This window comes from Acomys russatus, chromosome 9 (assembly GCF_903995435.1).
Source record: "Acomys russatus chromosome 9, mAcoRus1.1, whole genome shotgun sequence".
NCBI classification, from domain to species: Eukaryota; Metazoa; Chordata; class Mammalia; order Rodentia; family Muridae; genus Acomys; species Acomys russatus.
In genome coordinates, this window is record NC_067145.1 from 4,805,614 (window position 1) to 4,949,792 (window position 144,179).

The 144,179-nt window shown below is 44.0% G+C and overlaps 1 protein-coding gene across 1 annotated transcript; it reads right to left on the minus strand.

Moving 5' to 3' along the window:
* Positions 1-23,783: 23,783 nt before the first annotated feature.
* Positions 23,784-104,082, minus strand: Slc1a3 (solute carrier family 1 member 3). The gene is made up of 10 exons (XM_051150943.1): positions 103,916-104,082; positions 102,225-102,500; positions 77,829-77,966; positions 37,906-38,110; positions 36,383-36,425; positions 32,073-32,365; positions 29,217-29,450; positions 28,527-28,721; positions 25,658-25,792; positions 23,784-24,418 (listed from the first exon to the last, which is right to left on the minus strand). Exons 2-10 carry the CDS (start codon positions 102,403-102,405, stop codon positions 24,211-24,213), a joined length of 1,632 nt encoding a protein of 543 aa, XP_051006900.1. The 5' UTR covers positions 102,406-102,500; positions 103,916-104,082; the 3' UTR covers positions 23,784-24,210.
* Between the last annotated feature and the right edge of the window lie 40,097 nt (positions 104,083-144,179).

Here is a 144,179-nt window from a genome sequence, read left to right on the forward strand (position 1 = left end):
AAACCCCAAGAAAGCAGACACCACTCTTGTGACCTCAGTTTCTTCAAAACACAAAATTGTTCTTGGAATGTGTTTTTGTGCTTGCTCTTCCTAGGTATAGTAAATAGAAATGAGTTTGCTTTAGATTACTCAGTATTGCTTGCTGGTGTTTTTGGTTTTCTTTTTCTCTTTCCTTTCTTTTTTTTCTGTATTTTCTTTTATTTTTTATGTTTTTTAATTGAAAAATAAAATCATTCATATTACATTTCAATTGCTATCCCATCTCGTTGGTTTTCTTTCTTTCCTTCTTTTCTTTCTTTTTGTTTTTTTGCTTGTTTGTTTGTTTTGTTTTTGTTTGTTTGTTTTTTGAGACAGGGTTTCTCTGTGTAGCCTTGGCTGTCCTGGACTCCATTTGAAGACCAGGCTGGACTTGAACTCATAGCGATCTGCCTGCCTCTGCCTCCCAGGTGCTGGAATTAAACATATGCACCACCACACCAAATTTGTTTGCTGGTGTTAGTAAATTAAAATTTTAAACTATCCTTTATATGCTTCTATGCAAAAACATGCTTTGCAAGGTGCAGCTCACCCTGTGATTGCATACTCTACTCATGTGATTAACCCTCAGAGTATAAACTGTCTGTTGCTCTGAATCAAGCTGGATAGTGCATGAGACTTTAGTACGCCTCAACTCTGAAAAAATGTGAAGGTATCCTACGTGCTTCTGAATCAAATATGCAAGCACGATGTTTACATTGAAACAAAACAAACTCACCTCACTAGTGTGAACATTTACCTTTAGTTTTAATAAACTACATGTATATCAAATAATTGTTTTAAAAATAATTTTCATTATGATTTATTATTTGTAGGTGTTAGACCGGTACATCTACTTTACAGACTGATATACCTGGGATCATATAAGAATTTTTTGGGTGAAAATAAGTTGTGAGTGAAGAAAACTTAAGCTCTGACATAGACCGACAGACCTGCCCACCGTGTTGATAACACGACTGAGTGAAAGACATCTCATGTGCTCTTGGTCCGTGATATAAACTTTTTCTATATAGATTTTCTCTGTGTAGTCCTGGCTCTCCTGGAATTCACTCTATAGACCAGGCTGGCATTGAACTCAGAGACCCACCTGCCTCTGTCTCCCATGTGCTGGGATTAAAGGTGTGTGCCACCACCACCTGGCATGGTCCATGATTTAGAATTTTTTTTTTTTAAATCATAAAAATGTAAGGGTTTAATTGCCTCAGTAACGCTGATGTAAGTCCCTGACGGCTTGAGTGACAATGGTCCCCATTAGGTCATGTGTTTGACTGCTTAGTCATCAGGGAGCGGATTAGAAGAAGGGTTAGGAGATAGAGTGTTCCTGGGGGTGGGCTTTGAGGGTTCAAAAGCTCAAGTTAGGCCCAGTTCTCGCTCTCTCCCCTTCTCCCTCCTTCCCTCCCTTCCCTCCTCATGCCCCCTCTCCCTCCCTCACCCTCACCCTCAACTCCCACCCCCCACCCCCCGCCCGCCGCATGTCAGGACACAACTCAGGTGCTGCCCCAGCACTGAGCACGCCGCCAGGCTTCTGGACATGAGAACACACTAACCCTTTGACACTGTGTGCAAGTCTCAGTGAAATGTTTTCTTTTATAAAAGAGTTGCCTTGGCCTGGCCATGGTGCCTCCTCACGGCAGTAGGGCAGTGACTAAGACACTTGCTCTGTCACGGTCGCCTGGTGGAGGGGAAGTAAGGTTGAAGGCAGAACAGTTGTTAATGAAGGGAAGATTATCTCGTGGACACAATGTAACTATGTGATCCGTTTTGGTTTGGTTTGGTTTGGTTTGGTTTTGAGACCATGTGATCCTTAAACTCAGAAGAAGGACTGTTGTGTTGAAATCCTCTGGCAGGCTTTTAAAACACTTAGCCCTAAACAGCACATTCAGAGAATTTGATGTAGTTGGTCCGGGCAGCCCAAGAATTCTCCTTTGCCTCATGACTTAGCCTGTCCTTAGGTTCCAGGGACTAGGATGTGGCACTATTTTACTTACTCTGAGGAAATAAGAGACATGCGCATGGGGAACGGACCCTTCCTTCACACTTTTTGAATAATAAGAGACAAATGGAGAGTCTATAGTTCTTAAAGATGGTTGCGCTATTAGCTCAGGAGTGGTAGGCTCTCTCTGTACACTGAGTATGGGAAGCAAGGTTGGCTGGGATAGGCTGCTGTGAAATTAGACAACTATCTCAGGATTGTTTTCTGTTTATATGTCCCTCTACTTACAAAGCTATATCACAGTGTTTGGGTGTTTAGAAACATCTCTTAGATTCCCGCCATAGGGCCAAGGGCAACACATAAACCTTCCAGGTAGTTCATTTGTTTCCTCCTGTTAGATAAAAGGAACCCTCTTACAAACAGGTGATCCTAAAAAAAAAAAAAAAAAAAAAGACTTGCTTTTGTTTTGCTTTGCTGTCTAAAGAGCCATTTGGTACTAAAGCCTCACCCCAGAGAAGGTCTCCATATGCACTCCAGGCTGGCCTTGAGCTCTCTCCACCCTCGGCCTCAGCCTCCAGTGCCAGGATGACAGCTTTGCACCACCACACCTGGCTTAATCATTTTAAAATGAAAAACACTCTCAAACTCCTAACTTCACAGCTAGTCCCATCTGCTGCAGGCTAACTCACCTAGCTCCTTTGGGGGTTAGTGCACAGTAATCCATCCAGACAGGTTCCCTGGGAAGTGATTGCTCATGAGGGCATTTCTGAGACTTTTTGTTTTTGTTTTTGTTTTCTTACCTTGCAGCATGACTGGAGACATGTGCTTTGACGATTGTCTCTGTCAAGAGTGTTAGAGTTAGCAACCCTGATCCAGGATGCCAGGAACTTAGCACTTCATTGCTGATGTGTTAGGTGCTAAACGGTTCTCCTGGAAATCCCTGGCTTTGCCCACAGAGGTTCTTTTTGCTCTTTTGCCCACCTGATGTCAAAAGCATCTGGACCCACCCTTCCCCAGCATCTCTATCAGCGCACTGAGCTGCGGCAGATTGGTTCTCTGTACCTGTCTGGAGCCACGTTGAGAACCATAGGGCAGGGTCGAGGTGGGGTGGGGTGGGGGGGTTAGTCTGCAAGGACAGGGGCAAGCCCCACCCCTACACCGCTGTCCTGATGCAGACTCCAGGCCTCCTGGTCCTGTCCTATTGTGTGCACATACTTGGAGTCTTCCCGGCGATCCTAGCCACTCTTGATGTCCCTTGCTCTCCGGTCTGAGGTGGCTTTTTGGGGTCCAGTTCCTGGGTTGCTACTTTCTCTAGTTGAGTTGGAGCATAGTTATGGCACCATGGACAACCAGAGATTTTCTTCAGTCTAGATGTTCTATTTTTATATCTTGCTGTTTTTTTTTTTTTAATCACAACTTACCAACTATCCTACTAGTGCATATGTTATTGTGGAGGAACTCTTTAAATCCTTTGTGGACCAACACATGACACAATGAGTGCTAGAATGTCAGTGGTTAATGCCCAGCCCCACCCTGGGAGAAAAATTAGAGATGAACAGCAACTACTTATCTCACTCCATCATACCAACAGGCCAGAATAGAGGGTGACCTAAATGCCACCCATTTCACTGTGAAGATCAAGGGGTGCTTGGTTGCCTCGTGAGAAGGGAGAAGCACTACCTGACCAACCACACTTTCCAAAAATTACAGATAGGTAAATGACCCACGAAACCAGAGTACCAGGATTGAATCTCAGGGGTGAGTGGATGAAAAAGAAAATCACCACCTGGGACTTTCGTTTTTATTAAGGGAAGAAAATAAACAGGACTAATGATGTTTCCGGCCTTAGACTGTGTTTTCTGATCTGAATGAAATGTATGGCAGTTTTAACTCAATTTGCGGCATTAAAAGCTAGACAAAAGTGCTCATTCATTCTGGATGGTGCATCCTGGGAGTGAGTTCATACTGAGGAAGCTTGGAAGCCCCGTCTGTGTCTCTCTTATCTGCTGCCTGCTTTCTTCTGCACCCCTCATTGTGCATTTCTCCCCCTCCCGCCCCTAATTCTGTGTCGAGTTGCCATGTGGGCCCCGCTGTTTTGCTAATAATAACGGTAGCTGCTATTAATCAAACCAGCACTTCTTGCCAAGTGCTACGTGAACACCTGGCGTCATCAGCTCACTTATTCTTCAATACAGCCTTCCTGGAGAGTATGGTCTTATCTGTGTAATAAGCCCTGTCTGACGTGTTTAGTTGCTCCATTACGTCTTTCATCAGCACTGCAAATAATAAAATTATCGGTATTCTTAATGTGTTCATGCTTGGCTTAAAATCTATTGTTCAATATAATGCTGGCCACTGGGAAAATTAAAAGTGGCAGGCAGGCTATGGGGAATTGGGGTTATGTTTCGTTGTTGTTTTAAAAAGTCTTTCCTTGTGTAACAATTACTGGTGGCAAACAAAAGTTCTGGAAGTGGCTGTTTCGCATTGAGATGTAACTGATTCCTTCTCTGCAGTAAAACAGATACCAGTGAGTAAGAGCAAGAGGCCGGAAGGTGTTGAGCTGTGAACTCAACTTCTCCTGGTAGGTTTGGTATTAGTCATCATTTTCAATGCCTCATCTCTCGAGAAAGCAAAACTACCTCTGCTTTGTTCTGAATTCCCCAGGGGAGACCCTCTAGACTGTCTGGGTGAGCAGCCTTTGGGATGGAGACAAGTGAATCTGGAGAGGATGCAGCCAACAAAAACTGGGAATTTTGTCCCTTTCTCCCACCTGGACTGCACGTTACCTTGGCTAGTCCCTATGCTTCGTACATAGCATTCTCCAGGATTCTACTTCGCAGATAGAACTCAGAAGGCTGCTTGCAAAGCCAGGGCTCTGGGGACTTGTGAATGTTCCACAGTCAGGCCACCCAGTTGTCACACAGGGGCACTGAGCCAGCTTGCTCAGGCACGGGGCCCCAAGAGCCCAGCCTTGCATCAGCTGGTAAGGAGCTTTCGTCAGTTGCTCTGCCATGGAAGTTGGAATCTCTGATGCAACAGGACAGAAGGGGTTGGGAGACTGGGACTTGGGCCCTCTTGCCCATGGGAAAATGAAAGGCAGTGTCTTTTTTTTTTTTTTAATAATTTTTTTTTATTTTATGTGCATTGGTGTTTACCTGCACGAATGTCTGCATGAAGGTGTCAGATCTTGGAGTTACAGACAGTTGTGAGCTGCCATGTGGGTGCTGGGAATTGAACCCTGCTCCTTTGGAAGAACAGTCAGTGCTCTTAACTGCTGAGCCATCTCTCTAGTCCCAGAAAGGTGGTATCTTGAGGTGCAGGGTTTAACTTGCCAGCTCATATACCTGGGAGCATCCTATACCTTCCGAGATGACCATAAAGGGAACCAGACTAGATGGAGGGAAGTGATGAAGGCTGTGAGAGAACAGACAACCTGCCAGAATACTTCTCTCTTCGTCTTTAAAACATAAACACGGTATGGTCAACACTTTGGTTACAGTTTTTGTGAGTAATTTGGTTTTTTTTGAAACTTAACTCTAATAGGCTGAATTTACAGTCCTCAAGGACACCACGTTTCAAACCTTGGAACTAGGTTTGTGGTAATTTGTCATAGCAGCCACAAAAAATTAACTTAAATAACTTGAACCCCAATGAGTGTGATCACCACAGGGAAAACAGCAAATAGTTAATAGGCCTCCTGTGTAGGCTGGACAATAAACTGAGCTGGTGATGATACTTCTGTGGTCTACTTTGTATGTTTTCCTAGCATTCTATTCATCGCAAAAGGAAAATTCATGTTCTACTGAAAAAATATGACACATTATTTACTGCATCTCTTTAGGGTAACTCAGAATAGATAATGGCAGTAGAACCCTAAGGGATTTTTCTAGCATGTTTCTGGGATTCATTATTATGTGTGTGCATGTATATATGTATCTGAGTGTATGGAGATGAAAGGTCAGCCTTGGGAGGTATTCTTTTTCTTTTCTTTTTAATTGAGAGAGAGTTTCTCTCTGGCCTGGAAACTCGCTGGCTGATGTAGGGTGTCAAGCTAGTGAGCCCTAGTGATCCCTCTGCCTCCACCTCCTCACCACTAGCACTGCACACATGCACCTTTGCATCTAGTGTTTTATGTGGACTTGGGGGACCACACTCAAATTCTGTGCTTGCAAGGCAAGCATGTTACCGACTAAGTTTTCTTCCCAGCCCCAGGATGCAGTGTTGATCGAATCTGAAGTTGAAGGCTGATGAGGAAGACTGCTGCTCTTCCACAGCAAAACTAGCTGTAATGCCATAATCTGCTGCCAAAGGTTAGACTGTAACGGACTTGCGAGTCTTACCTGCTCTGACCATTTTTCTGGGTGGATTTTAGATTTCTGATACACAGAAACAATGTCTTTCCAAAGCTAGCATACAACTGTTCTTAATACCGTATGAGTATTTTCTTGCTTTCAAGAAACGTATACATTGGCTTGGGAGCTGAGATGAACAAAAAGGCAGCAGATGATGTGTTATTATAAAAAAAGATAACTCCGTAAACCTATTGTATATGTGATTGAATTGTAAAAGTGTCAAACGTAGGAAGGAAGTCCTCCTATGGATGCCGTTGACGCAAAGCTGGCCGTGAGTGTAAATAGAAAACACCTTCCGTTATTCCTCCGTGCAAGTGGCTTGAGTTCTCGCTTCTTACCATTTCCAAACCGTTACTGTAAAATCAACTGGCAAATGTGTCTCCTGAACACGAGAAGTGTAAATGGAGGCCTACCAGATGACTGTGGCTCTCACTCCAGCTGCAGTGTTGCTATGCTCAGTTCAAGCTGCGTCACATCCACACATCCACACTTTGACGCAGGAGAACCCAGCATATGCGCTCTCACCTTGCCAGCAAGGCAGCAGTCAGAAGCTGAGAGGGAGCTGAATGGAGCATCCTGCTCCACTGCCTTTGGGAAATGGAGGGACCCAATGCCCGCAGAGTATCTATTCTCTGCCAGGCACAGTTAAAATGGTTTCTGCCAGGCACAGTTAAAATGGTTTCCCTCAGTCTTCGTGCGGGGCCTCAGAAACAGCTGTCACAGCTCCAGTCCTAGGGCTATGGATAACCTGAAGGCTAAGAGAAGTTGGGCGAGTCATAAGGCTGGCGCATGGCGGTAAAGTCAGGCCTCGACTCCTAAACTCATCACATCTCATAATCTTAGGAAATAAAGATAAATAGATTTTCACAAAGGAGTGCTAGGGGGAGTAATTAAAAGCAAAGCATAACCAAACAGTGCTTTTGTCGGAACTCTATACACCCTTGCTTGCTTTGCTCTGCCCTGGGCCCCTGTTGTCAGCATTTCTGTTCTCGCAGTTTCCTCCACTCCCTGCCATTTCTCTCTTGGGTTCAGTCTACACATTCATTGATCCCTCCCTTCACCTTGAGCTACTCAGTGACTGCCTCTCTAATTTCCGTTCATAATGCCCCGAGCTCTTCTATAGCGCTCTCCTGAAGCATCGTGTCTCCCACTGTCCCTTGTATTAAAGGGATTCTGTAATGAGTGCTTCTGTTTCTTCAATCCTGTTCTGGATTTACCACTATTGATCTTTATTTTTCCGAGGTTTGGTTCAGTGATCAACAGTTATTTCTGCACTTGAATTCTCTTCTGGCTGTTTTCTAACACCCACTGCGGTCTCCCTTCTCACATCACCACCAAATTCCAACTCTTCTCTCTCCATATGTTTGTAAAGAACTCAACAAACAAGACTTTCTGCCATGATAGCAATGTTCTACGTAGCATTTGCATTGCCTAACGTTGTAGCCACTGGCCACTTGTCGGCTATTGTGACTAAAGAATCAAGTTGCTTTTGGGGAGTTGAGGATTGGTTTAGAATTAAGAATCAGCTTTTAGAAGACCAGGGATATAGATTGGTGCGTAACGTGCTTGCCTCCATGCATGAAGTTGTGGGTTTGCTTCTTCATGCAGCGTAAAGCGGGAATGGTAAGATGGGAATAGTGGTGTGTCCCTGGCCTCTCAACACTCAAGGCCATCCTCAGTACCCAGGGAGTTTCAGGTCTGCCTGGGATCTTTCTCGCTCTTTTCTAAGGAAAAAAAAAAAAAAAAAAAAAAAAAAAAAGGATGAAAAGAATCACATTTAAATTTATTTATTATTTTGTATACAGTGTTCTGCCTGCATGTACACCTGCAGGCCAGAAGAGGGCATCAGATCACATTACAGATGGTTGTGAGCCACCATATAATTGCTGGGAATTGAACTCAGGACCTTTGGAAGATCAGATAGTGTTCTTAGCCTCTGAGTCATCTCTCCAGCCCCAATTTATTTATTTATTTGTTTGTTTGTTTGTTTATTTGTTTATTTATTTATTTATTTGGGACAGGGTTTCCTCTGTGTAGCCTTGGCTGTCCTGGACTCACTTTATAGACCAGGCTAGCCTTGAACTCACATCAATCTGCCTGTCTCTGCCTCCTTGAGTTCTGGGATTAAAGGCATGTGCCACCACGCCGTGGATTTAACTTTCTTTGAAGTAATAGCAACTGTTTAAAAAAACTACTGCCTATTGGATAGCACAATTACCCAAATGGATCAACCTAGCCGCTCTGTCTGAAGCCACACACCTAGAGATTAGACTCTTGCTGGAGCACATTGTTGCGTTTGTATGAACCCTGCCTGATAGAATGGCGTACAATTCATCTCTAGGCGAGTCATGGCTCAGGCTTGCTCTCAAACTGTTCTGAACAAGTCATCCTACAGTCAGGCTGGGGACTAAACTGTAAGCACTGCCTATTGCCCATAGGGTGGCAACTCCATTAAAATGACATTCACATCTATAAGAGAACGTGACAAGAGGTGGAAGCGGGCTGTTATTGAATTGCCCTACAATCTCTCCAGAGACATTGAGATGCTAACTGGAAAAAAATTTCCTTCTTTCTTTCTTTCCCATCATTTCTGTCAAATTTAATTTTCTTATTTTCTTCTTCTGAAACTGTAGTAGCTGTCAAGAATGTATTGCTGGAAGCCAACTTTGTCATTTTATCTCCGGTGCTTGGAGAACTTTGATTTTTCCTTTTGAGGAGTAATGTGTCTCCACTTAGAGGGCAGCTAAGTGAAAGCGCTCTCCGGAAACGAGATTTGTTCTGCTGGCTTCCTTCAATTTGTCAAAAAGACAAAAAAAAAAAACCTCGGCAGCCTCTCTTGGTAATAATGCCTGGAAATTACTTAGAGTCATCTTCTGCCTGCTTTTCTTGTCTCTATTATCTTGCACGTGTAGTGGAGAGAAAGATCCAACGTGATGTTTGGCTTATAGGTAGATTGCTGACGCTAATTGTTCTCAGTGAGGTGCTTTCTTTATATTGAAGTGACCAGCGCCTATGAGTATTGAAGAAGTAAAGATAGAGTTTTATGCTTTTTCTGTGGTAGTTAAACCTTTCACGTGCTGACATAGAAAAGGGTGATACAAGGCTTTGCATAAGTAGAGGTTGCTCTTCATATGGGAACGCTGAATGGTCTGCTCATTACAGACATTTCTACTTAGTTTGAAAAACAGGTATTCAATGAAAACCTCCATTTGCAAAGAAAGACACCAGGACCACCTATCATTCAAGGATTTCTACTGACTGGGAGCCAGCCATGCTGAATATTCATCATAACCTTTAAGCCTTTCAAATCCCAGTACAGGCACCACCTTAGGCTGCCCATTTCCTCCCAACCCAAACCTGATATCTGTAACTGGTGTGTCTAAAGTTCACAGTGACAGTGAGGAATGGAAAATCTTGAAAAAAGGATTTTTGTTGTTTTCACAAGGTTAGTTAAAAAGAAAAGAGTGGGTCTTCCATGATCTGGTGATCAGACCGACATTTCTGTCTGTGTGGAGTCCTCCTATAATCCTGCCCCTTCCTTGTGGTGGGAAGGCCCCTAATGACAGTGCTATGCTTGGGCAGGACAATCTCACTAGCACCCAGGAGAGTCTCCAGGAAGTTGTAGATGAGGTGTGACTGAAGAAGCTATAGTGTTGGACATGGAATAGTAAAAACAAAACAAAACAAAAACACCATGAGCATACCTGACTCTAAAAAAAAAAAAAAAAAAAAAAAAAGTATAATCTATCAGAATCAGAGTCATCATTTAGCCATAGTGGTTCTTGACCTGGGGGCAGATTCTTCCCAGAAAGACAGCTTCATCCCAAATTCCAATAGTCTGTACGCTGAGAGACACTTGTTCTTTCTATCTATCTATCTATCTATCTATCTATCTATCTATCTATCTATCTATCTATCTAAATTTTATTCTACCTGCCCCCAGAAAAAATTTAATGTGTGAATGAGGAAGAGTTTTTTTTTTTTTTTTTTTTTTTTTTTTTTTTTTTTAAACTTTCATAGCAGTAGCCTGGGAAGCCAAGACAGAAAAAGAAACAATCTGGAAATACTTTCTGAGGGATCTGCTGCCCCTGCTGAAGTGAGTGGTCAGGGAGAGCGTGGGCAGCTTTTGGAATGGAACAGACTAGTTGGAGTGGGAAGTGACTTCAGCACAGGTGGTCAGGCTGGGATTCAGAGAGCCCAGTGCCACTGGGGTGAGACAGGAAGTCGAACCTGCTGCCCCTTCAACCTCTATGAGGGCGAAGGTTGGGGATACCGATGAAGAGGGAGGGGTCTGGATGAAGGACGTGGAACTCTATAGGAATGTGGGCTTTGTCCTGGAGCTGGGGGAAGCCAATGAGGGCTTTAAATCAATGGTGACAGAAGCCTGTGTCAGCACTGGGCTGCAGGGTTTAGAACTTTGCTGACATCAGTGCCATCGCTGTCTTTACCCAAGGGCCAGGAAATGCGCTGAGAGTCACCAGGGACCAGGTCCTTCCTTGTTTATTACTCCTTAATGTAGGGATGTGGTATAGTCATAGGGCTGGGTGGGCCTCTCTTAGTAGCTTGGTCTGATTGTGGCCCATGTCCCCAACTGCCAGGTGACGAAGGAGTTTTTGTGGACAGACAGTTTAGTCTTCCTCACAGCTGGGAGGCTGAAATCGCAGGACTGGCTAAGGCCATCAGCCTTTCTTGGATGGAACTCCAAGTTCACCATCTGGTCATTCTACTACTGAGGGCAAGTCAGTTAGATGAGAGTAAGGGCCATGTAACCATCTCATAGGATTTCATGAGGATTTCACAGGAATATACATGCAAAGAGCCTGGCACTTCACTGGCGCTCTATGAATGTTGAACAATGTATGGAACTTGACATTGAAGGAGCCATTGAAGGGTAAATGAAATAAGACACCCCGATACTCACCATAGATTATTTTCTTCTTAATATGATGTCATGGGGGAATCTTTCAGAGTTTGAGTAGCTTGCTCAGGAGCACACGACAGTCTGACCCTGTTGAGCACAGCTGCATGGAGAAGCAAGGTTGTGTAGGAGGAGTAAGGACATAAAGAGAGAATTCTGCTGGAGTTGGGGTTGGTACCTTTCCCCTGGATCTGTGCTTTGAGTAGGGCCTTGACCTGCTGGCCTCTCCACAGCCACAGATGTCGGTGCTGGCAGGGGTTGCTCCTGGCTTCTGTCTTAGAATTAGTTCCAGAACGCACTCTGGTCTCCACTGAGGAGATAATGTAAGCCTCTTGGTGGTGACCATACCCTCCTCATCAGAGTGTAGGATGCTTTTCGTGGGTGTAGACCAGACGACCACACCAACAGAACTCAGGACTGAATTTGCAAAACGTGTGGGAGGAAAGCATTTGGCTTTTTAAAATCCACATCATTTGGGGCTGGAGAGTTGGCTCAGAGATTAAAAGCACCGACTGCTCTTCCAGGAGTCCTGAGTCTAATTCCCAGCAACCACATGGTGGCTCACAACCATCAGAATGGCATCTGGTGCCCTCTTCTTGTGTGCAGATGTACATGAAGACAGAGCACTCATGTACATAAAATACGTAAAGAAATACATCTTTCAAGTCCACACGTCTTCTGAGCCTGTCTCTAAAAGACGAACCTTTGAAAGCGGTGAGTTCTGGAAACTAAAAGGTCCACAAACTCTTGTAGTTCACAACATGAACAATTATTGATCAGTTATTAGTTACTGATCAGCAAAAGCTTCGATCCAAAGCTTTAAACTTGTGACTTATGAAATGTAACTTAGAATAGAAGCCTGTGCCTGAAAGTAGTTGAACAGTTCTCAAAATGAGGCTTTTGCATGTGTGATTTCATAGTCTTTCATTTAAAAGTACTACCTGGGCCGCCTAACTGCAAATCCTATATAATGTTTTCTTCTTCTTCTTCTTCTTCTTCTTCTTCTTCTTCTTCTTCTTCTTCTTTTGTTTTTGTTTTGAGACAAGGTCTCTCTGTGAAGCCTTGGCTGTCCTGGACTCGTTTTGTAGTCCAGGCTGGCCTCGAACTCACAGTGATCTACCTGCCTCTGCCTCCGAAGTACTGGGATTAAAGGTGTGTACCACCAAGCCCAGCCTCTACATAATGTTTTAAATGAAGTCCCGACTGTGCGGTGTTTACCCAGAGTTAGCTTCCAGGGCTAGAGTGGTCCACGACAGGGGAATGCTTGCTTTGAGTATAGACATGGTTTAAATAGAAACTTTACCTTGAATAAACTATGTGCCCTCTAAGCCTCCACTTTCTCATAGTCAAGTAAATACATTAAGGTCTATTTACAGGGTTTTCGTGAGCCGTTACTTTGTAATAAGGCTTTAGCACATGCTTTCCCCTTCTGTGTGTGAAGGTTTTTATACTAAACATAACCATAGAACATTATAATTTAACTAAATGAGGGCATTTCTGATGTGCAAGGGAGAGTGAGTACTAAAACCAGAGCCCAGAAGCACACAGGCATGGAGTAGTCCTGCTGTGGTCCGTATGCCATGGTGCCTGGGGCAGCACACTGCACTAAGCACCTCATAGCGATCTGAAGGGATGAAGACAGACCTGGCTCATACTGTTGTTCCCTGGGATGCCCTGCCCTGCCTCATCCTCTCCTTGTACTCATCGCACGAATATCATTACTTATTTCTTTCCTTAGTAGGATCTGTGCTTGCCGAACACCCCACATATTGATGAATCGATGCATAATTTTCATGAGCATGGTTGTGGGCCGGATGTCTTGCCTAGAAGATTATAACTAGGTAGTCTTGGATGATGGGGACAATCTGGGAAGACTGACATTAGGAGTCTAGGATTTGTTTATAAGAGTTTATGTAAGATTTTTGTTTGTTTATATTGTTGTTTTTGGTTTTGCTTTTGTTTTGTTTTTGAGTTTAGAGAGTCTTTTAGCTACCGGAGGAAGCAAGGGATTTTGTCGCGTCTGACTCATTTGAGCCTCGTTCTGTGTCACTGTTTTCTCATGATGTATTTATAAATGATCCTCCTCACTGGAGCATTAATTCCCTGGACTCATTTCAACAGACTGATCTGGCTTTAGCGCTGGGGAGCACAGTAGCGACGATTTGCTGCCATCCTGTGGCGGCACTGTTCCCTCTGCAGTCACAGGAGACCAAACACAGGAAAGAAAACACTGGTGTCAATAACAGCGGGGAAAGTCTTTTGGGCTGCTAACCTTTCAGAGGCGGCATGATCACACAGCGCCCCTTGTGGCCATACTGGTGAACTGATGTTCCATTTAATTACGGCCCTGATAAGGCTATACTTTTGTGATGCGAGGCATGAGCCAAGAGTGTCTTGATTAAATCTCCATAAACTTCTTTGATTCTAATGTGGATTCCCCAGAGGAGGAGGAAGAGGAGGAGGAGGAGGAGGTGCTGGGTATACATTGTAAAGCTACTAGTGCAGTAGTAGAGTGTGTAAGAAGAGGAGCGGGCTGGAGGGATGGCTCAGTGGGTAGAGGCAGTGCTGTCAATCTGTATGACTTGGAACCGAGATAATGGGAGGAGAGACTCACACAAGGTGTCCTCTGACCTCCACACGTGTCTTTTAAAAAAAGGGACAATGTGAGTAGGACCCGGTGGACAAGGGAGATTTTCATTCTCCCAAGATGGACCCCCGATTTTCTCCTGCCCAATGGGATTTTGGTTAGAGATGTCACCCACCTCGGCTTTCCCATCCGGGCAGTGCTTACGGGCTTTGCTATCTCAAAGTTTGCCTCCATCTTGGAAAAGATTCTTGCTGACTTTATGTGAAGGCACCTCCCCTCACTAAGGCTCTTTCCTGAGGAAAAACCAGACGAGATTCAGGAGAGATCTGTGCCAGGGCTAGAAGTCGGGGTCAAGCTACTTCAACACCTGACATCTGGCATGGCCCCTCTCCTTCTCCAGTGAGGACTTGGCCTTTTATCTTATGGGGCCTCTGAAGTGCAGGAAGTCCAGGGTGACCTGGTGGCATGACCTGCAATGGCCTGTAATTTCAAGGGAGGGATATGTGGAATAAATTATGGAGGCAAATTCAGCCAGACATAAAAAGGCCAAATAGTTTGAGTTTCATTGGCGAATAAATCTCAGAGGAAGAAATAGAGAGAGCGGGAGATGAGTTTGGAAAAAACTTGTATGAAAAAGAACCCTAGAGAAGATTTCTTCACTGCCAGGCCTCATTTTTTTTCTATAACAATGACATAATATTTGAAGAAGAGCTGATGTAATTTTCTTTTACTTGTCAGAATACCCTTTCTGCCAAGCCAGCCAAGGCTACTCATTTGCCTGAAGAAATTGGGATAATTATAGTAGAGAGAAACGGACAGAAATCAGGTTTTGGTTCTCAAAATGGGATCTTGTTTCAAGGCTACAGGCTTGAGAGCATGTATTACAGAAGAGTCCCATTTGCTAAATCCCCTCATTTCCCGCCTCACTTATCATGCGCCAAGACCGCAGGGCTTTCATCCGAAAGGAGAAGTGGTAGATGCAAATCCAGCCTTCTCAGCTGTGGGCGCGCCTGGAGCAATAAGGGTGCCACAAGGGAAGTCACTGAGGAGAGTGCTGTGTGCCCTGACCTCGTTCCCTGACGACCAACCGACCAACCAAGGGTGCGGTGACTTTTACATCTGAATGTTTATCATTCCTGGGAAATGGGGAGGGCCAGTTAAGAAGCAGGGGGTCTCATGGGAGGCTCTCCCTTGATAGGTCAAGCAGGGCTGACTGAAGAAGACCGAGCAGCAGGAAGAGCAGAAGGTGGCGCTGCAAGAGGCCAACCATTTCCATAGAAGGTAGCTGAGTTACGCAGGAGATCCGACGTACAAGGGCAAACACTGGGACCGTCACACTGGAGGGCAAACAGATAAGTCACAAATTTTCTTAGTCCCATTTTCTGTAATCAAATACCTGGCATTGGGGAATTTATAAAGAGCAAGGATTTACTTTCCCACAATGCTAGAGGCTAGAGAACAGAAGGGAAAGGTTCGGTTGTCCGGTGAGGAACTCACTGTCTGGGAGGGAAGAATGTTGTCCTAACATGGAAGGCTGTGGTGAGAAGCCCAAGGCTGCACTGAGCCTCTTTTCCCAGTCACTGTTTACGAAGGGGAGGCGCCTGTGGCCCACTCACGTATTAAAGGCCCACTGCTCTCTATCACCACGCTGTCTATGCGTGGATTGCCGAGGAGGCCCATGCAAATTTAAGTAAAGGATCTTTTGGTCCGTGTACACTCTCTGAGCCCTCCCCTTCCATGTGGTTTGTAAGACCCTCCCAGACACATCTTTGGTCCCTGTCTGACTCCATCCCCTTCATCCAGCCACACTGCCTCCTAAGGCAGCCCACACTGTAGCCCGAGGTGCTTTGCCACCAGTCTTTTCTTCCCTCTGAGTCTGGGCTGATGCCTTCCTCCAGTAACTCTCTTATACAAGACTTCCCCAAGTAGCTGTTCCCAGAGCTCTCTCCAGGGCCACTCCAGGCCTCATCCTGCGCTGTTGCTCTTCATAACAGTGACCATACTTATCCTGTGTCTTAGTGTGCTTGGGCTGCCATAACAAAACACCATAGACCGGGCAGCTTAAAGGGCACACGTTTATTTGTCACCATCCGGAGGCTGAACGTCCTTGGAGTGTCAGCACAGTAGATCTCTGGTGAGCGGCTCTTGCCTGGCTCTCAGACATGTGGTCTTTGCTTTGAGCATGCTCTCTTTCCAAATACATGTCCTTGGGGCTTTCAATATACAAACATTGAAGGTGAAAGGTAGTTTAGTCCTCAGAAATCCATTTTTATACCTGGATTAAACAGAGCTGCACAAAAGGGAGAGACTTTATCTATAGTGTCCATTGCTGTGCCTGGCCCATGGTAGACACTCCATAAATACCTGCTAATAAATGAATCAATAAGCAAATATATAAATAAATAAATAAAGGACCGGAGTTTTCTCTGTGGATTGAGCAGTACCGTGAGCAAATCTATTACCTCAGTATAGTAAGACCCTGAACAAGTAAGCGTGTATACATGCCGGCGACTTTTCCTTTGTTTTGTATCTATTTCTCCAGAACCCTAGGAAATAAACGTGAGCAGAGAGAGGCGTGGGAAGGGTAAGCAACCTGCGTAGGGGCTGGAGCACATCGCCAAGGAAGGATAAGAACGCAGGTCGCAGGATGCCAGTTTCACGGTCTCTTCCTCGGCAGACTCTGGATCAGTGGCTCTAAACAGTCTTGTTAAAGCGGACTGCTGGGTTCTTCTACCTTCCAATGTCTGACCCGGCTCTAGAATGGCACCCGAGAACTAGCTAGCATTTCTAGTAAGTTCCCGGGGTCGCTTACATCTATCCCGTCGTACACTTTGGGAATCACACCACAGACACAGACTTCTTCGATTTCAGTTTTCATAAGGACTTCTGTGCTATTCCTCGCTCCACAGCGCTCCTTAAGCCCATCAATAATGAGTTTCTAGAGAATGCTGGAGCTTTCGATGCGGTGTGGGCAGCTCTGGGCCGGGAAGCCCTTGCCACAGGGTGGCAGCAATATTCCAGGCTCTGGGTGACCTCCCTCTCTGGGCTGCTTTAGCTTCGCATCCCCCTGGTTCCCACCGAGGGAAGGTTTGACTGGCTTTTCCATTTCCACTTGGCTGAGAGGACGGCAGTGGGAGGGGGCCGACAGAGTGGGGAGGTCACCGGCACACAGAGGGACAGTTTTGTTCTCTGGGAGACTCTGGGAGAGGAAGCTGGGTGGTCTCCTCAGAGTGTCGAATTATGCGCTTCACAAAACCACCATGCAGCGCAGTGCTGCTGAGAGAGCCAGGCCTGACAAAAGCTTCGCAGACACTGGCAGGGGCTTCTGGTCTGCCCCGGTGCAGGGCTCCGGCCCCTCCTGAAGAGTTCTGGCCGGTTTTGGAGACTCTGGTTTCCAAGGGTGACGGGCTCCTCCCCCACAGTCTCCATCCCAGAAGACGGGAGTTTTTGCAGCCTTCTCATGAACTGCCTTCCAGCACATTGCGAACTCAGGTGGAGCCTAGCACCACGCTCTCTCCTCTGTCTGTCACCCTGAAGCCTCTTCTTGCCTTTATCGACCTATTTTGTTATAAACACGTAAAGAATCATCTCAATGGCCAAGAATTGAGCTGGGAATTTGATAAATACTCATGCGTACAAATGATGTATTTGCACTCCATTTACTCTGTTGCCGTCCCTGTAGAAGAAATGATCAATTATATTCATTTAAGATGAAGAAGTTGGACTTAAATCATGTGACAATCTTAGATAACCATTTAACTAAGGCTCATTTTATGAGCATCTATTCCGATATATGTGAAAGCTAGTTTGGAGATGGTATCTTTATCCGACCCCCACAGGTCCTGACGGGATCACTGAGGTCCAGAGGCTTTCCCAATCCCATCAAGAATTAAGGTAATAGCCGAGCCTGGAGGCACAAGCCTGTAATCCTAGCACTCAGTGAGGCAGAGGCAGGCAGATTGCTGGGAGGCCAGCCTGGTCTACAAAGCGAGTCCAGGACAGCCAGGGCTAGGCATAGAAACCCTGGAGAGAGAGAGAGAGAGAGAGAGAGAGAGAGAGAGAGAGAGAGAGAGAGAGAGAGAGAGAGAGAGAGAGAGAGAGAGAGAGAGAGACAGAGACAGAGACAGAGACAGAGACAGAGACAGAGACAGAGACAGATTGATTTTAGGAAATGTGAAGGTTTCTCTTTTTCTTTCTTTTTTCTCTCCACCCCTTTCTCTCTCTGCTTGAGGCATAATCTCATTAGGTAGTCCAGATTGGCTTCAAATTTGTGATACTCCCAAGTGCCGAGGTTATAAGAAGCATAAGCTGCCATGCCTAGCATGACAGTTTTCTTAGGGTAGCTGTGTTTTCTGTTAGTTTGGTTCAGAGTTCTTTCAGGCTTGAAGGCAAGGCTAGCTTTGGGATTGCGTGATTTCAGCGCAGTGAATCTGGGTGACAATTTTCAGATAAGTATTGCTGACAGAATCTTGCCTGGTCACATTCTCCCCAAGGCAGGCCACCTGAACTGAGCAAAGTCCTAAATGGTCTCTATTTTCTCTTGCAATGGCTGTATCGAAGCTGCTGGCTGGACACTTTCAGAACTTTTTATGATTTTCCCAAACTGACAGAGTTAGAGAAAGAACTCCTAAGTTGCTACCTGATGCTGTTTTCAGCATGTTTGCTGTCATCTTGAACATGGCAGTATTCCTGCCATCACTGGGAGAATGTCATTCCGTCAATCTGTCCCTTCTTGTTTCTCCTGGTCACCAGGCCTGGCTTAATGTAGGGGCTTTTGTGCAGTAACTGCCCTTCACAGAGTCTGGAAAAGCTTTTGGGAAAAAAAATGCCCTATTTCCCTCTTTCCAGCCACTAGAAAATGGGCAGATTTGAATAAAACAATATGTTGGTTACATAGCTAGTTTCCTAAAAGTCACCCTCAAGAAAAGAGAAATGCTATCTTTGGAAAGTGACGCTAGTGACATTTCTATATTTTAAAGGATTACAGATGATACTCTATGTTGGAGTTGGGATGGAGAGGGAATAAGGGAAGAGAAGAGAAGGAAAAAATAAGAGGCAAATGTGAGCCTTAAAGTAATTCAAGCACGGATAAACTAAACATCAGTTAATTTATTTAAGGCAGTTGTGTGGGGAGCCTCAAACGTGATTCATCAGGCCTTTAAACGGTGACCATGAGATTTACAAGGACATAATGATGATATCCCCAGGACAAGTAAACAGTAGAAAAATCTAGATGTGGGAGTTCTCAAGAATGTTTTTGCTTTCATTTATCAATTAAGATGAAAATGATTATAGTGAGGACCCTTCCCCAACACATAGACTTTCTGCACATAATATGCCCACTGTACTAAAGCAAATACAAATTATTCTCCAATTTTCATTTTGCTTATGTGTGGGCTTTCCATATTACCACCTAATACAGACTATCCATGCCCCACTTTTCATACTCACTCTGTTATTTAGTACTTAACACTAAGACAATATCCGTTACTTATCTGAAGTTCAAGTTTAATGAATGGGGTGTCATATTTTATCTGACAACTGTACTTACAGGGTTAGAATTTAGTGAAACGTGACTTCTAAAACTCAGTTTGGTGGGCGGGATGACTCTGCCCTGCTGTTGGACATGTTTGTGTAAGACAAGGCATGTGAGCCTGAGACTCCTCCAGACTCTACATCTTGAGCAGTGATTCTCAACCGTCCTAATGCCTGTGACCCCTCAGGTTGCGGTGACCCCCCAATCAAAAAATTATTTTTGTTGCTATTTTATAAATGTAATGCTGCTCCTATTAGAAGTCATAATATCTAAGCAAGATACATTTGTGATCCCAGCACTCAGGAAGACACAGGCAGACAGACAGATCTCTGGGAGTTCAAGGCCAGCCCTGGTCTACAAAGCAAGTGCAGGACAGCCAAGGCTATGCAGAGAAACCTTGTTTCGAAAAGAAAAGACAGAAAAAGAACTTGTAATACTTTCCCAATGGTCTTAGGCAACCCACAGGCTGAGAACTATAGGTCTGGTGGGTTCTCGGGAAGAATGTTCAAAGACGCCTAATGGAACATTAGGCCCCATTTATGTAGGTAGTGCTAGGATTCTGCTTCTGTCGCCTACCTGTGATATCACTGTTTACCTGCCATGGTGGCATGGCCCCACCCAGGGCCAGATAAAAGGACTCCCTCTTACGCTAGTCTCTCTTCTTACGCTTCCTGTCTCTGTCTCTGTCTCTGTCTCTGTCTCTTTCTGGGGTACCCCTCCCCCCTTTTCCTCCTTCCTCCCTTGCTCATTTAATAAACCTCATATAACATAGTATCTGGTACCTTGTATCTATCAGTATCTTATTCTTGTATATAAAAGGTAGGGTGACAGGAAATGACGACATGGGGGCCTTTATGAATTTTAAGCCACTTGATGGCTTTTACAGATTACCTTCTCTTGTTACTGTAGACTTTAGAATTAGGCGTTACTCAGGTAACTTCTCAGGCAGGAGGCCAGCTCCACGGTGGTGGTCCGGGCTGGGCTCTCCCCTCCCCCCATCACTACAGTGGACTTACTCATCACTTTGCCTCTTAGGACACTACTTGCCAGTTCCTTTCCCTCTCTGGCCCCCTTTTTGCGAGCTTATTCATTCAGAGCGTGCCCTAGTCGTGACACCTCTCAGCTGCCCTGGTCCCAAGAGGAGGCCACACAGAGCTAGGCATTGTTGATCCAGATCTGGGACCACCCGGGTGGGAGCGGTGGAAACACAACCTAGAAACACAGAGGCCGGATGACTGACAGCAGCTTCGGGTCAAGTGCCTTGTGGGCTGCCCGGAAAGAGGCCGTGCTCCGGGCCCCCTCAGGGTTTCCCCACAAAGCACCCCTCCAGGGGAAGCAAACCCTTCCTCCAAGCTCCCTTCAGACTTGTGCAATCAGCCGTGCTGGAGTCCCCTCAACCCGCCTTAGGAAGAACTCCTGTCGTTTCAGACAGTGGGAATACAAGGAAAAAAAAGAAAAGGAAAACATGGACCCTAACTTCTGACAGAGGGAGGGAGGGAGGGAGGGAGAGAGGGAGAGAGACACGGAGGGGGAGGGGTGGATAGACTAAATATATTTGCTTAAAAACAGTAAAAAAATGTTAGCCTGATTTTTTTTTCATAGTTCTGTTTGTAAATAGATTTATGACTCAGGATTCTGCTTCAGTCAGCCTACCTGTGATGTCGTTGCCTACCCTGCCACAGGGGCGTGGCCCCGCCCAGGGCCATATAAAAGGACAGACCCTCCTCCTGGCCCTCCCTCTTTCCTCTCTCCTCCCTTTCCCTCTGCTTTCTCTCTCTCTCTCTCTCTCTCTCTCTCTCTCTCTCTCTCTCTCTCTCTCTCTCTCTCTCTCTCACCCCACCCTGTTTCCTTCCCTCCCATGCTCATTTAATAAACTCCTCTATAACATAACATTTGGCATCTGGTACTTTATTATTTTCTTATTGCCTTATGTCTTATTTATTAATTATAAGAATGACCACCCACGTGGGGGTCTTTCCCTGTCTCCCCCTGGTTCTGGTGCGACTGGGGCTGATCAGGAAACGAGTTGAGCTGTGGTATTTCCCAGAACAATTTCCAACATCCGGAATATCTCACAGGCTGGCAGATATCGCTGTCTTTGTGATAAACCAGATTTTGTTCTCTCCTTCCTATTCTCAGATTGGCCAAGGGAACGTCCTCTATGCCATGGAAAAAGATTCAAATACAGTGATTTGTGAAAACGTCCTAATAGCCTATTAAGAAACCGATGATGATGAAGAAAAATTCAACTGTGCGAGACTTCACAATTTCAAGCGCTGTACTTCCTAAGGGTGGCCTAGGCTCCAATGGGCTCTGTTTAGGGAAGAGATCTGCACAGGGGTGATCATAAATCTGTTTACAAACAAAACTATAAATTGTTTTTCTGTTAGTGACTGCCCCCTGCTGGTAGCCGGAGAGATGAAAGGGCATACAGCAAGAACTTTTAAATGGAGATTAAGGAGATTGAGAGAAAATAGCCCCCCAGAGGTGGTTATTAGTACCCAGGGCTGCTTTTGAAATACCCGTTAGGATCTAACTTGGCTCTTTTCCTATATGGCAGAGGTAAATCTGCTTAATTTGAAGGTCAGGCAGGAAACCCGTTTTTCTAATCTCAGCACAGAAATGATTCCCTTTATCCGAGAAATCGGAACTCGACCTGGGCAACGAAGCTGTGACAGCCCTGTGCGCCTCATCTCTTCCTCCTTCTCACCTCCTGGTTTAGCAGCTGAGCGCATCATTACTTATTGCCTCATGGGCAACGGCACTAGCTGGTTCTGCCACGATTTTACTCTCCAGAACACCATCTTTCTCTAGCATGCCTTGAGCTCACAAGCATTTCCATAAACAGGGAGTTGGGGGTTGGGGGGGATGGGGTGGGGGAGGAGGGGGAAAGAAAATAACAACACCATGCAAACACATTAATGTAAAACTATTTTTTTTTCTTTATTGAAAATACATCTACAAAGTGATGTTTTCCAGTCCACAGTGGGTACACGTATATGCAGAGCCTGTGATGGACTGGCAAAAGGATCATCCTAGCCGACCTGGTTTTGTAAGAAATGGTTAGTATAAAAATAATATCACATTGGGTAACAGCATTAATTTGACTTAATTAAGTTTTGTTCTACTAGTCTCACAAAAATGACTGCCACATACATTAACCGTTGTAGTGTATTTCCCAAATAGAGCTTGTCATTAAACGATTACTCCACCGCAGCCTAGTGTTAACCTTTTATACACATGTAACGCTCAAGATCTCTATAAAATATCTCTAATTATAGACTGGGAGACGCTAGACACTCAGTTTGTTAGCATGTTCACTCATCATTTTCAGTCTGGAAGTCTAACACAGCTGGTATTGTCTATGGCCCCCACTGGCTGTCTTTGACTGGATATTCTGAAGGGGGTAAAAATAATCTCTTTTGAACCTGGGAGCTGCCTTGCCTGAAAGTAATGCCCCTGCTGTCTTCTCCTCCGCTCTTGTTGATGTTATTTTCATGCTGACTCATCTCACACATTTTGTAGGGACACGAACAAAACGAAAGCAAATCCCCGCTCTACACGAGAGTGCTGAATGATTTGCCAACTGGCATTTCTGTATAGAGAAGTATCTCGTTTCTTCCATCCTAAGAACTTCCGGTTAAAAGAGCAAAACAAAACAAATGAACAAACAATTCACAAATAAGAGCATCCACCAAGCACATAGATCTGTCCCAGAGACCTCATCTGTTTGACTCTGGAGAGGTGAAAGAAGTGGCATTTTATGTTATTTTTGAGGGGACTGATTAGGAACTGAAGCAAAATGTTCAGGTTTAAGGGGGGGAAAAAAAGCCAAGATGTAGCTCTCCCTTTTATTCTTCTTCAAAGAAGACCAACTATTCCTGATTCTTAAAAAATAAAAATAAAAAAACCCCTCCCTTTGAATTGGCCATCCTCTATTCTTTCTCAGCCCTTTAGTGTTCTAAAGGAAGAGCATGAGCAGGCTTGCTAGTTGCTAGTCTCCTGTTTGTTTCCTAAATATCTAATTGTCAGTTGAGGAGTGGTGGGAGGCTTTCTTAGAGCCATCCCCTGAGATGGGGGCGGGGGCGGGGAGGTGTGCTTCTAGCATTGGAAAACAAAACAAACACCAGGTAAAGGGGCCGCACAAACAATCCCACTCCTGGAATGGCTTTCCACCTGTCTACTTACATAACCAACATTTTGGACCCAGGATCTAGGGAGCCTTACAAAGCGCGTCCCTAGAGAGAATGTCCACTCCCATTAAGTGTCCTTTTTGAGAGCCTCATGTTATACAGGACTCACTCAAGACCATATGGGAACTGCACTTGCTGCTCCTCCTCACAGCAGTGCTGTGTGCATGTGGGCACACATGACCCTGGTGAGTCAGAAGGGGCTGGGGAGATCCTCTCTGCTGCCCAGCTAATAACTGCTCGTCATGTTGTTGTTTTAAGACTAAAACTCAGTTGTGTTCTGAAGGGTTTTAAATTTTTGAGTGTTGATTTTAAAGTGTTTTTTTTTTAAACATATCATTTGTTTAATGCTTTTTACTTACGAAACAATCGCATAGGATCATCTAAATTTGTAATATCAAAGCCGCGCTTGATTGCAGTAACTTAACTGGTAAGTATGATAGGAAATACTTTAAAATGCTTAAATGTGGGGCTAAAACCTATACATTTTGGCTGCTACAAAGCCCTCCCTTGTGTTTGGACATTTTTTTTTTTCCAATCCTAGCAGAGTAGGGAGGAAAGAGAAGGGCTCACTGCAGGGGTGAGCTCAATGAGTTTGAGACACATCACGGAATAGTTTTCCAACACCTGGTGCTCAAGAAAGTACTTCCGGGCCAGGCTACATCTTAGTCTCACTGTCGGCCACGGGTTTCTCAGGTTCATTGTCCTGGGCAATTAGCTGATACGGCTTTTTCATTTCATTCTCCTCAATCACAGAGTTCCCCATTTCAACATCTCGGCTCTTCAGTTCGTGGCGTGACAAGTGCTCAACAATCCCCGCTCCGAGGGAGTCGCCCAGCACGTTGGTGGTGGTTCGGAGGCGGTCCCTGCAGGTGGGCAGGAAGGATGGAAGGAAAAGAGAGGGTCCCATGAGTACCACCAGATCCTAGCTTCTACTGTGACCTGGCTGGAGCAGGCTTTATTAGCACCTTTTAAGCTCTTCATAGTGTGCCCCAGCAATGGAATGACTTCATACTTGGACACATAACAGTGACTGCCAAGAGCTACAAGGACAAGTACACGATTAATTTCCAGTTAGTCTGGCTATAAACAGAAGGTGAACAGTGAGGGTTGACTTTTCTCTTTCTCTCCGTGTGTGTGTGTGTGTGTGTGTGTGTGTGTGTGTGCGCGCGCGCGCGCGCTCGCCCGCATGTGCATGCGCGCCAGCAATGTGGAGGCCAGCAGTGTAGTCTTAATTATTTTCCACCTTGTTTTTTGAAATAAGGTATCTCACTAAGCCTGGAGGTCACAGGTTGATCTGAGTGACCTGGGAACTCACACTCTGCCTCCGGCCTTGGCACATACGTTGGACTCTCCCTAGCTCTAGTGATGCCATCACACGTGGACTTCAGCATCCAGTGCGTTCTCCTAGGTTTTCTCTTTGAGCATTCCTTAAGCAATTTTCTTTCCTCAGTAGAAGGCAATTTCTTTGAGACAAGGGACAGACAATGTCCCTGATGGGTGAGGGAAGAAGGCACAAAGACAGGCCCTACCTGATGGGTTCTGAGGATGTGGAAGGTATACTTCTTGGGATTTTCCTCAGAGCCCCAAATCAATTTCATCTGATAATAAGGGCTCTCCTCCCACTGTCTGCATGGCTCTCCCTCACCTCACAGGTCTCAGACACAGACATCTGCCCTGAATCACCTCACTTTAACAGGAAGCATAGGGAAGAAGGGCCTGAGCTGGCATGTGGGGTCTGCAGCTGCAGCTGCCGAGGGGATGTGTTATGCAACCCAGAGAGGCCTGGCTGACCTATGTCAGCTCTGCAGACAGTAGGTTTCCCAATGCTGAGTGACTTTATGGAGTGGGAGGGAGAGTAGACAGATGTGTCCTGCAGGCTGAGAGACGAAGGAGTTGGTGTGACACGTCAGGCTGGGACCCTAGGTAAGGGCAGGGGGGAATCTGGTGATGAGGGTGATTCCATTACAAGCCAGTGTGTCTTCTGCTCAGTTCTGCAAGCCCACTAGGCGGTGTTATTCTAGAATTATGGGGGTGCTAAGGGGGAGTGGACTTGTAGGTGGGAGCTACAGCATGAGTCAGAACAGAGTCCCCCGAATACTCACAAAAACCAGTCCACGGCGATGATGAGTGTGATGTCGTCTGTGGGCAGGCCCACAGATGTCAGCACAATGACCATGGTGACCAGACCCGCCTGAGGAATCCCAGCTGCCCCAATGCTTGCAGCTGTGGCTGTGATACTGTTGACAGAAGGACCAAAACAGAACCGTTTACAAGTCTTTCCCAGAGGAGAGTACCTTGTAAACCTTATGTCCCCATGCTTGAGTAGAGGACCTGCCGTAGAACAATGGAATTAAATGAATAAATAAAAACAATTCACCGAGTTAAAGCACTAATTAAAATTGCCCATGCAGGTTTATAATGTGTGTCAGCTGATAAGTTGAGCATAGTTTTCCTCATTGGATTGGCACAGTGACCCTTGTGAAGTGGGCTTTATTTTATGACCATTTTAAAGTGAAGAAACCGGTGGCTATAGTCTTTTCTGTGTCTTAAACATCATTTTGCAAGGTACAAAGAGCAACAAAAGGGGATGACTCAGTGGTGGAGCATTTTCCTAGCATGTGTGAGGCCCTGGATTCACCCCAGCACTGCACATGAACTCGGAGGTGAGTCTGAGCTTTCAAGTGCCATAGTTACAGTAACAGTTTATTTCTAATAATTGCCTTTCTCAAGGGACTGAATTTCTATGATTGATGTGGCTATGAAATTTTATTTATTAATTCAAAAGCAGAATGATTTACGAATGAGATCCTGTAGTGTTATAATTCTCTGTGTGTGTTCAGTGCAGACCCAGTTTGCATGTATGTTAAGTGTCTAAGACTTATTTGATAGAGTGATGTGAGAATGTGACACTGTCTCCTCACGAATAAAAGACCTACAGCGGCACTGATAAGGCGGTGAGTCTGTGGGTAGAACACTAAGGAGTCTCCAGTCTTCTTCTCAGGACATGGCACTAGAATGGCTGGTTGGTACAGCCACCTGGAATGAATCTACATTTCCCATCCTCCTTTGGGGGCTCAGACTAAATTCTGGCACATGAAACACATATGGAAGTGAGTGGACAATCTCTCACTTCCCATCTTCCCACTGTCAAAAATTTGAGCGTGGCAAAAAGCCATCATAGATCACCTGGATGAAAGGGATACCTAGAAACGTTGGGACTGCACCTCCGTCCCTTACCTCCTGGATCACCCGCCAGCCTTGGCGGCTTTATGGAGCAAGCCTTAAAGGGAAACATATTTGTACCCTGTTTAGGTCACTGATACCATTTTTATTAGTAGCTCACACACAGCTGAACCTTTGTCATAACTCAGGGCTCCTCAGCCAATATGCCAAGGTATGTGTGAGAATGGGTTACGGTGTGCTGAGACACTGCTCTCCAGCCTCCAGTGTGGTTAGATTGGCCTCCGGGGCCCTGGTCAGGCGTGATCCCTGCTCACGGGACCCTAACCTCATCATTTCACACTCACGCATACTACAGCTATTACCCTTCTAACTACACAATGCATACACAATATAACACACTGCTAAACAAACGTCAGGAAAATGTGGCATGAGTGATAGAGGTGAAAAGAGACCAAAAAAACATATGTTAGAGTATAAAATCGAAATTTGATCTTGATCTGAGCAGCAGCAGCAGCAGCAGCAACAACAAAAACAACAAAAAAATGTTAAGGACATTGTAGGGGCAGTCTGAAGATAGAACGGGCATTCTGGAAGTACTTTTGAGATTTCATTATCGTGGTGTGTAGAAGAATATCCTTATTCTTAGGAGATGAATGCTGAATGGGGTACAAGTGGAATACCATCACAGGAATAGGGAGGGAGGAAGAAAAAGAAAGAAGGAGGGAGAGAGAGGGAGAACACAAAATTAGCAAAATGTTAATTTTGAGATCCAGGTAGAGGATATTGTAATATTGTCTTAACTTTTCTATGTATGTGCCACCACTCTTGGCTCAAAAGTCTGATTTCTAATATTTCTAATATTAGCTAAAGCCAAGCCCACAGCAACAAAGGGTGCTGCTGATCTGAACTAGCAGGCTTAAAGCCTCCTGTTGCCCTTGGTCCTGCTGGCTGCTTGCACTTACTCTAGCAGGCAAGAAAAGGCAATGTGTTGGATCTCATGTGTGCACGGACTATTTTTGCAGGGTGCAGGAAAGACTGGTAGGAGCCATAGCAGCCCGTGCCAAATGAAACTAAGAGACTTAAGGAAAGCACAAGAAGGGAAATTACTTTTCCCTGGGCATCCTAAATATTAGTTAAATGAATCTGCATCAGACTGAGTTTTCAGCCTTACTTGTATGTACACCGCCTAAAAATCAACCAAAGAGAATAAATTAATCCAGTTTTCAAGTGTATTTTCATTTTCCAATATTGCCTATAGATAGTTTAATGTTCTCAAAATTGCAGTGTAATTTAATGTTTTGAAAACAGAATTATCCATTCTATATTTTTTTGTAAATTTAACAAAATGAGCTAGATGCATCTGTAAGTGATGTATTGATTAACAAACCAATCAAGGAGTACATGGTATGTGTAGCATGGTTAATTATAAAAAGAAGTGTGTAGGTATCCTGGCACTGGAAAAGGTCTTTGGGAATTGGTTATGGACCATGATTATCTACAGAAAGATTTACAGTGATGCAGTGATAGGTAAATCACACGTTCCATGACATACACATCTGCATTATGCGAATGAGTATTCACAATGAATGAATATTAGACTCACAAAAAAATGAATATTAAAAAGCTGAAAAACAGATTCCTCTAGATCCAAAACTGCTCCCTCCAAGTCCAGCCTCCTCCTGATGCGTGATCCCCCTTCTCTCTGTATCTCTTCACCCCACCTCGCTCATCCTCTCGTCCGTTAGGACCACTGTGCGGAAAGTGATGGCTAGAGACCTTCCCTTATACCTTATTGTAATAATCTGTCCAAAGTTCAGGTCAAAGTTGTTAACTTGAGCAATGAAAATGGCAGCCAGTGCCTCGTAGAGGGCGGTCCCGTCCATGTTAATGGTGGCGCCCACGGGGAGCACGAATCTGGTGATGCGCTTGTCCACACCGTTGTTCTCCTCCAGGCACTTGAAGGTGATGGGCAGGGTGGCCGAGCTGCGGACAGCAAACCAGGTCAGTCAGCGGGTTCCGCAGCCCCCCTCCCCCAAAGAGTTCTGTGTTCTGTTTTTGGTCTTTTGCACAGACAGTTCCTTCCTCTCTCAGGTCCTAAGTCAGCACTTGTCTAAAGAGGGCGTTAGGAGGCGTGTGGTGCCCTCACAGGGCCACTGACCTCTCTTCTGTGTCTGGACTCCTGATTATTCCCATGCCACAGAATCCTTTTCTCTCAGGCAGATTGTCAGTGAAAGACAGGAAGCCAGTGCATAGGAAAGGACTCTTCCCTTTCCCCCAGAAAAAGATTTAAAGATAGCGGTTTCCTGGGTCCCAAGGAGGTACTATCAATATCCGAGGTGAAACAAAACAAAACAATTCAGTATGCCTGAAATTTAAAACCCAGAACAAAATTTCTCTACATTCCCCCCATCCCGGAAGGCTCAGGTCCAAGGTGAAAGTTTAGATAGACTTTCTTAGAGGGGTAAGCCACGCACATACCTTGAGGAGGTCCCCAGGGCTGTGATGAGCGCTTGCAGCAACCCTCCAATGAAAACCCAGGGGTTCTTCCGGGTTACCAGGAAGTAGAGGAGCGGCAGGACGATGACAGCGTGAATGAGGAGGCCAACAATGACTGTCACCGTGTACATGGCCAGCTGCCCCCCAATCACACCCATGTCTTCCATCTCAACAATTTTCCCTGCGATCAAGAAGAGGATGCCCAGAGGTGCATACCTGCGGCAAAGCAACAGACGCTCAGTTGGAAGTGGGATTTCCTGTAAGTTGTTGTATGTAAATTACCAAGTAGGCAGAGAAAAGCAAAAAGGGAAAGACGGGGTGGGTGGGGTCTGGGGGTGGGGGGAGTGGAGGTTGTCGGGTGGGGGTGGGGCGAGTGGGGGCCATCGGGTGGGAGTGGGGGAGCGGGGAGTTGCCATACCAAGACCTGAACCAACTACTAGACAGCCTTCTTCTCTGTCTAAAATACAAAATTCCCTAGGTGTTTCTAAATCAGGCCTTCCTTTTATTTGAATTGCCCTAGGACACTGCACCCTATTTCCTCTGGCCTTAGACCTTAGGAAGGAGAAGTAGTTTTGGTCCTCATCTGCATTTTCCTAGACACAACTAACTGTAAGACCCATTTCCCTCTTGACTCCTGCTAAGCACCTGTAAGAAGACACCGTACTAATATCACACTTGAGAATAGTTTTTCATTCCACAGCCTGCTTCCCAAGCCAAAGCCGGAAGTGTGTTACGCCATGCCATGCCTGTATGTTATATATGCAGTCAGCTCCCGTACCCTAGGGCAGTGGTTCTCAACCTGTGGCTTGTGATCCCTGTTGGTGCTGAACAGCCCTTTCACAGGGGTCACCTAAGACCGTCGGAAAGCACAGATATTCACATCATGATTCATAACAGTAGCAACATTACAGTTACGAAATAGCAATGAACATAATTTAATGGTTGGGGGGTTGGGGTCACCACAGCATGAGGAACTATATTAAAGGGTTGCTGCGTTAGGAAGGTTGAGAGCCACTGCGGTGGGGCCACTTCTATTGCTTTCTTCCATAGCTGTCTACGGTCCACTTAAAGTATTACTTAGTCATTTTCTTCAAGTCACCTTTTATACTTAAGTAAATTTCCCTTCACAGGAAATTTTATGTTACTATGCAAACTAAATACTAGTACCACTTGCCATAAATAGAAGACCATAAAATAAACCCAGAGCTATTAAAATTCATAAAGTGTGTGGATATACGACAGGTTATAGGCATTCGAATTAAGTAATTATCTGCAGGCTGTTACTCACAGTCTCTGCAAGAATGGGCAACTGACCGGGCAATGACTCATACATACTGAACCAACCCTACTTGCTCAAAGGCCGGCTTTCAACTTCCTTTGTGTGATGTGTGTACTAAGCCACAGTGCAACACACTGCCAAAGACAGAAGCCAATCACCCTTAAAGAGAAGGGTCTTCTGGGAACTGCGGGGGACTTGCTGCAACTCTAGAAACACAACACTTCTTTCCAAAGCCCTTAAAAAAAAAAAATGCAGGCCAGGAAATCACAGGAGTACCTGTTCTCATAAGTGTAATAATTCAATGTTGAGTGTGTAGGCAAATGCATAGCTAGGAGAGCTACACGTGAGGTTCACTCAGTGGCCTTGAATGGGCTCCTTTCATAGAAGAGGAGAAAGGTGGAGGCATTTTAATAAAATGAAGATGAATGTCCACTTTCAGCCCGGCCAGGATTTCAAAGTAGCCTTCCAGTTGAAGGCTCCCGTGGGGATGACATTTTGACCTGTCTTTGTGCAAGTTCATATTCATCTTGTGCAAACTCCTGAAAAAGTGCATTTCTATGGGCTTTGGGGGCGTCGGAGACAAAGGATATTTTTAATCATGTTGGTGAGTGAACGCTTTTCTTAGCGATTGATGCCTTCCTGCCCCAAGTGCCAAGAAGGACCCTAGATATTAAAAATAAAGAATGAAAGAAAACTAACTCCCACATAAGGCCTCTGCCAATCAAGGTGCTCTCTCCCAGAGGGGGCTGGGAGTTCACTTCCCAAAGGGAATGCTCCCCCACTTGGATTTAGTCTTTCCTTTTGTCTCCTGCTCTGAACTGTTATTAAAGAAAGTTTTGTTATAAGTTATGGCTTAGCGGTCCATGACACTTCCTTTGAGTCCTCCTGGATGTTGCTACAGCTCTGCCACATACATTTCTTTCTTAGGGTTCAAACAGATGGGGGAACTCATTCCTCCCGCTGATCTGGGGCCTGTGTTTGTTTTGTCTCCTACTGGGACTGCTCTTTTTGTAAGGAATGCCTAGTCATTCTGATCTGAGAAAAAAAAAAAAAAAAAAAAAAAAGTCATCTCAAGCCTTTCTGTACCATGGCGTGCCTTCTGCCCCTTTTTGCTTTTTTTTTTCCACCACACTTATGACTCAGGAATCGTTTATGATATTGATTTGCTTGTTCACTGTTGTTTGTCTTCCTTAAAAGCCTCGTGTGTTCTCTTCTGCTACGGCGAGTGCTTGGGCGGTCTGTTCTTATCATAGAGTAAAAGCTCAGCAATGTGTGAATGAATAACCAAGTATGTGTAAAATGGGTGCATAGGGTAAGAGATTCAAACCTTTCAAAAAAAAAAAATTAAGGTTCAGGGTCTCTGCAGTGCTGGAAATGCACCGACTTTCTGGTGGCTTCCGCCGGAAATGCACCGACTTTCTGGCGGCTTCCGCCGGAAATGCACCGACTTTCTGGCGGCTTCCACAGGAAGAGCACTGCAAGTGTCCATCTGGGTGGCATCTTTCTCAGGACAGGACACATCACATGCAATAAGGCAGGAAGCACATGGAAATACATACCACATTATCACCGCGACCAGTCTCATGATGGCTTCGTTCAGAGAGTCGAAGAACTCTCTGAGAGCTTGCCCCTGCTCCTTCATGTTTCCGATTACAAAGCCAAAGCACATGGAGAAAACAACTAGGCCCAAGGCATTGACCCCATTCACAGAGCCAGGAACTGGTACCATCTCCTCCCGTATCCGGGTCAGAGCCTCCATGGCCTCTGACACGTTGTTGATCACGGCACCCAGGAGTGTCTCGTTGGGCTGGATGGGCACTTTAAAGCTTCTCTTCTCATAGCTGGTTTTAAACTTAAAAATACGAAGCACAGTAGGAATTAGGTGATTTTTATGCCTCTTGGCTGTCCAAGTTTTCTATCATGATATATGTTATTTTGTATTCAAAGGACAGTGTTGTAGACAGTTACCTAGGTATGCTCTATCTAATTTGTGGCAAATCCCTGTTTCTCAACACAGGCATACACATTGAAATACATATGAATCACAACACACACACACACACACACACACACACACACACACACACACACACACACAGATACCCTCAAGTACGTAGCAAATTGCAATAGGGAGGGGGTCTCTGGCTAAAGATGTCAGACTTAACATGGACATGTTCCTTTGCTTTCTTCTGAAATCTTAGTAAAATAACTTTAATGAGACTTTTCAAAGAGCCACAAACTCAAATTATTCTTGAGTCCTTTTGCCTTCTATGAGATCATGCACAAAAAAAAAAAAAAAAAAAAAAGCCTAACATCCTTCATTTCATGCCCCACAGTTATGAGACAAAATAAACAGATTTTACCTCACAGGGTTGTGGCAGTGGCCAAATTAAGCTCCACAAGGGACATCATTATGTAAAGTGTATCATTAATGTGGACTAATGGCGTTCAGTGACAATGGCCTTCAGGATTAGCCTGGTTAGAACCTTCAGAGGATAGAGGGGGAAAGTCCTCAAATGACTGGCCTTCAAGTCATTCCTGGTGTTATAAATACCAGTCCTTAATAGCTCCCTGCTTAGCAGCGGTGATGATAACCTACTTGCTCCAAGTCTACAGTGTGACTTCTCTCCTAAGCCAAACCAGACCCTTTCCCTCACAGTTCCTGGGTAGAGGTTCCAGTCAGCAAATGCTGAGGACTCGCCATGGCTAAAATCACGTCTATCCCCCTTTGATCTCCAGAAAAGTGAGGTTCCCGCCCCAGCCTTGATAGCGTTGGTAGGAAAGCATCCGTGAATATGTGTGTGAACGCTGACTGGGTTTAGAATCCAGGGAGGAAGGCATGGCCACACATGAAGTGCTTGGCTATTTTTGTACCAAGAGTGAGCAGGAGACTTTCTGGTCTATTGGGAAACCACTGTCTCCAAACAAGGACGTGGTCAGCTGTCAGCACTGTGGACTGCTGGTGACTTTAAAAACACATAAAATTCTATTACAGTTTACCCTCAGCCGCTCCACTTTTGGGTGTTTGTGGATGCTGTGGAGGCTCTGGGGCACATTTCCAAGCCTGCTTACTATGTCTTAAGCCTCCTGCTCTTTACCTTTACCACAGTTTAGAGCCTGCTCAGAAACTGCGGCCTTGCTTGCATTCTGGTCTAAGCCAAATAGATCTCAGGGCACGCATTTGCTTCCCCGACAGGGTCCTGAAAATGTACCCAAACTAAAGGCGGGTCTGTAAAGGTCAGCACTTTTTCCATCTAAGAGAGCTACACAAATCAGCATTTTTTATATCACCCATTGCCAGCTCCTGAGCAGGCAGGCGCATGGTGCTGGGGTGGTTTGTTGGATTGAAAGGGATTTATTATTTATTGTCCCTGTCATTTTTGAGTAAAGAAAGTTAGAGTTTTGGCTGACTGCACATTTTTTCACATCTGTGGTCCCGGTTACTAAACTTAGGGTCTTGCAGGTCCTCTGTAAGCATGTTATCCTTAGACTGTATCCACATCTCTCTTTTTATTATATGTTTAATTTAAATGTTATTTATTTTCAATTATTTAAATTCATTAAGTACTTAATTATCATTGAATATATTTAGTTAAAATTTTGTTGCATTTGCCAGGTGTGGTGGCGCATGCCTTTAATGCCAGCACTTGGGAGGCAGAGGCAGGTGGATCGCTTTAAGTTTGAGGCCAGCCTGGTCTACAAAAAGAGTTCCAGGACAGTCAGGGCTGCACAGAAAAACCCTGTCTTGAGAACAACCCCCACCCCCTGCCAAAATAAAGTTGCTGCATTCATTTATTGGGTAGGGGTGGGGCACAGACTGTGGTGCACATGTGGTGGTCAGAGAGAAATTTGGGAGTTATTTTTCTCCTTCTAACACATGGGACTCAGGGATTGATTTAAAGTCATCAGGGCTGGGCGTGGTGGTGCATGCCTTTAATCCCAGCCCTCGGGAGGCAGAGGCAGGCGGATCACTGTGAGTTCAAGGCCTGCCTGGTCTACAAAGTGAGTCCAGGATAGCCAGGGATACATAGAGAAGCCTGTCTCAAAAAACCAAAAAAATAAAAAATAAAAAAATTAAAAAGTCATCAGGCTTGGTGGTAAGTATCTTTACAAGGTGAGCCATTTGCCAGCCCTTTGCTTTATACTTTGAGACAATTCCTTATTAAATTATTTAGAGGGTATGTTTGAACTCACTCTGTAGCCCAGGCTAGCCCTGGAACTCTGCTGGCTGACCTCTTTTCTTTTCTTTCCTTTTCTTTTTTTCTTCTTTTTTTTAAAGAATGGAGTGTGTTTGGATCTTGCAATCTTCTTGTGCATTAGATTTTACAAATAGTCTAAGGGGGCAGGGTGGGGGCGGGGAAGATGGTATCTTACATGTGTAAAACCTAGTTTTCCATGACGTCAGGGTTTGGCTTTACTTTGTATGTCCTAAACAAAAAGATTAGGTGACTAGACCCCCACATGGGGGAGTGTTTGGGGATTAGCATTTCTTTAATCTGCTGTATGTTTCCCCTTTCACAACGTGGGCAACAGAGCTTTTCTAACCAAGTGAGGATAGAAAAGACTGCATCTCCCAATACTAAAAGATACTTGTATCCGCCATGTATAGAGCCAAAAAACTGCTTAGATGTGAGGCTGCAGGGTTTGGACACCACCGCGGCATCCTGGTGGAGCTTCCGGGTCACTTTCCCGGAAGCAGGCTGGAGTGGTAGGACGGCAACAAGGGAACACAGGGATCTGAATTGTGAGTCTGCCATTTACTACTTGTGAGAGCCTGTGCTTATTACACAATCCCCACTCTCACAAATGAGCGGCCTCATGGGTGAAATGAAGATGGTGATACTCATCGCATCCACGTGAGGACTAAATATAACATTGGTGCTTGGCACACAGCGGGCATTCCATAAATGATGACGCCATTCCTTTCCGATATGCTTCTTCTTTAGAATCCCCAAGGCGCTTCAGACATTTAATTAGTAGGTCAATGACTTTTAAATCAAACCCAGAAACTAGAATAGTGTGTCTAATTTTAAAGCAAGTTGTTGTTGTATTTATTTATATTTGAGTTTGCTTGCTCTGGTGAGTTTTTGCATGGGAACTTGAGGAGGGGAAGAAAGAAGAGGACCTCCCAATTAGTCCTCTTAAAAATAATATAGGCTCAATGTGCTGTTGGAGTGTAAGATGAGTGTGCCTGACAACAAGGCCACCTTTAATACAAGTAAAGGGCCACTGTCACCAAAGTTTCCCAGGTAGTCCTAGTGCCTTCCATATGGGTGGCCAAAGAAGTATTTCTTTTTTTCTTTTTCTTTTTTAAAGATTTATTAATTTATTATGTATACAGTGCTCTGCCTGCATGTACACCTGCCGGCCAGAAGAGGGCATCAGATCACATTATAGATGGTTGTGAGCCACCATGTGGTTGCTGGGAATTGAACTCAGGGCCCCTGAAAGAGCAGTCAGTGCTCTTAACCTCTGAGCCATTTCTCCAGCCCCAGAGAAGTATTTCTTACAGCAAAGAGATGAGAAGGCAAGAGAAGAGGGTTCTACTGGCTTGATATGTCCAAGAGGAATTTAAAATTTATTATTATTATTATTATTATTATTATTATTATTATTATTATTATTATTATTATTATTATTATTATTTTGTGTGTGTGTGTGTGTGTGTGTGTGTGTGTGTGTGTGTGTAGGTGCCTGAAGAGGCCAGAGGTGTTGTGAGCCATTGGAATTAGTGCTGGAAACTGAGCTGGGGTCCTCTGGAAGGGCCATCAGCACTCTTAACCACTGAGCTATCTTTCCAACCCTCCCCACCCCACCCCAGATGGTAAGAAGAATTTAAAATGTGACTTGGTAGCTGGAGGGTGTTTACCTGTTTAAAGCAGGCTTCCACCAGATTGGGAGGGAACATGTTCCTGCAAGGAAGAGAGCAGTCATTTGCAAAATTTCCCCAATAGTAACTGTGTTTCTTAAATACTGCTTCACTGTGTCAACAGAAAAGAATGCACTGAATCAAGTAGCAAATGGAAAAACAGATATTGTGACTTGAAACTGGATACATGATTGCTCCTAATTATGGGCCACACAATTCATATATTTCAGAGAAGCCAACAGGTTACAAAGCACTGAAGGAAAAAAGTCCTTATGCATATTTTATCAGTACCCTGGTTCAATTGACTGAAGCTCCCTCCCTCTCATTGTAGTTAGAGCTCCTACTCCTTCTCACCTCAGCTAACAGTTCCCTTGCTGTGTCCTTTCATATCCAGGGACAATGACAAAACAGATTCCTACTTGTCTCATTATATGTTGGAGCCTCCCAGAATGTGTTTAGAGACAGGGGCTTGCTATGTAGCCCATGTGAGGCAGGCCTCAAACTCATGAGTCCCTCCCACAGTCACCAGTGCTGAGATTACAGCATGCACTGCATGCTGACTTTCATGTTCCTTTTGTAGATGCAGTGTGCTTCTTGTTAGGGCTTGACTGATGCAAGGGCAGGTATGGGGAGGTGGGGAGGGGGATAGAAAGAGGGGGAAAGGAGGGAGAAAAGCTAGGCTCAAACTTTGGGTTACTTTGATGACCATCAACTCTACCACAAATGTTAGATAAGACTCCGTTGTAATCAGTGTCTAGTTTGTTTATTAAACACTACTGAAGAGCATCCTTCCTTCATTTTTTTTGAAGATGTATTTATTTATTTATTGTATGTACAGTGCTCTGGCTGCATGTACACCTGCATGCCAGAAGAGGGCATAAGATCTCATTATAGATGGCTGTTAGCCACCATGTGGTTGCTGGGAATCGAACTCAGGACCTTTGGAAGGTCAGTCAGTGCTCTTAACCTCTGATCCATCTCTCCAGTCCACTTCCTTCATTTTTTTTTTTTTTTTAAATTTCTACTCTGCCAATGCTTTCTTGGCAAATAGTATAAAAGAAGGAACATGAGTCAGGAATGGTCAGGTGACCACTAGAGCCATGCTGAGCCACGCTGCTGTTTGCAATGGACGATGATAAAGACTACTAATTTTAAACCGGGAGCCTAAGGGACAGGCCATACTTTCTAAAAACTAGCCTTACAGAGCAAGACTTAGAAAAGGAACATTAAGAACTATCCAATTAGGCCAGGGTGAACTGCGAAGTGGAGAAAACAGCGCTGAGGTTTCTGACTCCTATAGCAGGGTCATGTGCCCATTATCCCTCTCACATCTTTTATATGAGACCAGGAGAGACACCCTCAATATCAACTTCCGCTAGAGGAAAGCAGAGACGCGACTTTCATCTCAACCCTCACAAGGCTGGGTCTGTCGGGTTCCTCTTTGAGAGTTTGGTGGGCTCCCCCAAACTTAAGAGGGATTGGATGGTCAGAGCACACCCCAGGGCTGGTCTACCAGGACATACCTGATCAAATCCAGGAAGGCATCTGCAGCCGTCACTTGCACAACTTTACCTTCTCGGTACATGTTTTCCTTGGTGCCCTTTCCAGGATGGATGATGATGACAATGATTATGCCAATCACCACAGCGATGACGGTAGTAGTCATGTAATAGACTACGGCTCGCATTCCCATCTTCCCTGATGCCTTACTATCTAGGGCCGCCATTCCTGGGGAAGGCAAACAGAAGAGTTTCAGGAAGTCAGTCCAATGGGGATTTTCCGGTGGAGAACGATGGGGACAGCATTTCCTTCTACACTTGCTTTCCTTCATCCCTCCCAGAAATACCCACTGTGAGAACTTGTCAGTGAGCATGTGGTCACTCATGTTCTGTCCCAGAGGTTGACACCAGCTTCTTAAAAGCTTGGGGTGCAATGAATTTCTTCCTTCAATTATTACTAATTGGGAAACCTACACATGTAATTAATATGTGCTTGTGGGTGTGTGTGTGTATAGAACTCCTTGAAAAGATTTGCGTCAGGAGAGTCTAAGGCCACCTAAGTCCAGGCACCGTGGCGAGTGACATACCTGAGTGCCACTGAATTTCTTGCAAAGAATTATTATTTTATATGGGGTTTGTGGAGTCTTTTGGGTAACATTTGTTTTTATTACAAGCACTTGCCAGTCTGTTTTCAACTTGTATTTCATGCAAACATTTGGGTCCTAAAAGCTAAAGTTCTCACATTGTTTCTCTGCTGTTTTATTTCATCTCATTTAATGCAGTTGAAAAAAGCAATTTTTTTGTGGAGTTCTCCTCTTTTTTGTACCCTGGCTCCCTCTTCCTTATCCTATAGGATGCTCATGATATGTTAAAAAAGAAAACGAAACAACAACAACAAAAAAACCAACCAAAAAACCAAAAAAACAAAAAACAAAAAACAAAAAGAAAGAAAAAAAAAAAAAAGAAAGAAAAGAAAAGAAAACAAAACAAAACCTCTTCTTCTTGTTTTCAAGACATATTTAATTAAGCTAAAGTCTAAATGTTAATCAAGGTGTAAAAGGATGTTTAGTTTTTAAGGGCTCCTAATGATGCAAGCTAGTGGGACATACCTCAGGGCATGTTGGTCTGTAAAATAATGAGGACAGAAGCCCTCAGGAGCTCTTTCTCCTCTTTCTTTCTTTATCCTCTCCAATCCTATTACAACACTGAAATCTAATTATTACATAATCTAAACAGACTATTTTATTTATTGTTTTTAAAGATTTATTTATGTGTATGTGTGAACATGAGTGCTCACAGAGGTCGGAAGAGAGCATCAGATTCCTAGGAGTTAGACTGGCAGGCAGTGGTAAGCTACCCAATATGGATGGTGGGAACTTGGGTCCTCTGGGTGATCAAAAAGCACTCTTTTTTTTAATTTACTTTTTATTTTTTAATATATTTTATTAATTTATTCATATTACATCTAAATTGTTATTCCATCCCTTGTATCATCTCATTCCTCCCTCCCTCTCATTTTCCCCTTACTCCCCTCCCCTATGACTGTGACTGAGGGGGACTTCCTCCCCCTGTATATGCTCATAGGGTATCAAGTCTCTTCTTGGTAGCCTTCTATCCTTCCTCTGAGTGCCACCAGGCCTCCCCACTTAACCGCCGACCCATCTGTCCATCCCTACGGTTAACTATTTAAGATGTGTGTTTATAAATGTATTAAACGATAGTGTATTTCTTTTCTAAGTGATTTATTTATTTTTATTTTATGTGCATTGGTGTATGGCTGCATGTACATCTGAGGGAATGTGTTGAAATTTCTGGAGCTGGAGTTCCAGACAGTTGTGAGCAGATGGCAATTGAACTTGGGTCTTTTAGAAGAGCTTTTAACTACTGAGCCATCTCTCCAGGGTATTTCAGTGGTGTATTTCAATGATAGATACCAGTGTACACATTTATACAAACATATTTAGGATAAATATTAGAAAAAGGTATTTATTATTGTTAAGTAACTTATTAAATTTGCCTAAAAATGTTGATACAAAGGCATTGAAGTTATCATTTTCAATTTATAATTCAAATAATATTTTATTATATCATTTACTTAATAGCACCTAAAGTCTAAGATTTTAGCGAATAGCAAGTAGAATGGCCTAAGGACTCTAACTTAGACCTTTGGTAACTAAGTTTGGTAAAGTGCTGCCCCTGAGACAACCAGCAGCAGCTCTGACAGCGAGGAGGCTGCCTGGCTTTAGTGCATGAACTTGACCTCTTATCTTTGAAACCCAGGGTTAATTATCCACTTACTGAGATGACACCACTCAGTGCTACAACTAATTATAATTGTGCTAATCTGTTCTCAGCAGACGGGGTCACCCTCCATTTTCCTTCTCGGGCCTGATTTCATATGTCAAAATATTTTACTTTGCTGTAATTGCAATGGTAGCTCCACAAAGGGGCACGTGCTCTAGCAGGATGGCCTGAGCTGACAGCACTGAGCTTCCTCATCCTTCTGGGTCTTCCCCTGTCTACTCGGTGAGTGGAATAAGGGCAATGGCTGATATCTCTGCTAGGAGGTACCAGGCGGCAGGAGTTTCCTCCTCCCAGAGGAGGCTTTCTCTTCCTCTGCCTCCTATCCTGTAGTCCTTCTCAGATGTCTTCTCTGATGCTTCTGCCCATGACTGCCAACCTACAAGCTATTATAGAGAGAACACGGGTGGTCAAGACAGCACTGGGTCCAAAGTTGCAGACAGAGGAGGAGGCATTCATATCCCCTCCCCCACCCGGCCAGGAGGACCGGATGTTATCATAGCAGCACCCATAGCTACCGGGACAGTAACAGCAGGAAATGGGTTACAGGTTTAAAAAGAATGCTTTGAATAAAACAACAACAACATGAAAATACCTTTTCATACTTTCTAATTCTGAAATAATGGAGACAACCATCAGAAGGCATTTTCTTAGCACGGAGTACAAAATGAATTAATCAAAGGAGACGTCTTGTCCACCTCTGCATATTGGCCCTTTAGTTTTTGAAAGAAGATAAGCTGCTATTGTTTCAACCAGAGAAGATACCTCCATTAACCAACTCTCCAGGGAAGCCCTTCTCCTAAAGGGAGTCTGATGCCCCACACAGGACCTCTTGCTCACTTCTGCTCTAGCTTGTAAAACTAAAAGACACACTACCAAGAGCAAGGTCGTGTGTCATTGCCAGGGAAACGGCCGAGCAGAGGTGTACAATTTGTTCCTCACACAATGGCCTTGAAACTAGTGGGGCCACGGAAAATGAGAAGAGAATTCCGGAAGACAAAATCTCAAGTGAGCAGGGATTGGTCCTCCTGTCCCACACCTGAACTCTGTAACCATCTCTCTCCTCCAAATCATGAAACATGAGAGGCCAAGTGGTCTACAGCAGAGACTAAACACACGTGAGGAGAGTCGGGGGGGGGGGGGCGGGGAGGCTATGGCACTAAATCACCGTGAAGAACTTGGCCAAGAATGTCCCAGATGTTTAGAGAGGGAAAGTTTGCATAGATTCTTGTCATTTGGTTTAAAATATAAGGGAGAAAAGGGCACTGAGGCTATGGGAGATGGGAGTCACTTGGGGGTGGCAGTATGTTACAACAGCCGTGTATTCATCTAACATGTCTGAAAACACACAGTTCAGAGTGAGTTGTAAAGAGAGTGATCTCCCCAGTTTCTTTTTGCTCCTTGACATCCCAACATCATTCTTAGCAAAAAGCCTTGCCACCAGAATCCTGGAATACAAAGAAACCCTATATTGTGTTCTTGCTAATGTACCATGATGGCTCCTTCAGGTACAATGATGTCCCTGTATGTTTTGTATGCTTTGAATCAACCTCTGTGTCCACCCACAGGCTCATTCATAAAGGTCTGATGGTGTCTGTGTATTTAATTCCATCACATGCCATAATGTAGATATCATCGACACTGTTTAGTAGGTAAAGAAACAAGAGCTCAGAGAAGTGAGTAACTTGCCCAGTGTCTCACAGCTAATAAGCCTCAAGGTTTATTTTATTTTATAAAGTGGCAAGATCAAAACCATGCTTCTGAAAGACCATGCTTCTGAAAGACCATCTTCTGCTTTCCAGACTTGCCCGCATAACATTTGCTGGTTACCCATGTTCACTCTCCCCCCAGCTTTCATGCGTTGACTTGAGATAAAATCCTTGGTTCAAGGAGCATGCTATTATAAGGATGTGATTGCGAAAAGGCTCTGGTCAATTCCTCTACACGCCTTAGATCTATCTGAGGGCCGAGCTGAGTACTCCTAGTCACTAGGAGTAATAGCTAGAGAGCTGATCTGGCAGTGAAAAACACTCCCTCCACCCCTAGAAAAGCGACCCAGAGCAGGGAGGCAGGAATGTTGTAACGGAGAATGCAGGGCAATCGATTTTTCTGGCTGTGAGCAGATTTCACTTCGGAAAATCTATTCATCAATAAGCAGTCATCTGAAAACCTTTGATATATTTAAGGTTTAAACCCTGAAAAGAGATCAAACAAGGTGCATTCTAGAATATCAAAGATTAAAAAAAAATGCTACAAATACTTGCTTGTTTTAGGTGATAAGCCACTTGAAGAAAACTTTTTTTTGCGGGGGGGGGGGGGGGAGGAACAGGGTTTCTCTGTGTAGCCTTGGCTGTCCTGGACTTGCTTTGCAGACCAGGCTGGCCTTGAACTCACAGCAATCCACCTGCCTCTGCCTCGCGAGTGCTGGGATTAAAGGCATGTGCCACCATACCCGGCGTGAAGAAGAAAACTTCTTGAAGCAAATATAGAATATAGAAAAAATTAACTTTTTTACTTATGAAGAAAGTCTTTTAGTAATCAATTTAGCACAATGAATATGCACCAAAATTCGTGGGCTATCTTGGAGGGGGGAAGAAAGGGGCCATTTCCTGCATACTATGTGGTATGTGGAACTCTGAATTGTAAATTAAATTTCTTTTGATACAATGTTTTGTATGACTTGGATAAATGAAATATGTCTCCAGCTGAGTTTTAAAGGGGACATAAATAACGTCACGCTCCTGAGGTTCTGTCATTTTCATGGATTCCACTCTCCCATATACTAAAAACTCTATGCCTTACAGAAGAACGTGCTTCAGTCCGCTCCCCCTTACAACTCCTGTCTCTGGTTTTGGAACAAGAAATCCCAAGCAACCTTCTGGTTTGAATTGTCTTTCCACGTATCCTCGTGACACTTCATTGTTCTTCTAAAGCCCCTGGACCAGGCCCAGGAGGGCTAGGAAGGGGCGGTGGCAGCTGCTGATTCAAGAAGATCATTCTGCTTTGGTTTTGAGTTCTTTTTAGATGTGCTCCATCTCCACAATACACTCTCAAACACTCGTCTAATGAAAGCCGCCTGTTTCCAGCCCTCCTAGAATTTCAAGATGGGCAAACATACAGCAAAGAAATCAAGGACAAACATGTACTGTGTCCATGGGAGTACGTGGTGATGTGGGTTTTAACGATAGTGAAATTAAACTCTACAGATAGTTTATTTTGTATTTGTATAGTAGGTAAAGAAAGGAGTCCGTCCTAGTGTCTTGAACAGCTACCCACTGTGGAGTATTCAGTAACCAGTTGCCTACAAGGAGGTTGGAACCAGAGTGCCAAAAGCTCACAGATAAAGGGCAGTGTAGTTAGGGAGTGAGCAAGTCATTTTAAAGCCCTGGCTAAAACTGTGCAAACTTCTTTTGTATTACACCACTTGTCTCTGTAGATTAGACAGTAAAAGAACCACAAAGTTCTATGATTCTATTTACCTTTGGGTTTTCACGTTGCTGGTAAAGAGTGATTGTGCCATGCTGGGCCCTGTGGTATGGAGACTCTAAATTCTATCTACACAGGAGCTCAGGATTGCAAGTTCAAGGTCAGCCTGGGCGTCTGTCTCAAAATGCAAAGTGTAAGGAGGGCTGGGGCTGTAGCTCAGCAGTAGAGAGAGCACTTGCCCACTCTTGTCTTACTTTCTCTAGTTGCTGATATTTTTCATTCTTTCAGGTGCACACTGGGGTAATTGTTATTGTTCTATCTTTCCATACTTTGACAGAAGAGTGAGTGAATTAACAAACAACAACAAAAAAAGTGGACAGGGGGGAAAGGTGAGTTCTAAGGAAGTGCTTACTTCTAGGGTTGTGAAGACAACTTAGTAGATGGGTCATAACTGCATTAAAAAAGAAACAATTAACAGAAGAGACTAGCACAGAAAATACTAGAACATATTGCATGTGATAAAGATGAGCAATATTTGCTGGAGAAGTTTTTCAGCTTCCTACCCATCGATACGAATGTTCCAGGCCACACTGTAAGATGCGTTTGTCATTCAGGTTGAGATTTACAAACACTGGTTATATCCTCACTCAGCTGACAGCAAGGGCTTTAAAAAGGGGACCATAAGTTGTGGCCTTCCTTTCTCTTCATCACTACTCTCTGTGACTCTGGCCTCTTCCTCAGACCTAAGAACTGGCTTCTTTTCATGAGGGGAGGTCAAGGGAATGGGGTGCTGGTTTCCAGGGTCTGATCAATTCATGTGAACCAAAATCTTACAGACATTTATGCTAAAGGGAAATAGGTTTTAGAAAAGTTTCACTTCATGGAATTTTCTATAATTTCTTCTCTGTGTGATACATGCACGTATGATGTACATTGATGTGTGTGTGTGTGTGTGTGTGTGTGTGTGTGTGTGTATGTGAGAGAGAGAGAGAGAGAGAGAGAGAGAGAGAGAAAGGGAGAGAGGGGGGGTGTGCTTGAGTATGTGGAGTCCAAAGACACTCGAGTGTCTTGCCTTGTCGCTCTCTTTTTTAATCCCCGAGACAGGGTCTCTCACTGAACCTGGAGTTTGTGGAGTTCTTTGGGCTGGGCTGGTACCACCAAGCTTCAGTGATCCTCTTGTCTTGGTCCCTTGCTATCACAGTACATAGCACAAGTACATATAGTAGTAAGTTTTTTTAATTAAAAATGTGATTTCATATAATACATTTTGCTCATAGTCTTTCCTTTCTCCAACTCCTCCCAGATCCTCCTCACTTCAGCCACCTAACTTCATATTTATTCTCTCTGTATCACTTTTTCTCATCATCAAAATACCCCCAATCAAAATTAACAAAATAAACAATAAGAAAAAAAGGAAACCAATAAGACCTCAAAAGTAAAAGCACTTTTTGATTGGATTTAAGGCACAGTCATGAGATAGAATTCATAGCTGAGAACACTACAGTGACCACGAGCCTGAGATGAGACAGGTCACTGAGCTCAGGAAAACCTGCTGCTATTATTCCACTAGACAAACAATGCAATAAAATGAGATTTTTGTTTTGTTTGTTTGTTTGTTTGTTTGTTTGGCTTTTTTGAGACAGGGTTTCTCTGTGTAGCCTTAGCTGTCCTGGACTCACTTTGTAGACCAGGGTGGTCTTGAACTTGCAGCGATCTGCCTACATCTGCCTCCCGAGTGCTGGGATTAAAGGTGTGTGCCACCACACCCGACTATAAAATGAGGTTTAATGATACATCGCTATATTGTAAGTCAGTCCCTTGATCAACCCTCATCAGAGAAGCTTCCCTTGTGCAGTAGATAGGAATTAATGCAGAGACTCACAAGTAGACAGTGTGCAGAGAGTTAAGAGTCTCTGGAGCACCCAGCCCTTCCTCTCAAAGCTCAGAGACTGATGGAAAAGAGAAGGCAGAAAAACTGTAGGAGCCAGAGGTGAGAGATGACCCCAAGGAAACAGTGTCTTCATGACCGAAGGAAACAGTATCTTCATGACCCAACAGAATTGGAGCATGTATGCACTCACAGGACTGTGGCAGCATGCACAAGACCTGTACGCGTTCACACCGGACAGAATCCCAGCACTGAGAAAAGGAAGTACGCTCAGAGCACCATGCTTAACCGAGAAGTCATTTGCAATTGGTACCTGCGAAAATCAGTTTTGTCGAGTGGAGTGTCACTAGGTATATCAACCGTACTCCAGGACAGATCTCATGCCCAGGAGTACTTAGCCAGCTCAGAGCACACTCCCATAGCCAGCTGTAAAGTGAGTGCTGGGGAATCCAAGTTTGGGTCCCCATCCTTGTGGCTTGTACCAAGCTTTCTTAGTAAGTCATTTCCACAGAATTTGCTTTTGCGCTTGTTCTCTGTCTGTCTGTCTGTCTGTCTGTCTGTCTGTCTGTCTCTCTCTCTTTCGATCATGACAGCCCTTCTCTCCCAGGCTCCTGAAACTGCAGGCTTGAGCATTCATGAGAGTTAAATCATCTTCACAAAGGCTGACAAAGATTCTGTAGTTCTCTCTGCCAGCCCAGTTATAAGCATCTTCATGCCAGCCAAAGTTTCCTTCCTAATGACAGCTGGTCATATTAAAAAAAAAAAAAAACCTGACATTTTGTTACCCTGGAACGCTGCTTAGCTTTGGGAGGCTGTATAACTTGAGAGCCACGAGCACATGACACTCTGTCGCGTGTGACCACATATGATTTGTCAGGAAAATTTATTTTTTAATTTGACCTCGAAGACTTGTTAACACATCTTTGAGCTCCAGCGTTCCCTAGAAAAACAATGTGCAGAAAAGTAAACGAGACAGACTCTTTTTGAAAGATTGGTCAATGGAAAAGTCAGTGGAGCAGACAGTATTATTAGTGGCAGAAAAAGCCAAATAAATCACTTTTCTCCTCATACTGCGAGGACTAAGCAGACAGTCCCTTTTCTTTTTCTCCAGCTATAGCTGTGGCAAGATTGCTTTGTTTCATTTTCTAACATACATAGAAGCAGAGAGGGGAAACTGAGGCCCATCATTGCCACCTCTAATACAGAGCCAAAGTGCCCTTTGGCTTAAGCTTGGGTTGGAAGTGTCCTCTCTTAGCTGTTCAGGCAGTGAGGTCCCTCGGTGGCCACGCTTTCCCTCTCTGTGGTCTGATCCTGATCCAGTCCTGTAATGCCGGAGGTGCTGTTTACCCTGGAGCCAACCCCAGGGACTTCCTGCCACTCTCTGCAAGGTCACCGGAAATGGTGGAGATGGTAGTAGGGGGCAGCTCTGAAATTCTCGTCTCAGAGGCTCCCAGCTGCGGGGTGCGAGACCCCCTGTGAGGTGATTTAGATACCCATTTACCCTTCACATTAGCCCATCCTTTGCTCACAGTATTGGAATGTGCCACACAATATGCTTTTTTAAAGAGGAACCAGAGGGTAATTCATCTTCTTTATGTGTGCTAAGCAGAGCAAGAGGGAGAGGCGAGTGGCCCCGCGACAGGCAGGGGAATAATGATTAGTAACAGCTGACAGCCTCAATTTCTTTGGTTACCTCATTGTAACAGGCCGGCACAAAGGAATCACTGTCTTCCTGCCAAGATTTAGAAACCCCAAGACCAAGGAAAATAGCAGGAAAAAGACAAGTGTATGTTGGATAGAGGGGACAGAAGGGCGACCAGAGACTCTTGGTTGTACCTGTAGAACTGCCCTTGAAAAGAATCCTGTCTTGTGGGAAAGCGCACCTTCCTCTGCAGGGTAGACATCTAGTGGCACCCGCCAGGAGCCATAGTAGTGGGAAAGTAGGTGAATTCAGTAATAGGAAGAGCCTGCGGAGGCGGTCAATAGCTTTGGGTTTAATGAGAGGAAGTCCTTTGAGGGCCAGGGCCCCAGCTGAGGGCCTTCTCTGTCTCTTTCCCCTCCCAAGTCACAACTAGCAACCAACCACTGGATGAGTAGTTTGGGGTTTTCAATAAAATCCTCTTTACAGCTGAGGACTGTACGTGTTTCCTGCTACGGAATGGAACTTCCTGCGTGCCTTTCTTATGAAGATGACCAGGACACCGTGTCTCCTAACTGCAAGAATGCTGAATGGCCGAGAGTAGATTCTACAACTGAGCCCCCCTTGTCCAACGTTAACCAAAGGACGTCTGCAGTAGAGTGCAGGACATGTCAGGCGTCAAGCGGGGGAGTGCCTTTTCTTCCCACACAAGGCTTGTCCAAACTCACAGAAGAAAAGGAAACGCAATGAAAGCTCCATAGAAGCTGAAAGCAGCATGGATGCTAAAAACCAATTTGACCTGGCCCAGCTTCCCAGAACAGCTGAAGCAGGACAATGGAGCAGGCCCAGTCCAGAGCACATCCTCCTGGGGTCAAAAGAGCCATGCACACCCCTGCAAACCCATTTCCCATCCCCTGCCCCAGGCCCCATTTCTTGACATGCCAAGATTCTGGAACCAGGACCAAATTTGGAATAGACTTAAGGTTCAAGGTCATGGCCTGAGCTTGAAATTAGAAAAAAATTTAAAAGATGCATTAAAAAAAAACCTTGATCTCCTATTTCCTATTAAGATTCAAAGGCAGGACAAGCAGCTGAGGTGCCTATTTAACACCTGACCCCCAGGTTCCCCAGAGCATCCCTCAGGCTCTACTCATTACAGGGTAGGGCTGACATATCCTGCCCTCTACCAGGAATTCTTCTGCCCTGAGGCTGGGCTGCCCTTCCTCCAGAGGCTCTTCCCTATATACGCCAGGCATTTGGTTACCCATCCTTTTTTGCTGACTAACATTCTTGATTCTCCTCTCTCCCTTCCCTTCCCTTCCCCCTCTCCTGATGTGACTCAGGGTCCTGACCACTCTGGACTCCCCTAGATGCCCGCCTCTCGCTAATGCTCTCTCACACATCTCCTTCACCATACACAGGTGCTGAACTGTGGGAGACAGGACACTTACTGAGTAGTCGAGAAGTGATGGATGGTTAGGCAAGGTGGAAGGAAGAAGCAGCAGAAGAGGGAGACTCTACAATCAAATTTGGTGGGTGGAAAAGCCACACCTTCAGGGGTCCGCCCTGCCTGGGAGCACCAGCACTGTGACTGTAGGCAGTGGGGGACCACGTGACCACATCCGGCAGCAGTACCAGAGCCAAGGTCTTGGTGACCTCAGACAAATCACGCTCAAACTTGCCTCAAGGGATTGCCTCCAGGGCTACACAGCCAGTACCTCAAGGGCCCCGCAGGACTGCTCCCTGCTCACGTGGCTCTGAGGAGCTCCAGATGCGGCAATCATGGCTGCCGATGGAGTGCTAAGGAATTCCCTGAGCAGCATCCACAACCCTAGCCAGCCATACCCTGCAAATGTAGTGACTGAGGGATGCTGGGAGAACCTGGAGGCTAGGTCTGCTTTTATGTGTTAAATAGGCACCTCAGCTGCTTCTCCTGGGTTTGGAACTTTAAAAGAACACATTTAAAGGCCAAATTTCAGATCAGTTAGAATGTGCCAATTTCAGTCTTCGGGGATAGAATTAATGCCGGGGGGTGGGGGGAGAGTAAGAGAGTGTAGAGAGAAGAGAGTTGACAAGAAGAGACAAAAGAGAAAAAACAGATTGGAAAGGCAAAAAGGAGAGGAGAAAAGTTGAGTAGGTGCCTTTATCTTGGTGTTGTTTCTTGGCTGTGGCCAACATAACTCCCTTTTGGTTTTGATTAGCTTTCTCAGCATTTAAAAGCTCATTGATTGCTCTTATCTAATCTATAAAGGAATAGACCCACCCAGGGAGCCAGAGATTAAATTCTCCCAGCTACCTGAGACAAACAAAGCAATCTCAGTCACAGTGTAAAACAGTCCTCAGGTCTAGACCCAGTCGGCTGTTGCAATCTCTGTCTTTGGCACAGTATGGCCCTTTCCCCTCTGGTAACAGGAAAAGCACAGGGCAACAATGCATTGACCGTTTCTGGATATGTTGCCCAAGCTGTGGCCATCACTTTCACACCTTCTTGCTTTCAACAGAAGCGAGCTAGTTCCATGACTTCTGCAGAATTCCTTTTGCTACTTTAAAGGGTTTTCAAGGGGTGATTAGGAGTCTTTAAAACTTCTCCAAGAAAACTGGATGGTTTCTTACATTAAAATACATTTATTACCTATGGACCAGGATCCTAGGAGTGACTGAAGAACACCTTGTAGCCTTGGCTGTTCTGAATTCACTGTGTAGCATAGACTGGCCTTACACAGGCCTCCACAAACTACATTTATTACCAACAGGCCAGGGATCTAGGAGTGTGTACAAAGAGAAGAGATAGAAATGACATTTGGCTGACTTGAGAGTGATAATGTCTGGGGCTGGTTGGTAGAACAATTAAATTTAACTTAGAATTCAGCAACCGGGTGGATGTTGATGCAGCCGCCGGAAATGCATTGGGGATATTGCTGCTAAGAAGGAATATGGGCCTTAGAAACAAGGTAAAGAAAAACAAGATGTGAACATGGGCTTTACATGCAGGATTCAGGGTTGTGGCTGCCCATTACAATAATGAAATGAGTTGGAGAAGTGGCAAAGTTATATTAATAATATCTTTCTCTTTCTTTAGTGGCGTTCATTGTTGAAACAATTCCTTCAACTTAATTCATGCCTGAATAAATCATAAAGACTCTCCTTAATGTTCAGGCTGGGTCTATCTGTGGTGGTACTCACACCCAAGCCCTGAAGTCCACTTCACCTGGGCAGATAAAAAACAAAATATCAAACCAGAGCATCTGAAATCCTCTGAGACCATTTTTTCCCCTCTTCTGGAAGTACCTAAAGCAAGTTGATCCACATTCGCCAGCTTCCCTCTTGACTAAATACCCTTCTCCAAGGGTCGTTATGTGTCACTATTTCCCAGGGCTCATTAATCGCAATGTCTTTTCCACCCCCGCCTGTGTCCTCATGCTCGGTCCCTAAGCTTTTCCCAGGTCCCGTTGCTCCTCGGGCTTACCCTGCTCTTCCAGCCAGCCTAGACTGCTCAGTAGTCTTCAGCGACGCCTTGAGTTTTCCTGTCTCTGCATCTTTGCTTTCAAGGCTTCCTCATTTCCTGTACAAACCCTACAGCCAGCCCAGCCCCCAAATTCCCATAAGCACAGCCTTTGTGCGGTTTGTTTTCCTCGTCTGCCTTGTTTCACCTTCATGTGCCCACCTATTTGGCTCTCCACTTATATTTCCAAGTGCTTGAGGTTAGAGACCACCGATGTCTCTTCTGAGCTTTATTGTCTGCACGAGTTAGCACATTGCAGGCTTGAAACAGGAGCCCCATAAATGTATCTTGGACTGGATTCAACACCCTCTTAATAGCTCCTCTGCATTGTCAAAGTCCCTCCTGAATGTGCTTGGAGCCCGGCACATTACTCCCAAGTCAGTGTGACCGCTGCAGAGTGAAGTGAACTATTAATATTTCTACCGAGGAAGCACTCAGTGATATTCACTCTTTTTCGGCCATCACTTCCTACTGTTGGTTCATATTAAGCTTTTAGTCACAGGAACCGCTGCCAAGCTCAGTTGCTCCCATCCTGGGATTGCGCAACTGCCTTTTGAATCTAAAAGTAGAAGTGCACATCTCTTGCCTACTCCACTTCGTCTTGTTGGTTTCCATCCAGCACTGCAGCCCGTTGAAGTAATTTTCATTGTGAGCGCAGGCATTTGCTGTGAAAGCCATCTTTTGGGGGAGGGGATTTTGCTGTCTGAAATACCAGTAGGTGCTTTCCAGGTCTTTTGAGTTGTTGGTAAAAAATAGAACAGGATGGGCTTTTCTGGGAAAAGTACACCCAGGGCATTTTACAAGGGATGCTTCCAGGTTAATGTGAAACCTCAAACATTTGAGATACAAATGTCCACCCAGATTAAAATCTAGCTCACTGCTTTTGTTATTGTTTATTTCCTTATTTGTCAGAGACAGGGTCTCAGTATCTAGCCCTGGCTGTCCTGGACTCACTATGTAGCCTCGGCTGGCCTTAAGTGTGCCTCAGTTGTCCTGTTTGTCCTGTGTCTGCTTCCTGGGTGCTGGGATTGCACGTATGAGCCAACACATCTGGCCATGTCACTGGTTTTTTGTTTTTTGTTTTTTGTTTTTTAAATCAAACTCCATCTTACTGAGAAAGGTATTGGGGAAGAATCTACATGTTTCAGAATAACTGAAATAAATTTTATCAAGAGTCTCACAGCAAACATCACTATAGTAAAGGAGTATGTTTTTGAAAAGATGAAAGAATCCTCATAGTACATTTATCTATTACAAGATGTTTTGTGGGGACAAAAACATTAACACTGAGCTTATAACTTTAGGAAATAACTTTTGTGGAAGCATCTTAGTGTCTATGCTAAGAATTCAAGTTTGGTAGCTGGTATGCTTTTCAGTATATACCCAATAGGTGCTAGCAATTGTGCCAGGTTAAACTACGATGCCACCCGTCAATCAGAATGAGCCACAGTGAAGAAAACCATTTTATTGGAGTGATCTGAGGAGATCTGAATGAACTGAATGACAGTAGCACAGGGCTCAACCCTGGAAGCTTCAGCTACAAGCTCCAGATCACATAAGGATTCAGAGTGATCAGTGTCCAGGCTGTTCTGTCTTAAGTCAGCCACACAGTACAGTTAACTTGCTCGAAACTATTTTAGTTTATTTTAGGTGCTGGGGATTGAGCTGAGAACAAGTTGAAACAAGCGCTACCATAGAGGCATTTTCCTATTCCTGCCCTCAATTTGATGCAGGAGGAACTGAGTTACAGAGAGTGTAAACCCACAGGGAATCCACAAACACCCTTGGAAACCGAGTCTGAAAGCCAAAATTAGCCATCTAAAATCAGGGCTAAGCGTGAGCCGAGGCCCTCCTGGTTTGGCAAAGCAGTACCAATGACCCCAAAAGGCTCATCGGGGTACAAAATGACACCATTTGTTCCTGGTTCAGCCAGGACTGAGTGAAAACTCCATGGCCTTTGCTAACACAAGGTAGCTTAAGGCCTTTTTTTAAGAGTACTATCGTGAGCTGGGCATGGTGGTGCATGTGTTTAAATCCCAGCACTCAGGAGGCAAAGGCAGGCAGATCTCTGAGGCCAGCCTGGACTACAAAGTGAGTCTAGGGAGGACAGGGCTGTTACACAGAGAAACCTTGTCTTGAAAAACAAAAACAAAAACCAACCAACAAACAAACAAACAAATAAATAAAGACTGCTAGTGTGTAACTGATTACACTAACAAACTCAAAATAAAACAAGTGGAAATGTTCCCTATCTTGCTTTCCCCCTTTCATTTTCTCTTCTTCCTTTTTCTTTAACCAAATTCAAATATAGAAATAGAGAGGAACTACTTACTTACTTTGGGGGGTCCAAAGAAGTAGCTTTCTAGTGAGCAGCATCCACAGGCTGCAGTCAGCAGGACTCGCCAGCTGAAAGCAGTGGAGAAATACAGAGAAATACACATACTGGCATCTCTGAAACTGGCCAGCAGTGGCTAGTGGGGATGCCAGGAGGACCCGGGCCACAGCTAAAGAAATAGCGTTCTCTCTGCTGACTCTACATATGAGTGAAAAAAAGAGATTATGTCTGACACTTTCCACCAAGGAAGACAAAAAGGGTTTTGAGGTTGGTGGTAATGATGCTTCCTGGCTTTCAAACCTGGGACTCCTAAGCCTGACCCTGTTAGTATACAGGCAAGTCCACTGGCCTGCTCTCAGGGAACCAGCAACTGCTTACATCATCAGTGGTGTGCCGGGTAAAAGGACCCACCAGCTCAGATCTCTGCCTCTGTCTCTCTCTGTCTTCCCTTCCCTCCCTCCCTCCCCCCTCTCCCCGTTCCATCCCCCCCACTCCCTCTCCTCCCTCCCCTATCTCTCTTTGCATGCACTCTCTCACTTCTCTCTCTGCCCTGCACCCCCCTCTGTATGGTGATTTCCTTGCTTCTCTGAGACCAGTGAACCCACCTAAGAGCTGCCCCCCATAAACTTTCTTTTATACTTTTAATTCAGCTTGAATTGACTCATTTCATTGGTAGAGAAAAGCCTGTTAGTGCTAAGACAGATGCTAAGAGTGGTGATTATAAATGACACTAGGCCAGGCTCTAGTAAGGAGGCTTATAGCCAAGGTCTCCACCTGGTCCACCTGGTCTACCTGGTCCACCTCCCGGTGCAATGAGTCTTTTCATTCTTCTCACTGCTAATATGATTTCCATTGCACAAAGGAGCCCCAAATGTAATAATGGCTTCCTCGGCCAGCCATGGCTCAGTCTAGTAGAGAAACTAGTCTGGTAGCCCCTGAGTTTATTTTCTTTACAACCAAGCAGGAACCAAAAATAAGCCATGGTAAGCGTGCATGTTCTCTGTACCTCTCACTGGAGCCCAGTTCAACTTTTCTGATATAAACTCTTGCTGCGGATGAGAGAGATGAAGAGGCTGGAGGGCCAAGGTTAGCAGCGCAATGTCTTCCCCCATCAGCGTCTGCCAGAGGAGTTCAGTATTGCACAACCCCAGCCAGGCAGTTGCTGCTGTGCAAGCGTCGGAGCACAAATGCGATGGGGACCAGGAAGAATGACGCGTGAACACACATGCTGTCGAAACTGCATCAGCACCAACACCGACACCGAAAGCCCAGAGCTCTATAAGGTTTGACAGGGAAATACGGGGAAGGCGGCAGTCCAGGCCTCAAGCGTAGCAGCTAGCTGTCATTGGGAAGCCACAGTACTTTGTAAAGCGTCTCCTGAGTGCTCTGGGATATCTTTTAAAAGAGGATGGACACAAACTATTTTAAATTGGGAGGTAGAAGAAAGGTAAATGGGACGTATATGACTGAGGAATCACCGTAGACAGGCAGATGGGCCTTAAGCTTTGTTTTGAAGAGTAAGAACACTCGCACCTGCGCAGACAACCCACATTGCATTTTCCGCACACCTGAACAATCTGGGGTGTGCTTCTCAGCAGCTCCGGGAGGGGGCCCAGGTCCCCCCTAGAAGGGATTCTGTGTCTTCTGATGCTAAGTGGATGAGGAAGAAGGGCCTTAACACTTCTCATATTCTTAGCTAACCCTCCTTGGCTCATTTGAGGTGCATGTATTGAGTGCTTACTGTATGCTCACTGTAGGGGAGTAGAAAGAAATACAGCACAGCGTGATCTCAAAGTTCGGTCTCGCAAGGGAGTGCAGTGTCTTGTCTGATCTGCCTTACAGATGTCAGGGTGAGAAAAGAGGAGTCTGCATGTGGCAGAAAAAGAGAGGGGATCCAGGAGAAGGGAAAAAGAGGGGACCAAGGGGAAGGGAAAAAGAGGGCATCCAGGGGAAGGGAGAAAGAGAGGGGATTCAGGGGAAGGGGAAAAGAGAGGGGATCCAGGGGAAGGGAAAAAGAGGACCCAGGGGAAGGGGACTTGGAACTAATAAACAGAAAGTTGATGTTCTGGCAACACCCCTGGGGCTGCTGGAGAAGCTCACCTCAGGAGGAGTGATCTAAATGCCAAGTCAGATCAATTCATGAGTGCTTACCAGATTTGACGGGGAGCCAAGGATTTAGCAGTGGCCTTGTCAGAGCCAATGAATAGGTTAGGAGGGTTAGTAAGAAGAGAACACGGAGCTGGCAGGTAGTGTTTTTTGTGAATATGCGAACATGGGAACACATGGAAAGCCTAAATGGTATTGAAATTCTAAATATGAGACATGAGATAAGCCACCTTTTGAGGGCTAGCATCTCGCACAACCCCTAGCGTCTGTTCAAGCTATCTCCTTGGGGAGGAGCACAAAGGGATGGAGAACAGCTGCAGGGAAGTGTGAGGAAGTGTTCCCTTCCTGCAAACTTATCTGCAAACAGCACATGTGCGCAGTCAGCATCAAGGTTCTACGAGGAACGGGGAAACTTAAGGAGCCCATCTCAGGAAGTGCATCTTAGGAAATGAGATTTCAACCTGAGTTCTCACACAGCTTTTCCAGAGCTGCCCCTGTGTTCTCCAGCAGAGGCGCTGCAGGTCCCTGCACTTTAACCCTGAGCACTTCACAGGACGTAGTGCGGCCATATGAATCTCTTCAGCTCAACTTTTGGAGGTATTAGCTTTATTCTGGCATCTGGAAAATGCATGCATATAAGTTTTCTAAGAGCCGTTCCTGGTAAAAAGCTTCTCGCATTGTGCACATCCACCCTACGATGACTCTGGAAGAAGCCATGCGCCGTACTGCAATGTTGTTAACAGGTAGCCAGATCAGGTTACTTCCTTTTTATTTTACTGAACATTCAGGCCCAGTTCTCGCTCTGTGGGGAACTATGGGAATTGTCCAGAGGGCTACAGAAGACGTGAATCTAGCGCTTTGTGTCTGTAACTGTATGCCTGTTATTGATGCAGAGGATGAAAAGAGCACACCCATCACTTATTGTTCTATTTTTAAACAATTGTACTCGGCTATGGGAGAGGGAAAGATGACCCTTCTCCCCTCGAAAGTTACTGAGAGGCAGCTACTATGTTGTAGGGTAAATGCAACTTCCAAACTTTGAGGACATGTAGTCCTAGGTACTGAGGGTGAGCAAATGATGTGTGTATGTGGCGGGGGTAGTGGGGGGGGGGTGCCGGGGGGGGGAGAGGGAGCGGCATGCATGCACAGGTGTCCTCATGCCCATTCTAGTTGGAGCTGCAATGCCAAAATATATCTTTCTTCACATCAAGAAATGCCCGTCAAGCAGGCGAGCTAATTGGCAAGCAGAAAACTCCCATGCCATGCTTACTGTCTTTCATGGCAGGCTGACACACTCACATATCCTAGGGCGGATTGCGTGCCATGGCTTTAAGCAGACATTCCACCAATATTAACTAAAAGATTGAGTCAGTGAATCTTTCCAGGAAAAGCACTACAAAGCTCTCTGCCTGTTGGAAGGAAGGAAGAAAAGAAGGAAGGAAATCCAACTGGATAAATTGGCAGTAGGACACAAAATATCTCTTAAGGTCTCTCCTGGCTCCCTTCCCCGCCCCATCTCTGTCTCTGTCTCTCTGTCTCTGTCTCTCTGTCTCTCTCCTTCTTGGTCTAATGCCACTCAAGGAAGCAGTACCAGACCTGAAACATTAATCCCTTCTCCTCCTCCCAAAAGAACCTCTGTAAACTGCAATGCAGTGTAGAGGGCTTTCGAAAGTGAAAGCGGAGACATTCACAACACTGTAAAACAACTTAAGACTCCCAAGAATATCAAAAAACAACAGTTGCCAGTCCTTAGGGATGGAATGTTGAATAAAGTGGTTCTTGCCTTCAGGTCACAGGTGGTTGGAAGAGGTGAAGACAGACCGTGGGACCACCTAATTACAATGCAAAAGTAGGAGGGGATTCCTGGAACAAGTACCAGGTAAAAGCTGAGAGTGAGGTGAAGGCGCAGGGGAAGACGCATTGTCAAGAGTGCGGGGGGGGGGGGGGGGGGGCTGCCTTCAGTGAGAACTGAAATGGAAAGGCACAGACAGGACCCATACCAAACACGGTCAGAACTTTGGACTTTATTCCAGAAGCAATGTGAGGAATATCCCCAGGGCTAAGCCTTGGAAAGACCATCCTGGCTTCATGTAATAGAAGTCATCGGCAGGAGAAGAGCCAGACCCTGGAGAGAGGGGCTGGGAAATCCTGGAGAGAGGGGCTGGGAGACCCTGGAGAGAGGGGCTGGGAGACCCTGGAGAGAGGGGCTGGGAGACCCTGGAGAGAGGGGCTGGGAGATTCTGGAGAGAGGGGCGGGAGAAAACCAGGCCGCTGAAGATCAGGATCAGTATGGTATTTCCTGGATGAGGGTGCAGGAGGCCACCACAGTCAGAAGCCAACAAAGGAGGTAGCCTCAGCTAGCTCGGCCATCCAGGAAGTAACCCAAGGATGGACCAATTTCCTGCCTTCACCCTGAGTTTCTATATTACCTTTGACTTTTTCTTTCTTTCTTTCTTTCTTTCTTTCTTTCTTTCTTTCTTTCTTTTCTTTCTTTCTTTTCTTTTCTTTCTTTCTTTTTACAAACTTTAATAGTTCTCTCTTTTTTCTTTCAAAATCTAAAATAGGTGACTTATCTTCCATGTTTATGTTCTCTTGTAAACACACACATGCACGCGCGCGTGCGCGCGCGCGCACACACACACACACACACACGTGGGGGGGGGGGAACTGGGTATGGTGGCTCATGTCTTTAACCCAAGAAGCAAAGGTAAGTGGATTTCTGTGAGTCTGAGGCAAGCCTGGTATACATAGTGGGTTCTAGACAGAGCTACACAGTGAAACCCTGTCTAATAAAATAAATTTTAAAAGAAAGGAAGGAAGGAAGGAAGAAAGAAAGGAAGGAAATGGGGTGTGTGTGTGTGTCTTTTTTTTTCTGTTTTGTTTCATTTTTGTTTGTTGGTTGACAGGGCTTCACTATGTAAGTCAAGCTGCCCTCAAACTCAGTATGTAGACCAGGCTAGCCTGAACTCAAGAACTGCCTGGTGATTATAGATATATTCCATTGGGCTAGGCCTAGAGGTGGAGATTTTTGAAACTGGACTGGTTGATTATAATAAAGGTTTATCAGTAAATTTAAAAAAACCAATATAAATATTATAATACATTTAGGGAAAAAGAATACATCTTAAAAAAAAAAACTTTAGCTTTGGAGGAAGGGAAGTGATTCCAGGAACAGTCTTTCCGCCAGACCCTGGCAGTACTGTTCTACGTTCAGGAGAGGAGGCCCCCCCAGACTCAGCAAGTACACTCCTACCCACGTTTGTTCTTGTTCCCCAAGAGGCCAACAGGTGAAGCAGCAGTTGGCTTCCTAACTGTAAAATACATAGACATCTCCAAGCTCAGCTTTCACAATTGCGCAGCAGCAATATTTTCCTCAAGGTAGAATACTAATGCTCCAGGAACTTCTAGTTCCTTAAAGTGATTGTGAAGGGACCTTCTAAAGCTCATTACTCTTGGGGAGCTAACACCGAGAGCCTGGAGGGGGGCAGGTGTCACCCTAGGTGTCACCCGAGTGTTGAGAGGAGGATATTAGAGTAACTGCCAAAGTCTTTAAGACCTGCACGGCCCATCCTGTTTCCTCCACACCATCAGTAGACACGGAGTGAGGGGCTGCATTACTGTCAGTAACCGAGAAAAAGAAAGGCGAGCTGTCCTGTCCTGTCAGTGTCTTGGGACTGGCACGTTTTTGAGATGCACTGATCTGATCTTTTCCTTAGGCAATTTTCTCAAAGTGGACTATCCCTTGTCCTTTCAACATAGTTAGGGGTTATTTCAGGATAAGTCTATTGGAATGAAGCTCCTGAAGACAGAAATACTGTTCTTTCTAACAGATATCAAATTATAGAAAAGGTGCATCCCTCTTTTTTATGTCTTTTTAAAAAAAAAATCCTAAATGCCTCTATCTCACAGCACTGTCCCACCATGCCTACTCTTGTGCTGTCCTGAGGATCAAACCCAGGGCTCTCTGGATGCCAAGCAAGTACTGCGTGACCACTGAGCCACTCCCCTAGGAGATGGTGACACTTAAGGAACTTACTGTATAAGCATCTAGAAGAACAGAACACTATTCCCTGCATCTCTCTATGTGCATCTCTCTTTGGTCCTCAAAGAGTCGCACCCGTACGAACCGAATAGTCAGCTTAATGCCAGTGTGTGCCTTCATCAGATGAAACATTTAAATGGTCATGCAAGTCCAGTGCTGCAGGAAAGTATTAATGATCCAAACAACAGGGCTCCATAGCCTTTTTCCCAGTCTCCGTGGGGATGAAAGAAAAGCCATGGAGTTACTGTGATAAGTGGGCATGAAGGAAACTGCTATAGATGACAATAATTGTAGCGCTGATGCCTTTTTTTTCTTTTTTCTTTTCTTTTTTTTTTTTTTTTTTTTTTTTCTGATGCCTTTTCTTAAAAAAAAAAAAAAAACTCTAGCTATTAAATAAAACAAAACATCTCTGAAGTCTGGATTCTTATTAAGAGATTGTCCTTCATTTAAGAGACATTCATAAAAATATATAGAATATAACTTATGAATATGTATAGAGTATAACATATATAGACTGTAAATATTCCCTTTTTCTGGAGCTAAAAAATCATGATTAGGAGAGTCACTGACTTGTCTTCTGTCTGTCTGTCTGTCTGTTTAACATGGTTTCATGTCACTCATGCTGGCCTTGAACTCCTGATCCTTTTGCGTCTTTCTCCCAAGTATTGGGATTATGGGTATTACCACCACAGCAGGCTTTGTCTTAAGTTTACAGTGGGTAGAAAGGCAGAACTTGCTTGCCAAGGAAGATTTTACTTTCATTGATGCTTTTGCTCTCCTGATCTCTTCTTTCTTTCTGGAAATTCCTTTGGGCAATGTTTGGAGTGATTTTGAATGCCAAAGGAACTATTTCCTTTAGTGAGCAGCCCATCTGAATTTGAGTCTATCTTGATGGGATGTCAAAAGTGAAAACATTTGTTTGGAAGGATCAAGGATGCTTTGCTCCAGTGAAATCCATGGCAGCTAATTTTGCCCTTTGTACATAGAAAATAGGCAAATTATTTCATTTAACTTATCATAATAGGTTGCATTGGGAATGGCATGTGGCTGAAAATGGAAATTGGTCAACAGTGAGTGTTTGCTGAGAACTTGCAGAAACCAGAGGTATTTTAAGAGGAAAACGATCAAACTTTAACTCTTATTTGGAGAGAGAGAGAGAGAGAGAGAGAGAGAGAGAGAGAGAGAGAGAGGCAGTTCACATTTCCAATAGAGTAATTAAAGGAAAACAAATGAAAACGTATTTTACAATAGATAAATGTCCCCGAGCCCCTACATTTTACTGGTGCAGATAGATAGAGGGCTCTTGACAATGACCTGAGGGCTTTGGAATGGAGATCATTTCAACTAGAAACACTCCATGGAACAGTTCTACACCTTTGCACTCCAATAGCATAATCAATACGGGTGAGTATAATGTGCTTTAAAATTCCTGCCAGTCCTCTGCTTCCGCCCATACCATCCACTCTCTGCTCTCCACTGAGGCAAGGTTAGCTTGCACCTGTGGCCTTTAAGATATACTTTTTTAAAAATCAGAAATAGCCCTTTCAATATTATTTTTAGGCACAGTTGAAAGAGAAAAAATTCAAAGACTTAGGGGAAATATGGAATTTCCTCCTCTGGAAGCCACAAAATGAAACTGAGAAGTATTTCCCCCCCTATGCACTAGGAAGGTGAGGCAGCCGAATGAGCCTTTACAGGGGTGGGGGGCAGCGTGTTGCTGGGTACCCGGCCATGGTTGCAGGTTGCAAGGCCAGGCTGGCTGCAAAGCTCAGAGCAGAGCCACTTCTCTGCCTTCCAGGGGCTTGTGCTTGAAGAAGCAACTGGTGCTGAGCCAGTAAAAGCAAAGCACAGGGCAGAATAACAAAGGCAATGCACACACCAGAGAGTGACTTTGTCCTACCTCGGCAGTGGACAGTTGAAACAATGTCTAACATGCAGATTTCAGAAAAGTTTGGGTTTGGGATAGTGCTCCCCCTTGCCCCCCCGCTCATGCTCACCCCCCTCTCTTCCTCTCTCTCTCAGGGTTTGTATTTTATTATGTCCCCATGTAGATTTCAACACAGAAAAGAGAATCTGCAGAAGCAAAGTAAGCGGAGGAAACCAATTGTTAGTGAAACAGATGTCCCTTGTCATTGAGGACAGCATACAAGATACAGTCAGAGTGCTGGGTGGTGGTGGCACACACCTTTAATCCCAGCACTCGGGAGGCAGAAGCAGGTGGATCTCTGTGAGTTTGAGGCCAGTCTGGTCTCCAGAGTGAGTTCCAGGACAGCTAGGGCTACACAGAGAAATCCTGACTTGAAAAAACAAAAACAAAAATAGAAGATACAGTCAGTGTCCGCCCCCCCCCCCACCCTCCCGATACAGGGTCTCTCTGTGTTAACCTTGGCTGTCCTGGATTCACTGTGTACACCAGGTTGGCCTTGAACTCACAGCGACCCGCCTGCCTCTGCCTCCTGAGTTCTGGGATTAAAGGCGTGCGCCACCACGCCGACAGTGTTCTTAATTCCAGTACATCCTTGGTCTCACTGATAATCTTTTTTTCCTGGCAACTGCACCGGCAGAAGGTTTACAGGTGATGATGTGGCCCTCCTTGACACCAACTTTGGAAGACGCAACCATCTTTCATTTTCCCCTACTGGCACAGCTCTGTGTCTTTAAAGATCATTTGGCAGCTTACATTTCAGTTTTACTAGGGATGTTCTTCCGGGGTGTTTTCTTGAATGAATATAGTGGAATGACCTGTTATCTACACATGCATACAGTCAAGCTTCTATATCTACGAATTTCATACCTGTGGATTCAACCATCACGTATAGAAACCATTCGGAAAACACTTTTATTTGTCAGGAACATGTACAAACTTTTATAAAAGTCTCCATGCCTTAACAGTGCTTAAATATTAGGTCCGTCACAGGAATTATAATCTACAAGAAAGAAGGGCTGTTTAGGTTGCACGCAAACTCTAGACTATCTTATCACCAGCTAAAGTGAATACTGAAGACTGATTGGCTTACATTGGTGCAGTGGCACACATATGTAATCTCAGCACTCAGGGAGGCAGAGGCATGTGTACCTCTGTGAGGTCAGCTTGGCCTACAAAGTAAGTCCAGGACAGCCAAGGCTACAAAGAGAAACCCTGTCTCAAAACACCAAAATCAAAAAAGATTGGTTTCATGAGGCAGGGTAGAAAAACAGACAAAATGGTAAAGACACGAGAAGAGAGAGAGGCTCCTTGCTCCAGAGTCTGATTGAAGCCTCTTGGTACCTGAGAATCAAGAATTCTAAAACAGTTCATGGCATATGCTTAAGGCCTCCCTCCCTTTCAGCTAGCTTACATTTTCTTAGAACTCTTATCAGACTCCCCCTCCCGTGTGTGTGTGTGTGTGTGTGTGTGTGTGTGTGTGCGCGTGCGCGCGCGTGTGTGCATGTGTGCGTGTGTGTGTGTGTGTGTGTGTGTGTTTTGGTCTCCAGTACCTATACCATGGGTCACAACTAAGTTTTAGGGGATTGGATACCCCTTCTCACCTCTGAGGGCACAAAACATGGACACAGTGTACCTACAGCCAATCAGTTGCAAAGCTGTGGCACCCAGTCCCAATAAACTGATCTACAAAGCGATTCTCAAGCCAAAGGCTAGGGATCACTCTGTAAGAGGGAGTGGAAAGACTTCGAGAGCCAGAAGATCAGGGAGTTTGCTATGAGATTGTGTCTCCTAATAATGTCCGAAGCTCATAGGGTATCAAGTCTCTTCTTGGTGACCTGTTATCCTTCCTCTGAGTGTCACCAGGCCTCCCCATCAAGGGGACATGGTCAAAAATGGGGCATCAGAATTTGTATGAAAGTCAGACCCCATTCTCCACTCAACGGTGGAGAATGTCCTGCCCATCGGCTAGGTCTGGGTAGGGGTTCGAAGTTTATTGCCCGTATTGTTCTTGGCTGGTGCCATAGTTTGAGCAGGACCCCAGATACCCTATGAGCATATATAGGGGGAGCAGGTCCCCCTCAGTCACAGACATAAGGGATAGGAGTAGGAGAAAAGCAGGAGGGAGGGAAGAATGGGAGAATACAAGGGATGGACTAACAATTGAGATGTAATATGAATACATTAATAAAATATAAAAAAAAAAATACAATTGAATAGGCTTTGTGCTGAGTCAAACAAACAACAACAAAAAAATAATGTCAGAAGCAACGCTCATAGTCTCACCGACATGGCTGCCTAAAGAGCCGAACAAAGACAACAGCCAACACCACGCTAAAATGGGGACAACCCTACGGGAGGCCTCAACCCTAGACAGAACAACGGGCAGCTATGGAATGCTGACAGTAGGAAAAATAGTCTGCCTTCAGGGAAGAGCACACTAATTGGTAACCCAATACCAATGGTCAACTCCGAGAACACACGGGCAAGTAACAGAAGGCACACTGGGCGGGTTGTGTTTATCTAGGAATATGTGTGTATATATGGGTGTAACAAACAATGAAAAAGGAGGCCATGAATTCGAGAGAGAGCAAGGAGGGGTACATGAGAGGATTTAGAAGGAGAAAAGGGGGGAAATGATGTAACTATATTATCATTTCAAAAATAAAACAAATAATTAAAAAAGGGAGGAAGATATCAGATGTTGACATCTGCTCTCCACATGCATGCACAAACAGTAGATACATGTGTGTGCGTACTTTCTTACACATGTGTGTGCACATACACATAAATGCACAGGGCTTTGGAGGTCATTTACCTAAGATGCACAGCATAAGATTTGGGTTCGATGTGTTATTTATGTTTTCAAATGAGAAAGCGCTTGCTGGAATACAAGTTAAGGATCTTTTCTGGCAGACACTTAAAACAGAGACCTCCGGAAAACAAATGCATACTTTCTGAATTGAAAAACAACAGATCTTAAGCTGTAACTCATCAGAAACAGAATTTTACAGGCTATTAATTCAATCTATTTTCAATGACCCAAACAGAACTTGTAGCAACAGAGTCATTCTATAAGTTGAGCTGTCCCAGGAGACCAGGCAGCCTGCAAAGTCCACTTCATACCAATGAGAGCTGCATCAGCACTCTGGTCTTAGCATCCACATTCCTTGGTGGGAACTCCTGTATAATCCCGGGGTTTTTAATGCTGAACGCTGTGCCTTTCCCCACATCTACTCTGACCCCCAACCAGCTCCGTAGGTCAGTCACGGGGGCAGCGGAAGAATGTTGTAACTAAGAGACAGCAGTTGATCACTGCCTCCACGACTGGGTAACTCAAGTATTTGAATGACTCATCTCAGAAAGTAAAACCAGACCAGGGAGAGCTATCTAGCTCAAGGTAACAAGTGAAGAGCGTTGAAAGCTTTTGAAAAAAAAAAATGAAGACTAAACAAAACACAGAAACAGTAGTAACAAAATTAACTGTAGTACATTATATTGATAGGCTTCGTGAAGTTTTCTTTGGCCACAAAAATTAAAATTGCCAAGTGTGATGGTACATGGCTGTAATCCCAGGATTGGGAGGCAGAGGCAGCTTGTGTCTGTGAGTACACACAAAATGAATTCCAGGCCAGCTGGGACTACACAGTGAGACCTTGTCAGAAAGAAAGAAAGGAAGGAAGGAAGGAAGGAAGAAAGGGAAGGAAAGGGAAAAAGGAACAAAGGAAATGGAGAAGAATCAAATTACAGTTGTTGTTTGCTGAAAAACATATGTAACTGGATAGAGATCATCATATTAAGTGAAAACAGGACAGACATTATCTTTTTTTCCCATTTGCAGATCCTAGATTGCCTATAGACACAACACAACACAACATACACACATGCACACACATACATACGCCCTTGCACACATAGTAATTGCTATGCAATTTAGTGTATTCAACATTTATTTATGTATTTATTTAGTATTTTTGTTTTGTTTTGTTTTTCAAGACAAGGTTTCTCTGTGCAACATGCCTGGCTGTCCTGGATATCTCTTTGTAGACCAGGCTGGCCTCAAACTCATAGAGATCCTCCTGCCTCTGCCTCCCTAGTGCTGGGATTAAAGGCATGCGCCACCACCCCTGGCTCATGTATTCAACTTGTAAGATGCAATTTTAACATGGAAAGAAATGACTACAATTCACTAATAGGGAAAAATATGACTAAAAATGGGTAAGGAATCTGAACAGACATTCTTCCAATGAAGCTTTAAAATGGCCAACACAGATATACAGCTATGTACATGGGACATGAGGGTGGCTGCAGGCTGGGAACCAACGCGAATAGCTAGTGGGGAAGTTAAGGGAGGACGGGGAGGTCCGAGAACATAATACGCCCGTATGAAAATGTGTTTATGAGACCCATCACCATGTATGACAGTGAAGCTTATATTTAAATTATAGCCTTTACATTCTTTATTTTTTGAAATTAAAATATAGTTACATCATTTTCTCTCTCCTTCCTCTAATCCTTCCCACGTACTTCTTGTTCTTTCTCAGATTCATGGCTTCTTTTTCTTTTAGTTGTTACACACACACACACACACACACACACACACTTCTAGATAAATAAACACAAACTGCTCCATTTGTATGATGTGACGTGCACATATTTGATTTCAGGGCTGACTACTTGGCACTGAACAACCAATTAGAGGGGCTCTTCCCTGAGGAAGGTTGTTTTTCCTTCTCTCAAAATCCCTTAGTTGCCCATGGTTCTTTGCCTAGAGTTTCGGCCTTTAAACTTTAAATGTATAAAGTGATATAGCACAGTTATCCACCTTAGTCTTCTTAAGGCATATAGTTCAGTAGACTTAAATGCATTCAAACTCCTGTGCTATGGGCATCATTTTAAAATTATCTGCGCCTCCCCCCCCCCCCATTTTTTTTTTGAGATAGGGTTCTCTGTGTAACAAGCCTTGGCTGACATGAACTCACTTTGTATACCAGGCTGGCCTTGAACTCACAGAGATCTTCCTGCCTCTGCCTCCTGAGTGCTGGGATTAAAGGTGTGCGCCACCACTGCCTAGCGACACACTCACTTTTGTTAACTGTAACTAAAGAAGGCAACACATGCTGTATTATAACATAAAAACATGTAATTGACAAACTTAGAATCTATATTTCAAAGGAGTTCAGCAAAGTGTACATGTACCAAGACTCCTATCCAACAGGTGCCGAGGGCTTAGCTAAAACACAATACACATAAAATCATGAATCTCCCTGCACTTTAGATGAACAAAATGTAGTTTAAATCACATGTCACCATACTGGACAAAGGTGTCCAGTTACGTACTTTTCTAATGGAAAAGATAAGTTTTATTTCAAAAGTAAGTGATTATTTCATAAGCCCACTAACTTTAGCAAGTATTTTCTTCTTTCTATCATGTTTGGTATTTGGTATTTAGGAGAGTTTACATACACCATTAACTAAAGAATTTTTCTCAGGAATAGTCATGACCATCTTATGACAAATTATACACATATTAATTGCTATTATCATCTAGCATAGAGAGCATTTTAAAAGCATAATTGTAACACAGAAAGAGTGTACAATTCAGTACTAAGCAGAAAGGACCTGAAGGGGCATCTCTCCAAGGGGACCCAATGGACAATGAGAAGATGGTCAATATCACCTTCTGGAAATATAAATTAAAGCACAGGGACATGGCCTTTTGCACTGGCTTTGATAAAAATATATATGTCACCAAATTATAGCTTCTCTCAAGTATTGGCAAGAAAGCAGCAAAAGACAAAACAGTCCTACTCTTGGTGGATAAAATAGCAGAGTCATTTGAAAAAAATAGCCTGGATTTTTTAAAAGGCAAAGGAAAGTTACTATAAAGGTCAGTAATTCCATTTTTAGATACTCAGGAGGAAAAGATATGCCTATAAATATTCATAGCAGCTTTTAAAAATAATAGTTACAACCAAAAAATGCAAAGCAAAAATGAGGGCTATTCAAATGTCCACTGATGAATTGAAAACAAAGTGTGGTATATTCATCAATGGAATATCAATCATCTATAAAAAGGAACAAAATACTGACATATGAAAAAAAGACACCAATGAACCTTGAAAGCATGCTACCGTTAAAGAAACCAGCCACAAAGGAATATGCACTGCAGCATCTTCTATCCCCATGTCGTGTCTAGGATACTGTGTGACATGAATGATTGCTATGTGACCCAGAGCTGAGAAAAATGGGGGGATTTGAAGGTGATGGTCAACAAATACAGAGTTTCTTTCTGAGTTGATGAAAATTGTTCTAAAATCAATTGTGATTATGACTCAGTTTTATAAACTTAATAAAGGTTACAACCTTGTAGACTTTCAAGTGTATGTATCAATAAATTAAATGCAGACCTGAAAAATATGTGTGATCAAAAGAGATCTGAGTCTACCAATACCAAGAAATAATCTTAGAGAATACATATAAATGAAGGGACTTGGCTTTTAACTGTGAAGTAAGTTTCTATCATTTAAAGAGTAGAGGGAAAACATGTGGCTGACAATTTTGGCAACAAAGTATGTCCTAACAATAGAAGGTCTGACACAATTTGATACAGTCACATCTGTCACATAAGGAAAATGTGCTCACTGGACATACATGGCACTTTCCAAGCACCTGATCGCATTCACTAAAGTTCAGAAGTTTATTTAATGGTAAATTATATAGTGGCATGTCCCTATAGACACCAGTGTGCTATAAGCTACATGCAAATGTTTTCTGGTAAAATAAAATAATGAGACCCTGTGGCCACTTCAGAGGAGAAGAATAAGAGATTAAAGGTAATAAATCAAATTGTCTCAATCTTAAGAGGATTTTTTTTATTATGAAATTTTTCCTTCCCTTTTGTCCTTCTAATTTTTTTTTTTTTGAATCCTAACAGAAAGGGACTTGACAGATCTGAAGGATTATACTCAATGATACTGGAATATTTGAAATTGTTAATCATAACTTAGGTGTAATAGCTTTACATTCATGGAAATACAGCTTTGTTCTTGTACTGCAAAGGAGTTACACCTTCCTATGACAGAGACTTTTTCATATAGAAGTCAATATATAAACATTTTTAATTGTTTTCACAACAGTGAAATACACTTTTATTTTGATTAAGTATTTCTACATTAAAGTTTGGTCTGGGGGCTGGAGAGATAGCTCAGAGGTTAAGAGCACTGACTGCTCTTCCAGAGGTCCTGAGTTCAATTCCCAGCAAACACATGGTGGCTCACAACCATCTATAATGTGGTCTAATGCCCTCTTCTGGTGTGCAGGCACACATGCAGGCAGCGCACTGTATACATAACAAATCAATGACACTTAAAAAAATAAATACAGTTTGGCGTGGGGGAGGTCCAAGTCAAAGGAATGAATGCGAATCAATATGGCATGTCAAGCGTTGGGTCCCAAACATGACTCAGACTCTAGTCTCAAGTGAAAAGAAGCCAAGAGAAAATACAATGTAGAAGCTGCTGAAGCATCTGGGTTTTGCTTTTCATAAATACCCAATGTGTGGTGTAGGAATGGTGACACTTAGCGCTTGTTTTTTATATTTACTCTGATATTTCAATTTCGAAATTTTCTGTAATATGGTCCGAGGAAGTTAGCTTTAAGATGATGACAGACCAGCTGGTAGCACACCCTTAAAACCATGCTCAGGTTGCAGTTCACCTAGAAAGCATTCGCTGCTAGCAAATTGAAGTTGTTTTTTACAGGTGTTATCTGTTTAGTCATCATTATTTCAAACATATAAGCTATTTGATTAACTAAATGCGTTAGAATCACTTGTGATTCTCTGCACTAGAATTTTCAAAACTGAGGTTAGCGCACGCGCGCACACACACACACACAGTAGCTGCTCCAGGGAGAGAATCCTTGCTTTCAGTGGGAGCCAGCAAGGACATCTTTGGGTAAGTTCTGAGGGCTAAGTTGGGTCTTGGAGGGGCAGTCAGAGGTCTTCAGTGGGGGATGGGGAAGAAGTTGCGTCAGAAGGCAAAACCCACAAGGAGGAAGGATAAAGTGCTGAGGGTACTAAAACATCGAAAGAAGAATCTGTGTCTGTCGGGGAAGCCGTGGGCCACAAAGCTGGCACAGTGGCTCGTGAAGTCTGTCAAGGGTCTTGTTTGCCTTGCCAAGTAATCAATCTTTAGGCAGTGCGGAGAACATACCGGGCAAAGACACAGCACTCTCCTGACATTTCTGTTGAGAAGAGGAGGCAGATGGTGCTATGGTAACTGTGAAACAGAACGAAGCTGTGCCTCTGGCAACTAGGAACTCTGCTAGGGTGGAGGTCACTGGAAGCCAAAATGGCTTCCTGGAAGAGGGAGTAGCTGAACTAATTAGGGCTGGAACTGAATGGCCACACTGGGGACCCCAGCCCTAGAAACCAGAGGACAATTCTAGAGAAGCTATAACACGGTAGCTCTCCACCCTGAGTCCACAGGAGCACCACCTGAGAACTAACTATTAAGAAACCACCAATTTCGGGGCTCCATTTTGAACCAATCAATTGAAGGACTCTTACGGGAAGAGGGGTTTGTGGCTGAGTGTCACCTCCAGATGGTGAGACAGATCTGCATGGGACAGTCAGCCTTCTCAGATGGTGAGCTCAGATGGCGAGAAGACCCAGAGGCCCTACGACAGTTATGATGGCTGCTTTTCTCAGCCACATGATACAACTCAGAACCATCTGGCAAGAGCCTCATCCAGAGATTGTGTACATGGGTTGACTGTTGACATGCCTGTGGGAGATTTTCTTGACTGCCATAATGGATATAGAAAGTCCTACCCTAATGTGGGTGTCACCTTCTGATGGCTGCCCAGACAAAAGGACACTGGAGAAAAAAACCTTTTGCTTTTTGCTCGCTTAGCTTTTCCCTCCGCACCCCAGTCTATCTGTTACTGACACTTCTGATTCCTTTGCTGGTACCAGGACAGGCTTCACCATGCTTTCAAATGGACTGAAGACCACTGGCTCTCCAGGAAGATTCCAGATTGGGACTCCTGAGGCACCCAGGCTCACAGACAGGCCAACTACTGGCTTTTTGGCCTCTCAGGTATGAGATGCCATCGTTGGACTACTTGGACCCTCTTGTATAAGCCAACCCAACAAGTCGGCTTTACTACATAGTCACTTTGGTGGTGTTTCTGCTGGACAGTCGCGACTAACACATGATGTCTCACTTAGGAACATCCTGCCCTCTTTGTCTCTACCACTACATTCAGGGCTCAAGCACAGAGCTCTACGACAGGGTTCAGTCTGCTCATATTTGCTCTAGAACTGTCACAGCATCAACTGCCCAGAGTCTTCTCTTCCTCATGTATCCACAGACCCACATGGATTGCATGTCTCAGGAGACATGTGTTTCTTAGAGGAAAATAGGAGGCATGTACGAATTCAACAATGTTTTCTAAACCGGAAATGACCTGAGCCACAGGATAACTTGGCATTACTTAAGATCACAGACAGGAATTTCCAACTCACACAGCATCCCACTCTGAACATTCAGCCTCTGGCCTCTAGGTTTTCAAATGAAGAATTGTTTCAGTTTCATCATGAAAAAAAATCTTTCCGCATCATCCAGTTTTGTGGGACTGACTAGGCTGTTGGAAGTGGGCCAGATCACTGTCCCCACTGTGTCACCCAGCAGTTGGAGCAGCAGGGTCAATTCTGGGTACGCCGGGTGTGGGAGGTGGGCAGGAGGGTGGAGGACACGGGAGGGGGGAGGCAGACCCATCAGAAGTGCTGGGACACCTTTCAGAGGCTCAGGTACCCAAGAGACACCATGTGAAAACTCCTCTCTACTCTCCACATGGCACAGTTAGAGTCAGCAGGCAGCGTTTGACAGAAGCAAGCTTCACCCAGGACCCAGAACACGAGCAGAAGCTGGACAGCCCCTCCCATGGTGCTGGGTTGGTGGACTGCCTCTCCAAGTAAGACAGCCAACATTGTCTCTAGTCCCTTTTTAGCTCAAGGGTTCCCATCTCCTACCTCCTCTGTGAAAGGGACAGTTTCTGTCGTTGAAACCTCATCGGGACCCCCTTCTCCCTGACTTCCTGTCCGTGAAGCCACATTTCCCATGGTGACTTTTGGTGGGACTCCAAACTCCTTCTTCTTCAGGACTCACAGGGCGCCAGCCCTGGCTCTCGTTGCATTTGATAGTGAGTGACTCAGGTAACCAACAGAGCAAGCCCTTTTCCCTACTCAGAACTATTTGCTGGTGGGGAAAGCTGAGTGCTAGAGAGGAAAAAGAGAGTTGGTAGCACTGTGCCTCCTCCACAATGTCCCCCACTGGGGTCACTATCACCCTCCACATCCCAGCTGTGAACTAAGTTCCACAAACCAGACTAAGAGTTCCGGGGGACGGGACCTTGCCTTCTCCACTTGGGTATCTGTAGATCCTGATATAACATCTGGCATATACAAAGATGCAGCAACTGCTTACTGAGGGAAATTCTCATAGTGGAAAAATCGTTTCTGTGACAACCAGCTTTCAGCTACCGTCTATACCTCACCTCTACCTAAACTCACGGGCAAGAACATCACCCTTATTCCTTTCTACCTGATGCAAGAAGTCAGGAGGTTGCCTTTTGCCTTGGATGCCATCCTCTTATCTGAGGACCTCCCCCTCCAGATAGGCACTGCTCAGCTTTCTTTCCTACATCTGTGAAGAGCTTTCAGGAGACACACAGGAACAGCCTGCGGGACTCACATGAAGCGCCTTTATGGCGAGCTCCTTCCAGGTCTCCATGAGTTGGGTTTGAATGTTAAGGTAGAAGCTGGGTTTGCCCCAAGAGGTGAGCCAGGAAGACTCTGCTCCTAAGGGTGGTGGTATTCACATCCCAGTGGAATCAGGGGGCTGGGCACAGCATGAGTTCCTCAGGAAGACTGGGAAGTTGTATAACCAATGATAATATTTAGAATTATGCAGCTGTGATCAAGGAAATCGAATCGCATGCTGCAGGGCAGAAACCAATCGCCTCCAGTGGTGAGGGAAGGAATTCTCTGTGGCCCTGTGCTGTTTCTGGATTGACTTGACGGGTTATTTAATTTACTTTACGAAGAGAGTGGTCACTGCAAGGGTCATGGACAAAGGAGGCCTGTGGAAGCTGCAGCCGTAATTACAAGCCTGCAAGCTTGAGTTCTTGGAACTTGTGGAGTTTTCATATATGCAATGAGCATATGGTTCTTGCTGTTGCTGCTCTTACTGTCAACAGCTACCGCTAGCTGAGCACATCCCAGGGGCCAGGCTGAACCCTCACACCGAGCCCACAACGTACATTGTCTTTAGAGTGGTGTCTTTTATTCCATCTAATGGAAATGAGTAGCCTGCCTGAATTCTTGTCCGTAAATGCCCAGAGTGTTCAAATTGGCCTTAGAGACACACCAGACGCTTGGCAAACGAATAGTTCAAAATATTAAATTTCCCTTAACTGACCCTGGCTCTCATTTTTGCAAGCACTCAATGTTTCAAAAGCCCAAGAATTAAGAACTGTGTAGCTCAGGTTTTTGGTTTTGATCCCTTGTGTTAAATGACAAAATTAAAGTTTGCTTTGGTTGTAGCTGTCATTTTTCTGAAGCCAGAGTGCCACAATTTGAGGCAAATCACTTACTGCTTTCCTTTTCATTGTTTTCTCCACTAGAAGAATCCTTTGCTGGCAATTCCAGCTTGTTGGCTTTGTGCATTGTCAGTTCTTACTCCCCGCAGGATTCGTTGGTCTATGCATTTGAAAGGAAAATGTCTAAGTAATATTTGACCACAAGAGAGCTTGTCATAGGGGGCAGGGAATTACAGGCAAGTGGGTGTTTTGTTTTCCTGGTTTCTTAAATCTTTGCTTGTTTTATTCTGGGTACAAAAGAACCATTAGTTTTACAAGTACAAGTGAGTTCCAAGGATCTCCTGTTCCTGGAAGTGTCTGGGCTGAGGCTGGACAACCATTTGGAAGGGAAACTGTAGGCATGGGTGAACAACACCAGGGTTTCCCAATGAGGGCTAAGTGAGGGTTCTGCAGGGAGAGAAAAGATTTCCTCACTGATGTGAAACCACACAGCAGGTGAGAAAGCTGTTCCTTCAAACCTTTCCGTTCTTTGGGTTTGAGGAAAGAGAAAGCCCTCAGGGCCAGACTATACTTCTTATGGACATTGGCTAATTATCTCTTTTCCTTCTGAAAATATGACAGTGAGGGGCTCACAAAAGACAGGATGGCTCCTTTATCAGTAGTGATTTGAAGCCATGTAAAAACTGTATTGACTTGAAGGAATGCGTAGGGGCAATGACATCTCTGTGGTAAACACTGGACTAGTTCACGTCAGGAAGGAGATGCCTCAGATGCAGAAACTCAGACTCCAAATCATGTTCTCAAGACTGAACCGAGGGGAAAGGAGGGTGGAAGTGATCTAAATACATTGTATACAAAGATGAAATTGACAAAAAAATTTTTTTTAAAGAATCAACTTAAATGGTTTCTTTCTTTTTAGTCTTGGAGAGAACCAGTGAAATTGGTTTTCTGAGAATTTGCATGTGTGTGTTGTATTGTAATGAGCTGAGGAATTTGGGGAGCCTCCCTCTGTCTGAGGAGGTGTACACACTGTACACAGTATATACAATATGTACATTTACTTAGGGACTTTTCATTTGTGTTTAGGTATCCCCAATGCCTAGCCTAGTATCTGACACAGAATATAGCTGTGAGTGAATGAATGAATGATGAATGAATGAACGTAACAAGATGAGCTTCATCTATTGCCGTACGTCCCAACATAGGTTTTAAACTGCTGCTTTCAAAAATGTGCCTCATGTGCCTTTCACTTAGAGTGTGCCCCACTCTGCAGAGACTACCAAAAGTGTTTCCCTTCCAGAAAACTGGGGTTGACAGTAAAGCTTTGCTGCGTGGCGAGTGAGTGCAGGAAAAGGCACACTTAGAACAAAAACCCAAGAAAGCACCACTTTTTGAAAAAGATCCAGAAGTGAGGCTAGTTAAGTCCACTCAATATAACTAGACATGGCATTTAATTATTATCCTGTGCATTAAATCAGGCTAAGCCAGCCAAACCAACTCATATTTCTGGCATGAAATAGCTAGTTTGGCTGCTTATCCTGACCAAACCAATAGAAATTGGTGCCAAATCCTTGTTTTATTGTGTGGTGTGTTGGCACAGACATATTCTTCTTGTTCAAGAAAAGAAAAAAAAAGGTACTTGAGTACAAATGTAGCCATTGGGCTTCCTCCCAGATTCTCCCTGAAGCTTCTGGAATGCTAACACACACCAGGGATGCTTGGGAAGACTGGATTTCAACTCAGGACAAGAACATGACTTAGGGAAGTCTAAGGCCTCAGCTCACAATCACTAATGTTTCAAGTACAAAAGCGTGTTTCAGATCTCCTTGCGTTAGTCTGAGAATGTTGCTTAGTGGTAGAACATTTGCTTGGCATTAACTTTGATTACTAGTACCACAACAGCCTATCAACCAACCAACCAACCAACCAACCCACCAACCAACCAATCAACCAACCAACCAACCAACCAATCAACCAAATAAATTTTTTTAAAAAAGCATGACTTTCATGCTTCTAAGTGTTATAGTATATTCCCTAGAATCTTTTAAAACTAAATACAATAATGATTTTATTCAACTTAATTTCTATCTGCATGGACTCCACGGCTTTTGAACTTGAGAGAGCTAAGGTTGAAAAGCATTTTTCCATAGGAGAAGAAGTTATTGTATGGCGGCATGATCTCTGACTTCTTACTATGATGTTAAACATAGAATTACTAAGCAGCTACGACACAATATAGCCATACTCAGAAGATGGAGGGGTGAGCCTTCCCAGTCACATTTAAACAGCAATGAACATGGTGCCCAGCTGCTCATTCCACGGGAGGTAAGCTGTGTTTCACTTAGGATTCTCACTGGTGAGTCAGGTAATATGAAAACCAGTAAAAGCCTCATAGATGTTCTCTTAAAACACTGGATAACTAAATTCTATTGGGAAAAAAAAAAAAGGTCACATTTTGCTGCTGTGGATGCATATAGTAGCAACTGGTTGAAAGGGGTTAATTTTGTATTTCTTATGTCTCAACAGCCTCCTTGCCCCACTTTTGTCCACATTATTCTGCAGTGCCGTCACTGTCCTCTTAATCACCTCACTTAGCCCTGTTCTTTCTCCTGTTGAAGAAAAATATTTCTCTGTATCCATGACTATCAAAAGTGGGAAAGCAAAAAGTAGCTTGAAAGGGCATCTTCATATGTTCACGTCCCCCACTTGATGGCTGCAAGCTTTCGGGGTTGCTTTTTTCATTCTTGAATAATGGAACCTCGCACTGTCACCTCCCAGGGTGACATCTTTCCTCGGTGACATCTCCCAGTCCTCCCAGGGACCTTCTAGAGGTCTGTGTGATTTGCAAACATTTCCTCCTCTACACTCCCACTTTCAAAGTGTTTTGTATTTAAAACCACAATGGAAAAGTCATTTTAATCGATCGTAAGTATCTAAATTACCATGTAGCTTGGGGATTACTCCTTGGAGACAAGCACAGTAAAAAAACAAACAAACAAACAACAACAACAAAAAAACATGTTTGGCTCAGCTAAACTCTGCCCTCAGGCCCCCTGCCTTGATCCAGTCCTGAATGAAAAATAAAATTCTCTTAATGACCCCATGTGACAGCACTCCCAACTTGCAACTAGGTTGTGTTATACACTCATTTAATATTGGTTGCCTGTAACTTTCTGTTGTGGTTGTTTTGTTTGGTGTTTTTAACAGCCATATTATAAGTGTTGCTAATTTCTCCAAAGTTTGACCAAAACTTTCTTTTTAACCATTGAAAGGGATCAAATCAGAGTAATTTTTTTTTCTGAAAATTTATTCAACCAAAGCTTTTGTTCCTTAAATAAACTTGGTTATTAAGTATTTAAAACACCAGAAAATTCCACTTCAGGGGAGAGGTCAACTAGGGCTGTTTCTAAAGGGAAGCAATGCTTTTTCTAGCTGTGTTGTACAAGGGGTTTCTCTGTGTATGCCCCGCCTCCCCAGGGGGAGGGAAAGTTTTTAGTACAATTGTGAAAAAATTGAAACAGATTCCACTATAGAAGAGACAGCAGAAAAGAATCCAGGACCCATGAGAGGGTGTCCAGAGGTGCAGCAGGTTCTCAGCCTAGAAGTTAGCTGCTGAGGGTGATGCAGAGGGTTCTGTGTTTCACTCAATAAAATGTTGGATGGGCTCTGACCTGTAAGTGGCTTCTGCAAAGATTTCCCTTTTGAGAAAAATAGTTAACAAAATGAAAATGTACCCCACGCCAACATTTAATGCAGCTTCTGTGGTAAGGATTGTAGCGTCTATAATTACCCCTGGTGAGCAACTGACCAGTCCAGTTTCATAAAGAGGTACCCCCAAAGGGCAAGAAGACTGGTTTGTGGGTGGTTTATCCTCCACTCGGAGCTGGCGTACATGCCATTACTTGTTTAAGGCCTTAGACAAGTGGAAGCTGGCACAGATCTGCAAGGCAGCGAGGAGCCATCTGACATAGTTTCTGTGCATGTAATGGCCAGCCCTCGAAGGCATGTAGTAGTCAGAACACTGCCCCATGGCCTTTGAGTTGCTCTAGGAGGTTCTTGTTACACAGAAAGTCGGCAAGAGTCTAACTCTCTTTGAACACTCGTGGCGCAAGGCGGAGAGACATAGCTCACGCAGAGGTGAATTGGCCTGCCCAATGACAGTGACCACAGGCAGAAAAAGAGGCCAGGGTCTGGGGCTTTAGCTACAAACCCGGAAACCGTCCTGCCGGGGCAGTGTCTATGGAAATTCTCCAAGTCAGAGGATGTGCTGTGGGGAAAGAGAAGAGGGGGCAGAAAGGAATTTCCCGTAACATTTCCCCCCACTGCTTCTTGCCCCTGTCTATATCCGTCAACCACATAACTAATGACTCCTCCACCTGTACCCGTGCAGGAATAAGCGGAGGCCTCACTGTCACAGTAAAGAGATCCAATCCTGCGAAGCTTCCACTGGTTAAAACTCAAGAGTGTCCATGGGTCGAGTAGCCAATGGGGATATCTCCCACCCCCTCCCCGTTCTCCCACCAGCATAAAAGGCAATGGGGGTGGGCGGGGAAACTAGAGAAGGAAACAAAATCATGCGGGTACACCAGGAAAAGACAAGTGTTGGTGGCAGCGGAGTTGGTGAGTGTGTTGCAGGCATTACCTCTTGATGAGGCTTCCAAGAAGGCTCCCGCTCATGTCCTGGCGGCTCTGAGAACAAGCATTCTGGCATCAATAGCTAATAGGCTGTCCAACCAGATGTTATCTGGGTGGGATAAGAGGGTGAGAAAACAGACCTGTTGTACGCTGTTGTCAACTACATCATGTGGTCAGAGAAGAGGCTGTTGGTGTGGTGTTTATCAGGGCACCTCCTTTCATGGAGAGGCAGACCAGGTTACGTGGCTGTTTAAATTCATTTCCTCTTGTGATCAGTAAAAAAATACCGGAGTCATAATCATTCATGCGTTAGTGAAGCCTCCTTGCCATTGAAGAAGGGACTTTTTCTTATTTGTTCATTTATTTATTTATTTATTTATTTATTTTTCTAGAACAGAGCATGCATCCAGCAGAAACCTAAAGCATTGGATTTTCTAAGCATTCTTTAGCAGTAAGCACACTTAAGACAACGACAACAACAACAACAACAACAAACCAAACCAAAAACAAAACACACAGCGGAAGCCGTATATGACAAGTACCTGTGACCAGACTGGAGATGATCAGAGGCAGAACCAGCATCTGCAGCATCCTCATCAAAAGCTCTCCAGGAAAGGAGAAGTATTTGACTTCCCGGTAGCTCATTTTATATGGTCGGAGGGCAAATCCAAGGATTGTACCTGAAGGGAGAGAAAAGAAAGAAAAATGACAATTGAGTCTTTTAAAAACTAAGGCAACAACCTCTGAAAAGTGGGCAAGCATCTGGCTGGTGGTTATTCAAGTCTGACAAGAGTTAATTTATTTAAGCAGCAAATATTTACACAGTGTTGGGAGCAAGGGATGGATCTGTCTATGCAGTCATTATGTGGAAGGCTTTGTTGAGTCCAGGCCTTCAAGTAGCAGTTGCAGAAAGAAGCAGATCTGAGCTGAATAAATGAAAAATGTCTTTGTCTAACTCGGGTGCAGTGAAAACCATTTCGACCCAACTTGGTGTACGTATGAAGACTCGAGGTATAACCTTGAGACATATCAAACGGTCCCCAACAAGGAGCTGTGGAGGGAAAAGGCCTCAAGAGAAAGTGCCACAAGGACAGATGGCAGAACTGCTAGCGTAACCACTTACAGAAACAATGGGACTTTCTAATTAAAAACCCTGGTGCTCACATTGTTAATCTGTTTCTCCATCTCCCTGTCTGTACACACCACATTTTCTCTCTCTTGTTAATGGTCTTGACAGTGCCTTGGCAACTATATTGTATAGGCTTGCTAGTTGTTGGCAAGAGAAGACTTCAAAATGAGAAAAAAAAATCCTGCTCAATGAGGGGTGAGTATAGAGAAAAGAAAGTAATTCCTTCCTTAGCTTTCCTTTGGTCTGGAAACTTCTAAATATTCTTTTGGGATAATATATTTATATATAAACTAGATGATGCATGACACAGGTTGACGAGTGTCGGATACATTTATTCCCTCTTTTCATTCTCCTTCTTGCTTTTCTTGCCCCCAAACTTTAATCATTCCAATATTATAAATAGTTTCAAACATTTGCCTTGCATTGCAATTTCACTTTTTTAAAAACCTGAGTAAATTAGAGAGAAAATAAAATACCTAATACTGAGTATTTGTGTGTGTGTGTGTGTGTGTGTGTGTGTGTGTGTGTGTGTTTAAAGCCAGAGGTCAAGGGTAGGAATGGGGAGGAGTGAACCCAAGGTTTTCCTAGGAATGCAAGAAGTCCTTACAGAAATTAAACTTTCCCAATTTCTTATGAAATGGCTTCTCTGTCTTATGAAATGGAACACAAAGTTCATTTCAACCGCCACTGCAACTCCAATTTCAGTTCTTGGGTCTCAGCAACCAAGACTGCCCATTCTCTAACTTTGGCTGTGATGTTGCAATAAAAAGTACTTCAGCATATGCCACTAGAAAATCCAGTTGACCCGGGTCTCCAATCTTCAGGAAAATACTTTACAGTTTGCTGAAACGTAAGAGTCATGGGCGAGAGAGGAAGAGAGACTTGGAAATCACAGAGAGCTGGGAGAAAAGCTGCCTGCATTGCTTCTACCACTTGCATAAAAAGGAAGGAACAGACGCCCCCTGAGCTCCAAACGCCAGGCATTGTTGTCAGTGCTTTTATTCCTGTTACCGATTTAATTCTCACAACAACCCTAGGATGCAGATGTCATTTCACAAGGAAAGCTGATCACAGTCAATGTAATATTTGTCCAAAGTCTATATATGTCCAGGCAGAGCCAGGACTTAAGCCCAGGGTGTTTCCAATCAGGTCTCACGTCTTGCCCCATCTCTAACACTTTCTGCCTCTCATTACAAACACTGTTCGTGGTTCAGAGTGAGCTTATTTCCAGAATATTCTGGCACATAATTTCTCATATGGTCAGTATGCAACTGACAAAGGCCCTTCGTTCTCCACTACATATTGAGCAGAGCACCAGGACAAGCAGGGAGGCGTGCTTCAGAGGTGATGTTCCACGTGTCTCCTTCCAGCCAACCAACTGTCGTGCTGGGTGGTGCAGCCTGGACACCTGCTCCTCAAGAGTGTGCCTTGGTTGCTTTATGGGTTAGCATTCAAAGAAAGCAACAGGCTCAGCTTGGCATTTTCACACATAGTCCCATTTCCTCCTCTACTTGCTCTGAGCCCTCAGCCCTGCTCCGGCCAGTTCCCTGCTTCCCTCACGTCTCACCACCTGTTTCCTGATATATGTATCCCGTTTCCTTCTCCTCTTCCTTCTGGACTCTGAGGATCTCTTCCTTCCTCTCCTGATCCCTTTTCTAGTTTCATGACCTCTAGACTCACCCTGTAAACACACACAAACACACACACATGTGCACACGCACACACAAACACACACACACTTCAATTTCACATATTAAGAGAAAAACATGGAATTTTTCTTTATGAATATGGCTTATTGCACTCAATATAATAATTTCTCTGGGTGCAGTTGTGCATGCCAATAATCCCAGCACTCAGGAAGGCAGAGGCAGAAGGATCTCTGTGAGTTCGAAGCCAGCCTGGCCTTTAAAGCTCCAGGACAGCCAAGGATACACAGAGAAACCCTGTCTCAAAACAAAAACAAAAATAAAAAGAAACAAAACAAAACAAAAACCCATAATAATTCATTTCCATTCATTTTCCAAAAATATAATTTCATTTTTCTTTACAGATGAATATAATCCCATTGTATGTATGTATATATATATACTATGTTTTCATTATTCATCTGTTGTTGGATAGATAGTACAGCAAATATGGATGTACAATTGCCTCTGTGATACGAGGCCTTTTTAAAATCTCATTTTTAAAACCCTCTTCCTTCTCCTCGAGGTTGGGGATTGGACTGGGGCCTCACACATGCTAAGTTTGCGCAGTGAACTGCAACCTTAGCCCTGCAGTCTGATCTAAAAGCTCCTTTGTGCTGGGAACAGCAGAGGTGACGCGGCATTCTTTTGTAAGGTAATGGCATCGGGACTAATTCGTTAAAGAGTTGAGTTGCGTGGGACGGAAGCTGACTGCAGACACACTGTGATCAGTTTGCGTGGGACAGAAGCAGACTGCGGACACGCTGTGATCGGTTTTGCCCTGGTTTATGTTTTGTTTCTTCTCCCTGCTTTGCCAAGTGAGTCATCCCTACTGTTGGGAAAGAGACACTTACATTGGGGAAGGGGGGGGATGTTTATTGAGCCCTTATTATGTGTTAATGGTAGTCTTTAGTTCTCACCGTCCCTTTAGTAGGTAGATATTATCATGTCTATCTTAAAAAGTAATAAACAGATGCTAAGAAGTCAGTTAACTTGCCTGAGCTTAAAAGGCTGACAGTGGCTGACCTGGAAGTCTGCAAACACAAGCCAGTGCTTTTCCTACTATGTCGGTGAGAGTCTCTCCAGTGCAAATGTATCGTTGTAGCCTGGATCTGAGGGTAGTTTCAGACAAACTTATGCCCCAGGTTCTCGGCATTGCTAAGTGCCATGTTGCTCATAGCCTTCGGTAATGCTGGATAGCCCAACGATGCCACAGGAGCACCTGGCGCCCTGTGAAACACTGGTCTTCCACCCACTTTATTCCATTTTTTTTTTTCTTTCATTAGTTCTTTTTTAGACTGGTATTTGTTGCTAGATAGCTCAGTCTGGTTTGGAACTCACTATGTAACCAAGGAAACTTGTGATCCTCCTATCTCAGCCTCCCAAGTGCTAAGATCACAGGCATAGGCCACCGGGCTTACCTTGCCAAATGATCTTATTAAATAAAATGAAACCCGTCTGTTTGTTTGTTTGTTTTTTGAGACAGGGTTTCTCTGTGTAGCCCTGGCTGTCCTGGACTCGCTTTGTAGACCAGGCTGGCTTCAAATTCACAGAGATCTGTCTGTCTCTGCCTCCCCAAGTGCTGGGATTAGACGGGCCTGTGCCACCATGCCCGGCTCTAAGTCTGTCTTTAACATGGTATGTACTCACTTATAAGTGGATATTAACCATAAGGTGCAGGATAGCCATGCTACCATCCACAGACCCAGAGAAGATAAGTAACAAGGAGGGCCCAGGCTGGAGACTCAGGAATCTCACTGTGAGGGGGGGGAAACATGTTGGAGGGGAGTCTTGTGCAGTGTGTTTTCAGATGCTAATTCCTGAGCCCTGAGATCTGGTTACAGCCCTGCCATGGGCATTGTTAGGATGTGGATGGAGGAGGGTATGGGAACAGTAGGGATCTGGTCCAGCAAGGATAGAGGAAGAGAGTACTGGGAGAGACAACCGGAACTGGGAGTGGGGGGGGGTGGGGAGGACATCTCCGGGATGAGCTAGAAACCCAGGGCAATGGGAACTCCCAGGAATCTGTGAGGGTGAAGTGACCCTCGCTAAAATCCCTAACAACGAGGGAACCTGAACTGGCTGTCTCCTGTAACCGTGCAAGACTTCCAGTGGAGGCATTGGGATACAAACTCAGCCACCAAAATCTTTGGCTTACAAGGTGCTGGGGTAAAGGTGGCACAGATATGGTGGGAGTGGCCAAGCAATAACTGGTCCGGATGGGTTGAGACCCATGCCATGAGAAGGAGCCCACCCCTGTCACTGACTGGAGGGCCAAGATTCAGAGTCTGGATAGCCAGAGACCTAATGGTAGTCTGCTAAACGCATACACTGGCCGTCTAGTCTAGCCCAATTGTCGTCAGAGAGGCTTTACCCAGCAACTGATGGAAACAGATACATAGACCCACAGCCAAACTTAGGTGGACCTTGGGGAATCTTGTGGAGGAGGCAGAGGAAGGATTGTAGGAGCCAGAGGGGACAAGGACACTACAAGACAACCTACAGAATCAACTAACCTGGGTGCAAAGGGCATCACAGAGACTGAACCGCCAACCAAGGAGCCTGCACAGGAGGAACCCAGGCCCTCTGCACATGTACACATTACAGATGTAGAGCTTGGTCTTTGTGTGGGACTCCTAACAATGGGAACAGGAGCTGTCTCCAACTCTGTTGCCTGCCTTTGGGACCCTTTCCTCCTACTGAGCTGCCTCCTACTGGAGGTGCCTAGTCTTACAACTTGATATGCCATGGCTGGTTGGTACTCTTGGGAGGCCTGCCCTTTACAGAAGAGAAATGGAGGAGGAGTGGATGGGGGATAAGGGGAAAGAGGGGGAAGTGGAAGGAGCTGGGAGGAGAGGAGGGAGGGGAAATGGCCTTAGGGATAAAAGAAAGGAAGGAAGAAAAGAAGGAAGAAAGGAAGAAAAGGAGAAAGGAAGGAAGCAAGCCTGTTTTTATTTCCCCCTCCACTGTATTCTTTTTAATTACTAGGAAGCATTATGAGTGGGAGGGGCATTAAGTCAAAAAAATGTTTCAGAGTTCCCAGTCGCCCCTTACTGAAAATAGAGTCTCCATCTGACAAAGGTCTAATATCCAAAATATATAAAGAACTCAAGAAATTAAACACCACCAAACCAAACAACCCAATTGAGAAATGGGGCTTGGAACTAAACAGAGAATTCTCAACAGAGGAATATCAAATGGCTGAGAAACACTTAAAGAAATGCTCAACCTCCTTAGTCATCAGGGAAATGCAAATCAAAACAACTCTGAGATTCCATCTTACACCCATCAGAATGGCTAAGATCAAAAATTCAAGCAACACCACATGCTGGCGAGGATGTGGGAGAGAGGAATACTCCTTCATTGCTGGTGGGAATGCAAATTAGTACAGCCACTTTGGAAATCTATCTGGTGCTATCTCAGAAAAATGGGAATAGGGCTTCCTCAAGACCCAGCTATTCCACTCCTTGGAATATACCCAGAAGATGATCCAGCACACAACAAGAAAATTTGCTCAACCATGTTCATAGCAACCTTATTCATAATAGCCAGAACATGGAAACAGCCTAAGCGTCCATCAGTAGAAGAATGGATAAAGAAACTGTGGTACATATACACTATGGAATACTACTTAGCTATTAAAAACAAGGAATTCCCGAAATTTGTGGATAAATGGATTGAGCTAGAAATGATCATAATGAGTGAGCTAACCCTGAAGCAGAAAGACTCAAATGGTATATACTCACTTATATCTGCATACTAGCCCAAGGGGCATGTCCCACGAAAGCCTTCACTTACCAGGAAACTGGGACAGAGGGGAGGACATCCTATTGGGACTCTAGATGAGAGAAGCATGGGAGAATAGCAAAGTAGAAGGATCCAGAGGGTCCTAGAAACCTACAAGTAGAACATAGGCAGATTTGGGCCCAGGGGTCCCTCTCAAACTAAGGCACCAGCCAAGGACAATACAGGCAGTAAACTTTAAACCCCTACCCAGATCTAGCCAATGGCCAGAACATTCTCCACAGTTGAGTAGAGAGTGGGATATGACTTTCTCACGTACTCTGGTGCCTCACATTTGACCATGTCCCCTGGAGGGGGAGACCTGGTGGCACTCAGAGGAAGGACAGCAGGTTACCAAGAAGAGACTTGATACCCTATGAGCATATACAGGGGAGGAAGTCCCCCTCAGGAACAGTCATAGGGGAGGGGAATAAGGGGAAAATGAGAGGGAGGGAAGAATGGGAGGATACAAGGGATGAGATAAACACTTAGATGTAACAAGAATAAATTAATTAAAAAAAAGAAAATAGAGTCTCTTCTCATACAATAGATCCTTGTTACGTTTTTGTTTCTCTGTTTCATCCAGTTCCTCCCCATCTCCCCTGCGCTACCGATTGATTCCTTTCTATCTCTCATTAGGAAATAACCAGGCTTACAAGAGATAACAACCAAACATGACAAAATAAAACATAATAAGAAAAAACAATAAACCGTCACATTGAGGCTGCGTCAGGCAACCCAACAGAAGCAAAAGAGCCCCAAGAGGAGGCACAAGAATCAGAGACGCACTCATTTGCACACCCAGGAACTCCACAAAAATACTAAAGCTGAAAGATATAATGTATACACAGAAGACCTGGAGCTGTCCTTGTTGCTTCAGTTTCTGTGAGCTCATGTGTGCCTTGATTAGTTTATACACACACATACACACATACACACACACACACACACACACACACACACACATATACACACACATGTATATGTGTATATTTATATAGGTGATAGATATAGATATACACATGTTTGTATATATAAATACATGTGAATGTATAATGTATATATTTATTATTTATCTATCTATTATGTATCTATCATCCATCTTTGTTCTTTTGGTGTCCTCTATCCCCTTTGGCTCTCAGACTCTTTCAAAGTTCACAGATTTAACAAAAGCGATCATCTGGTGGGTGACGAGGCCTCACAAGCATATTGCCTCCAAATACTGTTGAGGCCGGAACTATTACTATACACATCTCAAAGAGCAAGAGGCACTGAGAGGGCAGTGTCAAGTCCTAACCTCACACAGCTGCTCAACAGTGGTGCTCCGGTGGGATTAGAAAGGGTCAAGCTGTCTGCCTAAAGCCCTCAGCGACCAGCTGAAGGGGCCATGGCACCCAGGCTGTCCACTGCACAGCCTCACTCTCTCACTGTGCTGTCCTTGGCCTCTCAAAGTCACTCTGCTGACCGAAGTAAGGAGCCTACGTAATCTGGCCATATTTGAGCGGCTTTTAGTTTTCTTTCAAAACACAGCACTTACGAGTAATCAATCAGACTGGTTAGGGCAACTAACTCTACTTCTAGTGTTTAGGCGGGAGGAAGGTGCTGATGGCTTTGCTTAAGGAAACAAAAAAGGCTTAGAGCAGAAAACTGAAGAAAAATGTGTTTTATTTACTCTCTTACCATGTGAGCATGAGGGAAGCTTCCTTAAGCAAAGCCATCGGCAACAGCACCGAATCATAAGGAAATGCTCTGAATGGGAAAACTGCCTCTCCCTCCCTCCCTCCCTTCCTCCCTACCTCCCTCCCTCCCTCTCTCCTTCCCTCCCTCTTTTCCCCCCTCTCTCTGTAGTTAAGGTTTTCTGTTTTATGATTTTATTTTTATCCCAACAATAAAAACAAAACAAAAACCCGAGAAACCAACACTTCTCGGAAACACAGTCTGATGCAGGTTTCTGAGAGCCCTCATCACTCTGCCCATCCACCAGTGCGGGGCAGCCAGAGGAGGTCTTGCAAGGAGCTCAGTAACCTGGCTTTCCTTTGTCCAGCAGCTGAGTCCCTGAGAAACTGATCTCCATCCATGGACACTTACTTAGACACTGGCTGATAGCTCCAGAGCCAACACAAAGCTTCGTGGTGGCCACCAGAGTGTCAGTGCAAAAGGACACATCTTTACTCTTGCTTAATCTGCAAGAATGACCACGAAAGTCAGAGAGACTGCTAGAGCCAAAACACACTCTGTGACACATGAACACGGATGCCACCGTGTTCGTGCCCAGTCTTCAGTCTTCCAGTTTTCTTGCTCAAGTCTTTTTAAGAGGAGTCTGGAATCTAGAAAGTGTCTTATCTGCCATGTTTAAGGTAGTGAAAATCCACTGTGTGGTTGGATCCCTAGAACAGTGGTGCATGTTCACTTAAGAGTGGGTCTTGCTTATGAAAAGACTGAAATGAGGTGTTTAACATTTCCCCCACGAAGTACACACAAACACTTCCTCAGAAGGCTGAGATCGGTTCCCTTCTCAGACAAAATGGGGCTGTTCTTTAAGGCTGAATGTGCACAACAAGGTAAAAGTGTTAAGAACTCGCTAATATGTCAACTGACAAAATCATGGAAAACACAACAATGACAAAAATTAAGAGTGAGAGTATGAGACACCATTAAAGTAAGATTTGGACCAAATCATCGCATTTAGCTTTTTGATGGATGTTGGTGTTTGAAATAGTAACATTTTGTTAAAGTTCTTTTTTAACCCACAAACTCTTGCATTGAGTGGAGTAAAGCCTTCTAGTGTCCTTCCTCCCAATGCATATATGCCCCAAAGTAAGGGACAAGACAGGACAGGTGGAGCTAGAACGCCCAAAGGAAATCTGCCTTGTTGGGTCCTGTTGCATAGAAACAAATCCTGGGCAGTTACATATCCCAGTCCGGGTTTCTCGGACATGCACATGCCCATGGTCCTCCTTGCTACACTGCTTCTAGTGTGTAAGAGCACTCCAGAGAATGCTTTACAGATGGCAATGAGCTCCTGATGGTGAGGGAATGATGCTGGGATACCTTTACTTTCCTCCATGGCCTTAACTGCATCTGTGTTTTGATTAAAAAATAATAAAAATATACATAGTATATATTACATATACACTCATGTACATATATACACAGACATATATATGTCTATATCATCTATTAATCGATCTACACACACATATATATGCATACACAGACACACACACACACACACACACACACACACACTCACTCTCACTCTATCTGCGTGAATACTCCACATTTCTCTTTGCCTGGACTGCTGGTTTTCCTGCTCCTACTTAGCTTCCCTAATAACAGAGGGACCACTTTCAAGAAGGATGCCACTGATGCCTTCTTCTGTTGGCATCAGACCTAGTAGATAGATGGAGCTACAGCATCAAGAAGGCACCACCTCCCCTCCCCTCCCTTGCTTCCACTTCTGCTTTTGCCCCTTCATCAGGCTCCCATCACTTTGGATTGATCCCACCGTATGCTTTTTTGTGAGGAAAGTTTAGAAAGGTGGAAAATTATGGGGACATGGAAAGAGAGAAGATTCCCTCGTCCTGGAGTCAGAGCTAAGAATGGAGAGTTCCAGCATGACTGGCATTTCCTGAAGGCTCTTCTCCCTTTCCTATGCTACAAACCTACAGTCTTCCAGAAATTCCATTTACAAAGCATTGCCCTAAACCCCTTGTGCAAGTCTAGTGGCTCTTGGCTTTACTCCATCAGATTACAACCCCACCCAAGGCACTTCCCGAGCCACCCTATAACCTCTCTCATCAAACAGAGAAGGAGGAGGGTCTTAGCAACTCTGAGATGTAACTCGAAAGTCACCAAAAACAGTGGCTAATGCTAAAATACATGATGGTGTCTCTCCCTTAAGTAGTTGATATTCTGCCAGGCCTGGTGGTACACACCTTTAATCGCAGCACTCAGGGAGGTGGAGGTAGGCAGATTTCTGTGAGTTCTAGGCCAGCCTGGTCTACAAAGCAAGTCCAGGACAGCTGTGACTACAAGAGAAACCCTGTCTCAAAAAACAAAAACAAACAAACAAACAAACAACGTCGATATTCGGTGGGCAGTGATGTCACACACCTTTAATGGCAGCACTTGGGAGGCAGAGGCATGCAGATCTCTTGAGTTCAAGGCCAGCCTGGTCTACAAAGGGAGTTCCAGGACAGTCCAGGTCACACAGAGAAACTCTGTCTCAATAAAAACCAAAACCGAACAAACAGAAGGAAGAAGAGAAGATGTTTATAGCCACACTTGAGTATGTCTTAGTCTTTCTCTATGTCAAAATGTCTTTAATAAACTACAGAGCCCCCTTTGGGAAGCTTGCCCCCTGGTGTTCTCTCCCTGACAACTTTCTGGTTAAATGACATCCACCTCTGCTTTATGCCGAAGCCCTGAATCTCAGCTTTAACCTGAGCTGAGGTCCTCCAAAGCGAGGTGAACTCTTCAGCTTCTGCTGGTGACAGCGTGGACTGTGCCTCCACCCTGCGGCTGACACTGCTGGCCTCCTTGAGCTTCTAATGCACTGTCCCCAGATTGTCACAGACTGTACCTCCTTCCAGGCTTAGCTTATGTGTCTCTGTCACAGCGAGTCCTCTCTACTTCGCTCCCCCTGAGCCAGCTTCACTCACTCCAGAAGTTCTTACCCACGCTCCTCTCTGCTTACCATATTTATTATTTTCTGTTTCCTAAAACTATACGCGCTTTTTGAGGTGTTAGTTTTGTCCACTGGCATATAGTAGTCTCTAGAACAATTCTCGGTCCATAATAGGTGTTGTGTATATTATTCAGTGAGTGACTGAATGAAGAACAAGAGCGACTTTCTGTTGGCTGATGGTGTGGGACACACTGCCTGAAGGCAGGGATCTGTTTGGTCTGTGGTCCCGGGAAATCCTATTTCCTACTACCCTTTGTGAGCACAGCCCTACCCCAAGGACCAGCTCTTCTGTGTGACTTCTCCCTGCGCTATACATCCGGATCATGAATAAGTTATGAAACCTTATATACCTAAGTGTTTAGATTCTCAAACGAAGACCCATATGATGGTCCAGAACCCTAATTCTCTTGCATGGTAGGTTTTCAGGCAGGCAGAGAACCAGTGTAATTGTGTAGAAAGAGCATGTATTCTGAGATGAGGCTTTGGGGCCTGAAGCACCAGCAAGTTAGGCTACAAGATACGATCTGCAAATGATTTAACCCTCACATGAAAGCCATAGGATTTATCATTTCTCCCTGATGAGGAGATGGGGCATGGAAGAATTAGGTGTTTGAGTTGTGGCAAGCAAGGCTGTAAAAATGAGCTTTCTGTTTCCCTGGACGTCTTCAAATCATTTAATCTCACCAGAGTTATCATTATTATTTTTAAATCTACAACATGAGGTGGATTGGAACAGGTGTTATCTAAGATCCTTTTGATCTTTCAAATTTCAGCTAAATATTCTGAGTTTATAAGAGCCATGCAAGCCCAAGCATTATAAATCTTAGATCTATTTCACTGTAATTCAGCTTATCTCTTCTTATGAACTCTCTCTTTCATATGCATGCAAAAAAATGCTTCATCAATTTGACTGCTACAGTTTTATTTTTAAATTTTATATATACAGGCATTTTGCCTGCATGTTGTTAGTTCACAAAGCTGATCCCAATAGCCTGCTTCTAGGTTGCCTAGCAACATGACATCATCACCACCATTGCCAGGGGCCTAGGATAAAAGACTGGTCAGCTATCCCTCTTACCTTTTCCCTCTGTCTCTCTGTCACTCTCTCTTACTTTGTGTGTGCACTCTCTCTTACTTTGTGCATGCACTCTCTCTCCTTCTGTCTGTCCCTCTGTCTCTCTGTCTCTCTTTCTCCCTCCACCTATGTGTGGCATCTCTTTATTATATATTATAACACACGCATGTGTATGTACCACTTGAGTGTCTGGTGCCTGTGGAGGGCAGAGGAGAGCATCAGATCTCCTGGAGCTGGAGGCACAGATGCCTTGTGGGTGCTGGGAACTGAATCAGGTTCTCTTGAGGAGCAGTCAGTGCTCCTAACCACTGGGCCATCTCTTTAGTCCTCTCTTCCAGTTCTTACATCAATACTGCAGTAAATGATTATTTGAGAGACCATAAGCCAAGCTCAGGCCAAGCTGGTGAACCTGGTGGGCTTCACTTTTCTCTAGCTGTTTTTTAAAAAAATATTTTTATATGAATGTTCTGTTTGCATGTATAACAGAAGATGGCATCAGATCCCATTATAGATGATCGCGAGGCACCATGTGGGTGCTGGGAATTGAACTCGGGACCTCTGGAAGAACAGACACTGTGGAGTCATCTCTCCAGCCCTCACTAGCTGGTTTTTACAAACAGGTCAAGGCATGATGGTGAATTTACCTGCCTAAGAGTTCTGCTGGGCCCTTGTCCCTGGCCTTTTGTTTCAATTCAAACTTCCAGCATTTCCCCCTTTAGACACTTCTTTGGGTTGAAGGCAACCTCTCAGCTCTCCCCCACATCCTTTGGTATTTCCTGTTACTGAGGTGGGAAATACCTGCTCCCCGCCTCGCTTCACCCTCAGAGTGCAGAGGAACCGGCTCAGGGTGACTGGTGGATGACCAGAGTGCAGGCACCAGTGTGCGTGGGGCGATTAGGACAGTGGCAGGACCTTTCAGTTCTGAAAAAAGCCACGAGTTCTCTTCCTAAAAACATTCTAACAGCTCCCTGTGAGGTTGGGGCGCAGCTCTCTGGGAATGGAAACACATGCTGACTCTGAGTTCAAGTCCCAGCATCACCCCAACCTTTCCCCCTCCCCATCCCAAGAAACACCCTGTGTAAAGTGAAAATTTAATTTACAAATAATCAGAAGGGTTTTTTTTTTAAACCTGTGCAACATATTGTGGTTAAAAAACAAACACACAAACAAAAAGTAATTTTTACTCTAAAGAGCACAGCAAACAGCATCAGAATCTGTTGACTTCCTTTCTTGAAAAAGACATTGTTTTGAGTGAGTGGAAATTCAAAATGAGGTACAGGAAAACATTTCTAGTTCCCCATTGCACCCCTGTCCTAGGCTTGTACAGTTAACGAGCCCTTTCTACCCACTTCTGTTGCTTCAGAGCCTCCGCTCACTTTGCATGTGGCTCTGCATAGTACAAATTGCATAGCTTAGGCCTACTGCTGGAGTTTAGCTTCTCTGACACTCAGTGAGCCCCTCTTGCAGTCAGATTCTCAGGCTATGAGTGCAAGGATTCTGGGAGTCTGTTCATGGGCTGGATGGCTCATCTAAGAGCTGGCTGGCCAAAGAGAGCCTTTAGAGTCTGATCCCTACCTTTCTCTTATTTCTAATGTCCTTTCTGGGCAACATATCAGCTTCTGAACTGCTAAAGTGAAGAGAGGTTTGAGGCAGAAAGATTAAAAAGCGAATCCCGGCCCCATGCCTTTTAGTTTGGTGTGAAGACTGCCGATGGTGAGGGATAAGAAAGTGCTTTAAAAGTTGAATGACTCGTACAAAGAAAAGCTTTTGGGCACCTTGTCTGAGGTAAATTCAAACTTTGGAAGAGGACAGAATACCAGAATTTGCTTAATCCTTAGTCCCCAAATTGTGTTCTCTTTTAAAGAGGTTCTGTAGTTTCCTTATCTTACCTGGCCAGCAGCCACACAGACTTCTTAAATCCGGCAGTGGTAGCAGCAAAGAACTTAAAACAAAAACAAAGACCTACAATTCAGAGAAGCAGATTGCTACAGCCTCTGCGGGACAGAAATTATATGTACTTATCAAGACCCCTTCAGACTCATCGATCTTGTTTCTAAGGATATAACTCACAGATCCATTTTACCAGCATAAAATAATGATACATTATTTAACAAATACAATGTTATGTACCACATTGTTTCACATGATATATAAAGGCTAAAAGAACTCAAATGTCCACCACCAGCTAGGAATTGCTTAAATAAATTATGGTACCTAAAGACACTGTAGTTTAGAGATAATGAAGAACTTCTGTGTCAATAAGAAATAGCGTCCAAGTTATAGGGGGACATAGATAGGAAGAAATCAAAGTGTTTATACCATCCTATTACTTGCGTGCAAGAGGGGAAAAAAAATCACTCAAGAATTATACAAAAAAAAAAAAAAAAAAAGAATAAGTGTATTCTTGTTTTTATGTTGACTAAATAAAGACATACATGAAATGGCTAAGCCACCAACACTCTCACCTAAAAATAAATCTTGCTGGGAGTGGTGGCGCACGCCTTTAATTCCAGCACTTGGGAGGCAGAGGCAGGCGGATCGCTGTGAGTTCGAGGCCAGCCTGGTCTACAAAGTGAGTCCAGGACAGCCAAGGCTACACAGATACACAGAGAAACCCTGTCTCGAAAAACCAAAAAAAAAAAATCTTATTGAATTTGTTTCGACATTGTCTTTTATTTATTCTAAGAAGTTGCCTTTTCATTCTGAGTTGGTTTCTCCGAAGTTCTGCTTTAAGCAGCTTGAGTGAAGCTCTCCTCAGTCTGGACAGCGGAGAGAAAGGCCTTTAGCTATCACTTTGTATGGGGGGGGGGCCCGGGGGGGCTCTCTGACCAGCAGCTCTATTTTTCTGGCGATGGGGAACAGATTTAGAACAACTCTGAATTCAGTTGTCATTGTTGGCACACATGCTGCTTCACTCACTTAGCCCTTAGAATAGAGGTACCCCGCACCCCAACACCTCAGCCAGCACAGGTGGTCTGCTCCCCATACCCAGTACCTTTTGAGAAGCACTGTAGCCATGGAGCTAAGAATGTTAGGAGTTTTACTTGAATAAAGTAGCGGTGGGTTTTTTTGACAGTGTTGTTTCAGTTTCCTTAAACCTAAAATGAAACTCTAGGAAAGCAAAGATGAATCAGCAACAACAAAAACGGTCCACTTTGGTCACAGGCCATCTCTTAGGAGAGTCATAAGTCCCGTCTTGATGCCTTTACTTTCACATTCATTTGACAAGAACAGAGGTGACACTGGTCACAGGCCACCTCTCCACAGACTTCAGTCTTTCATATCTATCAGTGAGCTGCCAACAGCAGCAAGCCCATCAAACTCAGGATCCCTGGGGTTTCTCCTTCTGGCAGTAACGATGGGTTTAAGCGATGCAAGGTGAACAACGCGGGCCACCCTTTCTGAGCAAGAAGGTCAGGGACTGCCCATCTCTACCCTCATTAGGGATAATTGAGCCTCTTCTTTAAGAGGTTCTCTCACTAACAGCACTGTGCTTTCTCTGGGAAGGGCAGCAGTTGTGGCCCGGAAGCCTAAGCAGGAGAACCGAAGATGTCTCTTGGGGAGAAGGAAAATGGAGTTGCTTCTCCAGAGACCAGGACTCAGCCTTGAAATTTAAACCTTGATTGTGCTTTTCAATTTGCTGCTTCTAATTTTACTTTCAAGTCTTAGATACACTACACCTAAAAGAGGGAGTGCCTTAGCCTGTCTGCGGTGTATCTTTCTCACCTAACCCTCCTTATTTGGCACTTTTCCCCTCTTTTTTTTTTTTACATTAAAACTCCTTGAATATTTTTTTCTTTTCTTTTCTTTTCTTTTTCAAGACAGGGTTTCTCTGTGTAGCCCTGGCTCTCCTAGACTCACCCTGTAGACTAGGCTGGCCTCAAACTCACAGTGATTCGCTTGCCTCTGCCTCCCAAGTGCTGGGATTAAAGGCGTGCGCCACCACGCCCGGCGAGTATTTGTTTTTTATTCTTTAGTATGTGAATAGTTTTTTAAAATAATATTTTTCAGGACTTTAAGAACTAAGAGAATACATTTTTATTGTATATGTTTTTCTAGCCCCAAATGATTTACATATATGAAAGGAAGGCATGCGTGCTGTATAAATCTGAGTGACTCATGCTCTTCCCTGACCTGAGCAATCATGTTCTGATCAGTCATAGAGATGTGGCCTAGGAAATAAGCTCTGGGCAATTTCTATGGCTCTAAACATTGATGTAAACTCATAATTCTTTTTCTTTCTTTCTTTCTTTTTTTTCTTTTCTTTTTCTTTTTGTGTTTTTCCAGACAGAGTTTCTCTGTATAACCTTGGCTGTTCTGGACTTGCTTTGTAGACCAGGCTGGCCTCGAACTCACAGCAATCTACCTGCCTATGCACCGGCACAGCTGGCAAAACTCCTAATTCTTATACTTAATGAGCATAATGGCTAAACTTGGTGCCCTGAAATGCGTGGTGTGTTTCCTCATCTCCTGGCACTAATGCAGCGTCGCAGATGCCGGGCCAAATACCTGCTGCATGATAGCATCCTCGTGCTGTATAAATACAGTTCACTCTCACACCTGGAGTGTGCAACTGGAAAAGAGGGCGCTTAAGCTCTGGCTGCCTCCCCTACACAAATGGACCCTTTAAAATCTCGTTTATATGAGTACAAAAACAATGACTCCCTGTGCTCTGCAGCTGGTCCTTGACAGAGCGCTGAATTGGCTTCTGCAGTGCGCTCCCTCTCCTGTGTCCTTAATCCCTGGATAGGAACAGCCTATCGTCAGACACAAGGCCAGAGGCATGCTGGCCTTTGAAGAGTCACCAGGAGATAAAGCTTGTTTCATTGGAGACACTGGCTCAAAGGAGTAGGAGATCATCAGGCCCAAGAGAAGGGTCCTGCTGTGGTCAGTGTTGGCATGGAAATAAACACTGTTCCAAACATCCTAATAATTTAGAGAAAGGCAAAGCATGATTCAAATACTGGAATGTAGGGGCTGGAGAGATGTCTCAGAGGTTAAGGGCACCGACTGCTCCTCCAGAGGTCCTGAGTTCAATTCCCAGCAACCACATGGTGGCTCACAACCATCTACAATGTGATCTGATACCTCGTCTGGCCTGCAGGTGTACATGCAGGCAGAGCACTGTATACATAATAAATAAATAAATAAATAAATATTTTAAAAAATATTGGAATGTACAGGTCGGAAGTAGACATTAGTTCTGACTTAGGCGATGAGGAGATATGCAGCCAAGCGGTTGGTATTCAATCATCAGGTAAGTGTCTACGGCAACGGCAGTAACCAGGACCTGAAGGTTGCCGGCGCTTCTGAGCTGTATTCCAGATAGCCATAGCTGCAGAACCAGGCGGTGGGTGGGCTGGCTGTGGTTTACACTGCTACAGATAGCAGGCACTGCATAAACTGTAACCTTGTGAAGATGGCAGGCACTGTTACTGTAGGTAATTGTTCTGAACAATTTGATCACCCAATCAAAAGAAAAATTAGAAATGGCTTGTTCGGTTTTCTCTATATCTGAATTAACAGCGAGGAAAACAGAGAAAAGTAAAATGCAGCAATAATCTAAGAACATCAGGTCTTCAGTCGGGTTCAAAACAACCTGAGCAATGGGGCAGCAGCTCCCCTCCTTGTCAGGTGCTCCCTCCCCTGGAGCATCTGTGCGCTGACAATGACAATAGCTGCCTGGGGATTCTCCCTGTTTCTGCTCAAGAAGACTTGGCTAAAAGGGCCAGAAAAATGGCAGTATCACTCCCTGGCTATCATTTCTGCCCCTCAAAGCCCTGTACAACTATCAAGTCTCTTCCTACAACTCTCTTGGGGCTCTTCTCCAGCCAAGGAAACACAAGCTCCATCTCTCGAGCCTAAACCAGGTTAAGTGTCTTCTCTCATCCCCACCCTGTTCTCCTCAACCCCTGGCTCTGGCTTTTCTAGCCCAGGAGAAGCACCAAATCAGTGCCATGGCAGCAAGTAAGGCCGTTTCCTATGGTACACTTTGCTCAAGCACACAGTGAAATTATTTAAGCTTTCATGGTGTGCACAAGGCAGAACTTGGATATAGAAGCAGGCAGAGAGATTTTATATATAAAGAAACAGAGGCTTGGTCCCAAAATTGGCCTTTAAACCTAGGTGGTCAGATTCCCAAAGCCAGAGCTCTGCTCCCCATTATTCTGTATGGGACCATTGGTGCAAAGGTGGTGGCTTCTGAGCCGGGTGCAGTGGTGCACGCCTTTAATCCCAGTACTTGGGAGGCATAGGCAGGTGGATCTCTATGAGTTCGAGGCCAGCCTAGTCTACAAAGTGAGTTCAGGACATCCAGGGCTACACAGAGAGAATCTGTCTCGAGAAACAAAAAAACAAAAACCAAAACAAAAAGGTGGTGGCTCCCTGAAATGCTTTAGCTGGCATGTGTACCAGATAGTTGCCCCTGGCAGCCCTGATAACCTCCCTGCACTGCTGCTGCTGTGTGTGGTGGTGGTAGTGATGGTGGTGGTGGTGGTGGTGATGGTGGTGGTGGTGTTGGTGGTGGTGATGGTGGTGGTGGTGATGGTGTTGGTGCTGGTGGTGGTGGTGGTGGTGGTGCTGGTGGTGATGGTGGTGGTGGTGATGGTGGTGGTCGTGGTGGTGGTGGTGGTGGTGGTGATGGTGGTCGTGGTGGTGTTGGTGGTGGTGATGGTGGTGGTGGTGATGGTGTTGGTGCTGGTGGTGGTGGTGGTGGTGGTGCTGGTGGTGATGGTGATGGTGGTGGTGGTGATGGTGGTGGTCGTGGTGGTAGTGGTGGTGGTGATGGTGGTCGTGGTGGTGGTGGTGGTGGTGATGGTGGTGGTGGTGGTGGTGGTGATGGTGGTGGGGCATGGACACTCACTCCTTACTCCCAATCCTTGTGTTACTTCTCTAGAGCAAGGAGTGTACACCGATGGCTCCCCCCTCACCCTGCACCCGTCTTCTGCCTGAGAAGCCTGCGATGAATGGCAGCACGGGTGTCTCTAATAATGCCAGGGGGGGTGCTTGCCGGCCGTATCACTCCTCCCAGCTTTCTCAAGTTCTGTTCTCATCTTCCAGAAATATTGAAGAAACCATGGAGCCTAAACCCATCTACTAGTCTCTGGGATCCTGTTGTTCAGCCTGTGTGGAGATGCCTACTGCCATGGCTTCAGGAGGCAGAGTGACATCAGCATTGGTGTCCAACGGTGCCCACTTCATGGCTTAGCAGGTGACTGTGTGGTCTCACTAGCAGTCTCCTCAGCCCTTCAGCTCAGGGTAGCCTATATTATATCCGTGTGGCTTTTAATCTACTTGGCTATCCCAGCCGGCTGGAGCGGCGCATGAGGGACTAAGCTTCTGCAGGGTGACCTGATGTGCTCATTACTCACTCATAATCCAAAGCCATCCCTGTGTTCTACAGTGTGGTAGCAATGCCCTCTGAGTGTTCGTGGCAGTGAACCCCTTTCACTATCTCGCCACAGTGGGAGCCCACACAGCTCATTACTGGAACATACTCTGGGTCTTAGGGATCTTTCTCCTACATTCTAACTCTTGTATTCAACTGCTTGGTCATAGAAGAACTGGGCAACCACTCTCTTTCATTTGGTCATCAAGGCTCACAAACACCCTTCCTAACAATCTCGGTTCTTCCTCATTTCTCACATGGAGGACTCAGCGCAGGTCTTTAGGTAACAAAGCATCGAAGATAATCCCTGGGACCAGCAAGTAGAGTGGTGTGAATGTCAGTATGAAGCTGTAGCTAGAGTGGGGTGTGTGTGCGTGTGTGTGTGTGTGTGTGTGTGTGTGTGTGTGTGTGTGTGTGTGTGTGTGATGGGCTCTCACTCTGATTCTTGGGTTCAAATGATCCTTTGGCTCCAACATTCTGAATGCTGTGTTTCCCTGGGTCTGCCTAGAATCCTCCTCAGTGTGCATCAACACTGAAAAACGTGTCTGTGCCTTAGCTTCCTCATCTACAAGACAAGAGTCATAAAGGCATTTTTCTCTCTGGGTTGTTGTGAGGTTTAAGCAAAGTTAATGCAGAGGAGTAAGTGGCACCCAGCATGAGAGAGAGGTGGCTGACATTGCTTAGCTGAATACAACTGATGAAAGAGGAGGAAACCAAGCCTCAGAGAGATTAAATACTTTGTTTAGAATCACGAAGATATAGAATAATGCAACCGATGTAAGAGTCCAGGCATGTTCTTTATCAAAAGCCTAAGCTCAGTTATTATTAATATGATACACTTAGGGTTCCCAAGCCTATGAAAAAAAATAGGGACCCCTGGGGTGCCAGCACACAGAGAGGCACTGCTGTAATGAAGTGTGCGTGTTACCTTGTTTTTTTGTTTTTTTTTTTTTTAAAAGATTTATTTATTGCTATGTATACAGTGCTCTGCCCACACGTTCTTCTTCACGCCAGAAGAGGGCATCAGATCTCATTATAGATGGTTGTGAGCCACTATGTGGTTGCTGGGAATTGAACTCAGGACCTCTGGGAGAGCAGTCAGTGCTTTTAACCTCTGAGCCACCTCTCCAGCCCCATGTTACCTTGTTTTAAAGGTTCAGATTACAAACTTTTCCATTACAACCATTGGCTCCTGTACATTCCTTTTTCACCTAGCTTTTTAGCCATCTCTCCCAATAAACGACCTGAAACCAGGAAAAGTCACCCCAAAGCACAGAACCAAATACCCAGCAGTCAGTAATTGCTAAATTGGTGGATAGCATTGCATTTTGTCTAAGTACTTTAACAGAGAGAAGGGAATAGTCGATAGCATATAATGAAATAGAAAATTCAAACTATATAGAAACTCAATCAGAGGACAGTAATACCCCATAAGTCTAACTCCCCAGATGACACCTTTCTTCTGTCCCAAGAAGCATCCACAGTGACCACTTTCTTGAGATTCTATTGAATTACACTGAATTTTAGTCTACTGAAGTTTACTGTCAAGAGAAGTTAGAGAAAGGGAGGAGATGACTTATTAAAATGTGTTTTCTTTTCTGAGAGCCCAATTTCTTTCGAACTCAGGCAAAAGCTACACAGATGCCAACTTTCTTTGTGTGTGTATCAGCAGCAACAGGAACCATAAGTAAAGATGCGACCTGTGCCGAGCTCCAGCAGAGGAAACCGCTATGCTGACCGGCTCCTTCTATGTTCAGATTGCCATCCATCCCTCACAGTTGAGCTCATGACCCTCTGACTCCTGGTGAATCCGGTGTGCAAACACACTCTCTCGGCAGGGACACATTCTGTGTCATCAATAAGACAAAGAGCTTTCCCTTTCTTTTAGCAAGATGTGAGGCAGCTTTAACATGATTAAGTGCAGTTGGGAATGCGGAAGTGCTCTCTGGAGGATGCAAATAGCGACCTCTCTTCTTCCCATGCTCCTTTTTTATCAAATGTCTGCAGCAACAAGAAAGATACATGCTGCCTAAGGCTTTCCTCACACTCTCTTCCAAAGGGACTTGGAGCATGCTGCTGTCTTCTATCACGCTGCCAACTTCTCCTAGTTATATGAGGCTTTGTCATAGCTCAGTGTGTTCACACCTTGCATCTGCTTAGAAATGACACCCAACTGCACGTGTCTGTACCTGTAGAGGACATGATACTGAAATAACTAGAATTCCCTGCTTTACTCTGGAGTTACGGATTTACATGATTCTATCCCTGGTCCACAGTATTTTTGTCTAGTTTCCATTTTAACATTAAATGCATATTTACCTCATTTGGAAAAAAAGACAAAAACAAAATGAATTGGATAAACTTTTAAGCATCTTTTCCTAAGTGCTGACAATTTCTTAAAATTTGGAAGCTAAGGTTCTCAATCAGATTTGGGGGAGATAATTATTTCTTCTTCTTCTTCTTCTTCTTCTTCTTCTTCTTCTTCTTCTTCTTCTTCTTCTTTCTTCTTCTTTTTCTTCTTCTTCTTCTTCTTCCTCTTCTTCTTCTTTTCTTCTTCTTCATTTGCTGGCATCTATCTTGACTCCTTCCCCCATTTATGTCCTGACACTACCTCCCCCATTATTTTGTTAAGAGCTAATGTAGACATGGACTCCAGTGACAAATGGAGCCTTTGTTCCAGCTGAGCCCTCAATGGCAGACATACCAACAGATAACAAAAGGCATCTTCCTTTTCTCCTAAGTCTGTTTGCTTAGAAGTTGTCTGTTTGCTATGCAGGACCTTTGGCTTGGCGTAAGCTCAGTGGTCTCTCTGACTGTCAATGAGCTCTTTTTTGTGTTTCTTCTTCATACCACTTCTGACTCCTCAGTTTCCATCAGTAAAGCCAACCAGGAGGGCATCCAGCCAACTTATCCACTCCGGCTCCGCCAGCTTTGACTGCACTTCTCACAAATGTGAGGAAAGACCCCACTGGGCTAGGAAGTGGGAATTCCTGGCATTTTCTTCTTGTTAGGAGCGATACTGTTTCCCTGTAATTAGCAACTTCCTTCTCTATTAATCCGATGTCCGATCTCATGCTCTACTCCTTTCCATTCCTCTGTTCTTTAATGGAAATAGTTCTGTCTCACAGACTGAGCTCTGATGGCGTTTAGAACACCATTTTGAATAGCTGACTCTGTCTCTTTTTTCCAAACATACCGCACTCCGTACATATAGTAGTGCAAAGCAAATGGGTGTGTACTAAATTGGTGTGAGGAATGAGACCTAATTGTAAAAGAATGATCATTTTCCCCCTTGAGTTTAACAGAATCAGTCAAATGGCAGAGTGCTAATGCTGTGTGGCTGCACCTAGCAGTGTTGCCTCGCTGGCCTCCACACGTGACATTTCCCTTAGCATTTCTCATGCAAGTCAGCAGAGCGAGATGTTACGGGAACAGCGTCTGTCACTCGCTTTGCTCCAGGATAGTGACTTTGGACAAGCTGCTCAATCTCTTTGTGACCAATTTCATCCATAAAATGAGAGGTTTTTGTAGTACCGCACCAAGCGAGAGCACACAAAAGCCTCCCAGAAGGTAGTTGGACTAGTCTTACGTAAAGACTAGCAAAAACACATAGAAAAACTTCTTTCATATCATCTCTTGGCTTGACAACTATACTTCGGAGCATAACATGAGGCAAGACCACTGCAGTTTGCACCGACTCTCAGGAAAAGGACAGTGTCAACTCTTTCTCCTTGAATGGATTCAAAGCTGGAACCTACTGAAGAAAGCTATTGTTGCCCTGGCTCAATCAGGACATATCACCTTTGAGTCTTTCTACGATGATCTGGAGACTCATTAATCAGCCATTTAATAAAGGTGTTAAAATGGGATAAATCTAAAATCTATGACCCACTTTTCTCCTGCTGTGTTTCTTTCTGTTGGCCATATGTAAAGTGAACTTTCCTGACAAAGTTATATTTATATGCTACACAAGTTCCCTAATTTTTTAAATGAAGTCATTAATCCTTTAAAATGTATGGATATCAACGGGAGGATACAAGTGATGGGATAACAATTTAGTTGTAATCTGAATAAATTAATAAAATAAAAAAATTTATAGATATCTTGGCCAATTACAAAGCAGTGATTACAATGTTACAAGAATGCCTTTTGGTGGCAAATTGATAGAAATTCATCTTAGGACTTGGTATTAGTTTACATGTCTTCAGCCTAAGGATGTCTACACTGGTTTGATCAAAAATTACAAACACGTAGTTTTTTTTTTTTCATCAATAATTTAAGGTAAGATCTATGTTGCCTATAAGTAATAAACTAAAACTTCAAATAGCTATAAACCAAGCAAACAAAAGTTTTATTAATACAGATTGCTGTCAACCCTGCTAAATTAGTAAGGGACTGAAATATTTAAAAAATGACGTAGCTAGCTATGGTAGGCTCCATGAGGCAATGAATGAAAGAGTCCTGTGTTAGCATTTTCCCAGTTTACCTTCCAGTCGCTGCAAGAGAGCATGCAAACACAGGACAGGGTTGGCTTCCATTTTTAAGCACCGATATTCAGCTTCAAGTCGGCTCTAGCCAGGACATAATCCTTACTAGAGGCCCGTGATTCATCTTGGGCATGCTAATTGTATATATTGATTTTAAGTAAAAGTGTCATTGTAGAACGATAATATTTTGGCCAGGCCTAGCCTACCTAATGATTCAATTACCACCTTTATCCTCCCATGACATGGGAAAGCATTTGATTTACTCCTGTTCTCCACCCAAGCAATGTAAGCATACAATGTTTACCAACAATTCTGATTGTCATGTGTCTAGCATATCTGGTTCCCAACAAACTGGCTTGTTTGTTTTTTTTTCCTGGAGGAGTAAAAAACTTCCAAATGCAGAGGAGACCCTGACCTATCAACTCGAATACCCACAATCAGCCTTTCTTTCTTTCTTTCTTTTTTTTGTTTTCGAGACAGGGTTTCTCTGTGTAGCCTTGGCCATCCTGGACTCACTTTGTAGACCAGGCTGGCCTCGAACTCACAGTGATCCGCCTGCCTTTGCCTCCCGAGTGCTGGGATTAAAGGCATGCGCCACCACACCTGGCTTCAGCCTTTCTGATAACACTCCCAGGCATGCAAACGGCCTACAGAAAAGAGGCTACAGGCTTTTGTAATGTCGGTTTGGGTCACGTGACTCACCCACAACGACGGCCGTGATAGTGAGCAGCACAAAAGCGTTCCGAAACAGGTAACTTTTAACATCCTCTTTTGTGATGTTCTGTACTTTCTTCTTGGCCAGAAGTGTGCGCTTGCGGACTCCTTGCTGGAATCTCTCCATGCGGCGCCCCATCCTGGGCTCCTCTCCAGTGCTTTTAGTCATGTTTTATCTCTCTGGGAATACCACCTCCTTGTACTTCAGTGTCTTGAAATTGTCCTCAGAAAGTGAAATTTCCTCTTCGGTGTCAGAGAACACAACTAGATGGGGACAGAAAAGGGACAAGCGTTATAGACTCCTGGGCTGAGAAATCAACCTTATACTTCTAGCTACAGTTTCAGGCTAGATTGTATGTGTTTTACTGAACCATGTGTACAACGTGGACATCAAATTAGAATAGATGAGCAAAAACTGTGTGCTCAGCTTGCTCTTTCTCCTCAGTGAGTAAAGGGTTCCTCAGAGTTGGGTGAGATGGAGCACTCACTTGCCCACTCTGGTCCTCAGAGCCTAGCCGAGTACCTTGTACCACCCACACACTCAGAAAACTCATTGATAACTCATGTGCTGTACGTGGTTAAAGACACAAGTATGTCAATAAAAAGAACTGGCATAACAGAATTTGACATGTGGCCATGAACACATGTAGTGAGTCTTTGTTTTTATTTATTTATTTCACTAAGAAACATGAGCAGATTAATTTGTAAATATAGTCGTAAAAAGAACACAAGTGCCCAGGAGACAGTAAGAAATGCTTTTGAGGCTTTTACGGGGTCACTTTTTCTGTGAAATAAGCACACTGCCCTAGGCACATCTATAAATTATCTGAAATCATAATCCACTTTCATATCATTAGAAGGAGGGAGCATAAAACAACATTTGGGTTTATGGCAACCCGCGAGTCACACGAGTCTTCAGAGGAAACCATCACTGCCTCTGTATTTTGAAATTTAGGATTTCTGCAAACAGATGAGGAGAGAATCCAGTTTTCATTCCAAACATTACAGCGTGTGGTTTCTGGTTTCTTTAAAGTGCTCCTAGGTTGTTCAGATACAAACCATTTTCCTTGCTGGAAATCATCGGCTTCCTCCTGAGTCTGTACGCGAGTCCTAATCCCTAGTCTTTGGCGGTGATCAGCCGTGCCTGTGGACGTGTGTATCTGGCAGAGCCAAAGCCAGCGTGTGAGTCTGTGAGGGAGGTCGCTGCAACCCAGGCACTCGCAGGCTTTCGGCAGATCCAAGGGTGCAAAAGACTTTAACAGTTTGACTTTTAAATAAAATTGTAGGTTGAGGTCATTGATAGTAAGACTTGCAATGTGTTTAAGACTTTACACTAGATTTAAAGCTTAGAGAGTGGGGAAGAGAGACAGGAGAAATCCAGATTTTTTTTTTTTAAACTAATAGTTCAGATGTCCTTAACCCGTCAGTTCCCCTTAAATCACACGAGTTCAATCTTGATCTACTCTACATCTCGGACCTCCATCTACCCTCCAGTCCACCTTGAACGACTGAATTTCAAATCCAGAGTGGATTGGGCTTGGAAGGTTAGCACACGCAGGCGGCACTCAGTCCTAACAGGACCTTACCTTACCAATATGGCTAGCTTTACTCCGCCGCTCAGCGAACCGAAAAGTGGGACGCGAAACTGAGTCCCCCGGGATATTGGAGGCTACGCTTACCTTTTCTGATTCCGTGACCGGTGGACGACACCCCAGGCAATGTCGAGGTGAATTCCTCAGCAGGTAACAGCTCAGGGAGCGGCGGGGCAGGCTAGCCTTGACACATGCATGTGCTCTGAAACCGCCACTTACTATCAGGCAACTTAAGAAAAGAGGCGGAGCCTGGGCTGGGCAAGGGGGAGTGGGGAAATGAAAACAGCAGGCGGAGGGTGGGGGAGCCCGAGCTCTCCGGAATATTGATTAAACTTGGCACACCAGAAGCGTGCTGTATGGCGTTGTTTTGCTCCTTGGACCACTTTCACGCTTTGCCAGTTCACTTTTATTAGAAACGCAAAATCAAGACCTGGAAGAATGGCAGACTGAAGCGCACACTCGGACGCTGCAAGTTCTGATTAGGACTTTTGGAAGACTTCTCCAAGGCCACGTTTAATTACTTCACTTTAGCTTTCCTCCCCTTAAGAGGACGTCAGAGGGTGTTTTTTTTTTTTTTTGTTTGTTTGATTTTTTTTTTTTTTTTTTTTTGCCTGCTCATACAACTGTTGTGCCCCCCCCACCCCCACCCCATCCCTTTAGCAATGATGAGGACATAACTGAAATTTCTTGGAAGGATCCTGAATATAATTAAGAATACAGAGAGGGGAATGCTTACTGCCGCCCTCTCAACGTGTATAAAGTTACTCAAAACACAAGGTGAGACATGCCCCTGTTTAAGACTCCAATATAACAAATCTAATTGAGCTCTGGCTGCCTGCTCTGCTGACAGAAAAAGGTAACACAAAAAGACCAGGATCACTGCCAACTATACAGTGTTTTAAGACCAAGAGTGCAAATACACACTCATGATTTCCAAATATAATTGCTGTTCAACTCCTTTGGTTTTAAAGGATGCTGAATGCCCGTATCCTTTTTTTCTTTTCTTTCATTTTTGGTTTTTCAAGACAGGGTTTCTCCATGTAGCCTTGCCTGTCCTGGATTCACTTTGTAGACCAGGGGGGCTTCCCAATTAAAGGCTGCTATTTTTCTTAAAAGGAAATGGACTACAAAACAGACAACCTATAAATTGAAAATGAAAGTCGGGCATGGCAGCGCACTTTTATAATCCCAGTATCCTGGGAGGCAGAGGCAAACAGATCTCTGAGTTCAAGGGCAGCCTGGTCTACAAAGCGAGTCCAGGACAGCCAAAGCTACACAGAAAAATCCTGTCTCAGAATGCCCCTCCTCCCGAGACACATACACACACACACACACACACACACACACACACACACACACACACACACTATTGAAAATGAACTGTTGAGAGTGACTTACTCTTCCCTCCCCAAATGTTTTAATAGGTTTTAGAGACAAGGTTTCTCTGTGTAACAGCCCTGGCTGTCCTAGACTTACTTTGTAAACCAGGCTGACCTTGAACTCACAGTGATCTACCTGCCTCTGCCTCCCGAGTGCTGGGATTAAAGGCATGCACCACCACACCTCTCCAAATTAAAAAATTCGTTGAGGTGAAAGAAAATGGCTCATTTGAAACCTGAACACTTACCTAAGAGTCCAGCATCATTCTGCTTGCTTGTTCACTAAGTTCCCTGTGTAAACTCTGCTCAGTTCTTGTGTCTGGCATCCAATACCAAAGTATGTATTTTTGTTCCTCATTAGCAAACCCAGGGTGCTATTAAAAAAAAAAAAGTTTCCTGCCAGCTTTAATCATTCATGTATGTGCTTTGGAACAGCTACTGGTTGGAGAGCAATGGAGAGGTGTGTGAGTGCCCAACATGACAAATTAGCAGCAGTTATTATAGCTTCCTAATTTGACACCACCTTAATAATTTTGTGAAAATTCCGTCTTTTGTCAGTTTCAGCCCTTGGTGATCTTTTCTCTGGTCCTTCAAATCCCTTAACACCAGCACCCCATTGTTTAACAAACCCTTAATTATACACTGCCTTGCCCTGTGCCCTTTATTTTAAGATCGTGTCAAGTCTGGGCTTCTTAACTAAATGAAACGTTCTTTGAGGGCAAGAGACTGTCCTGTGCCTGATAAATGGAGAGTATTAAGCAATTTTTATGAATGACTGATACAATCTAAGAGATTCTGTGCCTTATTTGCCACTTCCTGTGTTAAATCAAAGCAACTTGTTTTTCTGTTGCTACCTTGGATGCATAGCATAGACTTGAGTCATGCATTTGGAACTATGTTCACCCCCCACCCTCACCCCTGCTCTAGATGATTTGTATTTTAAGGGAACTTGAAAAAGAAATAGGATGCTTTTAAGTGGAGTTTCAAATCATTAGCATTTCTGTTTCACCTTGTCCACCTTCTAAACCCAGCAAGAAAGGGGCTGGGAAGATCACTCTGACTAGCACAGAGGAGAAACTGTGTGGTTTTCCCCACTCCCACCCCTGCCCTTTCCAAATCCCTAAAGCTTGACTAAAACAATTTTACTGTTTTAATTTGTGCAAACAGTATAGGAGTCTGGTGTTCACAGAGAAAGGAAGTAATTCACCCTTGAAAATTTTGTTGGTTGTAATAAAACCTAATGAGTAAATGAAATGCCAAAAATCTTAGTTCAAAGTTCATATGAACTGCAAGGTCTGGGTCTGGGGCAGATATCGGGAATAACTTCTTCTGGGTGTTTTAAAACAAACAAACAAACCAAAACAAAGCCCTTATAGCAATAATATCCAAGGCAGCCTCGATTTGCTCTGGGTATTTCTCCACTGCTCCTCCACTTTATAATCGGGGGTGTTGAATTTTAAGAGGATTTCCCCCTTCATAGAGGCACCAAATAAACGAAAGACCAAGACCTTGTGAGCAAACTTTCATGTGTTGAATTACATCGAAAGCTACTTAGATACTGGACACAGAACCCAGGAAACACTAGCATTGGAGTTCCAAGATGAAAGCAAATAAAACTCCAAACAAACACACGCGGGTGGCAAATGCTGTCCTCTTTCTTTCTTTCTTTCTTTCTTTCTTTTTTTTTTTTTTTTTTTTTTTTTTTGAGAAAATTGGCCAAATTAATGACCACCTGTGGCTTAGGTAAATTCTTTCTCTTGGGGAAAACAGGACAATGTAACAACAGAGCAATTGTTTGTAAACGAAGTGCTTCTGCCTCACCTGGCTTGCAGTGTGAGTTATGGGGACCAGGTCTGCTGATCTTAACACTTAGAGGACTTCAGACTGTAGAGCCCATAGTCTGACTAGGGAAATGGGGAGGGCCTGACTTGTCCCCCAGTGCCTAGCTGTAGCCCAGCTAGCGAGAGGAGGAGCAGATGTGTGGCTGATAGAGATAGGCAGACAGCCTTCTATTCTGTCATGTCCTTATCCCAGACATGCCTGTAGTGAACCCCTGGATTGCTGTGTTTTTAACTGACTTGATTTTATTTTAAAATCATATGAAGAGTGAAAAACGCAACAATTCTAACCGTGGAGTTTGATAGGTTTATTCATTCATGTGTTCGTTTGACCAGCATGTGGTCCAGATGTTGGCTTCTTTCATAACCACACATTATGCAGCAAACCAGAGAGTGTTGTGGGAATTCCAGGGGGAGCCCCATTAGCCATGTAGTTTGCTAATGAGAAGTGAGGACAAGATGAGAGTTGGGGCTGTGTGGACTCCTGCTGCATGTGTAGTCCTGGAGCTGGCACTGGCAGATAACATGCAGCACTGAGGGGAGGATGGGATTTTGTCTGGAGAAGAGGAGAGTATGGCTCAATGCGTCACACTGAAGACCTTAAACTAGCCGGGCATGGTAGCTCACACCTCTAATCCCAGCACTCGGAAGCAGAGGCAGGTGGATCGCTGTGAGTTTGAGGCCAGCCTGGTCTCATGGTGGCCCATGGCCGTGCCTGTAGTTCTGGTACTAGGGAGACTGAGGCAAGGTAACAGCCCAGAGTTTACGGCCAGACTGGATATATAGTGACTTCCAGGCTAGCCCAGACCATAGAACAAGGCCCAGTCTCAATCCTGCCCTCTCAAAAGAAGAGTTTGAACTACACTTTTAAGTAATGGGAGCCATAAGAAATAAATACAGAGCCAGGCTTGGTGGCATACACCTGTAATCCCAGCACTCTGGGAGGCAGAGGCAGGTGGATCTTTGTGAGTTCAAGGCCAGCCTGATCTACAAAGTGAGTCCAGGACAGCCAAGGCTACATAGAGAAACCCTGTCTCAAAAAGCAATAAATAATAATAATAATAATACCGATGATGATGATGATGATAATAATAATAAATGAAGAGGTCAGAAAGGCAGGAAAGGTGGCTCAGTGGTTAAGAGCACGTACTACTATTTCAGAGGACCAGGGTTTAGATCCCATCACCCACATGGTGGCTCACAACCATCTGTAACTCCAGTTCAAGAGGGTCCAACACCCTCTTCTGGCCTTCTTGGGCACATACGTGCATGCAGGCAAGACACTCTCATATAAACGGGTGGTAGTGGCTCACGCCTTTAATCCCAGCACTCGGGAGGCAGAGGCAAGCAGATCTTTATGAGTTCGAGGCCAGCCTGGTCTACAAAGGAGTCCAGGACAGCCAAGGCTACACAAAGAAACCCTGTCTCGAAGGAAAAAGAAGAAAGAAAAAACCAACCAAACAAACAAAAAAGAAAACCCAATGGATTTCCTTTATATGAAAGCTAAAAGGGCTCTGCTTTGTAGTACAGATTCCATCACTGCTTTTAATATTATTCACATAGTAAAGTGCGTTCTCTCAGTTTCTTTTCTTTCTTTCTTTCTAACATGGAAACCCTTTTTAATTTGGCTGGTACTCATTTAACAAAATATGCCAGAATAATAATCCATGAAGAAATACAAGATATTATTTACTCTTTTTGGTTTTTCAAGACAGGGTTTCTCTGTGTAGCCTTGGCTGTCCTGGACTCACTTTGTAGACCAGGCTGGCCTTGAACTCACAGTGATCCACCTGCCTCTGCCTCCTGAGTGCTGGGATTAAAGGCGTGTGCCACCACGCCCAGCTTGTTTTTGGTTTTTCAAGACAGGGTTTCTCTGTGTAACAGCCTTGGCTGCCCTAGACTCTCTTTGTAGACCAGGCCAGCTTTAAACTCACAGCAATCCAATCCACCTCCCTCTGCCACCTGAATGCGGGGATTAAAGGCGTGCGCCACCATGCCCAGTGTTTTCCCAGTTTCTTAACACAAGCCAAGCTTCTATACTACTGAAGTCTTGGTTTACTGAGAAACAGCATGAAACAGCAAATGTCCACCACAGTACCAGTTCCCCCTCCCCGCCCCCAGGGGCTTCTAGCTTTGCTAGTAGTTTAACAAGAAAACTGGTTTATTTTATTTTTGTTTTGTGTGCATGTGGGTTAGAAGGCATTGGATCCCCTGGAGTTGGAGTTACAGGCAGTTGTGAGCCACCTGATGTGAGTGCTGGAACCCACTTCTGGTCCTCTGGAGAAATAGCAAGTGCTCTTAACCATTGAGGCACCCCCCCCACCCTTTTATTAGCATTTTTATCTACACTATGGTTTGAATGAAAATGGCCCCCACAGGCTCAGAGAGAGTAGCACTATTAGGAGGTGTGGTCTTGTTGGAGGAAGAGTGCCACTGGGGATAGGCTTTGAGGTTTCAGATGCTTATAGCTCTCTTTCTTCCTGTTACCTGGCAATTTAGATGTAGGATTCTTGGTTCCCTCTCCAGCACCATGTCTGCCTGTTTGCCACCACGATTCCTGCTGTTATGGTAATGTGCTAAACCCAATTAAACGTGTACCTTTCTAAGAGATGCTGTGGCTTCTCTTCCCGGCAACAAAACCCTAAGACACCTTCACATTTGATCTTCACTATGATACTTTGATATACTGTCCGTTAATACTAGTCCTGTGGGCACAGATGCTGAAATGGAGATTTGTAGAGATTAAGCAATTTCCCCAGGATTATAGTGAAAGAAGGGCTCTGCTTAAATAGTTCTTAGAACTTCAATTTCTAATCTTTTCTCATCTCCTTCCAAAAGAAGCCTTCAGTAGCTTTTATTAACAATGCATAAGAAGGAAAGTAAATTAAACTGAAGCTTCTTCATCTGTGTTTCAGCCCCTCCCCCCACCCCCCCACCCCCCCCACCCTCATGTCCACCCCCAGATCCATCAGGGTCGCTGTCCCTCCCTTGTGCTCTCTCACCCTCCGGGCTAGTTTCTGACGTCATCACCACTCACTGTGTTTTAGTTCTTTCTCTCTCTCTCTCAGTCCATCCGTGATGCCAACACATCAGTAAACACCAGTCTTCAAGGAGGAAAGAGGCAAAGTCTTCCTCTCTCAATCATCGCCATGTAAAATACACGCAGCTCCCTCCCTTAGCCCTTTCTCCTTCTGCCAAGTACCTCCTGAGTCTGTGGGTCGATTCTGCACCTCACAGTTTGGAAGCAGAGATAAACGAGGAAGTCAAGTCAACGTATGCCAGAATTCTTCAGTGTCAAGTTCAGGTTTAGAATTTGGGTCCCTTGATCCTGGCCCCACTATGTTTTATTTTGCTTTTTGTTTTTGTTTTTCGAGGCAGGGTTTCTCTGTGGAATAATAGCCTTGGCTGCCCTGGACTCGCTTTGTAGACCAGGCTGGCCTCGAACTCACAGCGATCCACTTGCCTCTGCCTCCTGAGTGCTGGGATTAAAGGTGTGCGCCACGACACCCAGCTATGTTTTCACTCACCCAACTGCATGCTCCTGTTTCCAATTCCGAGTGTCATCCATAAAGTTAGATTCCATTAGATTATTTGTCTCAAGTCCCTTTTACAATTGTAAATCACATCATGCAAATAATAGGCTTGCCATCTCCCCTTCGGTCTGTTTAGGTAAGGACACACATTTTTATATACACTCAATGAGTAATAGCTGCTCATTAGGTTCCCTCGGCCACAAATTAAACACAAGCATAGTACAGTTACCAGAGGCCGCCTACCGAAAAGCACGGGTTTCATGAAGCTCGGCGATGACATGAGTCTTTTATAACTGTTTGCGGATATAGAATCATAATTACAGCAATCAAGGCAGATACACATCTTTTGTAAGGAAAAAAAAGTAATTATAATTTAAAAGCACGCAGCTCAAAGTTGCCATCACAAAAACGACTATTATAGCAACTGTTTCGCGTTTGGACAGTTTTTTGGCAGGACGTCTGAGCATTGTTTATTGTGAATCAGAAACAGGCACTGAGAAAATATGCAAATTTTTGAGCAACAGAAAGTGCAGCTTTGAGCTGAGAAAGCAGGGGGGATGGTAGAAGCTGTCTGGGCCTTGGTCACAAATCAGCCTCCACGGCTGAAATAATTTTTGGTCACTGGAGGCTGTTATAGCAATGCAGGGTTAAGGTCAGAATAAAGTTAGCTTATGTGTTATAACGTACATTTAATATTTATGCTGTGGTTCTGAGCAAAGGCCCCATCTTTTGCCAAATCTAGATGCTGCTAAACTAAGAGACTCAGGAGGAAAGGATGTTCTGGGCTGCATCAGGAAAGCAGTGCCTTCACGACACAGTTCACTTCCGGGTTAGTGAAAATGCAAAAGAGAGCCCTATCTAGCTGCCTCCCCACCAAGGAGAGGCCATAATGTAAAATTAATGCAGATAAACAGTCACTCATATCATAAGAGAAATGGATAGTAATAAAACAGATCAGTTTGAGAGACTGATCATGTGTTTCTATGGCCTTGTGATCCAGTTAAATCCCAGGATGAAGGTGAGAAATGAAACAAACAAAACATTTAGTTTGCTCAAAGTCAACCAAGTGCGTGGCAGCACCAAGGACAGGATACAAGTTTGGTGGCCCAGTGGCAATCATTTTCAGAGAAGCACACAGCTGCATTTGTGGATGTCTGCTACCACAGGACTTCTTATAAGGCAGGAGTGTTCCGTGTAACGCTATGGAGTTATGTTGTCGGATATGACAGCCACCAGTCACTTAGACCTTGAATTCCGTTGGTTACTGAGATACTCCCTTTATGTGTACAGCACACAATGGGTTTTGAGACAGAGTCCTCCCCCAGATGCACAGTGTTGCATTAACAACCATTTATATTAACTTTACATCATAATAATACTATTTTATCGTGCTGGGTTAAATAAAACATGTCACCTTTCCCTTTGACACCCATGGCTGGAGCAGCAGCTGCCAAAGTGATGTTCAGTCTCACAGTGATGCCTGGCTGAGGCAAGAGGCCGGAAAAGCGTTTCAGCACACTATTCCCACATTTACCCGGCAGGAGGGCTGTACTCTGCTCTCCTTCTGGAAACTTGTGACACCCAACCAAAAGAATGAAGCTCTGCCTGTGTGAGGACCTTAGCGGTCAGCAAAGCAGGCCAAGCTTCCAGGAAATAGAATGTCCTTTACATTTAAGGAGAACAGCAGGAAAAGGTGATGGGCACGATTATCCATGTGGCTCTTCACCCTGGCAAGGTGGCTGCTACCAGGCAAAGCTGGGCAAAGGTAGAAAAGAGCAATGGAAAGTCAGCTGCACCAAATAAGGAAGGAAAGCAGCAACTAAGAGGAAAAGGGCATTAAGATGATTCAAGAGCAAAATGATCATAAATACAACTTTTTATTGAAAATAGGTTAAATTAAAAAAAAAAAAAGCATGTTGAGATTACCCTCACCTGGCTCCCTTGCTTCTATTAAAATAACTAGTAGACATTTCAAGCTACGCATGTGACACACACTCTCCTTTATTCGGCAGCACGCCTACAAAGTGACCCCTCTTCAGAGAGCAGTAGTAGAAGACGGGATTGGCAGGACTCGTAAAATTTCCTCTCCAGACCAATTTATTTAAATAGGTTAGCACGTGGTAAGAATATTTTGGTTTCTGTACAGAGGTTTAATGTTAAAAATACTGTGATAACCGTAGAAATATCTACCACTCATTAAGTTTCTTTTATGCTAGGCACCGTGCCAAAGTCCTTTAACTTTGCCTCATTTGCTTGTCACAACAATGTTATTGTTAGCAAAATTCTACTTACTATTTCCACTTTACCAATGGAGGAACTGGGATTGCTAGAATTAGCAACCACCAAGGTTGGAAGCTGGTTGAGGGGTGTAGCTGGGACCACACACCCCAAGCCCCTGAAAGCTCAGGAGCGTTGGTGCCCTACAATTTTACTTCATTGAGATAAAATTCCCAGTGAAAATACTGCCCCCGGCATTCTGAAAATTCCCACAACACTTGAAAGCAGTGGAGGGAAGATGGGAGTGTAGAGGAGCCCCAAAATACTTGCAGTCATCCTCTGGGAGCTTATACACAGGGGAGGGGGGAGGGGAGGAACATGTCCATTGAGATACAGGCAGGGAAAGACTGAGGGGAGAGACTGACCCATAAGTTCCCTTGGAAACTGTTGCACAAGTCGGTGATCACTGGTAGGAACAGTAACAACGATGCACCTTTCAGAAGCCCAGGAGAAAGGATTTGGAGCTTTCACTGTGAAGAAACAATCCATGTTTGAGGAGTAAATATATCTAACCCAATTTAAACACGATTCAACGCATAGAAACATTATATGGCCCCTAATTAACATGCACAGCATTTGTATTGCAATAAACAAGTTAATAAAGAAAACATTGGCATGCTAAAATAAAAATTCCCAGGCAAGTAGGAGAAAGATTAATTCTACTCATGGAGGAAAAGGGTTCAGAGAAAAGGCAGGATTTCAGGTGGAACTCAAAGGATGGGAGGCTCCCCTTACGCATTGGGAGAGCAAGGAAAAGCATTGTGTGTGTGTGTGTGTGTGTGTGTGTGTGCATTTTGTTTTGTTGCTTTTTCAAGGCAGGCTTTCTCTGTGCAGCCTTGGCTGTTCTGGACTCACTTTGCAGACCAGGCTGGCCTTGAACTCACAGCTCTGCCTCCTGAGTGCTGGGATTAAAGGCGTGTGCCACCACGCCTGACTTGGAAAAGCAGTTCTGATGGGGAAAAAGAAATGTCTGGAACAAAGATAGAGGGAGCCCAGCAGAAGCCTTAGAATGTGCTCTGTTTGCAAAACAAAAGAAGAGAGGAAAGGTGAGTGGGTGATAGGGTGATGGGGTGAGAGTGGATGGGGTGAGAGAAGGAGAATAAGAGCGAGAAACACTGTGTTATATACACAATGGAAAGTAACAAAAAAAGAAACAAATATACCAAATACACCCTATTTCTCTAGTAGACAATTATAACGTTTAGCAGATCAAGGACAGGGCTGGAGAGATGGCTTAGAGGTTAGGAGCACTGACTGCTCTTCCAAAGGTCATGAGTTCAAATCCCAGCAACCACATGTTGGCTCACAACCATCTATAATGAGATCTGTATACATAATAAAGAAATTAAAGAAAAAAAAAAAAAGAAGATCAAGGGCAGGTTTTTATTGATGCACTCTGTAGAAAGCCTTCATCTTTTTGCAACAACAAGCAGCAACCATCCAAGTGCTGTCCAACCTGAAGAGTAAGAGACGCAAACGAGGATGCTGCAGCAAGCACCGGGGTGTCTTCTCCTCTCCCACCATTCTCTATTCAGGCTTCTGTTGCATTAGAAAAAGCCCTGTCTTGAGAATTATGGCCTTACCAAGGACGAATAATCACTAACATTTCAGGCTCAGGCACAAAAGATCACACCAAAGTCTTCTGCAACCCAGAACAGTGATTTTTGTCATTTGAGATGTGGTTTTGTTGTTGTTGGTTTTGTTTTGTTGTTGTTTGCTTTTGCTTTGCTTTTTTGCTTTAGTTTTTTTTTTTTTTTTTTTTTTTTTTTTTTGAGGCAGGGTTTTTCTGTGTAGCCCTGGCTGTCCTGGAACTCTGTAGACCAGGCTGGCCTCGAACTCAGAGATCCACCTGCCTTGGCCTCCCGAGTGCTGGTATTAAAAGCATGCGCCACCACTGCCCGGCCCTGAGATGTGTTTGAGATGTAATACTTGATTTAAAATGAGCTTGCCCTCATAGCCTGCATGCAATGAGTACAGTCTGCCCCTTTAAGACAGATGGCTGCTTGGTTGTGTGTCTTTTGCCTAAATCTGTTTGGATTTAGAGCTTTTTCTTCTATCTGGTTTTGGATGCCTCCGGGGCGCTTTCTCCTGCTTCCTTAGAGAAATGCCATAGATTCAATGCAGTATCAGTGTGACCTAGCCTGGACCTGGCTCTTGAAGTTGTATGGGATGTGTATGGAAAGAAGGCCCACAGAGCTGGGTGTGGTGGAGCACGTCTTTAATCTCAGCGCTCAGGAGGCAGAGGCAGGCAATTGCTGTGAGTTTGAGGCTAGCCTGGTCTTCAAAGCGAATCTAGGGCAGCCAAGCATACACAGAGAAACCCTGTCTTGAAAAATCAAAAACCAAACCAAACCAAAAAAAAAACAACAAGAACAACAGCAAGCCATTCACTGAGGGGCATGGTTGTGCCAGTACTTGGGAGGCAGAGGCAAGAGGATTGCCACAGCTGAAGGCCAGCCTGGTTAGCAAGTTTTAGGCCAACTAGGTCTGGGGGGGGGGCGGGGGGAAGAGGCCAAAGTCTAAAATCAACAACCAAAGCTACAAATAAATAGAAACCTCAAATACTTTACAGTCAACAGTCAATGTTGCAATTTTGAAAAAAAAAAAAAAAAAAACCAACAAAAACAAAAAACAAAACAAAAAAAAAACCCAGAACAACAACCACCACCACCGGATCCAAACCACACCACAAATCAAGTCCTCAGTGCCTGGCACTCTGGCCTAACAGACTCCGTTGCCTCTGTCGTGGAGAATGGGTGTAGAGAGGCAACCTTGAGGGAGGAAGCTGAGCTTTGAGGAGAAGCTGAGGGGCTCAGCTGTGAGGAGTCCTGTCCTGAGTCCTCTCACATCTCCACATGGACATGTCCAGGTGGCAACGCCATTCTAGAGAACTGGCACTCCACATTTGGGACTTGTCACTCACATGGAATTCGAAGCTCTGAGTAGACGTGCCAAGAAAGCCTGAGAATGTCTGGCATTCAAGACAGTTCATAAATGGGACGAGAAAATGGGACTGGAAATGGTGTTATTTGAACACTGTGCGCGAAAATTTACCAGGAAGCTACAGAAACGGATACTACCTCGTCAGAGCTCTGCTGTTTATTCTGCCTCACGTTGTTGCCAAAGTGTCTTAAGCATTTCTTGGCTCAAAGGATTTTTGGTCTGAGCAACTGGAGGAATGTAGTTGCAATTTACTGATTTGAGGAAGATGGGTTATGTAGGGTGTGTTCAGAAAGTTCAAACAAGGCAATCAAACAGGCGAGTCCGATAGGCCGCAGTTACAGAAGATAGAATTCAGCGGGAGGCGTGGCTAGAGATTAGCTTTGGTTTTATCAGCGTAGCCATAGTGGTTGAGTGGGATGGTGGATGTAGCCACAGAACAGATGGTTAAGGGTTGGGTCCTCACCTGGCTCTGCAAGTGGAGGCAATACAGGGGCAGCAGAAGAGGACAGTGAGGTCAGGAAAGAAGGAGATGAACTGGTGTCTAAAACGCCAATTATCTTAACCATAAAAGAACTTAAAGTGCTGAGCGTGGTGGCAGCGGTAGCAGTGGAGGCAGCTGCTGCGGTGGCGGTGGCGCACGCCTTAATCCCAGCACTCGAGAGGCAGAGGCAGGCAGATCTCTGAGTTCAAGGTCAGCCTGGTCTACAAAGTGACTCCAGAGCTGTTACACAGAGAAGCCTTGTCTCAAAAAACAAACAAACAAACAAACAAAAAACCCAAACCACCAAAACAACAACAAAACCCACCACCAAGAAAAAACTCCCAAACCAAAAAACAACAAACAACAAAAACCCCTTCAAAAAACCCAACCCCCCCAAAAATACAGCGCACACACACACACACACACACACAGAACAAAACAAACAAACAAAACCAACCTGTAAAATGCCAGCACCTCCTCCTCCTCCTCTTCTTGGGTGGGGGGAGGCGAGGGGTTGGAGACAGGGTCTTTCCGTGTTGGCCTTGACTATCTTGGACTCTCTTTGTAGACCAGGCTGGCCTTGAACTCACAACAATCCGCCTGCCTCTGCCTCCCGAGTGCTGGGATTAAAGGTGTGTGTCACCACGCCTGGCTTCCGATGCTTGCTAAATCAGAAGCACAGAGTGTAGTAGGTTTGATTTCTGCCATACCTGCCTTTAAATTTAAATCTCCCAGGAGTTTAGATACACACCCGATAAAGAATGTCATCACACCACTCAAGCCATCCTTCGAGTTGTTTTCTCAAGGCAATGGTTGGCGTTTATGTTCATTTACAGTGATGTCCACTGTTTAGGTCTTGGGCCATGCGAAGTTGTGAGGGACTACTGCGCTAAATCACTCTTACAAGTTTCTTTGCTCTGCATTTGAGGGATACGTGCTGGGCGATCCCGTAAGTCAACGCCTAGGGGTTTTGTTTTTTTATCTTTATCAAGCAACCTGGCTGATAACAACTTGACTAGAGTTTGCATTTGCAATTTGCCGTTCCCCATCCTTCTATACTTAGGTCAGGATCTTTCCCAGGAGCACTGAGCCTGTCCCAGAATCCTTCCAGACTGCATGGCTAGGGCACGTGGGGCTGCGAACGTGCGTGGGAAAAGCATTGCATGACTGTTTTAATACAACGCAGCATATTCCCTCCTGGACGGATGGAGGCAGCGTATCACACTAGTTTCTGGACTTTGTCATCAACTGAAAACTGTAGCCATCTTCACACCATCCTTCTCTTATTCCCAGGTATTTCCAAGGTCTTTTAGGCTCACCATTACTTCAGAGTTGCAGCATTTCTTAGACGTGATGCTATCTCTTTTGTTTGTTTTGTTTTTCCAAGGCAGGATTTCTCTGTATAGCCCTGGTTGTCCTGGAACTCACTCTGTAGACCAGGCTGGTCTTGAACTCACAGAGATCTGCCTGTAAAGGTGTGCACAACCACCATCTCTTGTATATTGGGTTACAACAAAGTACAGAGCCGGAGAGATGGCATCTTAGTTAACAACACTTGCTGGCCGGGTGTGCTGGTGCGCACCTTTGATCCCAGCACTCGGAAGGTAGAGGCAGCAGATCGCTGTGAGTTCAAGGCCAGCCTGGTCTACAAAGAACACTTGCTGCTCTTCCAGAGAATCCGAGTTTGATTCCTAGCATTCACACCAAGTGGCTCACTACCAGCTATGACTCCAGGTCCAGGGATCTGATGCCTCTTTCTTTCTGGGACACCCACATGCAGACACACATTCATATACACATAATTAAAAATAAGATGTAAAAAGTACAAAGTACACACCTCATTATTTGAAGGTGACTGGGTCCCTCGGTGATCTTTTGGATTTGGTTTGATGCTAATATGCATTTCGTTATGATCTGAGAAGGGGTTTCATTGGGCTTGATATAGGCAGTAAGGCAGATAGGCCAAGGACCCCGATACCTATAAATCCAGGCGTCATATATGTGCTTTCCATCCAGAGGCGTCTCACTAGGATTGGTATAGTACAAGTAATACTATCAAGGACATCAGCTTTATTGATGAGATTTCTGCTTTTTCGTGTCAGGAGTTTGATTTGTTAGATGGCAAATCTACTCTTCCTTGTTTCTCTGTGGCTTCTGGTCTCGAATATTTCTTGGCAAGGCTTCCTTCGTTCCAAAGTTATATGCATGAAGGATGTGCGTGTAGAATATGCATTATCAGAAAGCAGTCTGGGAGAGGGATTTTGTGGTCAAAAGATGTCTGCATGAGGCTGGAGAGATGGCTCAGAGGTTAAGAGCACTGTCTGCTCTTCCAGAGGTCCTGAGTTCAATTCCCAGCAACCACATTGGTGGCTCACAGCCATCTATACTGTGATCTGATGCCCTCTTCTGGCCTGCAGGTGTACATGCAGATAGAGCACTCATCGATGTGAACAAACGAATCTTTCAAAAAAAAAAATCTTTGCACATGAAAAGTTTGACTAATGTAGTCCAGTTATTCTCAGTAGAAGTTATTTATTGGTCTTATTTTTAGAAACTTCATGCAATAAGACATTTTATTTTTCATCTATGATTTGTTCCTAATGTTTATTCAATTTGTCAGTTGTTTTTGATTATTATTTCTGTGGGTTTGGTATTCTTAGTTTTCATTTTTATGTAGCTGAAATGGTCAGTCTTTTTTTTAAAAAAAGATTTATTTATTTATTATTTGTACAGTATTCTGCCTGTACATGAGCCAGCAGGCCAGAAGAGAGCACTAGATCTCATTACAGACGGTTGTGAGTTACTATGTGTTTGCTGGGTATTGAAGCCAGGACCATTGGAAGAACAGACAATGCTCTTAACCTCTGAGTCATCTCTCCAGGTCCCAAAATGATCAGTCTTTACCTTTATAATTTCTGAGAATTTTTATGGTACTCTGAAAACCCTTTTCCATTCTTTTATAAAAAAGAAGTCAATGATATTTTCTTTGAATTTTAGTATTTAATTTTAAAAATTTAAATGTTTTTCATAACTGGAATTATCTTGCCATAAAGAATAAAGTATGACTACAACTTGTTTTTTCCAGGTGGCTTATCACATACAATATGATTAATAGGTTTCACTTTTTCTACTGATTTACAGTCTATGTTTATAGCTAGTACATTTCTTCAACTATAGGCCTGTTTATGGACTCTCTAATCAAACCCACTGCCTGTTTGCATACTCACTGTGTAATTACTAATACAGGTTTAATCCTTATAGATTTACAATGGAAAGACCTTACCATTCTGTTCATTACAACTGTCTTTGCTACTCTTTTATTGTTGTTGTTGTTATTATTATTATTATTATTATTATTATTATTATTATTATTAATTTTGGTTTTTCAAGATAGGATTTCTCTATGTGTATCCCTGGCTGTCCTGGAGTCTCTCTGTAGACCAGGCTGGCCTAGAACTCACAGAGACCCACCTGCCTCTGCCTCCCAAGTGCTGGGATTAAAGGCATGTGCCACCACTGCCCACCTGCATTATTATTATTTTTTGGTGTGTACATATGGAGTGGAGAGATGGCCCATTGGTGAAGAGCATTTGCTTTGCAATAATGAGGGTTACAGTTTGGATTCCAGAACCAACATAACCAGTGGGACCTTTCCACAAATACCTGCAAGCCCAGTTCTGGTTCAAACACGATGATCACTGGGATTTGCTGGCTTCTGACTGACATGAGAAAATGTATGTCTCAGGTTCAGAATGAAATCCTGTCCCAAAGGAATAGGTGAAGAATGACAGAAGGGGACACCCAGCTCCCTCTTGTGGCTTTTCTATGTACACACAGATATATGTACCTGTATACACACATACACACATATAGCTCAAAAATAAATTTTTGTTTATAATTAGCTGCTGTATTCTAATATTTGGTAAGGATTTCCAAGCTTGCCTAATATGTACCCAATTGTCAATATACATTGCTTTTCTTCCCTGGAGATTTATAAATAATGACTGTTAGAATAGCATAGACATTGAATTCTCAGTCTTCCTCAAAAGTTCAACTCTTCCACTGGTCTGTGTTTCAAATTAGCATCCTTCATTTTTCTTGGAATCCAGGCCATGATCTGGCTCTGTCTGAGTGGTACTGTGCTGGCTACCTAGTGCCACCTTCATTCTCTTAAAGGAACCCATAAGATCATAAATATGGACCTTGAGATGTAGCTGATGGGCAGCTCTGTGTGCCCTAGTAAGGGGACAGGGGGCTCTTTTTGACATGGTCCCCCTGGAATCTTTTCAATTACTCCCCCCTGATGGGGACTGCCTTGCCGGGCCGCAGGGAAGAGTCCACGCTCAGGCCTGATTTGCCTTGATAAGCTGGAGTGGATGGGAAGGGGGGCTCCCCTTTTCTGAGGAATAGGGGAGGGGGAGGGGGTGAAAGGGGGAGGTTAGAGGGAGGGGAGGAGGAGGTGGAGGAGGAGGTGGGAATGACCAGCGAATGAATAAGGAAATAAATAAATATGGATCCTGAGTCTGGAAGAAAAGACCTAATGTTCATCGTGGTGAGGTGAACTCGAAACTAAAATTACCCAGAACTTATCACCCAGCCCCCACCCACTCCTCTCCTCTCCCATTGGATTTGGCTGGACCCAGACTGACTAGCAAGTCTGTATTCCTCCTAACACATTCATTCCTCAGGGTGGTCAGTCCCTCTAACCGCTGCACCTTATCCTGAGACATAGGGTTCTATGGAGTCCTGAGACTTAGACATTGTCACCCTATTTATGTTCCATAACAAAATAATGCTTACTTTTGAATTGATCTTAACCATATATTAGCAGGAGGTTGAAAGAGAAGAATGGATTTATTTGGACTTTACTGATGAGAAAAGAATTAAGCTTTATTGCATAACATTTTGAAGAATTACTTCATTTAAAAATATTTATTTATTTATTATGCACACAGTACTATGCCTGCATGCACCAATATAGAGGGTTGTGAGTCACCACGTGATTGCTGGGAATTGAACTCATGACCTTCGGAAGAGCATCCGGGGCTCACATCATTTTTTAATGGTCTTTCTCTGTGTGTTTTGTTTTAAAATTTTCAGTTTCAAAAATCACCCTCTGTTGTCACTACGCTGAAGGGCTCTCCAGTGAAGGGCCCGCTAGCACTCATCGTGCCATCTGTGTTGTATTTTGGGAGGTCCGTGGAACTTAATTAGAAAGAAAGTTGGCTCCATTTTCTTCTTTTGGTCTCCCTACTTGAAAAAACAAAGCCTGGCTGTTTGATGACCCCTTAAAAAAAATTATTCAGCTTCCTCTTGATTTGTGTTTGCAGCTAGGTTTTCCCAGGAGAAGGTTGAAGGCAACCCTAAAACAGCTCAGGCAGACTGCTCTATCTGCATTCCATCTTGGGGCTCCAGATAAGATCTCCAAGGACAGGAACACATTCAACCCTCACGGCAGGACACAGGCACTTTATAGTAACCTCTGCCACAGTCCAAAGGCCACAGCACTATTCATTTTGTACCAGTACCCTTAACACAAAGGAAGACTTTGAAAGTCCCTGGACCCCACATCCCGCTGAGAGCCCAGGCTGCAGGATCCCGCGCAGCAGTCATCAAAAAGCCCCCTAATTTTATTTCCATCTCTGGTTTCTGGGCCACAGTCTTCTGCTTGAACAAGGGAAAGTACAGCTGTGTAAATAAATAGAGATGGCTACGACAGGTTACACGCTTTCCCCAGTCATTTCTTGGAGACTCTCTGCCACTTGTGTTTTAAGATGGACGGAGACATAGTGAGTGCCTGCATATCTGGTGCTCTCTGATGATATATTTGTCAGTTATTAGGCATCGAGAAGGGTGTCCTATGTGAAATAAGGCTACCATGCTGCTGGATGCTGAGAAGCAATTGTGTCATGCTGGAGTCAGGAGCTAAAAAAACAAACAAATAACAAAACAAAACAAAACCCCCACAAACCAAATTTGATAATCTAAAACCGACCAAGCACCCATTCAACAAATGGTTACTGACAGAATTTGTAAAGACTTTTCCCAATCTTAAATATGCTGTGTCAGCCGGGCGTGGTGGCGCACGCCTTTAATCCCAGCACTTGGGAGGTAGAGGCAGACAGATCTCTGAGTTTGAGGCCAGCCTGGTGTACAAAGCGAGTCCAGGACAGCCAAGGCTGTTACACAGAGAAACCCTGTCTCGAAAAACAAAAAAAAACAAAACAAAACAAATCAAATATGCTGTGTCTGTTTTGGCTATGGAACAAAACAAAGATACAGGAAGTCATTAACGGTTTAACCTCTAACTCCAATTTGACAGCAGTTTAACTCCTTTACTTACTAGCTGTGTGGCCTTGGGCAAGTTGCAAAACATTTCTGTGTTTATTTCTTCTTGTCTAATATTATTTTCCCCATAATGTCACTACGAGCATTAAATGATATGATGTACAGTGTCTATTCAATAATAAGCCTTCAATATAAAGGTTATTATTATTATTATTATTATTATTATTATTATTATTATTTATTTTTTTATTTTTTGGTTTTTCGAGACAGGGTTTTTCTGTGTTGCCTTGGCTGTCCTGGACTCACTTCGCAGACCAGGCTGGCCTCGAACTCACAGCGATCCACCTGCCTCTGCCTCCCGAGTGCTGGGATTAAAGGCGTGGGCCACCACGCCCAGCTTATAAAGGTTATTATATTCAGCTAGGGTACAAGTAAGTTGCTGTATCAAAGAGTGCTCAAAGTCAAGTAGATAGTACCACAGTGTTTGCAAATGTAAGAGGTTTTGGAGCTATACAGACTTTCCTGTGCAGCATGTGGCTTCCACCTCTCAGACCAAGGTGGTTCCTGCATCCCTTGCCACACCGAAGATGTCAAGAAAGGGAGTCAATCAGAGGAGACATGCTCAGTCTTCTTAGTGGTCTGACCTACAAGTAGCACATGCCATTTTGGGCTATAGCCCATTTGCTGGAACTGAGACGTAACGGTGTTAAGCTGCATTAGAAGGATGGAACTTAGGTCTAGCTGGCCATGTTGTATGGGAGGGTAGGTAAGAGCCATGTCAGCTGTAGCTATTAGTGTTAGCCTGTTGTAAAACTGATGACAATCACTGCTATGAATGCCTTAGAAGGTCATAGGAACAAATCTGATACAAAGGCAAAGAAAAATCTTTAGGGAGAGGGACAAAGAACTTGGAGTCATTGAAAGAAGGCATGTTCAGAACATATGCACTGAGAGACAGGGGCTACAGCTCAGTTGGTTAAGCGCCTGCCTTATACGTATGAGGAGCCGAGTGTAATTCCCAGAGCCTAAATTTAAAAAGCCAGTTATGGTGATAGGTACTTGTAATCCTAATGTTGGGGAAACAGAGACGGGCAGATCCCCAGGGCTTGCTGGCCAGCTAGGCTGGTCTACTTGGTGGGATCCAGGCCAATGAGAAGCCTTGTTTGAAAAATAATCTTTGCTTCTGTGATGCTTTCTCTTTACCCTCAGTTTGATAGGGTTTAGAATCACCTTGGAAACGCACCCCTGGATATGTCTGAGAATGTCTCCCGAGAGGCTTAATTGATGAAGAAGATATACCCTGAACGTGGGCTAGAAACTGACAATGAATAAAAAGGAACACGCGGGCCGAACTCCAGGGTTCGTATCTTTCCGTTTCCGGGCTGCAGATGTCGGCAGGTCCCATTTGTCTCATGCTCAGCCTACTGCCGCCATGTTTCCCACTAGGATGCGCCTGTGAGCTATAGCAAGGCCTCCCTTCTTTCTTTAACTCTCTTTTGCTAGGTATTTTGTCACAGCAGCGAGAAAAGTAACGACATAATTTCCTTAGCTGTGAATCATAGGAACTGCTGGTGCAGTCAGAGGTGCAGTGGAATGTGGGCGACACCTCCAGGCTTGAGCTCCGGTGACAGGCTGGCTGTGTGTGCTGCCCCCCCCCCCCCCCGCCTCCCACCTACCGCCCCCCCACCTACCGCCCCCTTCCCTTGGTGCGCCTTTTCAGGGGGCTTCAGTTCCTTCCCAGGAGAAAGCTGGATAAAGATATAAAGAAGTTTCCTGTACTTGCTGTTGGGGACATTTAGGGTGGGGGAGTGCTATGAAATGTAATGTGGCAAGGGGGTACCTTTGGCGGGCCCATGTCAAGGTGTGACCCTGAGTAATTACACCATGCAACAGAGCTGGTATAAAAGAGATGTATTGGGGGAGGAGAGAGGCCTTGGGGTCTAGGAAAGGGAAGGAGGGAGGCAAGTAGACATGAAGACAGGCAGACAGATGGACAGCAGAGCCATGGGGGCACACAGAAAAGTGGCAGGGGGCACAGAGAACAGACAGAGGAGACTCTGGGGACAGAGACTGCTGGGTGGGTCCTTTTATACACAGCACACAAGTGTTGTGCCTGTCAGCAGCAGGCCATGTCTTAAGCAATTACTAGGTCCCTGGGGGGGAGGGGGAGCGGGCAAATTTTATTGTACTTTAAAAGAAAATAAACTTGGCAGCAAAAAGGATCTAATCCAACAACTTGAGTTTGATCCTTGGAACCCACAAGGTAGAAGGAGAGAGCAGACTCCTGCAAGATGTCGTCTGTCTTCCACACAGGCCATGGTATGACTGTGTCCCCTCACCAATGTCAAAAAATATATAAGTAGAGATGACTAGCAAAATATATGATTTTATTTTTGTTACACATAATTGTGATCACGATACAAAACTCATTTCTGCTAAGTGTATTTCAACTCTCTCAAATGTCTTTGAAAAGTATTTTAAAGCACATTTTTTCCCTCTCTCCCTTTAAAAATCTATTTGTACTTTGTTTGTTTTTTTGAGGCAGAGTTTCCTCTGTGTAACAGCTCTGGGTGTCCTGGAACTCACTTTGTAGACCAGACTGGCTTCGAACTCACAGATATCTGGCTACCTCTGCCTCCCCAGTGCTGGGATTGAAGGTGTGCACCACCATACCTGGACTATTTGTGCATTTTGAAAGATTTGATGAAGAGAGTTTTGCTTTCCCAGGTAAAATGGGAGGGGCCAACAAGTAGACATTTTTGACTTGTAAGAGTTAGTAGCTAGAAAGCCGGGCGTGGTGGTGCACGCCTTTAATCCCAGCACTCGGGAGGCGGAGGCTGTGAGTTCAAGGCCAGCTTGGTCTACAAAGTTAGTCCAGGACAGTCAAGGCTACACAGAGAAACCCTGTCTCAAAAACCAAACAAAACAAAAAGTTAGCTATAAAGCTATAAATACACATATGGGGACTACCAGAGTATTCTCTGACTTCATTGGTGTCATCCAGTGGAGGAAGAGAAATGGGACACAGTTCTCAGGTGGAGAAAAAAGAGTCAGCAAAGGAGAATAAGAAAATAGCCTTGGGGCTGGAGAGATGGCTCAGAGGTTAAGAGCATTGGCTGTTCTTCTAGAGGTTTTGAGTTCAATTCCCAGCAACCACAGGATGGCTCACAACCATCTATAATGTGATCTGGTGCCCTCTTCTGGCAGGCAGGCACACATGCAGGGAGAGCATTGATTTTATACACAATAAATAAATCTTTTTGTTTGTTTGTTTTTTGTTTTTGAGACAGGGTTTCTCTGTGTAGCCTTAGCTGACCTAGACTTACTTTGCAGACCAGGGTGGCCTCGAACTCACAGAGATGCACCTGCCTCTGCCTCCTGAGTGCTGGGATTAAAAGTGTGCGCCACCACTAAATAAATAAATCTTTAAAAAAAGAAAGAAAGAAAGAAAGAAAGAAAGAAAGTAGCTTTGTACATGCTTGCCTGCTGCCTACCTTCCTTCTTATCCAAGAGTCATGTCTAGGTGTGACCTGCTTGTGCATGTGTGGGTGACTACGGTTGCTGTCCTGTCTGAGAGCACCTGTGTGTGCATGCTCCCGGAAGGCAATGGCTGTGGGAAGCCAGGGCTGTTGATAAAGAAAGTAAGCAGTAATGTCCGAGTGAGCCGGTGATGCAGTGTTGGGTGATGGTCAAGCTGGGTGACGTAGAAGCCAGATTAATTTCAAAGTGTTGATTTTCTCCTCATTCTCCCAACTTCATGTCATGCTGGGAAAATTCCAGATAGAGTGAACCAGGAGAAGGAACTGAGCAAGGAACTCTTGTGTTCACCTCTGGCCGCCTTTTCCACAGACTGCTGTGACATCATCTGAAATCCCCAGCACAGGGTCTGGAGGTCTGGGGCTGCATGGAAGTTTCTTTATTTCAGAGGGAATCACAGCTCTGCACAGAGGGGTCAGAATTTCCACTTGAGGTCTTTCTGGGGAGATCCTTGGTGAGCTGGCTAGGTTAGCACCGTCCTTATTGATATTGTGAGGTAAATAGTTCTGGGCCTTTTACTTTGGGAAACTCCTTACTGGGAAAGGCAGGATTTGTGGGAGGCTCGTTCTAGGCTTAGAGGAGGGGAAAGTGGAAGTATAGGTAGCTGATGAGTCAGCTTCCTTCACTCCCCCAGTTTTCTAAGGTATTTTCTGGTGTGACTTGAAGGTCTCCTTGAATGTCTTGTTGGAAACTTCATTCTTGTCTTAGCCACATTCTCACTGCTGTAACAAAATGCCAGACGTGAATACTGTTAAGGATGGAAAAGTTCATTCTGGCTTACAGTTTAAAGGATCCATTCTATTGTGGCAGGGGAAGGCAGGGCATCTGATGAATAGTTGGAAAGCCGAAAGTGAACAGGAAGTGTAGCGTGGGGTATAAAACTTCAAGGTGGCAGCTGGGTGTGGTGGTGCATGCCTGTAATCCCAGCTCTCTGCAGGCAGAGGTAAGTGGATCCTGTTGAGTTTGAGGCCAGCTTGGTCTACAAAAATGAATCCAGGACAGACAAGACTACACAGAGAAACCCTGTCTTGATAAACCAAAGCAAACAAAAACCAACCAACCAAACAAACAAAAAAAACCCAAAATGCTTCAAGATGGCACTTGAGAGATGGCTCTGTAGGTGACATGCTTGCTGTGCAAGCCTGATGACCAAAATTCGATCATTGGAAGCCAGGTAAATGTATAAGGAAATGTTTGACTACATAGACCTGTCCTCTGACCATTATATACAAGACTTGAGTCACAGTCACAAGTCATACAGACAAAAATAAATAAAACAGAGAAAAACAAACAGCGTCAAGGTCAGCTCTCAATGACCTTCCTCCTCCAGTAAGGTGGTACTATTTCCTAAGGGTTTGATGACCAACACAGACAGTGTCGCCAGCTGGGGACCAACTATTCAAACACGCGAGTCTATGGGGAGCAGTTTACATTCAAACACACGAACCACCAAGTTGACGTTATGGATTTAGAAGTGGGGCCTTTGGGCAGTCATTCTCATTAGACCGGGTAGATTCGAAGTCAGACTCAATAAGAAAGGGAGAGAGACAAGAGTTGGCATGCTTCCTCTGTCTTCTCATGTGATGCCCTCTGCCATGCTGTGACATGGCAAGAAAACCCTCACCAGTTGCCATGGTGCTGCTGCTTTGATCTCCCAGACTCTGGCACTATGAACAGAATAATCCTCTATTCTGGGTAAATTACTCAGCCTTCGGTATTCAGTGACAGCCAAAGATGATGGACTAAGATGAGCCTCTTTCCTTTTAAAAATTCTGTAAGGTAATACCAATAGCTTAAAAAAAAAAAAAAAAAAAAAGCTTTGCTTGTCTCTCTAAATGAGCATATAAACAAAAAGCAAGTAAATTAAGAAGAATATTTATCCATTATAGAATCTTGAAAAACATTGAGTATTCTTAGAAAACAAAAGCTGTGCTGGTTTCCAGTGTCTGTGAGTGCACGTCTTAAGTTTGTATTGCCTTTGGATAGAACACAGATAGTTGGAATGCTATATAATGTATAAGGTTGTGCCTCTGGTTCCTAAAACCTGATATTTCCAGGCCCATCAGAACTAAGAATGCATATATACGTCTCTCTCTCTCTCTCTCTCTCTCTCTCTCTGTGTATGTGTGTGTGTGTCCGTCCATCCATCTGACTGTCTGTCTGTCTGTGTGTATCCTAAATAGTTGAGCTATTGTTTCTACGCTAAATAATACTATAAATTATTATAGCAGCAGTCTTCTTTAACCATTTAGTCCCCCAATGATTGGCACAGAAAGCCTATGATTTATTATTAAGCTGTAAACACTATGCTGGGCAGATTCTGAGTTACTCGAATCCTAGTAACTTTAAAATCCACATAAAAGCCAATCACTTGCTAATCTGATTACTCCTGTGGCAGCTTCTGTTCCGTCAGTCTGTTCCTACCGCCACATGCTCAGCGCTGTCTTGCCTTATCATGACGCTTTCTCTCTGGCTTCCTCCCCTCCTGCCATTTTTCTCCTCCCTAGATCCCAAATCCGGGCACCTAAAACTCCACCTCCATCTCTTCTACCCAGCCATAAGCTTCAGTATCTTTATTTAGCCAATCAGTGATAATTGAGGAACATTCCTTATCATCACATGGTTACAGGAGACAGTTCAAAATTCATAACAACGCCCATGGCAGATCTCAAAGCACTGAAATCAGCGTTTGAAAACACAGTCCCCTAACAAATTGGTATACGGTACATATTCATTAAATGTTAGCTAATACTCTTGATTTCATTATTCTCTTATCAAAATACAATAGTTGAATAGCTATTATGTACAACAGGTGTCATTGCATAGACATTCTATGATTTGCTTAAATGATTTCCCGAGTTTAGAAATTTATGTTGCTTGAAAATTTCACCATTAAGGAACCTAGCAGTGAAAGTCCTTCATAATAAAACTGCCCAGCTCTCAGACGAAGGAGCATTCCAAGTGGGAGCAACTGTTGAGCCGGAAGGAGAAACCACTGGTGCAGTTCAAGTGTACTCATTCATGCCAATCCAAAGGTCTCCTAATTCCTGTAGCGGTTCTGGAGGAGGGGAACAGCTTGAGGACCCTTTCCTGGGTTAATGGAGAAAGAGGAAGATTTTGGAAGGAATTGCCTCTCCTATTTGTCTCAAATTCTCAAAGGGATGAGAGTCCTGAACTTGGAACCAGAAGATGGAAGGTCTGAATTCTGGCTCAGTGGCTACTGCCTTGCAGACTGCTTCCCTTCTCTAGCCTCTCCCTTGAAAAGGAGGGAGCCAGGTTTCCGCTCGAAAGTGTCTCTGAACACTGGTAGGCTACAGATGCAAGACATGGACACACTTAGAGCCAACACTGCACTGTCTCACAGTTTGTGGACTGTTTAATCAATGCCGTGCTCACCCATTGCAGAGGCATCTGCTACACAGGTATCACAGAGATGCATTACTCAGGCTCCCATCCTTGAGGACCTCCCAGTCTAGACAGGCCAAAGAAAACACTATACTGATACATTGTGAGCAATGCTATAACGGAAGTTATTACTATGCCCAATGGAAGGGCAGGAGAAGAAAATACCTGCTGCTGCTGCTGCTGCTGCTGCTGCTGCTGCTGCTGCTGCTGTTGTTTTAAACAATGCTAGGTAGACAGATTTTGAGAATTTTCTTTTGGAGTTATCTTTGTATATGAACTCAAACTTAAGTGTTAATAAACACCTCCTCTCTCTCTCTCTCTCTCTCTCTCTCTCTCTCTCTATATATATATATATATATATATATATATATATATATATATATGATGCTTGTCTATCTTAAAATATCTCTACACAGCAATCACTATGGAGTGTCTGTGAAGTGGGAGAGAGGGAGTTGATTATAAATATGAGCAAGATGTTAGGTTTATCCTGGGGGGTAGTGATGGAGGATGGCCTATGCCATAATTATAGGTGTGGGAGGTGGGAGTGATTTACATAAGATTCACTGGATGCTCAGAGAAGGGAGCAGTGGTACCCCTTCAGAGACCTACGGATTCATGTTCTGACCCCTGTGGCAGAAAGGGTAATGGTTTTCGGAGTCCGAGGTCCTAGGGTAGGTGTCTGCAACCATGGCATCCGTAAACAGTCTCAGAGTACTTTGAGGTGATGTGTGTAAGCCTGAAGAGTATCCAGCGCTGTACACTGAAGCTGTCTTTTCTCCAGCTACCCAACCTCAGCTTATGGGCTCTAAGAGAGAATGATGGCTTTCCCCCTAAATGATTGTAGATGAAACGATCTGTATAGAGACATTTAGTGATCAACAGTGCATGACTGTGGTTCCGGATGAGGAAGGATATGAGCTACCTCTTAAAGAACTGACCACCCAGCAGGCTTTTTGAGGAAGAACCTGGCAGGCGTCATGGGTTGTGTCTCTTAGCAGAAGGGCACTGTCCGGTGGCAAGTTCTGGAACAGTGCCTGATAGTGATGAAAAGGCTTAGGAAGAAGAAATGGAACAAAGGAGTCTGGGTTTGGGGTTGGGTAATCACGTGACGCTTAGACCTTGTCCAGGGGGCAGCAGGAAGAGGGAGTGTTCATTTCCGGTCCTGGTTGGCGATGTGCATGCCTCCTAGCATTGTGGAGAATGTGGTAAGACATGGCTGCTGCTCCTGTTTCACTTTTGCCCCTCTTTCTAACGTTCCAAAGGGAAAAGTTGTTATGAAAGAAAGAGCTTTAAAAGCAAACAAAGTAGAGGAAGGAAAAGATGAACCGGGCTGGCTTGCCAGAGCAATAGCAAACAGGATATCTGGGGAGGGCGCTTCCGATTGTGTAGTGAGGGAGAGACAGCTTTAAGTACAGCGGTTTTTTCCATTATCCAAACGTAATGTGTAAGGCAGCATAGCCCTCCACACCACCCTGAATGCTGAGGACCCTAAAGTCCACCAGAGAGAGAAGGAGAAGGAATTAATATTTTTTTGTCTAGGGTGCCTTGAACACAGTGCAGAGAGGGAGAAATTTGTCTTTGAGAGAGAAAAATGAAGGATCTCACATACCTCACACGGGGTTACGAGACAGGGTTTCTCTGTACAACGGTCCTGGCTGTCCTGGAGCTCACTCTGTAGACCAGGCTGGCCTAGAACTCACAGAGTTCTCCCTCTGCCTCCCTAGTGCTGGCATTAAAGGCCTGCACCACCACACCAAGCCAGGTGGCATTCTTAAATGCAGCAGGATTCACACAGCCCTTAGGGTGTGTTATCTTAGAATATGTTTTCAGTAGTGAGTTCTGTCCCAGAGTGCCCTGTGGGAGTGCAGATGCCTGGAGAGGTGACTGTGTTTGGTCTTTAGTGCATTCTGCACGCAGAGTTGGGGTTAGAGCCCAAAGCACGGCAGTGCTATCTCCTCTGGGCTTATAACCCAGTTATGACACTCAGATAAGTATTAATACATGCCATTGCTGGGGCTAGGTCTCTCCCCTTTGTAAGTATGAAAGCAGCGTCAACTGCAGATTGTTAAAGGGTTAAATACGTTTATCCAGTGAGAAGACTGCTGATACCATAAAATGCCAGGCTAATGAACCTCAACGGGGCATTAGCTGTCGTCACTATTAAACATCCATACTTAGGAGGCATTTAATGAGTGTTGGTGCCATTGGAACACACTTCTTGACTCCCATGGGTACATGATGGTATACTTTGAGTTTATTCAATGTGCTAAGTTGAAGATATGTTTTCTGCTCAGGGGTTTGATTTTTGAGGTAGACACACTGATGTATACAAGGACATACACAAGAAGTTGGAGACTAGTGTGGGATTGAGGCACAAAAATAATGCACACAAAAAAGATAGGGGTACAGCCGGTCATGGTGCATGCCTGTGACCCCAGCACTTGGGAGGCAGAGGCAGGCAGGTCTGGGTGCAAAGAGTCAAGCAAAATTGCACTGACATTTAGTACAGGTAATTTCATTCACACAGGTAGAGTTTTAAAATTGGGTCCTTGTGAATTTGTAACTGTTAAAGCTATCATATGCCTACCTACCTAGAAGGAGGTCTCTCCCCCTCTTTTCTGTGGGTAGCGTTGGGTCTCAGGCATGTTAAACACATTCTGTCCAACTCAGCTAAATCCTCATCTCTGAAGGAGATCTTTATTGGAAATTCAAAGGATCACTTTCATCGTGATAAAGACCACAACATTTAAAAATTATTATAAAAAAGTAATATTGGGCATGTGTTAATATTGAATGGTATGTTGTATATAATAAACATGATTCTTAAGTAAACATTTTACAGGGATGTTTTATTTATATAACAATGTATTGGAAAAGACTTCAGTTATACTATTTAACTATCTCAAGACTCCTACGATGTGAAATATTTACAATGATTTCCCCTTGACAGGAGAAGAGAATTAAATTTATGTGGTCCAAAGGCACACAGCGAACAGCAGTGCTGACACTCAGGCCTACAACTATTAAATCCAGATGTGTTGTCTGTGTAACAAATAATCCAAAACGAGTGATTTTAATGATTAATGAAAGGCCTTAAGAAGTAGAACAGTAGCCAGGTGGTGGCGGTGGCGGCACACGCCTTTAATCCAAGCACTTGGGAGGCAGAGGTAGGCGGATCTCCATGAGTTCGAGGCCAGCCTGGACTGCAAAGTGAGTTGCAGGACAGCCAGAGCTGTTACACAGAGAAATCCTGTCTCAAAAAAAAAAAAAAAAAAAAAAAAAAAGAGCAATGGGATGAAGCCTACAATGACAAGATGGGATGGAAAAGGGTAGATGAGAGAGCCTGGCTGCACCTTCAGGAACACAACTGACTTATGAGTCACGGACTAAGACACAGGTCACTTGAGACATTTTTGAATGTTCTTTTCCTTTTCATTTGGATTTTTAATATGAGACATGGCTGCCTAAAGAGCAAGTTGATAAAAATGTAGCAATAAAATTATCACCTGCTGAAACATAACTGTGAAGGCACTGGAAGTGACAAATGGGACGTTTTGAGAACAGTAGCCACGGTGGAGGATTTGGAAGAGGTGCTGGTTTCTGGCAATTTCACCAGTAAGGATTTGTTGAAAAAAAAATTACAGTGCCACCCCTCCCCAAAGCAGTGATAATTACTAGAATATGTAATCCTGCATCTTTGGATGCAGCCATGTTAATATGCATCAAGTCTTCCAGTGCCTGTAACGCTGGACCACAGTTATTATTGCTTTTTATGGATAAAGAAAATGTGGGTTTTGTTTTTGTTTTTTCAAGACAGGGTTTCTCTGTTATCTTGGCTGTCCTGGACTTGCTTTGTAGACCAGGCTAGCCCCAAACTCACAATGATCGGCCTGCCTCTGCCTTCAGAGTGCTGGGATTAAAGGTGTGTGTTGCCATGTCCAGCAGAAAATGTGTTTTATGCACAGAAAACTAATATAGCATTCTTGTATCCTTTTCTTTTGGGTCTGTCTTTGCCACATGTAATGAACATTCACAGCGTGGGCAGAATTTGTAGTCCAATGTGGTTAAGTATGAAAAAGGACCAATGATAATATTCCTCTCAGTGGTATCATTGAAATAGATCTTAAAGCCGGGCATGGTGGCGCACACCTTTAATCCCAGCACTCGGGAGGCAGAGGCAGGTGGGTCGCTGTGAGTTTGAGGCCAACCTGGTCTACGAAGCGAGTCTAGGATAGCCAAGGCTACACAGAGAAACCCTGTCTCGAAAATCCAAAAACAAAACAAAATGAAATATATCTTAAATTGATACATACTAGCTATTCCTACTACAAGAAACTGTGACCAAAAAAAAAAAAAAAAAAAAAAAAAAAAAAAAAAAAAAAAAAGAATCAATACAGTGCAAATCTGTTCCTAGCTCATCCTATGTGTGACATACTTAACCCTACATTTTAAACAGCATGCAGGAGTTTAGCTATTTGGAGGATCTGCTTCTTGAGTGAACAATTGCCGCTCACTCCTTCCTCTCTCTCTGCTTTTGAGACAGGGTCTCTCCGTATAGCACTGGACTCCCTATGTAGACCAGTCTGCTTATGGTTGCCTTGTACTGAGATTAAAGGCTCACATCACCCTCATCATCTTCTTCCTCTTTGCATCTCCTCTTTCTATTCAATTATGTCTTGTTATGTGCTGATCCATAGCTAGGAATATACCGAAAGCCCCAAGATTCAGCTTATCCACCAGTGAGTGAGAAAACACGGTATAGGGGCGAGACTGTGAATATACTGAACAATATAGGAAAACAGATGTACTCAAAGAAGCATTTGCATCTTCTTGTTATAATGGTGTTGCTATCTGCTACTTGGTAACTCAAAATTTTGTAGCAATTTCAGCAGCAACAGAGCTAAATAAAAAGCCAACCCCGAAACAAAAACAATGACAATAAAACAAAAGTGATGAAAAATTATATTTTATTTATTTATTTATTTTATTTTTTTTTTTTTGGTTTTTCGAGACAGGGTTTCTCTGTGTAGCCTTGGCCATCCTGGACTCACTTTGTAGATCAGGCTGGCCTCGAACTCACAGCGATCCGCCTGCCTCTGCCTCCCAAGTGCTAGGATTAAAGGCGTGCGCCACCACGCCCGGCTCTGAAAAATTATATTTTAGCATGTAGCTTCTCAAGACAGTTGATGGCTGTCCTGTTTTAGATCCGGAATGTTTCCCCAAAAGCCTGCAGTTTGGTCACCAGCTGACACTCAGGAGGGGGGCCATGGAGTCTTTAGTAGATGAGCAGAATGGGGTCTCTCAGGTCACCGGAAGTGTTTCCTTGACCTTTCCCTCTGTTTTATACACTAGCTATGAGTTGAGTGGCTTCTCTCTACCACACACTCCCCACCTAGTTGTCCTGCCTTGCCTCAGGGCTCACACAGTCAGGCCAATCAACCATGGGCCGAAATCTACAGAACTGTGAGCCAAAATAAACCCTTGGCCTTTGTAAAGGCGTTTGTCCCAGGTATTTGTTACTGTAATGGAAAGTGGCTAAGACAACAGTGAAGCAAGGATGTGCGTCAAGTGTTTGCTGACATTTGCCATCCATCTGGGGGTTTTAGTGACGTCACTAACATACAAAGCAGAAGGTACACATATGCCAAAGAAGCACCAGCACCTACTTCAAAGTTAGAAGCTAGTATACGGGGACTTTGCTCAAACTGAACAATTTGGCACAGGCAGCTGTGCAAACATTTGTTTGCACAATCATGCTTTGAAGTGACTTTTCACTTAGATGTCTGTTTTCCTAAATTAATTTCAGTCATTTTTAATACCCCTGGTAGAAATAATCTTCAGTTGTTGGTTCCATGAGCCACTGAAGAATTTTTGCAAGCAGTTAGCTGGTTCCGGTTTTACATTGAGGTCATCCGGTTCTCTAACTAGGAAGTCATTCTAGTCCGTTCCCGGTCACAGATTGATTTCATTCCACCTGTTACTCTATGAACGCAAAAGTTAGGCTTCCAGAGTTTATTTGATGGAGGAGTAACATCTGATACAGTTGTGAATACCATGGTAAACTAAATTAAAAACTCAACATTGAAAATGAAATCATGAGTGTCTCTGGCAACATTATGAAAAGAAATTTTGGTAGAACATAGCACCCTTATTAAAAATTATATTCTAGCCGGGCGGTAGTGGCACACACCTTCAATCCCAGCACTTGGGAGGCAGAGGCAGGAGGATTGCTGTGAGTTTGAGGCTAGCCTGGTCTACAAAGTGAGTCCAGGATAGTCAAGGCTACACAGAGAAATCCTGCCTTGAAACACACACACACACACACACACACACACACACACACACACACACACAAAACCAAACCAAACCAAACCAAACCAAAACTATATTCTATGCTTGGGGAGATAACTCAGTAACAAGCTGGGTTTGATTCTTAGAACTCATGTTTTAAAAAATAAAAAGCCAAGTATGATGGCAAATGTAATCCCATTGCGGGACAAGTGGGTTCTTGAAGTTTACCAATCCCATTGCATGGTTGCTGCACTCTGGTGCATTCAGGCCAATCAGCTTTGCCTACTTAACCAGGTCCAGGCCAATAAAAAACTCTTTCTCACAAAAGGGGCAATGGTACTGGATGAAAGGCAACTGAGATTTCCCTCCCTCTGTCTTCCATTTTTATGTGTATACACGTGCATGTGCACGCACACAAATATGTGTGCCATGTACACATAGGCATCTATGGATTATATATGTCTCAGATTGATTGTAGCATACACACAGTTGTTCCCAAGTTACTGCACTGTTTTACCCCCCTACTCTCTCTTTCTCTCTGTCTCTCCCTTCCTCCTTGCCATCTCTCTCTCTCTCTCTCTCTCTCCAACACACACACACACACACACACACACACACACACACACACACACAAACACACACACACACATTTTCTTTGTGGTTGTGGAGATTGAATCCAGGGCCTTTTGGGTACAAATATTTTGCATGTATTTGAGTAGCTGGATGTTTTGTGGCAATGAAGTTGATGTTATAACACAAACAAAAAGTTCAGCATGACAGTGTACATTTTTTTGTTATGCATCGTTAATTAGAGCTTGTGAATGTTTGAGATTTTTTAATTACTTGGCAAGTCATTAAGTGCCAACTATGTTCAAGAAGCCTCTTTTGTTTTGGTCGCATTTTGTTTAATATCAGCTGAAAGCGTTTAGTCAAATTAGACAATGAAAGGACCAGCCAAACTCGTCAGCTTCCTTAGCTTTTAAAGCATGTAAGTTGCATGGGCCGTAAACACAGGAAACTAATATCTATCCATATAAAAATCAAGGGTGGAAACACACCAATTAATTTATGGAAGTAACTCGTCATGTGGGGAAACTCTAGTGATACAAAGTTTACTTTTAATTTGAAAGGAATAGACTGCAATTGAGAAGGTCTATCATTTTGTAAAGTCTACATTTGATTAAGTACTTAGAAGGATGGCAAAAAGAACTTGTTTTAAGAGGAGTTTCATTTCAGAAAGGAAAGCTACTGTTGCATTTGCCTTTCCTGTCAAGGCCCTGGTTTGATTACCAGCACCAAACAGTAAACAAACACCAGGCCAGCCAAGGCTGCATGTGTCAGCGGGTATTCCCAGTGCTTGGAAGGCAGAAGCCACAGGCAGAAGCAGGAGGATGTACAGATGTGGAGTTCTAGGCCTGCTGGGACTAGGTAGTAAGACCCTGAAAACAAACAAAATGATTGTCGAAGAAAGTACTCTGAGTGAGGACAAAACAATATATGTGAAAATATTCACACACTACTCTCAAATATTACAGATTTCAATTTTAAAGTTAAAACTTTAAAATGGTGTCTATTTAGCAGACCCACAGAGTGCTCATCACCTGTAAATAGAGAAGCTTCTTCAGTATTTTTATATAGTCAAAATTAAATATGATTCAAGTAAAACTATCAGGAATTTGAACTTATTAATCATGAGTTCAACCATAAAGAACACTACAGGGAACTTTATGACTTAAGTTTATAAAAATCCATAGTAAGAAGTAAAGATTGCAAGTGATGTGATATCATACATTTATATGGCTAAGAAACTGATCAAGCTCACACATATATGTTGTTTGTAACAAAATTTCAAGGATTCAATTTTTCCAATAAAGACTTGGGAGCCAGATGTTGGGGTGAAAGCTTGCTAGCTCAGAGAGGCAGGGAAAGCACCCAGCTGACCTTCCTACTTAGCCTATGTGCAAAAGAAGTCTCTTTCCCCACACTATCTCAACAAACAAACAAACAAAACAAACCAAAACAAGACAAAAGACCCCCAAACTGAATGTCCCTTTCTTCTATTCCCATGTGTCTATCTGTCCTCCTGACTTCCTCTTACTCTCTCTCTCTCTCTTTCTCTCTCTCTTTTTCTCTGTATGTTTTTTCCCTGTCAACTGGTTGCTTGCTTTGCCTTTTGACCTACGGTTGACTTTCTTTAATCCTGTTTACAAAATTCAAACAGAAAGTTTCTGGATTAAAGGTGTATGCTAGGGCTGAGCCACACCACAACTAGAAACAGGTTATCTTCAGTAAACAACATAATCCTGGGGTTCACAGTGTGATCAAATATCCTGCAGCAGACAAACACACACATGCACATGTACATATACACATATATACACGTACACAAACACACACATACATACACACATATATGTGTGTCAGGGATAATTTATAATCAACTTTCTCAGCTAATTAATTAAGTTTAAAAATTATACTAATGCATTCTTATATATTATTTTAATTTTAAAGAAATTATTTAAAGACAAATGTGTTATAGGTTCAGGAATAGACTCACACATTGACTACTCAAACACCAGACTCAGATTGATGGAAGTTTATTGAATACTAAACAAAACTGACCTGTCAGGGACACAATCTGGACTCAGGAGCCAAACTGTGATGCTGGTGTAATGACCGAGTTGTGAAACCTCCAAAGGCCACCAGGAATCAGCGGGATGCAAATCACAAAGGGTCTCATTTTTTAGTCAAGCTCAGAGCCTGGACCATCAGTCGGTTGTGGGATGGGAAGATGGTGGCCCCTAGTGCTAGGGACATAGGGTTTTTTGTTTGTTTGTTTGTTTATTTGTTTTTTTGGTTTTTTTGATACAGGGTTTCTCTGTGTAGCCTTGGCTGTCCTGGACTCTCTTTGTAGGCCAGGCTGGCCTTGAACTCACGGAGATCCACCTGCCTCTGTCTCCCAAGTGCTGGGATTAAAGTCATGGGCCACCACTGCCTGGCTGCCCTTGACGTTTTAAGAGAACAACTTTGTTGGTTAGTGATGTGTTGCTTAACTTGGCCTAGGCCCATTCTTCTAGATGCACCTCACATCTGGGATCACCGGATCTTAGCAGGTTCCAATATTAGTGAGTCCGACGTAGATCATTTGGAGAAAATGGCATCCACCAGGTCATCCTCTGTCAGGAAAAGGTGCATTTTATTACCTTGGCAATAATAGGAACACAGATTAAACATCTACCCACTGCATTTAACATCAGCTGATTTTCAATTGCTCTAGATTTGGTCATTGAGAACTCCCTCAAATGAGCTCTTGTTCTCTTGACGTCTTTCTTGTGATTCCTTGATATAGGATTACATACTCTTTTTCTTCCAACCCGACAATCAGCTTTTTATCCTTTGTCCTATAAGGCTTTGGATTTTTAGTAAAGAATAGTATTTACAATATCAGGTTTCACACACACACACACACACACACACACACATGACTTAAAGGTAGGAGAGAGACTAGATAGGAAGAAATAGGAGGTGAGAAGGGGTGGGAGATGGCTAAGGGATCACAGTAGGAAGGGATGAGTAGGAATGCAGTGAACCTTACTATACATGGGTAAAACTGAAAACAAATTAAAAATAAAATAAAAATTAAAAAGCCTCACATTTGGTACAGATGTGCTTCCCACCTTTATCATTCAGGGATAGTGCCAACATGTACACACACACACACACACACACACACACACACACACACACGTGCATAAACACACACATGTGCAAATTCTCTTTGTGTCTATATACATTGCACACACACACACAAACACACACACTCACATATTTATGCCTGTGCTTACGACATGAATGTATGCCTGGCTATGCTTCTGATACCCTGTGACGTCACAGAATGAACAATAGTCTTCTTGCTTTCCGTTTCCATAACTTATTTCTCCTGTAGTAGGAAACCTGGCTTCCATTCTCAATATAACTATGAATTTGCCTACATTAAGTACATAGAAAGTAGCCTCAGAGTGGCTTGCTTCTATCACTGTGGGAATCAAGCTTTCCCGCTAGAGTTCACTGTGTTTACAGGACTGTCTACATCTTAAATCTGCAGCTTGATGAGGTGGGATGGATCAGCCTGTGCCACACTGTCCCTGTCTGGGTAAAGAGTTTCAATAGCTAGTTCCTTCTTACCCCGATGCTAATTTCTTCCCAGACACCTACTCCAAGGAAGCTACTCTTTAAATTGTTTTAAGCCACCTTAATTTAGCATTGCCCGCTCTAGAACTTCATAGCCAGATCAAGAAGATCCGCGTAGCTTCACAGCGATAGGTCTATAATCTGTCAAATTGCTTTTCGTGAATGTGAGCTAGAAATTGAAGGTCATTTTCTTTCTCATGCATACTGTTAGTTCTTTCAATATGTCTGTTACAAACTGCTTGCTTCCTTTCTTTTTTGGTTTCATTTTGGAACTTTGACACATACATTGGAGATTAATTAATTATGTAAGGACCCTTCTGGCACTTGTTTTCCATTGATTGTGTACTATATGCTACTGTCAGTCTTGGTAATTACGGCACTATAGTAAGAAGAGCCAGTGTGAACAGTACAATTAAAAATGTTTGCTTCTCTTTATGGAGATGGATTCAAATGTGGCAAACTAGCCACTGGGCAAAATGTCCTTGTTTCTGCCACAGAAAGAATTCTGCCCAAAAGTGGGCAAGCATAGACTCAGGCAGAGTCGGCAGCAAAACTCTGCCAAGACAGGGTAGGCAAGTACTCAACAGTTCCTGCCTCACAAATATGTCTGCCAGATATAATGGGCCAGAAGGCTGAAGATGATGCTCCGACATGTTAGAGAGTTTTGGTTGACTGTTCAGGTAGAAAACTGTTTCTGTCTTTTTCTTATTTTGGAAGCTGCTAACCTGCACTTTCTATTTACTCAAGTAATTAATTTTATTTATTCTCAAGTCTCTGATGGAGTTGCAGACTAGATCGTTTCGTTTTGCAATTAAGCTTAGTTGTTTAGGGATTAAGATGTTTTTAGGTCTAGATAGATGTTTTTAGGTTGATAGAGATGAGATATGATAGATATTGATTTACATACAGAGTTGTAGACTCACCAAGATAGGAAAGACGTTTTATGTAAGGTTGCCAAATACAAATAGCAAAGCACTATGAATGTAACATTTATATAATTACTAATTGGTTGGTGGTCCTTCTTGCTTTATGTAGTTTATTGTATATGTATAATAATATAAATGTATATGTAAAAGTAAAAAAAAAAAAAAAAAAGAAAAGAAAAATCCCCCAAAAAGTGAAAACCTATTTTAAAAGATCCAGTATTCTATAAAACTGTGCACAGAAAGAGACAAAGATGGAAGACAGAGGAAACTTTAAGTGAAACCTGAAACCTGTTAGTATTAAATTACAAAAGGAAATTCCTTCAACTAAAACATATACGTAATGATGTGAACTAATGCCAAGTCACTTACATTTTCCAAGCTGAAGACAAAGAACATTTTTTAAAAAACTTGTACAGAGTTGTTTTTTGTCAGAACAAAATATTAAAAGTCTTCCATTGTTTCTCCCTAGGTGAAAAAATGTTTGTTAATAGCTGGGTGCGGTGGCTCAGGCCTTTAATCCCAGCACTCAGGGAGGCAGAGGCAGACAGATCGCTGTGAGTTTGAGGCCAGCCTGGTCTACAAAGTGAGTCCAGGACAGCTAGGGCTACACAGAGAAGCCCTGTCTCAAAAACAAAACAAAAGTTTGTTTGTGTTACTGGTTTTTTTTTGTTTATTTTCAACACAAATATAGAATTATTTCATTAATATCTATAAATTCCTTGCAAGAATTATAAGTGAAATTGTTATGGATCTATAGATAAATTTCATGAAAACTGATATTTAAAAACATTGTGGGTTTTGTGTGCATGAATGTATGGTGCATGTACATTCATGTGGACAAGTGGACAGGTGGATTGTGTGTCTTTGTGTGCATGTCGAGGCCAGCAGTGGACTCCAGAAGACCGTCTGTCTCCTTCTAGCTTAGTGTTTGAGTCAGGATCTCTCACTGAACCTGGCGCTCACGGGTTAGCTAGCCTAGCTGGCTGGTGAACTCTGGGCGCCAACTGTCTCTGTCTGCGCAGTGCTAGGGTTTTACATGGGCGATGGTGGTCCACACTCAGGTTCGCATGCCTTTGTGACAGCACTTTACCAAGGGAATCTTCCCTTCACTATTCAGTATTGGGCTTCTTAAGATACAGACATAATTAATATATACATAGATATACATAGATGTAATTAATATATACCTCCATCTGTTCATATCTGTAGTTTTATATCATCAGTATTTTTAGTGTAGAGGTCCTAGACAGCTTTCCTAAATGTATTCCTAAACATTTTATGCATTTTGGTATGGTTTTTGATTAAATTGGTTTAAAATGTAAAGCATTTGCTACTAGTATAGAAATGTTACATATTAGATTTTTTTAGTACTGATTTTTAAATTTTAAATCAGTGTCTTATTTGTAGCTGTGTTGATTTTTTTAAAGTTACATAACTTAATATATTTTGTGCATATGGTTAGGAACAACATTCTTTATTTTATTTTATTTTATTGGTTTTTCGAGACAGGGTTTCTCTGTGTTAGCCTTGGCTGTCCTGAACTCACTTTGTAGACCAGGCTGGCCTCAAACTCACAGCAATCCGCCTGCCTCTGCCTCCCAAGTGCTGGGATTAAAGGCGTGCTCCACCACGCCCAGCTTTTTCTTTTCTTTTTTTTTTTTAAAGACTTCTTTTGTTTAAGATTCATGTATAGTGTATACAGTGCTCTGCTTGCAGACCAGGAGAGGGCATTAGATCATATTATAGATGGTTGTGAGCCACCATGTGGTTGGTTGCTGGGAATTGAACAGGAATTTTGGAAGAGCAGGCAGTGCTCTTAACCTCTGAGCCATCTCTCCAGCCCCTTTTTTTTCTTTCTTTCTTTCTTTCTTTTTTTCTGTCACGCTATTGGTTAGTTTCATACTAGCCTTTCTGCAGTGGCTAGTGTTTCTGTGTTTGTGTAAACTTACTACTTACATCCCTCCTGTTGGGTGGCTCATATCACTCATATCCTCTTACTTTTAACAGCCTGATTTTTGTTTGTGTGGTTTTCAAGATTTTCTTTGGGTTTTATATTGCTTAATTATGATGTGCCTGAGTGTGGTTTTCTTTGAGTTGATCCTTTCAGGGATTTGTTGAACTTTTTTGCATCAGACCGAGAGTCAGCTGGCAGACAGGCAAATTTACTGTGTAAGAAAGGACCGGAGACCAGATAGCCATAAAGTGCCATGAACATACCATGTGGCTGAGGCTGCGCATCCTTCCTCATGCCCCCTCCCTGGCACTATGGATGACTTCCAGAGAGACAGCACTGTGAGATCTTTCGGAAGGAACTAGCCAACTGCAAAATGTGGTTTTGTCATGGCATGAGTATTGCTAACTTAACGCTTTTCTCTACTTCGCAATACTCTAGTTTGAAAGACTCCTGCCAGACCAGTGGCATAAGCATGGATAATAGTCAACTGCTCCCCCGCTGCCTCCTCCTTCAGGGACGGCTTGTCTGGAACAGGCATTCTCCTAACTGTGACTGAGGACTGACTCCTACTCCAATCTGCCCCCCACATTCCTCAGTCACCAGGCACAGAAGCCCACAACAGATAACTTCCTCAGTTATGCCAGCTTTCTTCCATTGCAAGAATAGTTAATTGGACAGAGTCAGCATTTTGGATTGTTTCTCTGTTAATATGGGAGAAGACACCCTGAAAAAGAATGCAGTACAATTATTTCATTACAGAAGGGTTGAGTGTGCAGATATTTAATTTTAATATTAAAAAGATTCATTCTTGGGACTGAGTGGTGGTGGTGCACAGCTTTAATCCCAGCACTTGGGAGGCAGAAAGGCAGGCAGACTCCTGTGAGTTCGAGGCCAGCCTGGTCTACAAAAGCGAGTCCAGGACAGTGAAGGCTATGCAGAGAAACCTTGTCTCAAAAAACAAAACAAAACAAAACAAAACAAAACAATTCATTCTTGCAGGGCAATGGTGGTGCATGCCTTTAATCCCAGCACTTGGGAGGCAGAAGCAGGCAGATCTCTGTGAGTTTGAGGCCAGCCTGGTCTACAAAGAGACTGCAGGACAGCCAGGACTCTGTGTAACAGAGAAACCTTGTCTCAAAAACCAAACCATAAAAAGATTCATTCTTATTTAAAGAGGGATATGTCAATCATAAAAATTGCTCACAGACATAATGACTATTATAGGTATCCAAGTTGCTCTTATCAGTAGAACTATAGTCTACAGTATGTTCTTGAGTTAGGCACACGCCTTTAATCCCAGCACTC

Excerpts from the sequence above, each read along its gene's own strand:
- Slc1a3 (XM_051150943.1), bottom strand. The coding sequence starts at position 102,405 with ATGACTAAAAGCACTGGAGAGGAGCCCAGGATGGGGCGCCGCATGGAG. Across the intron at positions 38,111-77,828 it reads CATCTCCAGTCTGGTCACAG|GAATGGCGGCCCTAGATAGT; the intron begins GTACTTGTCATA and ends TGCCTTCCCCAG. Across the intron at positions 32,366-36,382 it reads TGGAAGCCTGCTTTAAACAG|TTTAAAACCAGCTATGAGAA; the intron begins GTAAACACCCTC and ends CGTATTTTTAAG.